This window comes from Lemur catta, chromosome 5 (assembly GCF_020740605.2).
Source record: "Lemur catta isolate mLemCat1 chromosome 5, mLemCat1.pri, whole genome shotgun sequence".
Lineage (NCBI taxonomy): Eukaryota > Metazoa > Chordata > Mammalia > Primates > Lemuridae > Lemur > Lemur catta.
In genome coordinates this window covers 31,381,983-31,526,161 of record NC_059132.1, presented here as the reverse complement: position 1 = coordinate 31,526,161, position 144,179 = coordinate 31,381,983, and the positions used below count along the sequence as shown (strand labels likewise).

General features: G+C 45.2%; 1 protein-coding gene across 1 annotated transcript; it reads right to left on the bottom strand.

The window, feature by feature from the left end:
• Positions 1–81,667: 81,667 nt before the first annotated feature.
• SH3TC2 (SH3 domain and tetratricopeptide repeats 2) lies at positions 81,668–134,777 on the bottom strand. The gene is made up of 17 exons (XM_045551419.1): positions 134,654–134,777; positions 124,483–124,581; positions 120,924–121,051; positions 117,872–117,977; positions 116,058–116,201; positions 114,774–114,975; positions 113,932–114,005; positions 112,743–112,938; positions 107,399–107,532; positions 104,776–104,817; positions 102,949–104,652; positions 102,661–102,841; positions 89,606–89,756; positions 87,498–87,620; positions 86,157–86,307; positions 84,161–84,357; positions 81,668–82,611 (listed from the first exon to the last, which is right to left on the bottom strand). The coding sequence occupies exons 1-17, from the start codon at positions 134,703–134,705 to the stop codon at positions 82,420–82,422; spliced, it is 3,876 nt and encodes a 1,291-aa protein (XP_045407375.1). The 5' UTR covers positions 134,706–134,777; the 3' UTR covers positions 81,668–82,419.
• Between the last annotated feature and the right edge of the window lie 9,402 nt (positions 134,778–144,179).

Here is a 144,179-nt window from a genome sequence, read left to right as displayed (position 1 = left end):
TCCGTCCACCTGCAGGTGACACCTCTGTTTTTGCCCGCCTCTCATTCCTTGGAGGGCTGGGACGTTCCATCAGCAAGAGATTCCTGGCCCAACCCTCCTGGAATCAGTGGTCCGAGAGTGCGAGGCCCGGCACAAGGTGTCTGCAGGCATGTGGAAATGCCCGCTTCACGAGGGACGATAAGATCGGGGTGAGGGACGGATAGCTACACCTCCACAGACTTTCAAAACAAGTGCACAGCAAATGAGCAACTTCTGCCTCTCCTAAGCCCCAGGCTGTCTGTTTACAAATGTTCTCTCTTCTCTCTTCTCATGCCTGAATCTGTTCAGGAATGTCACATTCCAGCCTTTCTGGGACGACCACGAGTCACAGTGGCATCCATTGGAACGCCTCACATCCCGGAATGTGGCATCTCTGAATGAGCCGGGCAGGCGTGCTGGCTGTTAGAGGGCAGCAGTCTGCCTTGAGCTGCTCCAGCCTGGCGTCGCAGCGCTTGGGCCATTAGATGGTGCGTTTCAAGATTCTTGGAGGCACCATGCAATTTACTGTCCATTCTGGTGCAGGAGAAAAGCGGAGAAGTGAGATCATAATAATGATGATCTTCCTTTCATCACTTTCTAATTTGCAAAGTCCTTTCATAGCTGCGCTCTCAGTTGATTGCTATGACGCACACCCCGCTGAGGACAGCAAAGCTGGTGAAGTTCAGAGGGTGGAAGTGCCTCAGGTCGTGTGCCGAGGGACAGACAGCACCGGAAACTGAGCCGTTGGTGCCGCATGTATGGCAGGGCTTTTCCGACGACACTGTATAGCATTGGTATGCGCCATCCATCCTTCAGAAGTGGACATGCTGGTTAATCTGTCACATGAACTGACAAATTCTTGGGCTTTTCTGAACGGCTGAGGCCGAGGCACTGCATGGGGCAGTTGGAGGCACAGAGGTGCGGGTTAAGCCCACCCCGGTTGAGTCCTAGCCCTGCCATCAGTGACCTTGACCAAGTGACGCTGCTTAAACTCTGACCCTCAACGTCTAGTTGTAGATGGGAACCATAATGCCTCCATGGTAGATTTTTACCAAGCCTCTGGGCTGCCTCTTGCCAGCAACGACACCTCACATAAGTCACAGCACCTCTCTGAGTTTTGGTTTCCTCATCTGTGAAACACAAATAAAATTTGTCCCTGCTTCATAGGGCTGTGAGGATTAAATGTAAAGATATATGCAAAATAGTTTAGCACAGTGTGTGGCACAAAATAGGCACTTGATAAATATTTGCTGACCGGTGGACTGAAATGGTTAGCTGAGCTGGGACAGAAGAGGAAGGCCGGCTAACTCCAGAGCCGGGGGCTCTTAACTTTTATGAAATACTTGTTCCCAAACACCAAGCACCCCCTGCCAGACAGCTGGGGTGAGAGGCATTCTTGAAATAGCTGGAGGATTCTCCTCAAAGCCCTTTCCAATCCTCAAGCATCCAGAAGCTCACCTATTTTCTTGGAAACATCCCAGAGCCTTCAAAGAGAAGGAACTTGGGGAAGGAATGTAACATCCCCACCAGAGCTGTGTATCCACACAAGGGGAAAAGTGGGCTAGCACAAAAGTTCAGGTAGAGCTGGCTCCGTTCTACAACCAAGGTGGGAGGTTTCTTTCTTCAGGGCCTGGAGTCATGGAGCGCCAGGGCAGGAAGAGATCACAGAGAGATACTGCTGTATGAGAACACTGAGGCCCAGAGGGGGAAAGCAACTTGCTCAAGGGTGCACAGCCAGGGAGTGGCAAAGCCGGAACCCAAACCTCCCGACTTCGGCCCCAGGCGCCCTGCCACTGCCTGCCTAATCACAGAGGCTTTCACATCATTAGGGCACAGAATTAGTTCAGCACTAAGCTTTCAAAATCCACACGGGCCCTCCCACAGTTCCTCTTGAGGACAAAATCACTCAGGGAGAAAAATGTATTAAGAAGTCTTTTGAAATGGCAGGCGAGGGTGTTCCCTCAGACAAGAGCTCCTAAGAGCACCAGAGTTGAAATACTGATTTGATCAGCGGATCCTCTGGGCTCCACCTCTTGTGCAACTTTTATCTTATTCCGATGGTGGAAGTGTCAGGTTTCCGACCCGATGCTCTCTGACAAGTGCATTCCAGATGCCTCTGCAGCCCCGCCAGAGGAGCGACAGGCCTCTATCAGCTCTCACCCGAGGTTTGGAGAAACAGGTTGCTCCGATCTCAAATCGAGTTTCTTAGGTGGTGCCCCACCCAGTGTGTCTGTGAATTCCAAACAACAGCCCTGTTCTCACTACTGTCCTTCCCAGCGAGGTCACTGGCCTAGCTGGACAGTGGACAGTGGAACCCCAGAATGTCAGAGCTGGGCAGTGGCTCAGACATGCTCTGATGAAACTCCATACCTCTCGGCCAGGGGAACTGAGGTGCGAGGAGGGGAAGGGGCTTGTCACAATGTGGACTCAAGGTGAGAGCTTTGACCCTTTGGCCCATAATCTCCTTTGACCCTCCAAAGCACTGGCCCAAGCAGTTCAGATAACAGAGCATGTGACAAAGAAGCTGGAGCTCCAGGACAGAGAGGAAAGAGAAGAAGCACCCAGCAGCCCCCTGGGCGACTGAGATTCCGGGAGTGCTTGGCACCCAGAAGGCTCTGTCCCCCACGGTGCAGGTATTCTAGCACCTGCAGTCAGATGCTTAGGTAACATGGAGCCACACCTGCTTCAGACACACACTCACCAGAAAGAGAAGGGAGACTTTCTCCTCTGCATTTCCTGCACAGATATGTCAGCTGGAGAAGGAACAGCTTAACCTGCAATTGGAGACACAGACACATAAGTTAGATGCAGGAAAAGACAATCCCGAATTTTGAAGCTAAAGTAGCATTACTAAGGAATTTCATCTTTTTGAGGTAATTAAATTAAAATGCTAGGCATGGTTCTCCGAGAACATATAGTTCCAGAACTCAATAATCCATAAATTAAGTCCAAAAAATTTGCTTGTACTGAGTCATTTGCTATTGTTGGGATTTGAGTTGGGGTTGGAGGATTTTCTCGTTCATTTGTTTTTGTTTTGTTTGCCAGGGGTGGGGTCCTACCCTAATAGAGTCCTTGGAAAAATCCAGTTAAGCACAAACAAAACAACAACACCCCCCCCAGAAAAATTAATATTTGGATGCGGGTAGGAACTGTGCACAGAATGGCAAAACAAATGCTGTTTCCTAAAGTCACCTTCAGGAGCTGCTGATGTAGCAAAGCTTTTTGTCTCGGAGAACAAAGATATCACAGGCACCAGAACGTACCTACCCCTTCCTTCATGCAGCAAGGTACAAAATCTTCAGACTTTGGGGCTTTTTAAAAACAACATTTTTAAAACAATCCTTGAAGTTTAAAAAGAAAATGAAGGTGTGTTTTCCAGAGAACCATGTAATGTTCTGAACTGCGAAACGCAGGAAACTGTTTCCTCCCCCTGGGCTCAAACCTTAGCAAGCTTACTCTTCCTGTTGTAGACTCCCCCGACAGGTGAAGGAGCAACCGGGCGCTTCCAGGAAAGAGCAGTACACAGACACATTCAACAAATGTTAGTTTTACAAACAAGGACAAGACAGAGAACTTTTTGTGACAATTTAAACTAAAAAGTCACCCTTAGTCAAAGCTTTGGAGAGCAGTAGGGAAGACGAATGCCTTATCTAAATTGGCTTTGAACAAAGACTGAAAGTGGGTGCTACTGATCTGAAGGACAATAATGGAACTAACATTTATTGAGTGCCTTCTGTTTGCCAGGCACTGTGTTAAGTAAGTACTTTGTCTTAACTACCTTATTTTTTAATCCTCAGACTAACCCTTTGAGCAGGTAATTGTCGTTAATTCCATATTACTGGTGAGGGAATTAAGGATTATGAAACTTGAATAACTTGCCTAATAAGTAGCAGAGCTGGGATCAAAACCTAGGCTGTCCAACTTCAGAGCCTGTGTTTCTTAAACCATTATGTTCTACTGCCTGCCAATCTCAAGAGCCTCTTGTAATTGAGTTAATTACCCTGGGAGGAGGGGCTATTTTGTTTTCATGAACTAGCAGGAAATAAACTCCAAGGTCATCATGTGTTGTTGAGTGATAAAATTGGCTCTTAATCTGGTAAGGGGAGTACTGGCATTCTTCACTCAGCAAACATTGGTTCATTCATTCAAATCAGTATCAGCACCCAGGATATGACAGGTTCTGCACTAAATAGAGAAATACAGAAAGAAAAGACACAGGGTCTGCCCTCAGGGGGTTTCCAGTCTAGGGGAGGGAAAGGGACTTGTTAATAAGTTACCACTATTCAGTTTGGTAGGTGCTGTAGTAGGAGCCTATGCAAGGTCCTACTAGTTCTAGAGCCAAAGGAACCATATACAATAATATCATGGTGATTTAAATTCATGGATCATACAGTAAAACAGGCCTGAGACTGAATCCTGGCTCCATCATTTAACCAGCTGGGTGACCTGGACAAGTTCCTTGACTTTCCAAGCTTCAGTTTTTATCACTTTTAAAATGCTGACTTCGATATAGTTATACCTCACCGCACTGTTACAGGACGGAACACTATAATGTCTGCTCCAGCACATGGCCTAGCACCTCGTAAGTGCTATGGAAATGAAAGCATTGGGGAAGACCTGTCTGGGGAATCAGAGAGGGCTCTACACAAAACTTGGGCAGGAAGATACGTAGGAAGTGGTTATTTCAGGAGACACTCTGGACAGAAGCAAAGTGTGAACGTGTATCTGCGTGTGTGCTCAGGGAAGGAGTGGCTTGCTATGGCAGACGAGAACCAAGACAGACGGTGGAGATGTAAGAAATGCAAAGAAATGAGAGTGATTAGCAGCATACAGTACTTGGAGCACAGGTATGCGAAGGTATATGTACAGGGGATTCCATGCAGCATTGTTTGGAATGAAAACGAATAAACACACGAATGAATATACAAATAAATAGAAACGACCTCAATGTTTATCAAAAGGAATTGGCTAAATTAAGAGATATCCATATGATGGAATTGGGCTATTTAGACATTTTTTAAATGAAGTATATCCACATAGACTTACATGGAAAGACATCTGCAACATAGTGTTAAGTGACAATGCCAGTTGCAGAAGGGGATGTTAAAATGATCCCAAATTTGCAAATTCATAAGCAACAGTAGAGAGGAATTTTTACCAAACCATTTATAGTGATGATCCCTGGGGAGTGGCGTTGGGGCAGAAGGGTATTGGTGATGTTCCTCTTTCTACTCTGTACATTTCTTCAATGCTTGGATTCTTTATGACAAGAGGCATTTGGAGTATTATTTTTATAATAAAAATGTTTAAAATTTTTAATGCCCCAAAGGAGTTGAATAGGATATAAAAGAAGAGGCTTTTGGGAGGTCATCGGTTACCTATCTAAAAGCAGCCTCAGTGGCAGAGTGGTGCACAGAGGCCAGCAAAGGAGCAAGGGGAAAGGGGGTCAGCAAGTGGCAGTTCTGTGTCTACGTGTCAGACAGAAGAGAAGGAGCCAGAACAGGAAGATGTCAAAGGGTGCTGCAGAAGCCCTTGAAGGGAGGGATAAGGGAAGAATAAGATCAATCCAATGGAAAGGACACACTTAGTAGGGAAGGGGGGAAGGAACTGGAAGGAAGGAAGGAAGGAAGGAAGGAAGGAAGGAAGGAAGGAAGGAAGGGAGGGAGGGAGGGAGGAAGGAAGGAAGGAAGGAAGGAAGGAAGGAAGGAAGGAAGGAAGGAAGGAAGGAAGGAAGGAAGGAAAAGGGAGGTGGGTGACAATGCAGAGAGTTCTGAGAGAATGGTGGGTAGATTCAGACTTAATCAGGAGAGTGGGCAGGAAGTGGTTCCCTGAATTAGGTGACATGGAGTGGGCTGGTGGTGGATTTGGGCTGGAGGCTGGAGAAGCTTAGAGGGCCTGAATTCTGATTGTGCGCAGAAATGGTTGGAGGGAGTTCCTTCTGCTTATTAGCCCCCAGCTAAACCCCTTCCAGCTAGCAGCACTGGGCAGCCTTCCGATTCCTGGACTCCCCATTCCAGGTTTCCAAGCTTCCTTGTGCCAACCACCCTTGGCTCCCTCCAGCCACAGCTCTTTGTTTTCTAGAGCATCCCTGGGGATGTGAAGGGCAAGAGGGTGGGTGGCCTGTGGCTGCAGCTACTAACAATGCTGCTTCCGGGTATTTTGTCCCTGATGGAATAGGACTTTTTGTTAAGGGGAGGAGAATGGGTGAGGCTCAGTAGAGTATGCTAGGAGTGCCTGAAGGTCCTCAGAGCCCGTCCTTCCTCGCCCTGGGTCAGCTGGAGATAATCAAGCCATCTGTCCTGGTTTTTCTGTTGAAACTAACCATCAACTCACAAGTATTGATGATTTCATTACTGCTAAAATTATCCTCAGCAAGTGATCCTTGGAGTGTGGAAGGAGAAGAGGAGAAGGAGGAGGGGGAAAGAAATGGGAGCAGGGAAGAAAGTGAGTCTCCAAAATCTCAGAAGGAAGTAAAGAGGGGCCGGTGGTGATAAAACAGAACATATGCCCTGGAGCCAAACGGAGGGTTTAGAATCCTGGATGAAGCACTTCCGTTATTTTCTTTAGGCAATGACAAGTGGGAGAAGCCTCAAGTTTCCGCTGCTGGGGACCCATCTTCTTCCTCTCACCCCTGGAGGCTGCCTCAGGGGCATGATCTGGGCTCCACTCTAGCCCAGACCTTTAAGATAGACTTGTGTTCAGAGCGACCATCCAGCCCTTTTTGGGAAAGTGAGTCAGGATAGCTCTGCCAGGCTGTGAAGATGACGTCTACACCAGATGAAATTTAGTCAGAAGCAGATCAGCACCCACGGATGGGGACACTGAAACTTTGCTACTGCTGGGTTAAGAATCAGAAGGCCTGGGCCAACTGCAACAAGAAGAAAAGGCCCTGAAGGCTTAGTGTCTAAGACTAGAGCTGAAAGGAATCTTAAAAATTGTTCAGACAGAATTTATCATTTCTTCCCCTCTGTCTCTGCAGCACTTTTTGCAGATAGCATGCTATACTAAAATTTATTATTATGCATCTATCAAGAAAACACATTTTATCCACTATTACATTGTCAAAGCATGTAGCACACAATAGGTTTAGTGAATGTTTGTGTTTGTTTCATCCCATCGTACACCTTCATTTTACCAATGAGAAAAAAATAGTCCAAGAAACTGAAGAGACATCCCAAGCTACTAACTTGCTGGGCTGGTGATATACTGGCCAAAGGCTTGGCTCAGCCTGTAGTGTTCCCGTGAAAACATGAAGTGTTCCACAGCATCCAGTGACATGGAGGGAAATCAGTTCCAACCACTTCCAATACACAGTGTGTCCCGGGCAGGGCCAACCTGGAAGCTACATTTTGGAAACGACATTGTAAGCAGAAGAGATTTACAGGAGTATCTGCCTAAGGAGTGTAACCTATCAGTGAAGTATATGGTTCACCCTTTTTCCTTTCTGCATTAAGGGGTTCCCCTATCTCCCCACTAAAGGGAGTAAGGAGCCTTCTCAGGCTGTTTCTATAACAGTCTCTGGACTTTTGTCAGACAAAAAGAGAGAAGATGAAATCCTTCTGGAACAGTATTTGCTAAAACGTTTCCTCGGAGCACTAGTCCCCACATATATTCTTGGAAAGAAAAACATGGCTCTGTGGCCAAGAGAGATGGATGAATGCTACACTCCCCATATTTAGCACACTAAAGGCCCTGAGAAATCCTGCACTGGGGAAACGAGTTGAACACAGTATTGCCAAAATTATGTCACCAGGAAACACTTTGTTTCATGTCACACTTAGGACAATGGCTCTCAGGCTTTTTTGTTCACAGTACACTTTCAAATTCTGGAATCTGGGGTCATACACTTGCAGTCAGTAACATGCACAATGTGCACAGACGTACTGTTTAACACAGTCTCTCAGTAGGACAGTCTGAACGATGTGGTTTGCTCAGCGCCCTACAGTCCTGGCGGAAGGTTGACTTGAACTTGGCTTTTCCCCTCTGCTTTTTTATAAACTCCCAAATCCAACTGGCCACCTATTCCAGAAGAAATCTCCTCTTCCTTGGGATGCCTTGGTATTGCAACACACCTCTCTCCAACAGGCATCACGGCAATCGTGGGATCTTCAGCTGAAGCAAAAATAAATTTTACACACACTGGAGAAAGCTTGGCAGCACATCTGTAAATGATTTAAACCACACAGGTTAAGAGTGCCGGCCCTGGAACCAGTATTCCAAGAAGTAAACTATGAGGCAGTTGAGAAGAGGCATTCCTATGAGAACCTCGGGGCCAGCCCTTGCTTTGCAAGAGGCGTGGAGGGGCCAGGGGAAGGAGGGGTGCAGGGCTGCTGGGCCCCTGGGAGTCAGTGTCCAAAGTCCTCTGAAACATGGAGATACAAAGTAGTTTATAAATCCCACCTTCTTGTTTTCAATTATTTAAACAACAAATTTTATTGAATTGAGAAAGTATTTAATTACGTGCTTACTGTTTTTTTAACCACTTTATTGATGTATGCTTGATATACAAAAAGCTGTACATATTTAATGTATACAACTTGATGAGTTTACACCCATGAAACCATCACCACAATCTATGTCATAAACCTATCCATCACCCACCCCCAAAAGCCTCTTCCTGATCTATGTTTTTTGTGTGTGTGTGTGATAAGATCACAACATAAGCTCTACCATCTTAGCAATTTTTTAAGTATACAACACACGATGAACATGAGAGTGTAGATCTTTATGAGATCTTGATTTTAATCCCTTTGGATATATACCCAGAAGTGGGATTGCGGGATGATATGATAGTTCTATTTTTAAATTTTGAGGAACCTCCATACTGCTTTCCACATTGGCTGCACCAATTTACATTCCCACTGTGTACAAAAGTTCCTTTCTCTCTACACCCTTGCCAACATTTGCTATCTTAATTTTTTCTTGATAACAGCCATCCTAACAGGTGTGAAATGGTACCTCACTGTGGTTTTGATTTGCATTTCCCTGATGATTAGTGATGTTGAGCGCCTTTTAGTATACCTGTTGGCTGTGTGTCTTCATTGGAGAAATGTCTATTCAGTTCTGTCTTAGTCCATTTTGCATTGTTATAACAGAATGCCACAGACTGGGTAATTTATAAAGAAAAGAAATTTATTTCTTACAGTTCTGGAGTCTGGAAGTCTAAGACCAGGCAGCTGCATCTGGTTAGCTTCTAGTGACGGTCTCGTGCTATGTCACAACATGGCAGAAGACATCACTGGCGAGAGGTGCCCACTGAGAGCCAAACTGGCTTTTATAACAGACCCACTTTCATGGTAACCCTTGAATCCATTAACCCATGAATAGAGTAACCCATTCATGACAGCAAAGCCCTCATGACCTAATTACCTCTTAAATACTGTTACATTACACATTACATTTCAACATGAGTTTTGGAGAGGACAAACATTTAAATCATAGCAAGTTCCTTTGCTCATTTGTTAATCATGTTATTTATTTCTTCTGCTATTGAGTTGTAGGTGCTTCCTGTATATTTTGGATATTAACCCTTTATCAGATATATGGTTTGCACATACGCTCTCCCATCCTGTAGGTTGCCTTCTCATTTTGTTGGTTGTTTCCTTTGCTGTGCAGAAGGTTTCAGTTTAATGTAATCCTACTGGTGTATTTTTGCTTTTGTTGCTTATGTTTTGGGTGTCATATCCAAGAAATCATTGCCCAGGCATTTGGTATTTTTTTTTTAAGTAATCTATCAGAAAAAAAAGATAACCCTTAGTTAACACTCATTAGAGAAATCACAATGGGTGAAAAGGCATCAGGCAAGAGTAAAGACACCTGGATCCTGTTCCTGGCTATGCCACAAGACAAGCCCTGAGACTCAATGTCCTTAGCAGTAAAAAATAGGTTAGATTTGGTAGCCTGTAGAACTCTTTCAATGCAAATGCTATTCTGATTTCTAAAGGATGCAAGAAATGGTCCTAACCGTCCTAAAAGTAATGCATAAAGAATAAGTGAAGGATTGCGAACAAAATAGTTAATAATTATTTATTTACCCTTAACATTTATTGGAAATGTACCAATGTACTGTGCATTGTTCCAAGCACTCTGCTTTTGTTATCTATTTAGTTTTACAGCATCCCTATGAGTTAGGTGTTATTATTACCTTGTTTTATAGATAAGAACACTAAAATTTACAAAGATTAAGTGATTTGGCCAAAACAGCATTGATAATAAATCATGGAGCTGGGATTCGAATCCAGCAGTCTGACTCTACAGCGGCTAAGCTGTTGATTTTCCAAAATGCTACGCTTAAAAAAGTTTTATAACAGATGCTGGTGTGTGTTATCTTTTTACAGTATGAAATGTGTGTGAAATACAAATCTAGGAAAGAAAACACAAATACCTAAAGAGGGAAGATTTCTAAAGGGGCTGATAGAAATAACAAAACTAAGTTGCTGGCCAGATCACAGGCTGGAATCTATTTTTCGCGTGCTCCAGCCGCTTGACATGTGGGTCCCGGGGTTGGTGAGTTGGCACAGCAAGGTTCAGGAGCTGCGTTCAGGAAGGAGCGAGGTAAGCTGCAGGGTGAGCCCCAGAGGGAGGAAGCTGGCAGGCATCCAAGGGAAGGGGGCGTGAGCCTGACAATGGAAACAGAATCCTCGCATCTCTGAGTCACTCAGAAGCCTAGAGGTCACTCCATCAAACTTCCCACCCAAAGCAGGCATTCCCTTTATCTCACCCTTGTGGGTATTTATCCAGCCTTTTCCTGAGCACTTCCAGAGATAGAGGAGATAGAGTTTGCTTTACTTCTCAGATAGCCTGTTCTATTGCTGGACACCCAAAGATATTAGCAATCTTTGTTCATTTTAACTAGACAAAATATGACTTATGGTGATTTCTACCATGGGCCCCTCTTCTACAGCTCGGGAACCCAAACATGGCATTTGACCCTCTTCCCTATGATAGGCTTCAGAAATTAGAAGACTCCCTGGGCCTTGTAGTGTCAAGCTAAAAAGACTGGCTCCTGCAGACATTCCTCATGGGACAGGTTTTGTCCCTCTACCATGTCAGTCATCATCCTGTTGGCATTGTCACAGTGGCCAAGGCCCACAACTTTCTCACCTTGGTGTCCTTTACAGGAATAGCCCAGGGCCTGTCACACATTAGCAGGCACAATGTGATTATTTGAATTAAACTGAACAAACAAACTGCAAGAGGAAAATGTGGCAAAAATTGAGAGCCTGGGCCCTTAACGAATTGCTTAGAGAGCATCTAGATCATCTCTTGATCTGGAGCCCGTTTCCAGATCCTCTGTGGAAATAAATATTTTCCCCACATGTTATGGTTGGGGTGTGGGGGCACTGATTTCTGCCCACCATTACCTCAGTGCCTAGCCAAGGCCTGGCCCACAGTAGCTACCAGATAAACACTGAAGAAATGAATGAGCAAGAGTAGCTTATCGTGCACCTACTATGTGCCAAGTTCTTAAATATGTTCCATATATTACCTTATTCAAACCATGAATATACCCATTTTACAGATAAGGTAACTGAGAATCTGAGATAACGGTTGAGAAACTTGTCCAAAATGACTCAGCTAGTAAGTGGAAAAGCCATGATTCAAACCCAGACTTGCCTTTCTCTAAAGCCCACTTTTAACTACACCGTACTACCTCCTGAAGGTAAAAAGGAAAGGCGGGCAGACAAGGAGCAGATGGAAAGACAGACAGGAAAAAGAAAGAGCATGTGAGCTTTGTGAACTGTGACATCTCATACGAAAGGAAGCACCAGGGCCTGTGTGGGGGAATGGCCCTCCAGGCCAGTCCCATCAGGGCACCCTGGTGTCGTGGCATCCTCTCCTCCTTTGCAGGTGTTTCTTCAATGTCCTGCCTGCTTTTACTGTGTCCTTCAAACACTCGCAAGGACACCATCGTCTGGCTTTTGTCCCAGTGCAGACCATAAGGCTTTACAGGGCGTGTGTCCTGAGCCCAGCTTTGTGCTTTACACCTGCCCTACGAGAAATCACAGCTGGAATCCAATATCCCAGATGTGCATATGCTAACGAGGGACACTGAGCCACAGAGGCTGCCCTGGACAGGTAAGGAGTCTGCATCAGACTTGCGCTCGCCAGCCCGTTCTTTTCAAGGCAGCCAGAGAGATCTTACTTCAAATGCAAACCAAATCTCATCACTTTCCTGTTCTGCTTGAAACTCTCATGGCTCCCCACTGCATTTAGAATATAATCTACACTCCTCTGGGTCCCACAGGCTGTCCTTCCCACCTTCCCAGCCTGGCATCGTGCTCACTTGCTCCTACACAGACCAATTTTCAGAGCCTCAAGCCCTCGCTCCTACCTGAGGGCACGCTGGCCGGTCTGCCCAGGACACACTCTCTCCTGCTGCTCTGCGGACCAGCGCCCCTCAGGGAAGCCCTCCCTCAACCCCAGGCCAGGTTATAGCCCCTGGTTATAAGCCCCCAAACCACCTCTATTCCATCACTACACACTTTTAATTATTCGTTCCAAGTCGACCTTCCCTGATAGAATCTAAGCTCCACGAAGGCATGCACTGTATTCGATGTGCTCAGCATTCTCTCCCCAGAGCTATAGTAATAATGGAAGAAATATTTGAGGATTATGTAGGGGCTCCAGCCCAGACACTTGCTCTAGTAAACTGCATGCCCTCCTGATCTCTAGGCCTCAGTTTCCCCAACGGTAAAATGAGGCAGCTGGGCTGAGTAACCTCCGAGGTCTCTCGTGACTCTAATGTTCTAGGTTCGACAACTTGAGAACATTTATAGTGTACCTTCAGCCCACAGCAGAATAATTTTAGAGCAATACCCCCCATGAAGGAAGACCCTGGGAATGTAACCCCCCCACCTTGTGTGGGCTGTGTTTACACAACACACCCCAGAAACCATCATAAATCATTCCAAGTGGAGCTGCCTGGGTTGAAGTAACAAGACAAAAATATCTCTGGGCACTGCTCCTCTGGGCCCCCACCCAACTGAAATGAAACAGGGTCAGCCAGTGCTGTGCCCTCTGAAGAGTCAGTTGCCAGAATTTTCTTTCTGTATTAGGCCCCTCAATGGGGCCCTCTCTCCTCCCCTTCAGATTTCTAATCTCTTCTATCATAGTCACTTGCAGTTTCCGGGTGGAAATGGCCTGAGAAGACAAGGGCTTGAGTTCTAGGTCAGCCGCTACCGAGATGTGTGTAACTCTCCATAAATATTTCCTTTGTTGTGATCCATATTCCTGGCTCTGTCGCATAGAGGTTATAGCATGTGCTCTAATGACCTTGAAAAAACACAGAGGGGAAACATTTCTCAAACCTTAAAGGGCTGTCCCAACGCGAGGATTACTTTTGGCCATTACTTCCGAATTGCTCACTACCTAAACCTCACCCTGAAATGTCACGCAGGTGACCACCTGGAGTCTCAGCATTTTATCTCTAACTGGAGAATGAAAAAAGCCTGGTACCCAGGTCGTAGAATCTCAAGCATCTGGGTAGCAGGTGGTTGAAACCAGCTCAGCTTGCCCTAAAGGTAGATCTAATTCAAGACGTCCACAATGTCCCTGAGTTGGGGTCAGAGGCTCTAGCTCTAAGCCAGACCTAGTCCCACGAGCTGCTGTAGGGTGCAAGGGAGCCTGGGTCCCTGTGACCCTGGGAGGTTTAAAGTCACAGTGTAGCTGAAGGATTCAGGTAATGTACTTTGATGCCATACTGGCCTTGGTTGAGTTTCTCTCTGGCACTTACCAGCTGTGTAAGTTTCCATTTCCTCTTCAAAGAAGTAGAGAGAGTTGACCGATCTCAATATTAAAACCCACGATGCATGGAAAGCATTTAGCTTAGTGTACATGTTACATGCTCGGCATTCTGAAATCAATGTGATTGCAGTTGTCCTTTTCATGCCAGGGCCAGAAGCCTGTCTACCTTGGTATATCCGCCCATCTACCTGGCCTTGTCCAAATTCCCTGAGTGCTCTTGCCACGTCCTGCCTTGTCGAAACTTTGCCTTGCCCTCTTGTTTTCCTCTCTCTAACAAGTCTACCAAAGACTCCCACATTTTCCATATAAGTTACCTTACTTTACCCAGCATTGCTTAGGAAACAAAAGTTCTGACTTTTGAGTCAGACCCTCCTTTTTGAGCCTCTTGGTCAGTAAGTACAACAAATTCAAATGCTATTATGGTGACAGCTGGGCATCCAGGCAACATGGCACAGGAAATAGTTGCCTGGGCCATTTAGAATTGAGATTTTTAGAACTCGCTTTGCCACTGATGACAATTGCCAAGGTATTTACTCAGCATCCTCCAAAACTTAGTCTTCCTAGCTGTAGAACTAAAACATCAATTTTTTTTTATTCATAAGCCTTTTATTCTACCTTGACAAAACACTTTCCTTCTAATAAATCTTTTGCAGAAGCCCAATATAGAAAATACAACACAACACGATCTGTTATGGATATGGGGGGCTATTATCTAATGTCCTTCCTCATCTTCACATGGTTGTGCCCCTTCCCTTCATCCCTGGGCAGCCTGGGAGTTCCCATGCACGTCCATGAGGCTTCATAAGTTCTACTCATGTGACCTCTTTGTGCCTTAGTTTTCTCTGTTGAAAGGGGATTATAACTAGCTCTACCTCAAAGGGTTGGTTGTGAAAATTAAATGAGTTAATATGGATAAAGCCCTTGGCACGGTGCCCGGCCTCAGTAAGTGCTCAGTAACTGTTAGGTGTCACTACTATTCCTATCACCACTTGCTTGTTAAGGTGTTTGCCAGCCAGAAGCAGCAGGAATCTGTGATCCTGTCGCAGCATCGTAACAGCGCATCACGTATGGGGATTGTCAACTGCCCCCACTCCGCCCCCTCCCCCCGCCCTGCCTTCACAGACACAGAAAGAGAGATGATGTTATTTCACAACATGGGCAAATTCTGTTTCTACTGACAGCATGTGTTTTATAAAACATTATTTCTGTCACTCCTAGATTTATCTGACAACACTTTACAGAGCTCCCATTCTGCGCGCCAGGGTTGAGGCTAGGAGTCTAAACTAGAGAGACAGGTATAAGAAGAAAGAACTTACATTAATAATGCCAGCCAGGCTGGTGACCCATGCAGTTATTTGTCTGACAAATATTTACTACTGTCACCTGCTACAAGCCAGGAAGTATGCTGAGGGCACAGCACCCATAAAGGAAAACCAAGCCCCGGCCCTGTGGAGCTCACCTTCTGCAGAGCAGAGCTAGGAAGGGCTGCGGGAATCACGTGGAAGGAGAGAGCCACAGGGGCTGAGGGTGAGGGGTGCAGTGGGGCACGGAAAGCCACCAGGGCACAGAGAATAAGACCACAGCAAAACCGGGGTCAAGAGAGGGACAAGAGTGGAACTCCAGGTGAGGTGGGGCTCAAGGGAACAGCACCTACCAAATTATTTTTCCAAGGGATTTCCAAGAACACTGCTGTTTGCTTCTATTATTAATAATTCGCTCCTGAGAGGACACATATTACTTTTTTGGGAACCAACATTTTTTTTCTTTAATAAGGTCTTTTATAAACAATTATTGAAAGGACATTTGACATAAGCAAATCTTAAACTGATCCTAGCGTTAATCTTCCCTTCATGATTAATAGGCCAGAGTTTTGTTTCACAGAACTTTTCATTCTGGGAAGTTAATTTGAAAAAAAATTGAATCTCATTTAAGGGAAACTGAGCGTGACTTTGAGTATGATACATGGGAAAGAGCTAAAGATTTGAAATAAGAAGACCTGAATTCGAATCCTGGCTTCTTTCTCATTGAGCGTCCTCTCTCTGAGCCGGTTTCCTCTTTGGTAAAACTGGGGGTCTGACACCCACCACTAAACGGGGATGTCCCATGAAATAACTGATGGGAAAGCCATCTGCAGACATTAGAGCATATAGAAGCCATTTGTATTTATTTTAATAACTTCCTTTCTTTGTTCGTTTATTTTCCTTGCCCCCAAGCATAATGAAATGATAGTAATTGGATCATTTCTGCAGCTCCTGTTTGTTTCATTGTAAGAAAGAAGGATGAGTGTCTAACAATGGCATTACAATTCTCTGGGGCTCAGAGTGTCACCAAGCAATCTTCAATGCAATCAGTCAGCAAAACCCACTCAGAGAGCCTCCTTGGGCTGCCCTAAGATCTGAAGTGAGCAGCTGGGCTCTCCCCTGCTTAAAGACAACCATTCTGAGCTAGAGTCCAGCTGCCAGGACACTATTGGCTGCCCTCAGACCCCCAGGAGCTTTGAGTTTATTCCAGTGGACCCCATGATAGACCCGCCACCCCCTCTCTGTCCTTCCCACCACCTTCCCCTCCACCCCCCCCCCAACCAGGCACCTTCGTTCACATCTGCATCCACCATGCCTTTCCTATGTGTCCTTAGTCACGTTGGTTAACATTTCTGTGCCTTGGGTTCTCTTTGTAAAATTTTTTACCGATACAAAATATTTGTACATAAATATTTTGTTACATACATGTATTGTGTAGTGGTCAATTTGAGTATTTTGGGTGTTCATCACCTGAATTATTTATTATTTCTATGTGTGGAGAACATTCCAAGTCCTCTGTTTGGCTAATCTGACATACACAACACGTTGTTAACTATGTATAGTTAACCCTACTCTGCTACCAAACGTTAGAACTTACTCCTTCTATCTAACCATATGTTTGATCTAGGTTTTTGCAAATCCTTGAAAAAGACATGATAAAAGAATCTACATCCCACAGGATTGTGTTCAGGATTAAAGGTGATTATTCATTTTAAGGACTTCGTACAATTGGAGGCAATTAGGCAGGCTCAGGAAGTATTTCCTATCATTACAATTACCCAAGTTTCCTTCCTCCTCCCTCCCTCCTCCTCCTCTTTCTTTCTCCTTCCTTCACTCCCTTCCTCTCACTTCCTTCTTTCATCCCTCCTTCCCTTTCCTTTCTTTTCTCCTTTCTCCTTCCCTCCTTTTTCTCCCTCGCCCTCCCTCCTTCATTCTCTCCCTCCCTTTCTCATTCTCCCTGCCTCCCTCCTTCCCACTCTTGCTTCCTTCCTCCCTGTCACTAGCCCTTCCTTCCTCCTTCCCTCTCATTCCCCCTTCCTTCTGTCCTCCCTTTCCCTGTCCTTGCCCCCACGTCCCTCCCCACAGCATCCCCAGCTGAGTCCTGGGAGCTCCCAGGCTGGCTCCCTGCAGGGCAGACACAGGCCCAGCTGCCGCCAGGGCCGGGATCTGCCAAATGTAGCCAACCTGGTACTTGACTGTAGGGTACTTCTAGGACTTGAATTCCCATTTGTGGAGCCACTAGCCATTATTTTGGGGAACTATAAGAGGCCCAGAGTCCCTGAGGACTGGGCGAAGATAAATGTTGTGTTGCCTGTCTTTGCCAAAAAGGGAGAAAGATTGATTCTGGTCATTTCAAGCCGTTCTTTTAATATCTGTGCAGTTCTCCACTAAGTCCTCTCTCCATCCACAAGAGCTGGGACTTGGCTGAGCCCTGAAGTTCTTTCCATCCTTCTTCTGTTCCTTACTTCTTTCCCAGTTTGAAGTTGACATCACATCCTGACACCCTCAGATTTTTTTCTCTCCCCTGCTGGACTCTGGGCTCTCCAGGGACAGGTAGAGGGCCCGTTCACAATGCTCTGCCTGGTTACTCTGCATTGTCTTAACCCTGTGGCACGCGGGCTAGGAGCAGAGGACGTAGGTTCAGGAAGGCTCAGGATTCAATACTGTCTTTGCCCTTTGTTCTTGTGACTTTGCACAGACTGTTTAACGTCTCTGTGTCTATTTTCCCATTTAGTCACCTGACACATGCTCATTGAGCAGCTACTGAGTCCCAGGTGCCGTGCAAGGTGCTAGGGACGGAGTGGTGGACAAGGCAGGAGCAGTCTTGACCTGCAAGCAGCATAGAATGGGGGAGATAGCTAACAATCAAAATCATAAGCACAAAACCAAAACAAGAAGTTGTGATGAGCGCTATGAACAAAGCATGCAGGAGCTGAGCTAAGCAACAGCAAGGTGGGGAAGTGGAGAGACCTGTTTCAACACAGCGGACGGAGGTGGCTCAGAGCTGCGTTTCTCAGCCTCAGCACTGTTGACGTTCTGGGCCCAATAATACAGTGATTGTTGCTGACACCATCATCATTACGGATCTGCCTCTCCAACTGGCCACTGGCCCCTTGGGGACAGGAAGTAGATCAGAATCACATCCATTACCCCAGCGCACAGGACAGGAGCCAAGCCTCCTTACAAGACCCTGCAGCACAAATCTAAGAAGTCCCCACACAGACAGGACAAAGACATCAGCGCCACATAAATGACTATGGCTTTGTCTTGACCCCAGGTAGTCCCAGTCCACAAAGAGTTGATATCTGATTAAAATTAGGCTCTTTTAGTGAAGAAAGAGGCGGCTCCTTGCTGCCCTCCTAAGAGCAGGCTGGATGAAAGCCCACTCCCCACAGGGAACGGCTGGTGAGAGACGACATTGCCTTTGGTCTTCCTCCTCTCCCTGGAGCAGTTGAAGGGGCCTTCCCGCTTCCCATTTGGCTGGTCTGAGGCCCCTGATTCTCTTTTCCATGTCAGCTCTCACTTCTGTGCACCTTTGTGGCCTGCCCAGCAGATCGAGGGCTGTTTGTTTTCAGATTTCCATGCGGATCTGGGGTGAGCAGGTTGGCACCTTGCTGCCTCTCTGGTTCTTCCTGAGCACGTTATGGGACTAGTTTCTATCCCCATAGAACAGGGTGCAAGGGGAATGACAGTGTCAACCTTCCCCAACCCCTTCATTCTTCTTTCTCCCCGTCTGTCCCCACCTCATCACACTCAAAGTCCTTATAAATCTAATGGTCCAGGATCGTGTATCTTTATAGAGCCCTGGGTAATTCCTCCATGGGACAGATAAAAGCAAATCCAGAAGGGCGTCTACCTTAGCAATTTCCTTTCCTAAGAAATTATTTCAAATACCTTCCAAGACCTTGCTTGCCCCTGCGGCCTGGCAATACCTGCTCGAGTCCCCCACTGCTTCCAGATCCTGTGTTGAAGCAATTTTGGCAAGAGAAGACAGGCCCTGATTTGAAAAACAGTATTTCCTGAGAAAGTATAATGTGCAAGATTCTGTTCTGGGCACTCTGGAGGCTACGAAAACGAACAAGGCCCACTCCTCCGTGAGTTCCTATAGCGTCTGCACAAAGTGATGGACAGATGGTTGTTTGTTGAATGAGGACGTGACCCTAACTGTGGAGATAAGAAGACAAGATTCTGCTGAACACCTGCCATGTAGCAGGGCCTTATTAGGCCCCCTAGGTACAAAGATGAGTGAGAAACTGAGAACCTGGTGGAGCCAGGTCTGTCCACAGAAATCGAATGTCACTGGGAAGTGTGCATGCCGGGGTGGGACTGAGCCCAGCCGGGCTTTCACGGAAACCTTCCAGGAGGAGATGATGTCTGAGCTGAGTCATGAAAAATGAGAATGAGTCAGCAAAAACGATGTTCTAGACAGCAACAGTGGGCATGAAAAGGCATGCAATCTGCCGGGAACGACAGGCCATTAGGCATGACTGAGATGTCAAGGGAAAGTAGGAAGTGGCAAAGGAGGATGCGGCAGACGCAGTCAGGGGCTGGGAACTGGAGGGTCTGTGTGGCCGACGCAGAGAGGAGCTGCCCAGACCCCGCTGCCCAGCTGTCGCTCCTTCAGGGTCTGCCTCCGAGGCAGAGAACCACCTGGCCCAGCCCCAGCCCCCTGCAGCGACCGAGGGAGGCCATGTCAGAAGGCCTGGCTGTTTTGACCCACTGTGGGATGACACTGAAGGGCAGTACTTGCTCCCCACCGGGTTGTGTGAGGGTTTGTCAGGTCTGCTCCAACTTCATCTTCCTAATCCTGCATCCCCCCCCCCCGTTCCTTTCGTAGGTATCGATTCCTGTAAACATCTTACACCCCAAACCTCATCTCCATCCACGTCTGCTCCCATGAACCCAGCCTACACCAGCCTGGGATGCCACACTGGAGGTTGAGCTCTGTTTTGTCACCAAAAATGTTCAGTCATTTTTCCTTTGCAACACAGACATTCCGGATGCAGTTTCCCCAGATTCTGACATTCCTCAGTGTGTATAGGCTACCTGGGCCACAGGCTGAACAATTCCCAGAGAACTGGCTGTAACTGGTTATACAGCATGTTCCTTCATCACTCCTCCCTCATTCTTAGGAGAGAACTCATCTTCCTCATTACCCGGATTTCCATGTGGAAGCACTTCATCTAGAAAACACTCTCGACATCTCTTTCCCAACAGACCTCTGCAGAGGAGGAAGAGGAATTTGTCTGACTGGTCAGTTTAGGAGGAGACATTTGAGGTTCTTGGCACCCTCCCTTCTCTCAGGAGGGGCTACCAGAATAAAGGGGACCACCGTGCAGTCTGTGCTCAGGGCCGTGTGGAAGCTTGGTGGGGCCAATGCTGTGCCCCTGGGAAGCTTTTGGTGGACCTGCCTTCCAGGGCCTGGGTGGGGAGTGATTCCAAGCCCCTTAAGCTGGCTTTAATCTGCAATAAGGATGACATTTTGCTCTCTGTCTATCCGACTCCACCACCTGACTCAGTTCCAAACTTGGGCAGGGCAAGGGTTGTTATCTTTCAAGCCCTCTAAAATACCCCAATACTCACAATCCTACAGCTTAAAATGTCTTAATGTATCAATTTCTCAGTACTCAAAGGATATCAGTAACCACTACTGAAAAAATAAATGCATATTGCTCTATCTAAAAGATATCCCACCAACAGGAATTATGTCCATATAATTCTACGGAGGGCTTCACTCAGGCCCACCACGAATGGGACAGAAGCCATGGGCACGAGTCCACGGACAGAGTGATTTAATAACTGCTTTAAACTGCATGAAAGGATATTGCCTTAGTGGTAAGCCACAGCATGTTTATACAAGAGAGAAACTGGTGAACTTAACCTCTGAGTTTTTGCATCAGGAATTCAGCTGAATATTTTGAGTGTGAGGACTACAAGACACTTCTACAAAGATTAAAATGCCTTTTCCTCTAATGTGGGTTAGAAAAAATCAAACAAGTATCTTTCTTGGATCATATACTGGAAATTAAACAAAGTGGTAGTGTGTCAGGGCTTAAAATGCCACAGACTTTGTTCCTGACACAATGTACCAACACTGGCTAAACCGCCTCACTCCAGTCATTTTACCTCTCTGAGTTTCAATTCCCACATCTGTCAAATGGCTGTGATACTACCTTACATGCTGTGCTCACAGGAGGTCTTATGAGAATCAAGTATGACATTTTATTATAAATCATAACGAGTGAAACCATGTATTGGTGCTGTGTCATGAAAACATTGCTAAGCACTTTCCATGGATTTTCACACTTGATCTTTCACCCTGTGAGACTTGTGCCATTATCCCCATTTAACAGATGAGGAAGTTGAGGTGCACAAAGTGTAAGTAACTTTCCCGGGTTCTCACAACTAGTAAGGGTGAGCTAAATCTTGAACCCAGATCCCCCACCTGTCCAACACCAATTCCATGCTTTTAACCACTCTTCTGTACACCTTATATACCGAAAGCAGTGTGAGAGAGAGGGAGGAACACTGAGCATTAGATATATTCCTGGCTCTGCCTCAGGTGAGTCATTAAGACTCTCTGGGATCCCATGTGTGGAAGATAGAATCATGGCCTCAAAGATACACATGCCCTAATCTCTAGAACCTATGAATATGGTGTGATACATGCCAAAAGGGAATTAAGTTTGCTAATCAGATGACTTTAAGATAGGGAGAACATCCTAGATTATCCAGGTGGGCCCAATATAGTACAAGGGTCCTTAAAAGTGCAAGAGGGAGCAGAAGAGGAGGTCAGAGAATGTGATGTGAAATGGACTCACCATTGCCGGCTTTGAAGATGCAAAAAAGGGCCATGAGCCAAGAAACGTGGGCAGCTCTAGAAGGGAAGGCGGCCCTGCTGGCATCTTGATTTTAGTCCAGTGAGACCCATGTTGTACTTCTAATCCACAGAGCTGCAATATAGTAAATGTGTGTTGTTTCAAGCCATTAGTTTGTGGTTACGTGTTAGAGCAGCCATAGGAAACGAATACACCATGCACCTGTTTGTAAGATAGAGGCGTTGGGCTTGAAGCTGATTTCTATGGCTTATCTACCTCTGACATCCTCCCAGTCTGTACTCTGTACTAATAAACAGTTCCTTCTAAAGCATGGGAAGGAGCACAGAAGTAAATGACAAGAAGTTACTGTTCCCTGGCATATAACAGAACACAGAGCCAAAATCTCAGCACATGTCTACCCCAACCCACACAAAACCACTTGCATGGCCCTCAGCTCCCCAGCCACCAGTCATTTCCCCACGCCCCTCTCCTCAGGCTGCTGGGCGGCTCATGGGCCTGAAGCCCACTGCAGGCTGGCAGCGCTTTTGTCCCTGCAAAGCTGCCTTGTTGATGCTGCTTATCAGACATTGATCCAAAGTGGCTGGTTATTTTAACATGAGAAATGGGAAGAAACACGAAGCACTGAGAACAAGACGCAAGCCCCCCTTTCTCTCTCTCTCTCTGTCACTCTCTCTCTATCTATCTGCTAAAACAACACATGAGCCTCTTCTGTCCAAAGTGTGCTTCCATATCATATTTTCAGAGCCAGGAAGTCTTAGGGGAAACGAGTCAGCCAGGTGTGGTGGCTGCTGGTGACTAACAAGAGGTCATTACCTGGGAAAAAAAAGTATTTAATCATCCTTTGTTTTTTCTCCAAAGTCCCAAGATGGACAACTAGAAGAAAGCTATGGGGAGGAGGACAGAGAACTCAGGTCTCTGAGCAGAGAAGGGAGGGGATGTGAATCCAGCATTCCTCCAGGCTGGACCTCCAGGGAAGCTTGGGCAGGGGCGCCTGGCAGCAGCAAATGGCTTGAAGATCTCCGCAGGATGTTCCTACAGTCCTTGTCACTGGATATGACAGTTCAGTAGGAGCACAGGATGACAGACTTTTCCAGCTATTTTCAAACAATCTTCTCTATTTGTGCCAGAAGCATATACCCTCTTTTCCATTCTTTACAATAAATTTTTCTTTAAATCCCTTTTTGCTTCAAGAAATTTATTTTTTAAAGGAAATTTTCAATCTTTACTTGTGATTGAAATATCTAGCTTTACATTAGATTTCTAGATGAGGTTCCTAGCGCTCACCTTTTTCAGTCCTCTTGTCTCTCCAGGCACTCGGGAGGAGTACAAGTCCCTGCGGCCCCCCACCACCACGGCCTTGAGTTGGGTGGAGCCTCATAATGGTTCTGGCCAATGGGCTTTGGAAAGAAGTGATGTGTGTCACTTCCTGGCCAGAGCATTTAATTACCACTGGGAATCTTTCCAGTGCTCCTTCCTCCTACAAGGAGGCTGTGTGTTCCTGGTGGAGACACTCAAGGATTCACCTTGAACCTGGATTGCTGAGTCACCAGATGAGAGCAGTTGCCCTACAGCTGTGGTTTCTTAGTGTGGTTCCCAGACCAGCAGCATCAGCATCACCTGGGAACTTGTTACAAATGCAAATTCTCTAGCCCCACCCCAGACCTAATGAATCAGAAATTCTGGAGGTGGGCCCAGCAGTCTGTGTTTGAACAAGACCTACAGGGGATTCCAGTGAAAGCTGAAGTTTGAAAATCAATGTCATAGACTTTATAAGGCCTGTAGAGTCATCTGGACCCACAGCTACCTTTGCATGAGCAAGAAAAAACTTTGTTGTCCTAAGCCATTGAGAGAGTGGGTTTGTTTGTTAATAGGATATAATTTAGCTTATCCTGACTGATACACTACTATAAATGTAAAACAAGTATACTTTGCCAAAAATAGAAGGTAACTATAAAGTATAAATATAATTTAAAAATTTTATGAAATTTGGCTGTTATTACATGCTAAAGGCTTTCAGCCTGAGGTCTGATCCAATTTTGACAAAAGGAGAGATTAGCACATTTTAAAGCAAGCTTAAAGAAATATTAGCCTCAAATCAAGACTTTTTCCTTGAGGAAGCACTGACTCAGAATAGGAAAAGGAATGACTCATAAATTTCTCTTTCCTTTTTCTCAAACCAGTTGTTGTCATTCTGATGTGTCCTTGGAGACAAATGTCGAAACTTTGGTACCACCTCCTCTCGTTTGTCTATAATCTCCCTCTACCTCCTCTCTTTTATAAGGACACTGGGCTGGCATTTAAGGCCCACCTGGATAATCTAAAATAACCTCTTCATCTTCAAATCCTTAACATAATCATATCTACAAAGACCTTTATCCAAATAAAGTGACATTTACAGGCTCCAGAGAATATTTCTGGGGTGAGAAGGGCATTATTCAGCCTACCATGGAGACTGTAGCTCAAACTCTACAGCTGTGCTGACCTCTTAGGCCCATTATCCTCTCTCAGCCTCAGGTTTCCCTCTTGTAAAATGAGAGGGTCAAGACCAATTGCCTGCATTAAATCCCTTCTGTTTTAAGTACTTAAGGTGGTTTTCTATTTTCCTGACTGAACTCTGACTGACAACAGTATTTGTTGCAGCATTATTTGTAGTAGCAAAAAGAGAAACAGTACAGAATACTATGCAGCAATTTTTAAAGTTGATATTGTGGGGGTGAGGGGAAACTTCCCCTTTCCCCCCAAAAGTTTGCTGAAAGATCAACTTACGGTTAAGGCAGATTAATAAGAGGAAGATGTTGGGCGTGGTGGCCCACACCTGTAATCCTAGCACTCTGGGAGGCTTGAGGTCAGGAGTTCAAGACCAGCCTGAGCAAGAGTGAGACCTCGTCTCTACTAAAAAGAGAAAAAATTAGCCAGGCATGGCTGTGCACACCTGTAGTCCCAGCTACTCAGGAGGTTGATCGCTTGAGCCCAGGAGTTTGAAGTTGCAGTGAGCTATGATCTATGATGACCCCACTGCACTCTAGCCGGTGCTAGACTCTGTCTCAAAAATTTACTGCACACGTGGAGAGAATCACAGTGATTACCCAATATCCCAGTGGGATCCAGATATTTTTATATCCACCTTTTCGAGGGGAGGGGGAGATGAGGAGTACAGGTAATTCTGTTTATGGGCAATAAATGGTTGCTAGGGAGGATGAATAGGTACTTCAGAGAATGAATGGATGGGGGGAAACAGATTGACTTTAAATTAACCTGAGAAGCAGGTATTATGTTTAAAATGACTTGGCCCATGTCTGGTTGCATTCTTGATTTTCTTTCCTGCAATATATGACATAACAGGAAAAGGAAGTCCATCGTTCTTTTGGTGGGTGCACCTGGTTATGCAGATAGAGGGAAAGCCTGTTGATCTCTAAGGGCCTTTAATTCAAAACACTCTTTACGCCAAGGAGTCATATTTTGGGGTGCAATTTCCTGAGCTCCTTCAATATAAACTTATATGTGCCAACATGGAAGACACATTGTTGATGTGAAAAAAGGAAGTCACAGCACAATATACTGTAGAGCATGGCTTATGTTTATTAATAAAACAAAAAACAATTTGATAAATTTTCTACATTTTTATACCATCTTTAGGCTTATATATAAGTCTATAGATTTATAGAAATATCTGGAAGATTCACAGCAAGTTGACTGCATCATTACCTCTGGGAGGCACCTGAGATAGAAGTGGGATCGCGGGACAGTGGTAAGAGAGAATTTTAAATTTGCCATGTTGTTTAAAGTTTTTACCAGGAAAATATATTTATGTATTACTTGCATAGGTAAAATTTAATTTTAAAGCAGATGGCAAAACAAAAAAAGGAAATGGAACAGGAAAGTTATGTTGGAAGTATATTTTGAAGCCTCTGAAGGACCAAGCTAAGCGTTTGTGCTTCATTCTATAGGCAGCCAGAAGGTCACAAAGATGTGGGAATAGTCGCAACGTGGCCCGATCTCAGCTGTGAGGGGGGCTCCTCCTGCGGTTGTCTTGTGAGCATTGCATAAGTGAACGTAAATAAAGCCTGCAGAACAGCGTCTGACATACGATGGGTGCTTCGTAGATGTTTCCCTCACTCTGCTTCGGCCGTATCAGCCTTTCCCACACTCATGAACATGCCACATTCTTTGGGGCCTCAGAGTTTTCATACATGCTGTTCCTTATTCCTGTTTTTCCTTTATTCCTTCTCTTCCACATCCTTCAGTGTTCAGCTTATGTATTACCAGCTCAGTGAGCCCTTCCCTGACCTGCCCTTGTAAGTGGTTCCCCCGCCCACTGTGCGTGTCTCTGTCAAAGCATCCTGTCGGCTTTCTCAGAACACCGGCCACAATCTGTAATCATGTCTGTGGCGAGTAGTGAGAGCTACTATTTATTGAACACTTGCTATGTGCAGATATGTTTTTATGGGGTTTATCTATGTTAACTCATTCAAACATCATAATAATCCTTTTAAATGGGCATTGATATTATACCCATTGTACAGATGAAAAAACTGAGGAATAAGAGAGATTAAGAAACTTGACTGCTGGTGTCAGAGCTGTACCCCTTAGTATACCATAAATATTTATTGAATGACGAATTGATTATTAACACAATGCTGCTTTACGCTACTCTTGATGTCCTCATACTCCAATTAATCCTATAAACAGTGCAATTTTTTTTAGAATAAATGGAAATGATTAGCCTAATTGATAATGTCCATAGGGAGACCATAGCCCTTAGGAGTTGAAGGCAGCTGTTTTCTATTGAGAGACAGTAAAGGGAGTTTTGTGTAACAGGGCTGATGGCAGAGCAGCAAAAGAGGAGCAGGGTGTGCTGGCAGGGACGTGGGAAACTCACCAGGCTCCAAACCACATTACCTGGTTCTTCAGAGCCTGCTCCCTGCCAAGCCCAGCCATGGCCAGAGTTCCAAGAATGGAGTTCTGGGAGCAGCGGAGAACTGGCTGCCCTGAGGATGATGCCAAGGAATTGAGAAAAAAAAAAAAAAAACGGCCCCTGACTCAGGCCAGGGAGATTTCTGTTTAATCCTGGCCTTTAGAAGCAAGACCTTCCAGAAAGCTACACCTTTCCCGGAGTCCCTGTTAGGTGAATCCCAAGAGCGGCGAGCCATGACTGTGTGCATGCAGATGTCAGGAGGCAAAATACTCATAAGCTAAAGGCAGCTAAATCGGCTGTGTTCTCAGCATGTGCCAGGCACCGTGCGAGGGGCTTTGCATAAACGATCTCCTTTAATTCTCATAACCACCCTGGGGATTCTGCCAACATTCATTTGGTCAATAAATATTTATTAAGCACACACTGTGTGGGATGAAGTAAGTACTATTTTTAACTCTGTTTTACAGATGAGGAAAAGGAGGCTTAGAGCGATTAAGTAACTTGCCCGAGTTAGACACTGGCAGTGCTCGGACTTGAGCTTGAGTCTGCCTGTGCCCGGCCCCTCTTTCCCTCTACTCCGACTTGCCTTCCAACATTTGTTTCTATATATGTGTCAGCGACTGTCCTGTAATCAAAATTAGGAATCATTCAATGAGATCAGGGTGCTTGGCCCATCGTCAATGCTCAGTAAAGGTTAATTGGTGTTACTGTGTGTGTCACACGTTTGCACTTGTCATGGTTAATTTTATGTATCAGCTTGTCCAGGCCACAGTTCCCTGATACCTGGTCAAAAACATCTGGATGTTGCGGGGAAGGTAGAGGTGAGATCCACATGTAAATCTGTACACTCTGAGTGAACAGATCACTGCTCCTAATGTGGACGTGCTGCATAGAATCAGCTGAAAGTTTTAAGAGAAGAAGGCTGAGGTCCCCCAAGGAAGAGGGAATTCTGCCAGCAGACTGCCTTGGACTCAAACTGCTACACGGAGCCTCCCCTGGGTCTCCGGCCTGCCCGCCTACCCTGTGGATTTTGGATTTGCCAACTCCACAATTACATGACCCAATTCCTTAAACTCTCTCTGTGTGTATATATAGAGAGAGATCTGTAGATACACATCCTATTGGTTCTATAGTCAAAAGCCTGACTACTACAGATATGTATTCTTCACAATAAGAATAATAATAATAGTTGAGCAGATGAAAGTTAGGGGAGGTCTGTATTAGAGGGAAATAATGTCCACTGCCTAAATCCTTCTAAAAATTCTTCTCCTAATGAAGAATATGGCCTACGCCTGTCACAGACCCCTCCCACAGTATGAAAAAAGCAGATTTGCCTAATTTGATCAGAAGACCCCTGTTCTAATCCTAGCTCTGCCCATGCTCTTCTCCCTCCAGGTTTGTTTTCCCTGCATGAAGTAAGGACTGGACTGGGGACATTTGTGTGACAAATGCAGGAGTGAAGGAGGAGTCCTCCCTCCACCACCCCTCAACCCAGCCAGGGTGGCGGGTGGTCCTGGAGGTGCCTCTCACCAGCTGGGTGACCTGCGGTAGATCCGTTTCACAGTCTAGACTTTAGTTTCCTCTTTACTAAGAGAGTAATGACGATGGTTATTCTGAGGGTAACTGTCAAAATCAAAAGGAAACCCTGCATGCGATAGTACCGGCAGGAGTGGCAGTTTTAAGAAAGAGCAGCCCAGGTTGTTGAGTAAACGTAAGCAGTTTCTGGGCTCCGCGTGCAGCAGGGCCACCGTGGCAGCACTGTGGGGACAGCCGGGGTGGTTTCCAGCCCACACCGTGGACTTCATCACTGCAGACAGGGAGGGCGCTGGTCTGACCACAACCCCTTCAATGGCAGCGTCCTTCCAGCTTCTGAAGTGCTCAGTCTGGGTTCGTCTCCAGAATCGCCCCATAGGAGAGGCAGCCCAGGGAGAAAGGGGCCACCCATGGTCACACGGGAGCTGCAGGCAGAGCAGAGCCCCCTCCCGACTCGAAACCCAGTGTCTGTCCTTCCCACCGCCAGGTCAGGGCGGCTGACGTTCACAACTGAAACTTCTGATCCAGGGGCCAGAAGGGCAAAAGGACATCAGTCACAAACCGTCCCTCCAAAGCCGAGTCTCTCTCACCACAGCGGGGGGACTGTGAGACAGATGAAGATTGGAAAGAGAAATTAATTTGAAAAAACAGGAAAGCACCAGCAAGATTCTAATCCAAGAATCGGGCTGCCAGCAGAACCGCCAGTCATTTATCAAACGCCTCCCGGAACCCACACTGATCAGATGGCTTTTTCCCTTATCTTAGGATTTGGGGGAAATGAAATGCATTTTGATATGACTAACCTCAGTCACTAACTCACTCTGTGACATCGAGCAAGCCACTGAGTCTCTCTGAGGCTCTGTTTTCTCTTCTACAAAATAACAAAGTTGTACAAAATCAGTTTTCCAAGCTTCAGGCACGAGATTTCTGGGATCACGATTTTGCCATGCATAAGCACCACAGCTGCTACTGTTGACCTAATATTGTCCCTTATGTTTAAAAAGGAAATTTATCACCTCACACATGTAAAACCACAGCCTTCAGGATTAATAATTTATAACGAATACGTAATGATTAAGATTGGAGAAACTGTCACACGCCAGGCCCCCGCGGGCATCCCTGACTGTCTTTGAGCAACGCCGGCTGAGACGGTCCCTCGAGGCCCTCCAGCCCTGGCATTCGCCGTGAATAACCTTGAGCCCTGGTAGCATGGCCAGCTCTTGGGGAAGCCCTCTCGTCGCCTGCATCAGACTAGTTCCCCCTGCACGTCCCTGTGGAGGCATTTATTGTGCTCTTCTGTAATCCTAGTAAAGTCTGCCTTCCCTGCGGATATCCGTGGCTGAGGTGTTGGCCAGCACTGGGTGCGAGTGACGGTGCTGCCACTGTGAGCCACACGCACTTGGTCGTGTTACTTGACAGCGTTACTTTACATCCCCAAAACTTAGTGCCTTTGGCCAGAAAATGAGGTTAATTTTCCTTCAGTAAATGGAATATCAAAAAAAAAAGTCAGCAGTCATTCGGGTAATTCAGGTGGGGAAGGCAGAAAGAGATGTGACATGGTGGCCCCGAAGGGTAGAAGTCAAAGGAAGAATTTGTCATTTGGAAGAGAAAGCAGCATGTTTAGAAGCAGAAGGAAAGCAGCCACTGCAGTCATGGCACGCGGTGAGATTGTCATGGCCACAGCTGATGTTTATTTAGTGGTTACTATTGTGTTAAGTGCTTTTAAAGCTTGATTTCACTTAATCCCCAGCCATTACTATTCCCACTTTACATGTGAGGAAATTACAGTTCCGTGAGATGATACGCCTTCCCCAAGAACACAATTAGAAAGCGGAAGAGCAGGGACTTGAACTCAAGTCTGCCTGACTCTAGGGCCCGTGTTCTCCTCCCCGATGGCAGGGGCTTCCCGAGCCAGGGTCCCTGATGAGACATTTGCAGCATGGGCCTTGTCACTCCTGCAACTATCAACTTCCTTTTGAGTCTTCCCCCTCCTATTTCTTCTTTCCTGATCCTTCCTGCATTCATCACCAGATAATGTACCCTGAGCACAGCCTTCATCTTGCTGCAGGAAGCCAGCGCACCTCTTCTCCCGCCAAGTGCGGCAGTGGCTTTGAGTGGCCTGTGCCAGAAACACCAGCAAACTTGGTGGCTTCTAAATGGAGATCCACAGAGGAGCCTTAAGGAGAGAGCCATGCCGAGAGTATGGGTCTGCTTCGTCTTATATCATTGCTCCGCATGTAAAACGTTATTTGAGCAAGGCTAAACTTGGAAAACTCACTAAGGGAACAGCATTAGGCAGAGAGTGCAGAGATCCAAACTTCTGGTTATGCCGTCTCCTCTGGGCCTGTCTCCTCATTGGTAATATGGAAACAACCAGCCTGACAGCTTGGTGGGGATCAAAACAGAGATGGTGAATAATATTCGTGTGCACATATGAAATATACATGAAGTGTAATGTCAACAAAACTCATGTGCACGATGAAGAATTCCATGAAAAGCAATGCCTCTCTCTAGCATTTCTAACAACTTTCTTTCCCTTCTTCTCTCCCCTGGGTTCTTGCTTCCATTAATACTAATCTCCTATTCCTGCCATTTTTATTTTGTCTTCCAAGCCCCTCTGAATGTTGTCTCCTCTCTCTCCACCTATGCAAATTACAGTCTCAAGGCCCTAAATCCAGTTGATCGTCCTCTCTGATCCAACAGCCTGGACCACTGATTCGGCATGACTTAGAGTAGCCACCAGTGTAAAGAAACCTGTCACCTTTGTGCTTATCTACCTTGCCTTGGTCAAGACCTGGTCCTCATGACCTCCTTGTCTCTCCCACAGAGATACCGGCCCCTCCTGGGACAGGTGAAGGCTGATGGGTCAGCAGCTCCCTTGTTAGTCCTCTGCTCATGGGCTCTCGGACCAGACAGCCACATGAGGGGGGCTGCAGCTCCAAGGGCCACTGTCCACAGTCAGGTCTGCTCTGGGCCAGCCTGGTTACTGCTGCGACTGCCCCATGAATGGGAAAATGATGGACAAGCCACAGGACTGGAGCAACAGGAGATAAGGGTTCTGCATGAAATATTTGTTGCTAAGGGCCAAGACATCTCCGTGTTGCGAGGCAGCTCTGCCTGAGCCCTTTGAAAGCCCAGAATGAGGGGATCAGAGCATTCCCAGCCCCACAGATCATCGTGGGCAGGAGCAACGGGATTGGAGCCTCCTCAGCAGTGCAAATTCAAGGGCACCAGGCTTTTAGCTGCATTCAGGGGATACTGGGCCAGTACTCACCTGTCCCAGGTGGGCCGTGATTATAAATCTGACAGTAAATAAATGCTTTATCCTAAAGGAGCTTAACTCTGGGCTTTGAAATTTAATTCTTAGTGCCTCTCCCACAGACCTTCTCCTCTCCCCACTCTCTGGAAATGAATACTATGTATCAGCCACAAAACTGAATCCAGGTGTTTTTAATTCATTATTTAATTAATTAGCCTGTGAAGCGTATATAGTCTGGTGTGCCCATCATTTAGGAAAATTAACACACAAGAAAGAACTCCAGTGGTGTAGAAATTCACATTACAAATGGGGCCTCTTAAAAGTGAGATCCCTAAGTATATTTAGGATATAATCTGAATTACAAAGTGTTCAATTTAGACACAATTTGACCAATTCGAAGCCTGGTGGCATAAATCCTCTTTCTACAGGAAGATCCGCGGTACTGGTTCCCAGACCTCACAGTGCAGTGGGGTCACCTGGAGAGCTCATTAACATGCGGATTCCTGGTCACTCTTTCAGATCTACCTTATCACTATCTGCGGGGGCGGGGCCCAGAAATCTGCATAATTAACCACGTCCCCAGGTGACTGGCTGCAGGGAGTCCAAGAGCCACACCTGGGAGGCCCTGTGCTGGGTCTTAAAGCTGCAGTACTCCTATGCCCGGAACAAAGCTGCCCTCGAGTCTGGCCCATTGCTCAGCAGGAGGCCATCAGTGTGGAAGCCCCTTCCCCCAAGACCCCAGGCTCCTATGACACCAACTACAAAGCCCACATACCAGCAGCCCCAGACATCTAAGGTACAAGCCCCTTCTAATCAAAAGCTCAGGCTTGAAATGCTTGCACAATTATACGGATGGAGAAACAGAAGGCCACAGAGGAGAGGGGACTTGCTCGGCAGCAGCGGGCAAGCCAGGTGGGCACGTGGGGCAGAAGGCCTGGGCTTCTCTGCCAGCCCTGCTCAGCCCCCAGGTTTCTGCTGGATGGCTCTTCCTCCAAGAACGAGCCTCCTCCAAGAAGAGGTGTCCCTGCTGTATTCTGTCCCCAGACTCTGCCTTTCCCCTTCATGCCAATCACAGTAACCATTTATTATTTGTTGTTTGTGTTCTCAACTAGATGGCGGACTCCTTGAGACGGGGAGTTTTGTATACCAGAATGTCTAGCACCTGACACAGTGCCCAGCACATAGTAGAAAGTCCATAAATATGTACTGGATGGACAGACAGACAGAAGTTACTGTGTTCTCTCCTGCATAATAAAAAACAGGAATACTGAAAAAGAGAGGGGTTTGCCCAGGGCTGGGAACAAGTCCGTGCCACGAGGTAAGTGGAGGCAGAGGGAACTCACTCTCCCTCCCTCGGGCCTGTGTCCAGGATTGGATGGAACAGGCTCTAGGAAGCCTCCCAACTCGTAACAGTCTATATATTTTAAATTGTATTCAATGACTCTAGGGAACGGCATAATTGAACACTAGTTTTCCACCTCTCAAAAGGGGCCGGGGGTCCTCCAGGCCACCCAGCTTTATGGTTTCACATCGCCCTCTAGTGGCCATGGCCAGGTGTCACTATAATTGTGTGATGGTCTTTGCTTATTAAACCAAACTTAAGTAAGTTTATAGGTCTGGAATGAGTTTAATTAATAACTTACATATGTATGGAACGTATGAATCCATTGACATAGTCATTTATTAATTCAATGACTAATCACTTAGCACCTAACATATGCCCAGGACAGTGCCAGGTGAAAGGACATGGAATGAGCACGTCAGACGTGTCCCCTGCCCTTGGTGCTTGTATCCCAGAGAGTGAGTGGGGCATTCAGTAAACCCACGAAGGTGGACTAAACACCTCTAGGCTGAGGGTTAGGAAGAAAACATACAGTGCGTTAACATCAAATACAACAAGTGATGGACCCTCTTCAGGAAGGCTTCTCCGAAGAAATAATGTTTAAACTTGGGTTTGAAAGATGCAAAGGAATTGGTGAAGCAAAAGTAGGGAGAGGGGTGGGAAGGAAGGAAAGAGCAAGATATCTAGGCAAGAAAGAGCTCTGTGAGCTTGAGGCAGGGAGGGCAGGCCAGGTTTGCCTGGGGAGAGAGTGGCGTAGGCGGCTGAAGAAGTGGCGGTGTTATCGTCCCTCTCAGTTTCTCGTGCATGTGCCATGAGCTGGTCACAGTGACACAGCCTCTGGGCAGTGGTGGAGACCAGGAGGCCAGGTGGAGAGCAGAGGGTGGCAGGTGTGGGGTGGGGAGATGGAGGAATGGGTGGTCTGGGGAGGGAAGGAAGCACACAGCTCCCCACACTGATGAGTGCTTGGGCAGCAGCACTGGGAAGGGCTTGACAGGTCCCCCAGGCCTCCCTGTCATTTGAGAGGAGAGAAAACAGGCCCAGAGAATGCGCTGTCTTATAGCCAATGAGCAGCAACTTCCCCAATATCCAGGCCTGCAGGAGCTGGGTCCTCCTCACTGCCCTCCAGAGACGCTCCAGCAAGGCTCCCTCAGCCTCACGCACAGCCCCAGTTCCCGTGAGCACCTCCACCTCTCGTCCACACTGTCCTCTCTCAGCTGTGGGTATTGGAGTCCTAGGATCTATTACTATCACCTGGTGGGGGGTGGGGCTTCAGGGTCCTCAGGGGTGAGCTGTGCATCCCCTGGACCCTGCCCTCCCTGTCCCCACCCCTACCCCGCTGCTGCCGTGCTGAGCTCTTACCATGCCTCCCCCTTTTGGGACTTCCCTCAGACCACCCTCCCCAGAAGCCATCCCCACCCTCCCCAAGAGCTCCTCTTCCGCACATCCCCGTCGGAGCACTGATCACGCCTCATGTTGGTTGCCTATTTATTTCCTTATCTACCTCTCCGGCTAGACTCGAGCACCCCGAGGTCAAGGATTACGTCTATCTCATTTTCTTCTGTATTCCCAGCAGCTAACACAGTACCAGGCATTTAGAAAGTGCCCAGAACTATTTGCTAATAAATGAATGAATGAGTAAATGAAAATAAATGACTCTAACCCAAGCAGCCTGCCTTTTATCACTACGCATTGTGTCTCTCATCTTTTTTCACCCATCAGCCTCTGTCCTCTTTATGTCCAACAGGGGCCTGCCTACCACTGTAGGAGAAAGAAAACAGTCCATCCCAGCCTGGACAGTGACTCATCATCCTTATTACTCACGGCAATTGCTGGTGTCCCCTAACCTCCCAAGGGAAAGTGGAATGAGATGCACAAGGAGCTGTCTACATTTCAGATTTCCTAGACATTCTGTCCCCCAAATTTGTTTTCCTGGAGACTAGGACTGCATTTGAAATTCAGATTTTCTTTCTTACCAATTTCTACAGCATTCTAGAGCTTCTCTCTCAGTGAGCCTGCAGATCATCACAGGCTCCAAGGCCAAAAGTCCTGTACAAGGTGTCTTGTTCAGGGTAATCCCAATATGATCAGCTTATTCCCCAGCTTGCATGCAAAAGGGGACCCTGGTGGTTCTGTTAAATCAATGGCATCTATGCACTGAAGAAGCACGACATGCCAGGCTGCGGCAAGTGATGTTGATCAGTGGGGAATAGTCAGGTTTATCTCTGCCCTCCACAGAACTAACATTCTAACAGGAAATGCAGAATTAAGCAACTTGTTGCAATTATTCAATGACAACTGAGATGCGAACTGAGGAGGAAAAGTGCTAAGTGCCAAGAGAGCTCATTGACCTTTGGGCTGAGAGCTGAAGGCTAAGGAGGTGTTAACTAAGCTAAGGTGTGCAAGTAGAATGTGTGTTCATGTGAGCGTGTGTATGCCACAAGTGTATTGCGCATGCATATGTGTGCATGCATGTGGGTGTGCATGTGTGCGAGCATATATATGCCACAAGTATGTTGTGTGTGCACATGTGTGCACGTGCATAAGCATGTGTGTTCCACAAGTACATGTGTGTGCAAGTTGCAGGTGCATGTATGGGAACATGTGTATGCCACAAGTATATTGTGTGTGCATGTGTATGTATGTGTATATACACATGTATGAGCGTATGCAGATGCATGTGTGAGAGCACATATATATCACAGTATACTGTGTGTATATGTGTGCACAAGGCCACGAGTATGTGTATACCACAAGTGTGTGTGTGCATGGGTTGCAGGTACATGTATGTGTCTGTGTATCCCTAGTGCATGTGTGTCTCAGAGAGTCACACTCTTCAGCCTCCGGGTCTCCTGATCCTCATAAGTCAGTCATTGTGAGGCAGATTTCAAGCCTTCTCTATACTGTGCAGTGGTTCCCAGCTTCTTTTGGCTCATGGGTAATTTCAATTAGCAATAACAACAACAGCAGCTACTCCATGTTAATTGTGTGGCATTCATTGTGCCAGACATTTTATATATGTTCTCTCATGTACTTCTCCAGCAACCCCAGCAGGCAGGCATGCCTCCAGCTCCAGGTTATTGTCCCCTTCTGCAGAAGAGAAAACAGAGTTTCAGGGAGAGGAAGGCTCTTTCCCAAGATTGTCCAGCAAGTTAGTTTTACAGCTGTGATTTGAACACAGGTCTGTATGATCCAAAGTGTATGCTCTAATCCACCAAACTCTTTTTCCCATCACTAGGGCAAGGGACATGGCAGCTGAGCCATGTGGCAGGTCCCCTCCCACTGTTACTGCACCAACACTCTCCCCACAGTGAATGAAAAGTCTTCAAGAAGCCCTGTCCCAGTTCAACCACCAAGTCACTGTATGACCTTGGTAAAGTCTCCGACTCTTTCTTGCCCGGAGAGTTTGCTGAGCTCTGTCATTCTACAGGAAATAGCTTAGCTCCACCACCCAGACTCCAAGCAGATTATATAGTCTTGCAAAAGCTCTGTTTCCTCATCACTAAACCTGAGCTACTAATGGTGCACTCCTGGTAGTGCTGTGTAGGGATTAAGTGAGCTCATGTGTGAAGAATGCTCAGCCCCGTGACTGCCTCATCATGTATGCTCAATAAATTATAGCTGTCACTGATGCTGAGGACACTGGACAGCCAGAGAGCTGAGAGCACCAGCTCGGGAATGAGACAGAACTGGGTTCAAATACTCACTTTGCCTTCTAATGGCCATGGGACCTTGGCAAAAGTTATTTAGCTGTCAAATTTTCCTCACTTGTAAAACAGGAATGAAAATAGCACCTACTTCATACGTTTGTTCGGGGAATAAGTAAGATAATGCACTTAGCACAAAGTGATTGCCTCACAAATGTTAGCTAACATGATTATTATTTATATATATTGAGCAATATTATAAAAAAAAGGATTATTTGCGGTCTAATTTTGTTCTAGTTCAAGGCTTCAGAAAAAAAGAAAGAAAGCATCTGGTTTGATCAGGTTTATTAGATATTGGAATGTCTGTAAAATATTTTAAAAGAAAAGAAAAAAAAAAAACAGCCCTGGCTCATGTGTCAGCGGAAAGTCAGTTTCCCTTTGGCTCTGAGGCTGGCAGTTCAGTGCAGTTTATTCTGGTGCTGGCTCATGGTTTGGTTAGGTTCAAGGCCATGACCGTGAGTAAGTGATTCACTCTTGCCAAAAACTATAATCACGGTCATATTCTAAATATTTATACTCCAGAAACCAAACCTGCCCAACCTTCAAGGGTCATAGGAACCACACCCTCACTCCCTGGAGTCCATTCATTCATCTAGCTCAGGATTACTGACCATCCACCTCGTGCCAGGCACTGGGCACCATCATGCTGGTAGGTATTGGGATGAGAACCTGTGGGCAGCTTTCACCAATTTTGGTGAAACAACCAAATCAGGGCCCTGGGCTGCCCCTGGGCTATGCAGAGTCCTAGCGAGAATGCAGGCCCACATATTTGGTGCATGTTGCAACTATGGTCTGTTCCAGCTATGACAGGCCCTTTGGCCCAGGGAGAAAGGAAGCCACTGCAATCACAAAGCCCAGCTAGGATGCTGCTTTCCTGATGCCTAGGTCAGCACCTCTCCTGGGGATCCCCCTCCCTCACTCCTAAATGCCCTGAGATTTCATCCACTTCAGACAGAGCAACTGATTCTCCAGATATTTTAACCCACAAACCACCTCAAACATAGTGATAGTAAGAATGAAAAAGCAATATCTCTAATAACATATCTATCACTTACTGGGGGATTTCCTGATGCCAAGTACTTTGTTAAACATTTTATATGTGTATCTCATTTAATATTTAAAACAACAACATTGTATAGGTCATTATTATCCCATTTTACAGAAGAGGACACCGAGGCTCAGAGAAGGGAAGGGATTTTTCCACGGTAACACAGCATGTTAGAAGTTGCAGAGTCATACTTGAACTTAACTCTGCCTGACTCCAGACTACCATGCACTATCCCCTCAGTGGGACACAGAGCACAGGGGACCCACCCTCCTACATCCTCCTCCTGTGTGCACCTAGCCAGCAATGGTCTGATGCCTGCAGCCAGGAGCGGGGAACAAAGAGCAGCAGGTGGGCAGCAAAGAGGCTTCAAATCTAGCCCTCGGCTTGAGCAGCCACTAAGCTCCAGGATGGTGACAAGCTCAAGGGTGACAAAGGTGCACACCAGTGGAAAGCTCACTGTGTGATGAGGAGATGGATGGGTGTATATACAGACTACTCCAGTGCCCGTCCCAGGTGAAGGGTGACACCAGGTGCCATAAGACCTGAGCCATGTGACATGGGCAAAACATTTCCTCCGTACAATAGAGGGAGCACAGCATACTGATTAAGCCCATGGCCTCTGAAGCCAGACTGCCCGGGGTGAAATCTTAGCTCTGCCTCTTACCAAGCATGTGACTTCATACAGTATCATTCTAGCATGTATTGGGTGTCAGCTTCCTCTTCTGTAAAACGGGCATCAAAATACCTATTTCATAGTATCATTATGAGAAGTAAATGAGTTACTACGCGGAAGGCACTCAGAACAGTACCTAACACATAGTAAGAACTATATACATTTTTGCTACATTTTTTAAATTATGTAAACTAGAGGTAATATTACCTGGTTGTTTGAATTGAGATGCTTCTGGCTACCAAGTAACAGAACAATTAATCCAAAGTGGCTTTAAAAACAAGATTTTATTAGTATCTCCCATAATGAAAACCATCTGAATGGAGATGGTTCCAGCCTCAGGGGTGTCCCCAGGAACTCAGGATCTCCTTGTCCCCCCTCCCACCATCCTCCACAAATCACTGATGTCTCTCCATGTGTCCCAGTGTGGCTGCAGCAGATTCAAGCATCACGTCCTCACAAAGCCACACCCAGAAATAGAAAGGACAAGGGAATCTCTCCTGCATCTATTGCTCTCTTATGAAGGAGAAAATATTTCCTAGAAGCCTCTCAAAAGACAAACCCGTTCTGTCATTAGCCAGAGCAGGGTCATGCGACCCTCTCCGGCCACTGCCGAGGACTAGAAAAGCAAGATTCTGGCATTTTCTGTCACTACCTAGAGCTGGGCTCCACAGCAAAAAGGATGGGAGGAAGAAGAGCGGTTGAGTAGGCAATCTGCATGCCTCACAGGATAGTCCTGAGAAGGAAATAAGAGAAGAGGTGCAGGAATACTGTGAAAGATTCAACCACTTCCGCTGCACCTACGTAAGATATTGTTCTCAGAAATAATAACATCCATAGCAATGCTGATCCCTGCGGGATAGAGGTACAGTCCACAGAAATGCAGGATGCCAGTAATTCTAGGGTGTCCTGTTCTTTCCCCTGGATATGGCAGGCAAGGGAAAAATACAAGGAAACCAACTGCTACATGGCATGGACCCTGAAAACTGGTGATGGCCTCATAATCACCAGGCCTGGAAAACAATAGGTCACCCACTTCCCATTGGAGGTTAAAAATAAAGCCTGGAGGGAAAGTAAGGAAGGTCAGTTAAGAACAGTGGGAAAATTCCTCCGAGAGGAGAAAACTTCTGTTTGGAAAATACCTTGATGGGCCATTCTGCAGTGAGAAGTCAGCCCTCTGGCCACGCTCTAGATCAGAGATGAGCAAGCTTTTTCTGTAAAGAACCAGATGGTAAATATTTCAGGATGTGTAGGCAATATATTCCCTGTTGCAACTACTCCACTCTAAGTAGTGCAAAAGCAGCCATAGACAATGTGATGACAAATGAGCGTGCCCGTGTTCTAATAAAATTATATATACACAGTTAGAGGGCCAGACCTGACTCACAGGCAGCAGTTTGCCAACCTACCTTCTACATGGCAAGTTACATAAGACAACAACTTAGGCCAAGAGACTCACACTCTACCATCCACGGGGCTTGACAGTTAAAGCAAAGAAGTGCAGCAGGCTGGGTGGGGACTGTGGCATGTGGACAACATATGACTCATGGAAAAGGGGCAGTTGCAAAAACCAATGTTAACAGATCCTTCAGTATTTCAAGAAAACCAGAAGTGCAAATATTGACAGCATCTCCTAATTTTGAATCAATTCAAAATTCAAAATCTTAAACCCGGTGCAGACCAAATTAAAATCTCTGGGAGCCAGGATAGCTTGGGGGAAGCCAGTGCGTGACCTCTGGCCACAAGATCATTCTTCCAGAGCAACATGCTATGACAACCAAGTACACATGACACATTTGAGTGGCATGATCCAGGAAACTTAGCACAAAGCCAGTCTGACCTATTGCTAATGGAATGCGTAACTGTGGCTGTCCCACCTGGTGGCTGGGCACATGTGGGAAGACATTCACATAAACGACTGCAACGATCCTCATGCGCATGGTCACACCAAGTCTGGACCCTAATTCTCTTCCTGCCTCACCAGTGCTCTGCTTTCTGTAGGCACTGTTGGCATCATCAGGACTCTGTGATATCAGATGTTGTGTGATATTCATGATACAGACCTTCCTGACATACTTCAGAGAAGCAATAAGATCATGCAAAGTGTTCTTTACAAACCACCTAAACCTCAAGTGAACTGGTTTCTGGCTCCCCCAGCCCCAAATCCTAACTCGAAAACTCTGATAATGAGTATATTCTTTAGAGAGAGGTCAAAAAACCCTTGCAGTATGACAAGCAGGACAGACACAAAGCAAAAGGACTCCCAGTCAGATTTCCCCCTAATACAAAGGCCCTCAAGCTGTGCCCAACACTGTTTTGAGGGAGTCCAGGCACCGCTGAAATGCCCTGGGCTGCAAACAGCTCAGCATGTGACACTCTGTCCTTGGCTGCCTTTTAGCTATGTCCTCAACCGTTCACTGATTTCTTTGCCTTTCCCACCAGTTCCTGTAAACCTACAGCATCCCAGGGGTTTTCCTGGAGATCCTGTCTCACCCGGCTCAGCTCTCCCTCTTCCAGGCTTATGCCCTGCTATTTGCCTGGATCCTCGGCCTTAAACGACGCACGGACCTGCCTGTTCTGATCTCTCCGGATGTGCTCCACCTTCAGACCCTCTGCCCTGCCAGGCCCGCCACCCAGCCTGTGCACGGCCTCACTCCTTAGCCAGTTCGATGACTGTTCCTCCTGCCAAGGACTCTAAGCCCATGTCTGTAACTTGCTGGGGAAGACCCTGCCTAGGTGCCACCCACGTATTTGGTCACAAAGATTCCCTTTCACCTAGCCCTGAAGATCACTGAAAACCACCCTTTTGATTCCCTCCAGCTATATTTGGGGGCAGGAGTGGAGAGAGAGATGAGAGAAAGAAAGAAAAAAATGCAACTTCCTACCACAGATGTTGCTCATTGCCATGTCCATTAAAATTGGGTGTTGGGTCAGCAGTTTTCTACTGGTTCCTCAAATCCTGTGATTCCTCAGAACTGCCTCTGGGACCCAGGTGGGAGTGTTAAGGAGGATGCCGAAGATCAGATGTGACTTCAACAGAGAAGCTCCGTCTTACCTGTTTTGCATATGAAGTCGCAAAGCCCTACGTTAGCCGCTGTGCCTAGCTGCAGAGAGAAAGGCAGCCTCCCACACTGAAGAAGCCTACAGGACAGCTTGAAATGGGCAATATTTTTGGCCAAGGGCAATTTGGAAAAGGGCTAAATTTTTGTTCATAATTTAAAAGTGCTTTACTGAGTCTCACATTGGAAGTGTCTGTTCACACAATTTAAATGATCTCCTTTGTTGAGTAGAAGTATAACACTGAGGAAGTCAGTACTACTTTTTAGCTGCCTAAATAGAAACATCTGTTTCTATTTGCCTAGTGGTAATATGGGGGGACATTTCTAATCTTTCATTCTGAATTTAGATCATGAAGCTTTTCTCAACGCTGTCACAAGGCCCTGCCCATCACTGGCTTAGTGCAGAGACACTGGGGCCACCTCCAGGGATTGTCAACAGACCAAAAACTCTTAAAGCGGGTCCTGGCTCTGTTTTCTTTGCCTCATTGTTCAAGCTGAGATTTTGCCCACAGGGTTTGTAGATTTCTCCTGAGGGACGGTAAGCCCCGAATGGTCTTAGGGACAAGTGAGCAGACCAGGCTGGCGGGAGCCGAAGGATGTGGACCCTGTGGGGAGAGTGTGGGTGGGAGTGAAGGGATGTGTCCCGTCAGCTGAGCTCCAAGTCTAAAAGCCCTCACGCCCTGCCACTGACTCAGCTGACAGCTCAGGCAGACAGCTAATTTGGGAAGGAGATTTGCAGGTGTGAACACCGAGGAGCTCTGGAAGAATAGAAAAGGAATTAATCATCTTAGAACTGCACATTCTCAGATTCTCAGAATCAGAGCCTCTTGGAACCTCAGGACTGGGAGGAAGCAGAGAGGCTCCAATGTCACATAATGGTTAAGTTCACAGGCTTTAGAGTCAGACGGACCTGAACTGAAGACCACTCGAAGACTCCGGCTGAAAGGAAATTTACTGGAAGCCATGGGACAGTTCATGAAAGGAAAGAAAAGGCTTAGAACAAACTCGAAGCAGGCAGCAGAAGTTGCTGGGCAATCTGGCCCAGGAACCAGGGCTATAATCCGTACATCCTGAGGATTTCTTCTGCTTTCACAGGATAAGTTCCAGATTCCAAGTCCTGGGGAGAAAGATTCCAATCATTCCCCTTGCCTCCCCAGGGTGGTGTGAAGAAAGTTTCAGGCACCGTCGTGGAAGGAGAAGACACCTTGGTTTACCAGGCCAACGAAACCCTAAACACCGAGGGCGAGACTCCAAACGGGAAACGAGGAGCTCTGGGGAGGTGGGCATGGCCGCCTGCGACCATTAACAGCAGGTGTTTCCTATCACAAACCTGCCACAGGGGTGCTCAGAGGACTGACGGAAAGGACCCCCATCCAGGCCTTGGCATACTGTCTGCACGTGGAAAGCCCTCCGTAAACGCGAGTGCCTTCAATGACAACTCACACTGCTGCGTGGAGCTAGAGCCCCCTACAGTGTGCCTGCTGAAGCAGTTGCCACTGAGACTCCTTCCTCTTTGTAATCATGTTCTTAAGTCACCCTGATTGCAGAGAACATGTGCCTGGAGAGCCTCGGGAGACTTTACTGATCACACGCACAGCCCATGCCATCCTGGGCTGTACGTCCGACAGTAAACACCTGGGACCGAGCCTGGCTCAGAAAAAGACTTTCACAAGGATCTTCTTCACTCCCCTAGTCCAGTGTCCTAAATGGTCTTCCCCTCCACCAATTTTATCAGATTCAGTAAAGTTTGGGGTTCTGGCAGTTAGCTTCACCCACGCCCCTAGGTCAGGGGAGAAAACAGAGAAGATGCAGCCTCAGAGATCTTATCTCTTCTTGCTATTCCACTAGGTCGGGAGCAGGCTCCTTGGACGCCCGTGACAAACTACCAAGACTCTAAAACTGTGTGCCCAAGTAGGAGGACGCCCTCCTGCTGCCCTATTAAAGGGCTGCTGAAGAAATCTAGGGTCTGAAGCACGTTTGCTTAGTCTGAGGTGTATTCTAACTTCGAAGTCAATCGCGCAGAAAGGAGAGTGTGGCGGGCAGTCAGTCTGCGGTTGTCTGGCCAGCCGAAGCCAGCCTGCCCTCAAGGACATGACCCGGCTGATGAGGGCAGAGCTGCAGGACTGCCTCTGAGCACGTGCCCATCTCTACATTGACGTTAGGAGGGAGCACCAATACCACACCTCAGTGACACTCATCTTCAACCTGCACATCTCAGGCTTCCTCCCCCAGGACAGCCACTCCCATCAATTGCTCATTCAACAAACATGCTGAGGCCCAGGCGGAGCCAGGAGTTAATGGGAACAATAGATGGGATTTATGGAGGGTCTCCTGCAGGAGGGACACAGCTTCCAGTGCGTTCTCCACGTGGTCTCAACTCATCGCCCCCGCAGCCCTGCCACTCTCCTCCTTTTGTAATAAGTATTCATGCTGCCTGAGTCACTAGAAGGGTTTTCATGACATCGTGCAGAATTCTGCTTCCATTTTGGTTTTCCTTGGTTGTCCTTTACCCTCAGAAAAGGCTAACAAATGAAGCCAAATGACTGGAGTTGGGGGAGGGCAGGGCTGGGCCTGTCTGAAAGATGGTGTCAAACCCCTTCTCCTTCCCCCGTCCAAGGACAAGCCTTCGCCTGAAACACGCGGTGAGGCTTATGAGAAAGTCTGGTCTCTGTCTCTCGGTTTCACCAACTCCAGCTCCAGAAGCAGCAGCTCCCAACTACTGCTGGAAATCAGAGCCAGCTGGAGCCCCAGGGGAAGCAGCAAAGAGAACACAGAGATCCTTCTGGATGCAGGTCAGAAACGGCTCCCCCTGAGCCCAGCAGCCTCCCTTGGACCTGAAGAGACCACCTGGCCCCTCAGATCCCCCCACAGGGGCAGGGATGCTCGGGCCAGGGCATTGTTTCTGTGGAATCTTCCCAGCCATAAGTCTCCCGACACAACCAGCTGTTTGGGTGTATTTAAGCTGTCACCCAGCCAAGGCAGCTTGGTGGCACGCCCAAAATCCAACTCCAACTCAGCAAGCACAACAGGTCTACAGCCGGCGCCAAAACTTGTTTAAAACATCATTTGAACCAAACAGCCAGTCAATTTAAAAATACTCCAAGCAGAGAGCCAATGAGATTTGAAAATGAGGAAAATTGAAAAGAAAAGGTAAAATATTAATATTAATTTATTTATTTACGCATGTGTTTGTTTATTATTTAAACCTTGCCTTTGCCCTGAGAGGATCTAAGATGTCAAGAGCCAAATTATTATTTTACATGAAACAGTACTACATGTGTTCTGTTAATTTCAGTGATATCACAAAACTTCAACTCGGCTTAACATTCAAAACAAAGTGTGTGTGTGTGTGGTTTAACTGATGGGGAAACTGAAGCTCAGGGAGGTTAAGACACTTGCCAGGGTCACGCAGTGAATGGCGGCATAAGGACTGCCCTGAGTCTGCTGCTGCATATTCATGATATTCGTGTGTGTGTGTGTGTGTGTGTGTCCACCTGTACCTGCTCAGGCCCTACTCCACAGGGTCTGAAATGCAGAGGTTTCCTTCTCTTTTGCTCCCAAATATAAAAAAGATATCACATCCCAGTATTTTCCCCATGAGCACGCGTTTGTTCCTTCAGAGTCATTTATTGAAGTCCAATCATATGCCACCCACTGAACCAGACACTTTGGATACAGTGGCCAAAAAGCCACGTACAATCACTGCACACATGAAACTTACATTTTAGACACCTGGAGGCCAACAACGTGTGCTCTGTGCTGAAACTGTGGCACTCATCCTCGCAGGCCATCAGAGCCAGAAAGGCACTTGGAGGTCGCCTCGACCAGGGTTTCTCGAAGTCCAGCCATTTAGGTACCAACCTCACAGTTTTTATCATATGCCAATACCACTTTCATATATTTCTTTAAATGTTCTCATCTACATAAACACGTTTATTTTAAGAGAAAATCCTACATCACTGCTGTAAACAGAAAACTAGAATCACTCATCAAAAATAAAAGATAACCAAAAAATAAATACACCAAAAAATAAAAACAATGTGACTAAATTACCATCTAGAACTGCGGTCCCCAACCCCGGGGCCGTGGACTGGTACCAGTCTGCAGTCTGTTAGGGACCAGGCCACAGAGCTCCACTGCCTCCCCCCGACCCCCATCCATGAAAAAATTATCTTTCATGAAACTAGTTCCTGGTGGCAAAAGGATGCGGATCTCTGATCTAGAAGGATACTTGTAGCCCACGAAAGACTGAACGTGAAACCTGTTCTCATTTTGTAAAAAAGATCAGGAGGTGTTGAAAAGGTGTCAAAGATACTTTAACTCTACACTGAGATTTTCTCCTTTCCTTAAACAGCAGGTGAATGGCAGAAAAAAAACCCAGTCTCTGTGTTCCCACCAGACCAGTATGTTTGGCTACAGCAGACTGCAGATCACAAAACTAAGATCTGAATAAATTCTTATATTTGCTCTTTACCACAAGTGAAGACAGACCTCGAGTCACCGTACTCTTGGGTGGGAAGAAACCGTAACCCATCTGAAAGCGACACACGTGGAGATCTCTCTCGTTAGCGAAGAGGGAGGTTCTCTGTTCTTTTCCGCTGTTGTTTTGTCTATCCACTCATTTTCCATGTATCATAGAAGGTTTTGTAACAGAAATACCCACTGAGATCCCAAATAAAACCTAGAAAGTTTGTGGAAACTTCCGAACACCCCAAAGCTTAAATAAGTTCTCAGATAACCCTCTGTGATACGGAATTCAGGGGGAAAAAATACCCAGCCCCACCGCATAAGGACTCTCTATCCCATAAAATCCTCAGTGTGTGCATCCTGTACTCAGCAGCCCTCACCACATATCGGCTATACCTCGTTAAATCAGGACTAGGAGATAAAGAAGGGGAAACCTTCTCTTGCCCACTGAGGTCACCTGCAGTTTGCCTGTCCCCAGTCACCCTCAGAGGGCAGCTGTCAGCAGTGGTCCCTGGGACAGCACTGGCTGTCAGAGCACACAGGAGCTATCAGTCTATAAGAAAGGAGGGCACATTCCAGGGTCCCTGCCCGTGGATTCTGTCTCACAAGAAGAGGGGGTTCCTCTCCCAGGTAAGAAGGAAGGGAAAGTGGAAGTTGACAGTGAATGAAATCTGGCCACTGTTTCTTCTTCCCTTGGAGCTGACACAGGAACACTTTAGGGTTCCTCGGAGGGACTGAAATCCATGCACCATGGATGTAACTCAAGTGCAGTGTTTCCCGGCCTGAGGGAAGGCAGCCTCCCGGGTCAGACTGCGCCCATCTACCTTAGCTGAGCAGCAGAATAACCCTGTGCCCTGCAGGGCCGGTGCCGTGCAAGCACCCAAAAGCAAAGAGACGTGACTCTTGTTCCTAATGTGGAAAGAGCAGGACTTCCTATGATGCAGCTGGTGTTTCCTGAAATAGAACAGGATTGGAGCAAACGGTTTTCACTAGGCAAGCAGGAAAAGCCGCGTGTGGCTCGATGCTTCCTCAGCGGTGACTCAGACCCTCACTCCTGGCGGCTCGCTCATCCCGGTCGGGGCTGGTTTTCCAGTTACCACGCTCAGCCAGGCTCCCTCTCCCGGGGGCCCCTTTGCCAGCGCGCTTTGTCCCACCAGCCTGTTCTCGTTCTGCTGAGGCCACGACTCTGTCTTTCCTCTTATGGCATCTACACTCAGCTCCAGTTTCTATTTTGAAATTGATTAGATCTTGATCAACACCACAGCTCATGTTCGCATCCAGAACACCTCCTGTCTGGCTCTGCTTCTGTCCAGGAGAGACGATGATTTATGTTTATCTCAACCAGAGGCAGGAGGCTTCTTCCAAATTTGAAATTTGGAACTGTTTTCAAATTCTGGGCATATGCCCGGTTACTACCAGAATTAGTTGGAGAAAAGTGTATTAAGGGCTCTGATTCAGCAGAGACTGCCTTAGTCATGCTGCATCACCCGGAATCCATCCCCAAACTCTCCAGCCCTGCCTCAGCTTGGCTTCTACTCAGCCAACACTCAGTGAGTCCTGACTATGATCCAGGCAGTGCACTTGGGCTGCAGACACAAAAAAGCCAGGCCCCTGATGCCCTGATCATACTCCAGCGTGGAAAGGACTACAACAGGGTCATCTCAAAGCATGGGGAGAGTCTCAGAGAGAGGCAGGCACACCCTGGCCCCTGCCTGCCCCTACAGCTTGGCTGGTGACCCCCTAAACCTCCTCCTCTGCTGGGCCTCGCTGCCCTGCATTCAGCTCCTGGCTGCACTGCTCCTCCCTCTGCCTGGAATGGTCTGTTCCCTGCTCTTCACTTGGCTATACGCCAGCCTCAGAGAGGTCTTCCCCAACCATCCTTTCATCCCCTGTGGCTTCCCCCTACACACCCCAGCAGTCTCTATCTCATTACCTTCCCCCAACCCAAAGCATTGTTTTCACTGACACCAGCTTATTTGTTTGCATATTGCATATTGCCTGTTTCCCCAAAACAGAATGTAATCTTCGCAAGGGCGGGGACTTTGAACCTGTGTTCATCACTATGCCTGCAGTGTCGGGAGCAGGCTTGGCACATATTAGCCGTGGCGGCAGTAAATACTTGATGACTGAATGAATGAACGCTCTCTGCGGGGTGGTCGGGGAAGGCTTCGTAAGGATGTGACTCTAGGAGGCTGCCAGGTGAGCAGGTATACGAGTGAGCATCTCTCTCCAGGCAAAGGTACGACGTGTCAGGGAATGGTGGGCAGGTATGCACGGCAGGATAAGTGATCTAAATGGAGGCTGAAAGAGCAGGTGGGGCTCCTGTGACGATGATCTTTGGATACTAACGTCGGGAGTTTTTATTTTTTTCCTCTAGAGAAGAGATGAGTTCACCTGTCAGCTAAACCTGAAGGAGGCAGCTAATCATGATTCACAGGGGGTCTTCGCCCACACACATGAAGGAATCTGGGTTCACGCTGTGAAATCACCCAGGCTCTAGCCCCGCACCCCTATTAGTACTGTCACTAGCCCTGTCACTATCACTAGCACTCACCATGCATCAAGCACACCACTGGCAGCGTCTTGTCTAATCCTCGAAACATCCTTGGGAGAGATCTTATCTTCCCCATTTGGCAGGTAAAAAGACAAGTGATTTGCTTAGAATCTGCTAAGAGGCAGAGCTGGGATTTGAACCCAGTATTCTGACACCAGTGCCCATACACCGCTGCCTTCCATTCCTTCAGACTGGAAAAGGCTTCCCAATTTTGTATGGAAAGGTGTCCAAAATGGAGCATTCTAGATTCCTTGCTGTCTTCATTTTCAAGCCTGCGTGCCCATGATGTAAGTCATTCACCATCGTGTTTAGAATGTTGGCATTTTGCCTTCAGTCCCCTGCTGCTGCATTCTGCAGACATTCACCGAGGGTGGCATGTGTGGCCAGGGTCTTGACTGAGTCACTCAGATCAAATTTAGTTTCTCTGGATCTCACTCCACTAAAGACTTGATCTGTATCTTCAAGGATGTCCTAGGGAAGCAGGAGACTAAGCCAGGGGTGAAAAGACAGACTAGGGTTAGTGCTAAGGGAGTTTCTAAGCAAAACACACAACTCCAAACCCTTCAGTTGGCTGGACAGTAACTCTTAGGGTAAAAGCAAAGGTCCTTGACAGGGTCTGTGTGTTCATTCTTCAGATCCCAGCTCAGTGGCTTCATGGAAGTCTTCTCCATTATGTCAAATCCCCTTCTATTAGGCTCTCAAAGCAACGTTACCTCCAGCACTGTTGTATTTATGTGGGTGCTTATTTGTATAACGTTGTTCTTCCCCACTAGAAGTTGAGCTCCATGAAAGCAGGGTCTAGTCTACTTTTCCTCGATATTCTATTCCCAGGGCCCAGCACAGGGCCTACTGGCTGCTCAATAAATATAGGTTGAATAAATGAACTCAGAGTTGGAAGGCCGTTCCTGCAAGAGCGATGGAGGGTGAATTACTTAATCTCTTTAATTTTCTCATTTGCAATTTGGATAATATCTGCTCTGTGTCCTTTTTAAGACCATGAAATAAAATTAAGTGCTTTATAAATCATTAAGGTTATTTTTACATGGGAACGACAGACTGGGTATATCCCCAGGATGTGGAGCACTTTCAGAAATGTCAACATCTAAAACAGGCTGAGAGGACAGTGAATGGAGGCACGACATGCTCTCTCTTTGTTAAAATGGAGATGGCCACGGGCTCGTAAATTCAGTCATCACGGTGTCACCTGAGGCCAACACGGGTTCTGGGCATCTCCCCGAAATGCCTGGAATAGCATAAGGTGCTGTGGTCTTAGCAATTGAACCCTGATGAGTCTGAGGTCATGGTGGTTGTCAGAACCGGCAAGCTGTGTGAGCATGTGGTTTAGAGGGGAAGAAGAAGAGACCAACAGACATGTCTGTGTGTCTCCAGCCTGGTGGGAGGCAGGGAAAGCTTTGATGTGCAACCAGCTCCAAGTTACAAATATCCTCACAGACGGAGAAGTGAACTCATCACACTTCCGAGGAAACTCCACCAACCGACTGCACCCATATTCTATTATTGCTAAATGTTTTCCTACCTAACGTCATCCTCTAGCTGAGGTGACCTCTGGCTTCTACTGTCCTGGTAGCAAGAACCCCAGCTTTGGAGGCCGAAAACTCAGACTCAAGTCCTAGAAAATAAACAAGTTACCGAATATTGAGTCCTTGCCGTGTGCCAGGCACTGTGCTAAGCACATGGCATTTTGTTTCCTCTCAGAGCCGTTCTCTGACTTAGCGACTGTGCCATCACCCCGACTCCACAGAGAAGAAACAAGCCCAGCTGTCTGCCCAAGTTCACAGGGCTCAAACGTAAGCTCTGTAAGTCTCAGTTTCCTGGCCCCCCTAACGAGAACAAGCGTCTCCCAACAGGGTAATGATGAAAATCTCACAGACTATTGGAGGTAAATGTCATGCAAGGCTTAGGTCCCAGGACCAACAGCATCAACATAAGCTCAAGGCTTGTTAGGAATGCAGAATTTCGAGTTCCATCCCAAACCTATTGAACCAGAATCTGCATTTTAACAATATTCCCAGGTGATGTGTGTGCACTTTAAAAGTTTTGAGCAGCCCTAATGTAAGGTTATTGGCCCCCACTATAAACTGCTGAGCTAGCTATCTGAGTCATTAGTGTTTTCCCAATTTGGTTAGTGAGAATCTAACACACTCTACCTTGATTACTTCTAGGCCAGTTTAATATGCAAACAAATCAACTGGGGATTTTGATTAAATGCAGATTCTCATCCAGTCGATCTAGGGTGAGCCCCAGAGACTGCATTTCAAACGTGCTCCCAGGTGATGCCACAGGGCCGTGGCCCACACTCTCGATAACAGGGACTAGGGGAACCTGACAGAACAAATACCTGGATCTGCCAAGTGGAAAGCCAGACCTTGCACTTGGCTGACTTCATTCAAGGGAAGGCACCTGAGCTGGGCGTTCACGTCTAGCAGGCAGGAGCGTCTCTCACCTTCCTTGTGTTCTCGGCACCTGGCTCCCCGTCTGTCACAAAGAGGCACGTGTCATCACTGAATGAATGAATGAATGAATGGACATCACTCCCCTGCTTAACACTGTCCAGCGGCTTCCTATACACACAAAATCCCACATTACTCACAGTGGCTGACAAAGCCTGCCCTGGCCCCGCCTGCCTCCCTGACCCCTTCTCCCCTCTTCCCCACCACTGAAGCCCTACCACGTCAGCCTTTTTCCTGTTTCCCAAACTCACCACACTTTTTCCTGCCTCAGGGTCTTGGCACCTGCTCTCCCCTTGACCTGGAATGCCCTCCCTCCAGCTCTTTCCACAGCTGGCTCCTTCTTGTCATTCATACCTCAGCTCAAATTTCACCTCCCCCGTGAGGCCGTCCCTGCCTGACCTGTCTGGCCCGGTGTGTACTCACACCCCACCCCAAAACTCTCTTATCAACCTGAAAATATTTCATTTGTTTATTTACTTATTGCTTGTTATTTTCCCCCCTGATTCTTATGAAAGCAGAGACCTTGTCTACAACCTCTGGTGCATAGTAGGTACTCAGTTAATTGTTACGGAATGAACAAATGAGTAGTCTAACCCATCTCAAGGAACCATAATTTGCTTCAGTCTCTGCAAAAAGGGAAAAGGAGACTGAGCAGTATGGGAGGCCAGAAGAGGAGTGAGCATTCCATCTGGATGAGGACGTGGGGGTGGTAATCAGGGCAGGCTTCCTGAAGGAAGTGGTATTTAAACTTTACCTTGGTGAGTGGAAAGGATTTTGACAGGCGATGATAAGTGAAAACAGCCACCCCAGGCAGAAAGAACAGTTTGGGCAGAGGTGCAGAGGCTGGCAAGAGGGGAGGGCTTAGGGAATAGGGCATACTACTGATGGGTGGAGACTGAGGACCTACCCCGTTCCTGCCCAACCCATGACTCCAGGTGGAAATAGTCCCCTCTGTAGGAGGACAGAGCCTGGCAGGGCTCCTGCAGCTGAACAGGTGAAGTCACTGCCTTCCCTCCTGCAGACCTTGGCCACACTTTTAGCCAAGATGATGGAGTCTAGCCTTTTGAGGTGGCAAGACAAGGCATTGGGGGGACAGGTGGGCCTAGGGGACAGCTCCATCCCACCCCCACCTCACTCCAACGGGTGGCTCTGAGGCCCACCTGGCTCCTGTCCTCTTGTCTCCATGGTTCTTTTAGCCCAAGAGTCAGCAAACTCTTTCTGTAAAAGGCCACACAGTAAGTATTTCAAGCATGTAGGCCAGATGGTCTCTGTTGCAAATACTCAGCTCTGCTGTTGTGGCATGAAAGCAGCCAGAGACAAGACACAAGCAAACGGGTGGTCCAACAAAACTTCGTTTACTAAAAGAAGTAGGAGGCTTATGTTTTGATTTATGGAACTCCTGCCACTTTTGAGACCCCAGAGTCCCTGCATCGTCTAGCCCACATCTATGGACTCCTCTCACTGCCCCTGGATTCTTTCTACCCAGGCACTCTGGCTCTTTAAAGTGCTTCTGCAAACATGTGGAGCTCTCGTGTGCTCTCTCCCTCTCTCTCTCTTTCTCCTCTGCTCCTTCACACTTGGCTCCTCCCTTCTCTCCAGTGAGTGCTTTAATAATCCCAACTCCTCCTCACTTTACAGTCACGCTGTCTAGAAAACCTTATGGATCCTCTAGAGGTGCCCCAAATTCCCCCTTCACAGGTCTTTGCACACTGCCGTTGTTTCATTAGCCTCATGTGATCATATGCCCCAGGTCCCTGCTTATCTCTAAGTCCAAATGGGAAGGAACCTTGTTGATCAGCCTTATTCACTACTCTATTCTCTGAGCCAAGGACAGGGAGCCTGGCACATAGAAGGTCCTCAGTAAACATTTGTTGACTGTTTTTAGGTCATGGCCCAAAAGACTCATTCATTCATTCACCACTATTGATCAAGCATCTACTATGTGCTGAGCATTGTGCTATACAGTAAGGATACAAGAGTGACACATGGCACAGAAGGTCTCTGTCCTCTCCAGGAGCTCCCATTGATTTGGGGACAACACATTCTAGAGACAGGATTCTGTCCATCTCACTGTGCAACTTTGACAAGCCACTTAATTTTCTGAGCTGCCTAGAAGATAGAAGGGGTAAACGAAATCACCCAGTTTAGAGTTTTGAACTAAATTTTGAGGAATCCTAGGGTTCCATAGTGCTTCTTAGGTTCAGCAAACAATGATGTGTTTCTCTCCAGGAAGATTTAAATAATCTAAAGAAGCTAGTTGTTGTTGTTGTTGTTGTTTTCTGGTTTTGGGTTCCACTGAAAAGTTCACATGTAAAATAGATTCCGCTGCTAAAGAAAAAGCTGGAAGCCACTTGCCTAATCCAACTTCACTCCAGCCATGGTATTAATATTAAGGTAGGGATAAGGCAGAAAAGGAAGGTCGAGAGAGCCCGAGTGCAGCCATTGTGACTGATACCAGACCCTAACCACCATGAACAAGGAAGCCGCCAGCAAATCACCTACCCAGGACCACCCGAGGATGGATGAATCACTAAGCTAAGGCCTTAGCAAACTGTCTGTGCTTACCTTTCTGTGAAAGCAGTTTATGATTAACTTTTATGGGCTTACCTCAAGACAATGCTGGTCACATACCGCTATTTTATAATGGGGTTTTTGAACATTTAGAACTGTAACCATTGCCCCATGGGAAGTCCCCCTCCTGCTCAGGAGAGGATCCTACTCTGTCTGTGGAATAGGATCTGTTGTCTGTCTCTCTCAATAAACGTCCTGTAGCTAGTTGGCTCGCTCTTGAATTCCTTCCTGCATGAAGCCAAGAACCTACTTGGCGAGTTCAAGGGAGTTCCCTCCCCTCATTGGAGGGAACCCCCTACATCAGTATGGGCCAGAGGGAGGGAATAGAAACTAGACATGCCTCCAAACTGGGGACAGGAGAAACAGGCCAGATGTTGGTGGTAGAAGGACGACACTGCAGGAAACAGAAGTGGTATCCAGTGAAGCGCAGTGATGGGGTATCAGCCAGACAGAGAACAGCTCAACAGAGGTCCAATAGGATGAAATAGAGACAGACACTCCCTCAGTCTTGGGGACATGGAACTGCATGCCTGGTCACTGGAGTGGTCAGAGGGCTCAGCAGGCAAAAGGAAGTTTCTTGGAGGTCTGAGAGCAGGTAACAAGGCCAGAGCCTCAGGGAAAAATAGGTGGGACATAAGCAAGGTCCCAGTCTTGGAGAAACCGGGACTTAAATACAAGTCAAGACTATACCAGAGCTGAAGTCCAAGGTGGAGGTCTGGTTGGTTTCTGAAAGAAGGACCATGACCCTGAAATCAGTCACAGTGACAATTGCAGCAAGCTGACTTTATGCTTCCAATCAAGCTACCCATCCAGAAGCCCCTAAGTAGTCTCCCACTATGGCTTGTCCAAAGTCAGCAAGAGGCAAAAATCAGAAACACTTAACCAGAAAGACTCAAAGATCGTTTTACCTGATCCTTTGAGCAGTGGTCTTCCCGCTACCTAACCCATGCGATGCAAACTGAGCTAGGTTCCTAATCCAAATAGAGTTTTCTAAACCTGCACTAGACAATGAGTTGCTTTTTGAGTGCTCAGTGAAAGGGAGAAGATAATTTACTCTTAACTGAGTTCTGACTCATTTTCTTGAGAACTAGACTGACATTTGTGTTTTTAGCACCAGCCCATTAGGGGAACTGGAATGGCTTTTTCTGTCTCTAGCTGAGTGTCTCCAGGGCAGTCTTAATGGTGACCTTAAAAGTGCTGTCTACACAATACCAAAGCAACAGGTCAGTTCAGGCCAAAAACAATAAATAAAAAATTACTACTATTAATAGTAAGTTTGAGAGAGCACTTCACTCACTTTATGCATTATTCTATTTGCTCCTGAAGATCATGGGGCTTGGGGTGGGGTGGGTCGCTCTGTCTCCACCTCTGTCCCCTCTACCATGGCACTCTGTGTCATCTTCAAAGCACTTAGGACTCTTTTAGGTGATAGTCTGTTTATCTATTTTTAAATGTCTTCCCAATTAGAATATGAGTCCCATGAGACAAGGAATGTGTCTGTCTTGTCCAGGGCTTTATCTCCAGGGCCAAATATCTGATAAATGCTCAGGAAATATCTATCGCATGAAGGCATGAGCCAAATCTATATGTTCTGAAAAATGTCAGTGATGTATTTTGAATGAAAAAAAGTGCAACTATGTCTGATGATGTCACTATCATCTGAGTGATAATAGAAATTACCTTGGAAACAGGATTCAGAAGAAATGAAGACAGGAGATTCAGATATTAATTCTTTTATTTCTATAGTTTGAATTAAAAAACATTGAGATACCATCCCACTACTGTAGAATATGCAAAGATACAAAATTTGGTAACTGGTTGTGTTGGGGAGGACCTGAGGAAAGAGACAGTCACACATTGTAGGAGAACACACTGACAGCATCCATCGTGGAGCACAATTAAGCAACACCTATCAAAACAGCAAATGCGCATACCCTTAGGATTCTGCCTTTTCACTTTTGTGGAATTTATCCTAGGTATACAATCACAAACACATGAAATGACATATGTATAAAGTTATTTGTTGCAGCATTGTTTATAATAACAAAGTATCAGAAACAATCAAAATTGCTACCACCAGAGGACCAGCTAAATAAACTATGATTCCCATCATGCAATGGAAATCTTTGCAGCTGTAAAAATGAATGAGGATACTGTTTGTCTATTCACATGAAAGTTTTTCCAAGACAAACATTTGAGTGAAAAAAGCAAGGTGTAAAGCAGAGTGTACAGTATGTTATAATATTAAAAAATGGTGGGCGGGTATGTCATTAGGAGGTTGAAGCGGCATCATATCTAGAAACAGAAGATGTTGGTCCTAGGCCAGCTCTGAAATTGACATTGACTTTAACATTGACACTGATGTTGATGTTAACATTGGGTTAAGTCAGTCCCTCTCCTGGGCCTCAGTGCCCCATCTATAGGATAATAAGTGTGAACGAGCAGATTTTTAAAATATTCCTTGCTGTCCTCACTTTTTGGGATCTAATCTGTAGTTAGACTTCATTTAATTTGACTTAAACCACATGCGCTATAAAATATGCACTATTAAGGCATTTTGAGTAATGTATTTTATGTTACTTTGCTTCATATTTTTCTTTTTTTTTTTAAATTGCCACTTACCTTTTTTAGTAAAAATTCCTTTTGAAAAGCTCCCACCTTATCTCAGCTGAAGAGGGCCACTGGGTGTCATGAAGACACCTGTAGCCAGGGATATGGCGGTGGAGGGGACTAGCCAGGTTCTGAGTGGATGAAGATGACTCAAAAGGAGACAGACAGCAAGGGACACCAAGAAAAAAAAATTCTGGGGGAGGAGCACCCTGTCAGATGCCTGCTGAACCCTGGGACTCAGTTTATCCAGGTGGATGTTCCAAGAAACTGAGTGCAGTTCCCTTCTTCATGCTTCCGCATGCCTGTGAGCTGAATTGCTCTGAGTAATCTGAGTTTTAGGTGAGGTAAGAGGTTTCACCTTGCTGAAGTGCACATCCTCCGTCCAGTAACAACACTCTAGTTTCCTCCTTAGGGGGGTTCCTGCCCCTCCCCACTGGCCCCTGTCTGTGTGCTCTACCCCTGGGTCCAAGTGTCACTGGCTGGCCAAACAGCGGAACTCCACCCCTCTGTCACAAGAGTCATCAGGTCAGGGCTTTCGTCCAAAGCGATGGAGAATGAGATGCTCTGTTTTCTGTTTCTGTCAAACCCAAGGGAGGGAGGATGTAAGACGAGGAGCTGCTGGTCACCACTCTGAACCACACGGGACTTAGGAACAAAGAAGGAAACCACAGCTCAGAGACGGCTGCGTCTCTGGGGCACTGTCAACCTGCTCCTGGATCCAGCTTGGTTTTTAAGTCCCATTAACTAGCTCATTTTTTTTTTTTAATTACTTAAGCCAGTTTGGCTTTTACCTTCTGTTTTCTGAAGTCAAAAGAACCTGAGTACAGCTTCTTGTACCTGGATGTTCATAGATTTCTCCAGATTTGGGAAGTTTTCAGCCATCAGTTCTTTAAACAGGCTTTCTGTCCCGGCATCTCTCTCTTCTGCTTCTGAAACTTCCACGATAGGAATATTAGCTCTCTTGCCGGAGTCCCGTAGATCCCATCCATAGGTTTTCTTCATTCTTTTTCCTTCTTTTTTTCTTTTTGCTCCTCTGACCAAATAATTTCAAATGTCCTGACTTCAAGCTCACTGATTCTTCTTCTGCTTGATCTAGTCTGCTGTTGAACCTTTCTATTAAATTTTTCAGTTCAGTCATTTTACCCCATGAATACATACAATTATTATGTGTCAATTAAAAATAAATCTTAAAAAGGACCTGTGGCCAGGTGTGGTGGCTCACACCTGTAATCCTAGCACCTTGGGACCCCAAAGCCTGAAGATTGCTTGAGGCCAGGAGTTCAAGACCAGCCTGAGCAAGAGTGAGACCCCATCTCTACAAAACATAGAAAAATTAGCCTTACGTGATGGTGCATACTTGTAGTCCCAGCTACTCAAGAAGCTTGGGCCCAGGACCCTGAGGTTGCAGTGAGCTATGATGATGCCACTGTACTCTAGCCTGACAAGCAAGACTCTGTCTCAAAAAAAAACAAAACAAACAAACAAACAAACAAAAAACCCTGCATATCAATGCCAATTTCAATTGACTTATAGTGACTTCCTGAAGAACCATATTGAGAAGAACCCTGGGGCCTTATCCGGGCTTATGACTCATGGGAAAGGTATGCCAGAAGAGGGAAAAGATGATGCGAAATTGGTGCATCCCTTGACTAAGATGAAACCCCTGACTCAGTCCTCTGCCTCACTCTGGACTGAGCAGTGCTTCATATTTCTCCAAGGCTTGGTCTTTCAGGTGAGGATAAGGGAAGGAATTTGTCAGCGTATATCCCTGAAACATAAATGTCCACATTTGCTTAGAGGTGGAGTGGGTGTTCCAACTGTGCTTGGTGCCCTAAGTAAATTTTTTCCCAGTGCCTGACCTCAAAGCACTTACACTCTGAAGGGGAAATTTGCTTCCTGCCTGACCTTGAGCGCTCTGTGCTCCCTTCACTTCTCTGATCTCAGTTTGTAATCTGTAAATAGTCAAACGGAGTGATGATGCCCAAAGCATAATGGATTATAGAGGTATGATGTTAAAAGTTTACAAAACAGAGGAGAGGAAATGAGTCCTAGGGGTTGATTACTCTGATTATTTCTAATCTGGTTTTCGTGTTTCCCCCAATTTAGGCAAGCTGACCTGGGTAACTGAGACTCTTCTTGATGGAACTTTTATTGGTTCTGAGCCCACTTGATATCCTCAAAAAATAAACACTGAATAAGAATGGGGTATTTTCCGGGGGGAAAAAAAAGCTATTCACTCAAAACATTCAAAATAAAAACACATGCAAATATATATTATTACTTTTTTGAGAGAATCAGATTATGAAGGTATAATTTATATATAATAAAATTTATCCTTTTATAGTTGCATTTTGACAAATACAATCTTATGACAATCAAGATACAGAATAATTCCGTCACTTCAAACAATTCCTTTGTGTCCGTTTATCACCAATCCTTAGTCCAACAGCAAGCACTTGGCAACCACAGATCTGCTTTCTGATCTTATAGTTTTCTAAAATGCCATATGGGATGGAATCGTACAGTATGTAGCATTTTGAGTCCGACTTCTTTCAATTACCATAATGTATTTGATATAAATCCAAGTCATTGCGGATATTGGGAGTTTGTTTCTTTTTATTACTGAGTAGTATTCCAGTGTATAAATATACTACAGTTTGTTTATCCATTCCCAGTTGGAGGACATTTTGGTGTTCCAGTTTTTGACAACTATGAATAAAACCACTATAAACATTTGTGTATAGGTTCTGGTGCACATAAATTTTTATTTCTCTTGTATAAATACCTAGGAGGAGGATTTCTAGGTCGATTGGTAAGTGTATTTTTCATTTATAAGGAACTGCTAAAGACTTTTCCAAGGTGGCTGTTCCATTTATATTCCCAGAAGCAAGACAGCCACCTTCATTTTTAAATGGGTAGAATGTTATTTTATATAAGTGTAGCACAATGTCATATCTCCATTAAGGCTCAAGGGACTTCACATCTGTGGTAGGGGCAAAATAACCTATAGACATCACTCAATCATTTTTTTGACCTGAGATCACAGAGTATCAGCTCTAGGGTGGTTTTTGAAAAACACACAATGCAAAAAGGAAATTAGAGCTCACTAGTTCAACATCTTTGAGTAGGGCTGTTTTGATCAATCATAATCGATTATTACTCACTCAGACCATGCTCAACAGCCCTATGTTTACTGTGAAATTGGTATGTTACTGCTTTAAACCTCAGTTTCTTCATCTGTACAAGGCTTTTGTGAAGATCAAGAGAAAAAAATGTATGAGAAAGAGCTCTGAAATTAGAAAGCAATTAAACATTAAGTGTGTATAAGAAAACAGACATGGCTAATGAGTGTTCTTAAAACCTTAAACCCAATAGCACAGACGATGTAATTATTTGATGTTAGAACTGAAAGAACTCTAGAGATCTTCCATCAAGTCCCAGCTCTTAACGATAGTCTTAGTGAGAAAATAGAAGCCCTGAAAAGCCAAGGTCCCACAAAATTACTAATTGCAAAGCTAGTTAGAGAATTCAGAACTTCTGACACTCTGCCCAGTTCACTTGTTATCCTGCAAAACCCTCTCCTAAAGGCTGGTTTGAACAATAATCAGACACAACCAACTTTTAAATAGTTATACCAGGTCAGTCCCCACCAAAGTGGAGTGACCACCCAATTTAAAGTAATGCCAATCACTGCCTATCACATTTCTTGTCTTACCTTCACCATAGCACTAGTTCTCACCCACACTCATTTGTTCTACTATCTCTCTGCCCCATTGGGAGTTAAGCTCTGCCAGGGTAGTGACCTCTGTTATCTATATTGCCTGGAACACAATAGGTCCTTAATAAATGTTTGTTAACTGATGATTAGAAGAGTGGACTTTAATCAAATTATTCATGCTCAACAGGTTTGACTAAATGACAGATACCTTTTTTGACAAATTTTTAAGCCACTTGTTTGGGTGACTTGTAGGCGTCACAGGCCAAATCAGAGCATGAGAATTGCTCAGTCAACCAAATGTGAGGAGCCTAAATCCCATTCCCATGCTGTAATCTCCCAGTCCTGTCCTGTCTTGCTCCTCTAAGGGGCACGTTGTATAAACAGCATCAAGTGTTAACTTGTTAAAACAGTTACACCCAAAAATGTTGAGATTATTTAACAATGCAATAATATGAGGTCATATCAGGAATTCCAAGGAGAGGCAGAGTTTTCAAAGACTCTAGTTCAATGCCAGGGAGCAATTGTTTCTGAAATGATTTTCGGAAAATGAAATACTAATTCACTAGCTCACTTATTTTATAGTAGTTCATTGTACTTAATTCTCTAACTTGAAATATTTTATTTTAGATCCATTGCAAAATCATCTTATCAGTTTCACTTTTTAGGAAAAATGTGTAATGCAAATGTTTCTAAATTTAATTTAACTTAAATTAAATTTTAACCACTGTAATCCACTGGTGTCAAGGGGGTAAAATACATATTTGCCAACTGTCTTTGCTCTGAACAAAGATTGGTTCTATCTGCCACCATTGGAAATATTCTTGCTGGATTCTCAGCTCCAGGAAGACAGGGACTTCACGAGTTTTGTTCATTGGTCTATTTCTAGAGCCTGAGTTAGTGCCAGGCACACAGAAGGAATCTAATACCTATTTGCTGAGTGCAAAAGTAAACTTGGGGAGATAAGGAATTGAAACTCTCCTGTGACTTATTGGGGAGAGTTGGGCTGGGCTTCCAGCTGACAGCTCTATCCTAGAGCAGATCTGTGGGGTCTTCACACCTATAGTCTTGGGCATATTCCATAAGACCCTTGTTTACTTGGCTGGGTTTCCCACTCAAGCAAATTTATAGTGTTTTTCTGAGAGCCTCACTATGTATAAACACTGCAATAACTAAGTGCCAAGAACGACTCAAAAACAAAGGGGAAACCTTAAAAGAGAGGTGTAGTGATTCGGTGAGGATCATCGGATTAAGATTTAGAACAAAGTTCGGGTTACTCCCATACCACTTAGCTAGTGTGGGAAGCTCACCAAGTCATTTCCTCACTCTAAGCCTCATCCAAACCCTGGGGGGCAGGGGAGGGGGTCTTTAGGTCATGGGATTTCTCATCTAAAAGTCTCCAGTCTGGCCCGAAGTAAGCTTACATAGTGAGTGCACCTAAAGGTGAGCCCACCCAAAGGTGAGCCCATCTCCACTTAGGCCATTCCTCCAGATGCCCCAAAGGAAGTCCTGAGAATGCTGTTGACCTGCCTCTGGCCAGGGACAGAGTTGTGTCTGCCTACTTGGAGACAGAGAAGGTGGCTTACCTAATTTTTTAGCAACCAGGCTGGGTTCTTTTGGCCTCACTAGTAATAAAAACTCTATGCACACATGCTAGAAGCTGCATGGTGGAAAGTTCAAAGGTACCAGCTGGATTTTACAAAAACATATGACAAAACATCTTTGCTCCTTTTGCCAAGGACATAAAAATAATTTTTAAAAATTCTGCCCTGGATAGGAGTGCTACCTGGTCTTATAAGGCAGCCTTTGGTTTCTAGTCCCCAAGATGGTCCCCAAGTGAACCATACTTCCCAGTATTTATGCCATTGAGTAGTCCCTTCCTCCACCAGTTCTGGGCTGGCCCTGAGGCCCTGAGTAATCAATAAAAATGCAGCAGAAGTGACACTGTGAGGCTAGGTCATAAAAAGCCTGGCAGCTTCCACTTTAGTCCCCTGGAATGCTAGCTCTTAGAACACTCTCTCTTAGAACTCAGTCACCATGTTGTAAGAAACCCAAGCCACATGGAGTGTCTCAGTGCTCCAGCTGACCACAGCACTAGCTGAGATCCCAACCGACAGCCAGCATGAACCGCCAGCTCAGGGAAGCCATCTTGGATGCCTGGCCCAGGGCAGCCTTCGGATGACTACAACCCGAGCCACTGACTGCACCACAGTGAGAACTGCCCAGATGAGCCCAGTCAACCCATCAGACCAAGAGATAATAATAAGCTGTTGTTTCGAGTCACAAAGTTTTGAGGTGATTTTTTATGCAGCAATAAATAACTGCAACAGGCCAGGCATGGTGGCTTATGCCTGTAATCCTAGCACTCTGGGAGGCTGAGGAAGGAGGATCGCTTGAGCTCAGGAGTTTGAGACTAGCCTGAGCCAGAGTGGGACCCCGTCTCTACCAAAAAGAAAGAAAAAAATAAAAAAAAAAACCAACCGGGCACTGTGGCAAGTGCCTGTAGTCCCAGCTACCTGGGAGGCTGAGGTAGGAGGATTGCTTGAGCCCAGGAGTTGGAGGTTGCAGTGGGCTTTGATGATGCCACTGCACTCTACCCAGAGCAACAGAGTGAGACTCTGTCTCAACAAAAGCAAGCAAGTTTTTTTTAGAAAATAAAAATATTTTAAATAAATAACTGGAACACTGCTTCAAATTCCTTTACAATGACCCTGAGCTGCTCTCACGAGCCATTGACACTCACAAATGCAAGACTTCGCTCTTTGTTAGCAGAAGCTCACAAATAGCCTATTTTGTTTTAAATACTTCAAAATTAAAATTTCAAGTTAAGGTGTTTTCCTATTGGCATTGCACTGGATGTGCAACAATGAAGTTGAGTTTTTAAAAACATAAAACCAGTTATTGGCTCCAAATACATATCTGTGACTATGGTTCTATAGATCTTGTGATCATGTTTTTCAAAATTATCTTGAGTTTAAATAATCTTTCACATAAACCACAGGAATTTTTTGGAAGTTACAATTCTGCATCCAACTGCCTCTTGTAAGCTGCCTCTTGCACCAAAGAGGAGCACAGAAATCCTAGGTCAGGCTACTTATTCCATCTTATGGTTCAAAAATCATGATCCCCATAACTCTAATGTTTAAGAATTGTCACTTTGCTTTCTTCTTTGGATTCAAGATGCTGATGATCTGGTCTAGTTATGCCCTACTGAGTTCAAACATGAGAAAAACAAAAACAACCACCAACCACACACACATAAACACACACACCACACACAAAACAATGTCTTGTGTTGTGTAAGAATTTGTTGTGGTTGTTTCATAACTTATTTTCTTTATACTTCTCTGCGTTCTTTTTGAAGTCATTGAATTTCCTTTTAAAGTCTTTTTCCCAGATCATAGGCTTAAGTCACAGACTCAAAAATAGCCATAATATATTAACTACTCATTATATTCTACCCACCATGCTAAGTGCTTTAGACACAATAACTCATTAACTTTATAAGACCTTACAATGTGGTATTTATTATCCCCATTTTACAGTTGAAAGAGCCGTGGCTCAGAACAGGGAAGTGATTTGTTAATGCTTGATGAGTACTAAGTACTTTGAGACAAGATTGGAAGCTAGGTCTACCTTCAAGCAACATAAACGTAGCTGATGAACATCTCTGAATTCTTACAACTTCATAAATCACAGCATAATTGTTGACTCATTGGGCAAGAGCTATAGCTTGGTCAGCAGAACTGTGTACCTTTGGAAATCACTCTGAAGGAAGGACTTACATCTGAGTTTTGGGGATTTAAAGCATTGATATTTTCAGACTGCCTATTTATATTGGTGCAGTCACTGCTATAATTCTGTATTGCCCAGATTGCACTGGTGATAAAACAGTCTGATAAGATCTTGTGCCATCCTTCCAGGGCATGAATGTCGGGATCACCCATTCAGGGGAATTTGGGCAGGGCCCCAGGAGATAGTTATAGAGTTCCAAGAGGTTCAACAATCTGGAACTCAGAGGCAGCTGGAATTAACTAGAGTGGAAAAACTCAATAGCAATAAGGACATTTAGGAGCTGTCACTGTGGATCAATCTATCTGCACCAGGGAGAGAATGGGATACATAACAGAAAAAAAAATAGGTTCTTGGGGTAGGTATGTGGGGTATAATTGCTATTAATATTCAATTCTCGAAGTAGTTATGGCACAGAGACAAAGAAACAAGGCTCGGAGAGGCCACTTGTCTTACTCAGGACCCTACAGGAATGGTGATGGGACTGGCGCTCTATCCACAACCACCTGCCTGTCGCTGAAAGCAGCAGAGCAGAGAAGGTGCTTACAGGTGCATAACGCACACCCCTTGCTGTACTCTGAGGAAGGGAGTCCATTGCTTTCTAGAGAGTAGCAATGCAAACCTTTCCACCAGCTATTCAACACACAGTTCCCCCAACAACAAAGCTCCCCTCAGCCATACAAGATCACCCTGTATTTCCTAGTGCCCAGGAGTCTTTGGAAGTTTCTTCAGTGGGCTTCCACTTTAGCTTTTGCTTTGATTTGGATGATAAGATGATTATATCTGATGGTTCCCCCAGAGGCTCCAGTTCTTTTAGTGGTGGTGACATTAAGCAGGCTTCAGACATTGCAGTTCAGCAGTTGAAATGCCTTCCCTGGGAGGGGCAGCCAGTCAGCTGGGGTCACAAAAGCCTAGTAATTACAATTAGTGTGACTAATTTCCAGGTAAAATCAGAAGCTCTTGCAAATTACTTTTGTAGAAGTTATAGTCACTGATGTCCAGCATACCCTGAATCACTCCATACTCACAGCAAAAACAGCTGGTGTCAGAGAATTCCATATACACTGCAAATCTTCACGTGGGACTTGATCCATGGGACGAGCCTCCTCTTGCATTGGAAAGTGGCATGCTGATGATGACACGGTAGTTGCCAAACTTTCCTGGTGTCTAAGGAGAGTGTCAGAGAACCACCCTGGCATGGATGAGTCGGGTGACCCCAGGTAAGGCATTCCATTTTCTGGCTCCCCTTTTGTAAAATGACAGAGCTGAGCTAGAGGGTCTCCAAAGCCCACCAGGTGTAACAGTTGCCACTTTGTGTGATATGAAATGATTTGAACATTTGTTCAGTTAAGAGGGAATATGAAGTAACAATTTAACATATTTGGGTGTTTCATCCAACTGCCCTATGAAGTTAGAACCATGGATATTCCCATATTACAGATGCAGAAATGGAAGCCCAGGGTGGTTAAGTGTCTTGGCCAAGATCATGCACAGAGTAGGGATTTTAATCCAGGCGGCATAACCCCAAGGTCTACGCTCCTAACCACTAATAATATTAATGAAAACACTAATAAACCAACCATGCATACTAAGAGTTCTAGACCCTACTTTTCTGGATATCTCTATTTTTATCCATAAACAGTGTTTGTGTCAGTTCTCAGGATTCACCTGGTGGATATATATAACGCCTACCTAAGTCCTAGCATGTTAATCCTGGACAGGTCCTGACAGATCACCTAGGCTGAGAGTTCTTAACTCATCATCCTTGGGCATGAATTAAAGGGTCCAGGAGCCCTCTGAAATTATGTGCAAATGTGGGTGTGTGTACATAATTCTGAGGGATTTTTTTCCAGGCTGTCAAAGGGGTCTATGAACTTTTAGAGACCAACCTATCTTTTGACAGTTGGTAAAACTGAGACCTTGAGTGACAAATGGACTTGTCCAAGTAGACACAACAAGGAGTTACAGAACTAGGCTCAGACCCCAGGTCATGTGACCCTAAGCCCACGGCTCTGCGGCTACACCCCACTGAGCTAACTCAGATCCCTCCAAAGTTCCTTGAGGGTCTGTTGGAGTAAGCTCACAAGCTTTGGGCATGGTTTAGACAATGGTGATGCTTCATAAATATCTTTGCATTTAACCTTGGGCCTCTGCATCTCTTCATTTCTTTGAAGTTCTTATCATTAATAATTACTATTGATCTGCCTCTTGAGTACTCATCTGCTATGAGTGAAAACTTAGCTCACAGCACTTCATTTAGAGCTGGTCCAGTCTGCCTCTATCTGGCCCCACTCTTGGCCTCCATAGATGATGAAGGTAGTTGGACATTTGTCCCCCACTGTTTTGGTTGAAATAATCAGTCCAAAATCAAGCTGACAACAGCTAAACTACACAAAGCAAAATGTGTTAATGTCTAAACATTAACAGAAGAATGAAATTCTTCCAACAAAATTCAAGTCAACCAAACATGAACTGGGAAAACTTGACTTAATAGAAATAAAGCTGCAATAAAAAATTCACAGTGGTAGAAGCTAAAATTTGACACAGATAAATCACAACTAATAAACTAAGCCATTCTTTAAAACTTCACAGGCAACAGAATTAATCTCTATAAAGTGACTTTGATAAAATAAAAAGGAAGATAAAGTAGAAATAGTCTAATGGCAGTATATTGAACATTGATCTTAGAGTGAAAATGGCTTAATGAGCATTAATTAAGAAAAATACTTTCTTTACTTCTGGTTTCAAAATGGCAGCATAGAGGCATAGAGGTTCTCCCCTCCCTTCCCACAAAAGACCAAAATCAAATATATAGCACTGAGATCTTCTCCAGCAATAATGCAGGGCTCAAATATGAGGATAAGACAGTTCCCAGGGCCACTGAAAAGTGGAAAAACTCCAAGAAGACAGTAGGAAACCGAACTTCAACATCCAAGATGCACCCCCACTCCCCATCACTGGAAAAAGTGAAATTGAGGTGGTCAACCAGCTTCCCCACCTTCTCAGGCTCCTAGCAGGAGACCTGTCCTTGCCTTAACCCACAGGTAGCATTTTAACTCCTGAAGAGAGAAGTATCCCTGAGGACAGGCAGAGACAAATGGGGAAAGCAGGACCATCTCTGGCCCAGAAACTCTGCTCTGTGTCTCGGCCAAAGGAGACACCAAATAAGGGCAGCTGTAGGAGGCGTGTTGTCCAGGTCCCCTGGGCACAAAGCCCTAGCCACTGCTGGGTTATCCCACACTGCTGGGATAATTCCTTTGGGACCTCCCCCATCTGGGACAGACAGTGCTTGGCCATTTACTAGAGCTGAGGTGAACCTGGGCTTTAGGCACCACCTAGAGCTGAAAGGAGGCAGCGATCTAGCAGTGAAGATCCACTAGCAAATATATTCAATAAAAACCAAACAATCTGGACAGAGAAAACTGGAATAAATCCCTAACTGAAAGGTCTTGCAAGGGAAATAAATGAGCTCTCTGCACTCTCTCCCTCCCTCTCCTGGCTAACAGGGCCCTGCCCTGCAGAGCTGTTTTCACAACATCTAAAAGGAGCTCAGCAGACAAAAAGGAAATATAAATTTTTCCTTTTACAATTGTTAGACCCATTGACTAAAACTGCCTTTCAGCATCTGTTTCTATAGCCTGGAGTAGTTCCCGAGAAGTTCCTGGAGGACAGCATGGAGGACAATCTCCAGACATCAAACCCAACCCAAAGTCATATCTTGAGGGCAAGATCTCACACAGCCATTTCATCTATCAGTCTATCGCTAAAGAAAAGGAAGGGATATAGCTGTTTCACATAATTTGACTACAACCGTATGCATCTTTCATCCCCTTTTTTACATTTCCTAAATAAAGGTCTGAGTAACCCGTTTTCTAGGCCAACTCTTCCCTTTCTTATCTCACATTCGGCCCATTATGTGCAATGAAGAATCTCCTTACTGTTTATGCCAGTTAGAGTTTGGTTTTTTATTCCTTAGTGTTTAAAGGTTCTTGATTTATGACAATAAAAATAATAGCAGCCAACATTTCTTGAGAATTACCTTGTGCCAGGTACATTCTTTATATCTGTAATTTTGTTTAATGTTCTTGACAATATTATAAGGCAAATACACTATTGTCCTTATTTTTAAAATGTAAGTGATTTTGCTCAAGGTCATGTGTGTAGTAAGTGTAGAACCAAATCTTTTTTTGTTTGTTTGTTTGAGACAAAGTCTCACTCTGTTGCCCAGGCTAGAATGCAGTGGTGTCATCAAAGCTCATTGCATCCTCCAACTCCTGGTCTCGAGTGATTCTCCTGCCTCAGCCTTCTGAGTAGCTGGGACTACAGGCATGCACCATCACGCCCGGCTAAGTTTTCTATTTTTGTAGAGATGGGGTCTCACCATATGGCTCAGGCTGGTCTTAAACTCCTGGGCTCAAGTGGTCCTCCCACCTTAGCCTCCTGAGTCACTGGGATTATAGGCATGAGGCATCCCGTCTGGCAGAACCAAAATCTTTCACAGCTCAGAGCCTGTGTTCTTAATCACTATGATGGTTCCACTGATAGAAGAGGCAGAGGAAAAGAAAGAGGAAGGAGCTTCTAAAGAGGCCACAGAAAGAACAGGAGATGGTGATATTATTATTAATATATAATCTTATTCTCTCCACCTGGAATACCCCATCCCTGGACACCTTTCCCCCATGCCCACTTCTCTGTCTAGGAGCTTCTATTTGTTCTTAAGAACTTGACTCAGATGTCACCTCCTCCAAGGGGCCTTCCTACATCTCATTTCCCCAAACCCCCAATCCTCTGGAATCCCACAAAAATTTACTGAGATTTCTATTATAGCCCAAGTTATATTATAAAGTGCTCATTTTCATACTTCTTCCTTGTACTAAATTCAGAACTCCTTGAGGGCAAGGATTACGTCTAATTATTCCTTGTGGTTCCAGCGCTTAGCTCAGTTCATTGTAGGTGCTCAAGTGAAACAATTAATGAAGTGAATAGACAACCCACAGAATGGGAGAAAATATTTGCAATCTATCCATCTGACAAGGGATTAATAACCAGAATATGTAAGAACTCAAATGACTCAATAGCCAAAAATTAAATAATCCAATTAAAATATGGGCAAAAGATCTGAACAGATATTTATCAAAAGAAGACATACAAATAGCCAACAGATATATGAAAAAATGTTCAACATCACCAATCATCAGAGAAATGCAAATGAAAAGCACAATGCAATATCATCTCACCCCAGTTAAAATAGTCTGTATCAAAAAGACAGGCAATAACAGATGCTGGCAAGGATGTGCAGAGAGTGGAACCTTCATACACTGTTGGTGGGAATGTAAATTAGAGCAGCCACTATGGATAACAGTATGAAGCTTCCTCAGAAAACTAATAGAACTTCCATATGATCCAGCAATTCCACTACTGAATATATTATATGTCCAAAAGAAAGGAAATCAATATATCAAAGAGAGACCTGCACTCCCATGTTTATTGCAGCACTATTCACAATAGAGAAAATATGGAATCAACCCAAGTGTCCATCAACAGATGAATGGATAAAGAAAATATGGTTTATATACACAATGGAACATTATTAAGCCATAAAAAAGAATGAAATCCTGTCATTTGCAGCAACATAGATGGAACTGGAGGCCATTATGTTAAGTGAAATAAGTCAAGCACAGAAAGACAAATGTCACATGTTCTCACTCACATGCAGGAGCCAAAAAAAGTGGATCTCATGAAAATAGACTAGATTGGTGGTTACCAGAGGCTGAGGAAAGGGAGCAGGGGCGGGGGGGGGGGGGGGAGGCAGAGAAAATGGAAAAAAAGAATATAAATGTAAAAAAAAGAATATAAAAAGAATACAAATATCACCACTGATCTATACACTTAAAAATGGAAAAAATGGTAAATTATATGTTTTACCTCAATTAAAAAAATTTTTAAAAAGAAAAATACTTCCTCGACAAAAGTTTGGCTATTGTTGGTGCTTTCAATGTTGTAGTTATAAGCATGAAGTCAAAGCACCCTCTGTGGCAAATCACGGAGGTCGAAACATCTGTCAGGTTAAACAGTAGGCTCAAAATGACAGCACCAATAAAGGGAGGTCAAACCTTTCTCTGCCTGTGTTTAGGAAGTGATGGAGGCATCACTTGCAGACAAGGATCTGACAAGGGAGGCAGACAGAGATAATCGCTGCCTGATAAGCTCGCTTGAACAGCCAGGCAACTAGCCTAGACTGCATTTCTCTAGGCATGCCTTAACCCCACAAGTTCACGGAAGAAGTGAAACAAGGAGTAAAAGTTATGGGTGTCAAGTGAAGAATTTCCCGAAGCTACAGGAGGGTTCCTGGAGAGTTTCCTTCACTTCCTGAGCAAAAGGTTCTCTTTCCTCTTTGCCTTTCATTTCCAATGGATCCCAGGAATTACCTGCCCATATCTTCTCTAGTGCTGTGCTCCTCCTATCTCTCCCAGCTCCATATTCAGTGATGTTTCCTTAGCAGCCTGAAATCAGCCAAAGTGGGAGGATTTACACAAATTTGTAAATTCTACAAATCAGGGCTTAATTTACAAGGTTTTTTTAACTACACTTAAGAAAGTGATGCTAATAATGAAGATTATACTTAAAACTATTCCAGCTCTGTTGATGTTCATTGGGATGAGCACAAAAAAACCTGAGGCAATATTCTTTTGGATTCAGCAAAAAAAGTCGCTAACATAGTTGACAAATGAGCACTTTTCCAACATCTTTGTGGTTTCACTTTCATCTTTCTCGTTGACAAAAATATCAACCAACATTCATGTCAAACTTATATTTGTTATCTAATTGCAACCGTAGTTGGTTCGAGATACAAGAGTTCCATGTAAATCAATGAATGCACTGTCTGAGAATCAATTGACTGGATGGAATTTATAATAGAGAATATTGATATTTTATTGTTATTTTTAATTGTGTGCTATGCATCTTTTATAAAAGTAAAATTTAGGATAAACTTGAGTATGTGTATGCATGCACACATTTGGTTTGCAGAGAGCAAGTTGCTAGACATTTACCTCTGACTTCCTTCAGCAGCTTGTCCATCTCTTCCCATCATCACCAGGACCTGCCACCGCCACCAGGCCTTTAGGCCAAGTGAGGTCACAGTGGGCCTAGGGAAATGCCTGGAAGCTTCAGGCCAGAGGAGAGGAAGGCCAGTGTTTACAGTGAGGGCTGGCTCCAGAATGGCTTTTGTCTGTGCAGGGCTTTTATTTATTTTTACACCAGCCTAAGGCCTTTGACCCCAGTTTGAAGTCAAAGGACAGGAAGAAAGGTCCCTTGCTTTCATAGGGATTGGTCACTTAGTTGGCTGGGGCAGAACTTCAGGATGCTGTGAGGGCCTAGCCCAGGACGTCCCAGAGCCCTGGAAAGACAGCTCATGCTGGAACTGGAAAGAGAGAGAACCCGCTGCTTCTTCCCGGAAGCTGCTGGAGGCCCACGCTCACACACTGAAATCTCTATTTCAGGTGGAGCTGGTGTCATGTACGGGGCATATTTATTATTTCACTATTTTATCCATGTGTATTTAAACCCTAAATAATGTCTACAGTCCATTCGTTCATTCACTCATTTATCCAGTAAATAAATATTGAGCATCTTCCATGGCTCAGGCACTGCTCTAGTGCTGTGGGTGCAGTGGTGACACAGGCTGACCCCCTCTGACCTCAGGGCACATGAGTTCAAATGGAAATCTGTTTATTAAACTGGTTTCACATTCAGCTGGATGCTTGCTCTATAAGCTGAATTTATTATCTTCTTCACCCAAACAGGTACTCTTTTGAAATGTCTGTCAATACAACAACAATAGCAATAATGGCCAACACTTATATAATATGTGCCAGGCACTTACATATATTACTAGTAACTCATTTGATCCACACAACAATCCCATGATATAGGTACTAGTATAACCCCCATTTTACCACTGATGAAGGTGAAGCACCAACAGCTTAACAACTTGCCTAAGGTCACACATTTGATAAGCAGTGGAATTGTTCAGTGGTACCACCATTCATCCTAGACAAGGTGTCCAAGTAAACAAGATCTGTGTAGCTACAGTTGCATGAAATTTAGAACGAGTCCAGCTTAAGTTTGACACAATACTTACAATATGGACAAGGCTTGGATTGGTATCCTGACTCTTCCACTTTCACCTACAGGACTTTGGGTAAAAGTAAATCTCTTAACCTCTCTGAACTTGTTTCTTCACATGTGCTATATGAACAATTATACAATGCAATTACTTTTGGGGGATAGGGAAAGAAGTTAAGAGGAGTCAATGATAGAACAGGAGTACAACGTTTAGCACAGTGTCTGGGATATAAGTGCTCAAATCTAAGCTGTGGTGAGAATTATGGAGAAATTCATCAGAGGACTCTGGCCTACCCCAGTGCCCATAGGCTGAATGAAGTCAGGGACTGTCATTACCTTGCTTACTAGAGTGTAAGCCTAGCACATAAGAGGCATTGAATATTGGTTGGTTGGTTGGTTGGTTGGTTGGTTGGTTGGTTGGTTGGTTGATTGGTTAGTTGATAGGTTGGATGGACAGATGGATGGATGGATGGATGGATGGATGGATGGATGGATGAATACATGGATGACTCCCTTTCTCCTCTGTCCCACGGGAGCTAAACTCAGACTCTTTTTCCTAGTGCTTCTCACACATGTATCCAGTGTCCTCCAAGCAGACTGATAGATACCCAAGGACAGGGACCAGATCATTCATCCAGCATCCCACCACACCCTCAACTTATGATTCCCCAAGGAAGGAGACTTGGGATTCTGAAACAACACTCTGACCACTTAGGCTCCAAGATATCCTAAAGGTGTCACCTATCTCTTAGTGCCCTTTATTCCATAGAACATTCATCACTGAAGGGATTTCCTGGGATGTTTGGTACAATAATGCTTATATAAACCAAGATCTCTGCCCCCTAGATTTTCTGGTCGCCCTTCCTTTGTAAGACAAAGGGAAACTATCAAATGTTCACAAGGCAAATATTTCTCTTCAAGATCCTAAGTTCTGAAAGAGAAAATGTGTAACCAGAATTCGATATTTATTAAAAGCACTGATTTTCAGGTCAGAAAAAATTGGTTTGGAATCTTTGCAAGCGTCTTAACTACTCTGAGCCTTGATTACTTCATCTGAAAGAGGGGACAATGACACCTTCTTTGTAGGGTCATTTGGAGGGTCAAATCCAATCCTGCAAGTGAACTACCTAGCACAATGCCTGGTACAGATTCAGTAAAAGACCATGGTTACCCTAGTCATAACTGCTACCTGTTTGAAACTACTAGTCATAACTACTACCTGTTTGAAAATTAGGAAAAGACTCAACACACCCATAGAAACTCACTCTGAACAAATTAAAATTATGCTTATTGTCCTCAAAAACTTTTACTGGCTATTTGCTATGTGTGTGAGCAGCCCTCTCATGTGATATCCCAATCACTCATGAACAATAGAGTTATATTATGGTTTTAATACTTTCTCCCTCTTGTAAGTGATAAGAAAGGGTCAGAACCTGAATTCAAAGTTTCATTCATTCATTTCTTTATTCACTCATTCAACAAATCTTTACTGAGAGTCTGTCATCTGTCAGACACTGGGCTGGGCTCTGGAAATTTAGAGGTGAGTGACCCAGACAGGGTTCCTGCTCTCATGGAGCTTCCAATCTAGGTGGAGCACATAGATTATTCATTTAAAAGAAACAACAACAACTAAGCCACACAAAGGATCACTTTTGAATATGATAAGTGCTCTGAAGGAAAAGTAAAAAGTACAAGGATCAGCCAGGTGCGGTAGCTCATGCCTGTAATCCTAGCACTTTGGGAAGCCAAGGCAGGAGAATGATTTGAGGCCAGGAGTTCAAGACCAGCAACATAGCAAGACAGCACCTTTACAAAAAATTAAAAATTAGCCAGGCATGATGGCTCATGCCTGTAGTCCCAACTACTCAGGAGGCTGAGGCAGGAGGATCGCTGAGCCCAGGAGTTTTAGGTTGCAGTGAGCTATGGTGGTGCCACTGCACTCTAGCCCTAGAAACATAGTGAGACTCTTTCTTCAAAAAAAAGAGAAAAAAAACAAAAACAAAAGAAAATTACAAGGATCAATGATCACATGCAAAAGGGAGAATCAAAACTTAGGACATGAGGAAAAAGGGGAAAAAACAAACTTTACATAACTTGGAAAGAAAGAAAGGAATGCCCTAGGACTTGGAAGAGGGTCAGAATATCAGTTTATATAATCCATTAGGACTTTAAAACAACTAAAATGTCAATCCTCCAAGTCATCTCTCTGCCTGGCTAGCCTCCCTTCCACCCACGACAGTCCTGAAGCTACATGTTCTAGGACAGACAAAAGTCAGTTTTGTTTTGTTTTATGAATAAGTAGCTGTTTGGTCACCAGGATTACCGTGCAGCTGTTATTTCAGCCTGGTCTGTGGCGGCTCCCCTGAGGAGGAAAGGAGATGTAGCTAATCTTACTGCTGTCTGGTACAATGTTCAGAGAATTCAGGGACATTCCTACGAACACCTCTATGAAGCAGATGTCCAATATACCCCCAGATGACCAAACATCAAAAGTTCTCAATTTCCAAGAAAGTTCAATAACAAAAAAGTCACCTTCATACATAATATCTGGACCATGTAAGAAAGGTAAAGTAGTTGCAAGCTGTACACATCATGTGTAAATGCAGTACTCTAGATCTGAAAGCTTAAAATAAAAGACAGAAGAGATTATCTATTTTCAAAATCCTTTTCATAGATAATGGTAAAATTTCCAACCCCAAGTAAAAATGCAGTAAAATGAAAGGTTAAGAGAATAGATAATTAAGCACTCCTGAATACCATGATTGAGTAAAAAATGTGTTTACCACTATTTATGCATAAGAAGTAAAGCATGTCTACATGCATCTCTACAGGCTATTTGTTTCACAAGACACATTTGGGGGAAGAGAATGTCCCTAAGAGCTTTTCCTTGATGTCAAAAGTAGATTATTCACTCATGTTGGCGATCTCCTTCCAGCTGTGCCATTCAAGCTACATGTACCATGATGAGTGAGGCCCACAGAACTCCATCTTGCTGCCTCCCTTGTTCGGGGGTCCATAGTCTGCTGTTACTGGCTCTGCAATCTCTTGCAAGTTCCTTTCATCCACCTCAAACCCCACCTGGAATCTTCTCCAAAATCTGATTTATAGATCTTATCATTTGTTTTGATCTATTGCAACTATGCCATTTTCCATTTGGGAAAAATGTTTATCCTTTTTTCTTTGCTAAGTTACCTCATCATAGTCAACTATAACCCCAGTACTTTTTTTCAAAACCTCCTGAAAAATCAGGTCTTCCCAGTCCTGTTCTGGAGTAATCAATTTTTGACCTACCAGAGTCATTGTGTTGACTCCAGCCCAAGCTGCAGAAACACATTTTAATCTAGCTTTTATTCCTGATCATATTAGTGATAGCATCTTTCTTAGAGATGCATCACCTGACGTAGACACAGGATATAATATAATGGTTTAGTGCTCTAATTCCAGCATCAGAGAGATATGGTTTCAAATCTCACCTCCACCACTTACTATTACTAACTGTGGACTTAGACAAGTCACCTGTATTCTCTAAACCTCAATGGACGTAAATATAATAGCATCTACTGGAAAATGTTGTTGGATTACATAAGAAAGTCATCACAAAGGTTTTACGTAGGACCTAATGCATAACACACATTCAACACAACCATTATTTTATTTTTAATTTGAGATGTACACATTCTATGGTCTCAAAAAGTTCTCCATCAAATGATATATAAAAAAGAACAGGCACGGGGTACGGTGGCTCACACGTGTAATCCTAGCACTTTGGGAGGTTGAAACAGGCGGATTGCTTGAGGCCAGGAGTTTGAGACCAGCCTGAGCCAGAGAAGATCCTGTTTCTAAAAAAAGAAAAAAAAGAAAAAAAATTAGCTGGGATGGTGGCATGCACCTCTAGTCCCAGCGACTTGGAAGGCTGAGGCAGGAGGATCACTTGAGCCCAGGAGTTTGAGGTTGCAGTGAGTTATGATGATACCACAGCGCTCTAGCCAGGCAATAGAGTGAGACTTTTTGTCTCCAAAAAAAAAAAAAATAAAGTAAGTAAAAATACTGTTCTGTCAAACATATATGTATATCCATGCGTGCATGTGCATGCTAGGATATAATGTAAAGTGCATTCCTTACTATGGGTCACAGAAAAAAAAAAAAAAAAGGTTTGAAAGCTGCTGCTCTAGGCTAATCCAGAGCTATTATTAATAAATACATTCTTTCGGTAATGATATACTATTTAGTAAAGACATTACTGCCCCCTACTGGGACTCTTGGTTTCTCATAGAGAAAGACAAGCACAGAGGAGCCTTTCTCATTACCCGTGTGCCCTCAGGCGTCCTCCCACACCTGCCCTGACTGAACACTCACCTCCAAGGGACTCATCCCTGGAGCCAGCTTGACGTCCTGGACAATGAGTCAAAGGCGACACTAGAAGTGGGAGCTGGAGTTCCCACCTTTAAAATGATTTTGAAAGCACAGTGTCCTTCCCTCCAACCTGCCTCCTGCAGTCTCTCCTGGAAAGGGAAGCTGAGCTGAGCCTCTGCTTTATGGAATCTCAGCCACACATGTTGTGTTTGGTTCCACCTGTGCCCCCTGACAGCAGAGTCCCCACCCCCTAAGCAGCCACCTGTCTCTGTTCCTCTGGAGGAGGAAGGCAAACCAACTGCAAGTTCTCGGAGCAAGCACTTCCAGCAGTCTCCATCCTCTAGTCCCCTGAAGAATGGATAGGGCTGGGGGAGTGGGAAAGTGCACACCAGGAAAGACAAGCTGTCCCACCCAGATGGTACGACAGCCACGGGAAAGGCCCAGGAGCCAAGAGCACCCCTAACACACACCCCCACTTAAGGTGTGGGCCAAGGACCAGCTGGGCTTACTAAGAACCTACTGCGTGCCGCTGCTTCATTGTGACAGCTGCCACAAATCGAGTGCCGGTACCAAGTCATCCACACATCATCTCAATTAAAATTCCAAGCAGAGGAATAATTGAGGCTTCAACAGGTGAAGTACCTTGCTCAGGTCACTCAGTGAGGAAGAGGCAGAGGCCAGCTTCAGACCCAAGTGTCCCCGAATGCAGGACCTGAATGCCCAGTCACTGCTCTATTCTTGGCTGCACTTCTCAAGGTCAAGGCTTGTATTGAGAAAGAAATAAAACATGACTGGATTGCAACGTGGCAGATAAAACCTAGGTTAGGCCAGGAGCGATGGCTCACGACAATAATCCTAGCACTCTGGGAGGCCAAGGCGGGAGGATCTGCTTGAGCTCAGGAGTTCGAGACCAGCCCAAACAAGAGCAAAACCTGTCTTTACTGAAAATAGAAAAATTAGCCAGGCATCATGGCACACAGCTGTAATTCCAGCTACTCGGGAGGCTGAGACAGGAGAATGGCTTGAGCCCAGGAGTTTGAGGCTACACTGAGGTATCATGACGCCACTGCACTCTAGCCTGGGCAACAAAGTGAGACCCTGTCTCAAAAAAAACCAAACCAAAACAAAAAAACACTAGTATTAAAAAAAATTTAAAGATTAACTTTAAAATAAACTGATGGGTGGGGTTATAGAAGGCATTTTTCAGAATATAATCTATTTTATTTATTAACTCCCTTTAAAAATATCCTCTTTTTTTCCCCCCTGAATTAGGTTTCCTCCTTGAGTAAAGGTTTGTCCCCAAAGATAGATTTGCTTCAGCCGCTTCCTTGTCTATAACACAAAGAAGGTAAACACATCACAACTTTACGAAATCATCTAGTTACATGTGACAGGGACTGTGTGTGCTGGGCAATTTTATCGGTGCTGATAGCTCTGGGCTCAGAGAAGCTAATTACTTTGCTGAAGACCACACAGCTAGTAAGAAGCAGATTCTAACCCAGGTATGCCTAACTCCAAAACCCATTCCTTTGCCCCCACCTGACCTGCCACCTGGGTGAGCACAGAGCCCATTCCCTTGAACTTCTTCCTCCGTTGCCACTTGTTCACACAGCTCCATGGGAGCAACTATCAAAAGGATAGGAGGCCAAGACCGTCAAGGTCACGAAAAACAAGGAAAGGAAAGACTGAGAAACTGTCACAGACCAGAGATGATTAGGAAAACATGACAACTAAATGCAACGTGGCACTCTGGGGTCAGAAAAAGAACATCAGTAGGGAAACTGGTGATACCCAAGCAAAGGCTGGAGTGTGTTGCTGCAGTAGCCAGGTCCTCACGGGTCTCTCACCTTCCCTTCTGCTGCCCTGTAATCCGTTCTTGTATTTTCAGAATCATCTTCCCAAAGCCCAAATCTGACCCTATTTCTCTCTCCTGCGTATAACCCCTCTGTAGCCCCCCTCGCCCTCAGGGCGAAGTCCAGACTGTACTTCCCTGACTCTGCTCCAGCCTCGCTGAACTTGCTGCTGCTCTCAGAATATGTCATGCCCTCTCCAGCCTTCGGACCTTTGCTTGACACAAGCCCTGTCTGTCAACACCAACCTGCCGGCCTGCGGTTAGAATTAGGTAGATCTCTCCTTCCGGACTCAGCTTAGATGATAAGGAAACTGTCCAGGAAATCCCCCGACGCCCTGGCTCCCACACCTGGGTAAAGTCCCCTCCCAGAGTGCCCGTAACACCCTGTGATCAATGCTCATCACAATGCTTCTGATTCTGAATCATACCACGTAGCATATCACTTGCCACTTTCCTCTCACCCAGCTGAGTCCCTGTGTCCCTGAAGGAGGAGTGTGTGCTCAGACCTGGCATTGGATGTCACTGACTGTCCTTGTGAGTGAGCTCAGTTCCCTTCTCTGCTTTCCCTGAGCGCTCAAGGAAAAAGCGGCTGGTGCTAGTCTGTCTTCTACACTCCCTGCCATGTGTTAATCTATTTTCGAACAATATGAGATCAGGTCTAGGCTGGGTGCTTGCAGTAAGCAACAGGGTCTAGCTTGAATTTAGTGCAGTTTTGTTTTCATTGTATGTACTGTTATTTATGGAAAGCAATAAAATTTTGCTTCTGTATAGACTAGTCATCCTTTATAAAAATAAATGTATATGAATAAAGGAAGTAAATCAATTTAGTGAAAGTTTGGTAAATGTTCTTCAGGTGGTGCATATAATGATAAATGCACGCACACACACACGTGCCTACATACAGATGTACATACATAGATACATACAACTGTGAAGGTAGCCTTCAAAGGCAGAAATCCTGTCATTTGTGCAACTAAGTCCCTGAGTCATAAGACCCCTAATACTGCTTGCTGTCTTTGCCACTAACTACCTACGTGTCTGGGAGAAAATTACTTTTCTGTTCCTCAGTTTACTCACCTGTAAAAAGAAGAAAATGAAATTGGGCTTTAAAAATATATGATGTCATCTCTGAAACAACATTTCTCATCTAGCTCTCCCAGAGGTGAACTTCTTATTTTAGAGATCAAAGAGCTGAGGTGTGTGGAGGTTAAGTGACTTGCCCACTGGCACGCTGCAATGTAACATCAAAATCAAGACCAAAATCCAGGTTCCCTCTGGTGATCCTCCCCCCAATCCTGACACCCTGCACCCCTGCGTACTCCTTTCCCCAAATGAACTTTCGTCAAATAAGTTTCATTATATTTACAAAGCACAACAAATCCACATACACATATACAATATAAAGGCGTCTTAAAATAATACAAAAGCAAATAAGAAAAGGGTAAAAGCCATACTAGACTTCAGTGTTAATACTATGGAGAGGGAAGTAGTATACCTGAAAGCTGAGAAAACACGTTACAGGGTTTTCCACAATGTTGCAATTCCTTCCTTGTTCTTTATTTGGATTAGATGCATGGAGCCAAGAGCCATGCAACCCCAGCAAGCTTTAGGGGGAGGATTAGAATAAAGAGAGCAACCAATTCACCTTTGGCTATGATATATGCACAGTAAAACCTGCTTAAATAGGGACTAGATCCAATCACTCTCTGTGGATCATGAACAAAGTAGCATCAAAAGGTATCCAGGAGGAATAGTTAGCTCATATTTTTAAAATGAGATTTTCCAACACTTTTTAAAGACCAGTTTAGCAAACGACTTACGTATAGGATGTAGTGGCTGCAATTACATAGTACAATGCTTTTCTCATTTAAAAAACACAATCTCTACCCTTGTCTTTGGAAAGCATGCTGAGTATTTTTATAATGGACCTGGTTAGAGGCAAATTTACCAGATTTACAGGTGAATCACAGAATCAGAGAATTTTAACCAAAACTTCCAATGAAATGCAAAGTGGATAGATACAATGTCCTTCACACATATGTATATACATATGTATGTGTCTGTTTATGTCTATGTATATTTGTAGCAATTGAGAAAGATCTGGCCAAACAGCAGTTCACATCAGAAGACATAGAGCTTTCCATTGATTATTAAGCTCAGTGTGAGCCCAGGTTAAGATGTGGCTGCTGGGGAGAAGAAAAACCTCAATACAAAGATAAAACACAACATTAAGTTACATTAAGTACAGTAGCATCCCTCCGTACTCTTCACCCACCAGCTAGTATCAAAGTCCTGGTGAGGTTATGGGAGCTGCCCTTTCAGAAGAACAGGAACAAATCTGGCCAGAGGAGAAGGATCTGTAGGTGGGAAACGGGAGGGAATGTGTAACCCGAGCCAGACAGGCTCATGGCATGGGTTCCAGGGCCACCCTTCTTCAAATATAAGATGCGTAACTGCTCTGGAACGCATGTGCCCCTGATGGTCTCCGGGGAATGTTGTTGAAAGGACTCTGCGTGGGCAATTAGACTGGTAGACTCAACCACAACATCCGTTCCAGCGTGGGAATTTTATGGCTTGCCGTGGCAGCAAAACCACCTCTATTTTACATGGTAGTGTGGTTAGATCACTTCATTTCCTTCCTGGGCAAGAATACTCTCTAGAGTAGAGAGTATTTGACAACCAACCAAGCCCCTAAGAGAACATATGTGCTGATGTGTAGACAATCTTCATGCCTAGAAGATGCAATGGTGACTCAACTCACCACTCCCATCCCACCTCACCACACAACCAACCATCTGGTCAGCCCGAGAAGCTAGAAACAAGGAGCAGATGGTCTGATGGTACACTCCAAGCTGATGGGCAGCAGGTGCAGGGACTGTGTGTTCGCACACTTCAGAGCAAACGTGAACCACCTGCTTGAGGAAGACCTGAGGTGCTTGCTAAAACACATGTTCCTGGGTTGTACCCCAGACCTACTGAATCAGTATCTTTAGGAGTAGGAACTAAAAAGTTCATGTTCAACAAGTTCCCCAGGTGATTCTTATGCACACTATCTGGGAGGCTCAAGAGGAGTGTTTCCCATACTTTAGAGTGCATTGGAACCACCTGGAGGGCTTGGGAGAATGAGGGCTCCGGGCTCCAGAGAGTGTGACTCAGAGGTCTCAGGTGGAGTGCCAGAATTTTAATTTGGAGCAATCTTACAGATGATGCTTGCTGCTGGTCAGCGTACCATACTGAGTTCACCACCTTAGCGGATTCCCGATTCCATCATCCAAGAACTCGGATGCCCATGGTAGGCAGCGTCTGCAATGATCCCCAGGGATTCCCCTCCTCCCAGTTTTCATGCCCTTGGTAAGCACCTCCCCTTTCGTGGGGACCAGACCTACAGACTCACTTGTTATGAACAGAACAGGCAAAACGAAGGGGATGTCACTTCTGCAATTAGGTTATGAAAGACAGGTTATAAAAGACACCTTGACTGTGGCCTTGAGAGCCACCCAGAGACAGAGGACCCTGCTAAGTCATGCTTGGATTCCTGCCCTACAGAAATTGTGAGATAAATGTTGTTTCAAGCCACTCAGTGTTACGCAGTGATAGGTAACTAATAGAAGGGCTTTGTAAAGGAGCTGCCCTGAGATCAGGAAGACCCTTGGTATCTCAACCCACCCGCCAAGTCTCCCATCTCATCTGTCCCTATCATGGAGGAGACAAGACGTGTGTGTAAATGTACATGGACAATATTTAATGATATACACTATTTACATGTAATTTATATCATAATTTTCTTAAGGCTCAATTTCCAAGCCTTGGCCCTTAGAAAGCTTCCCTGGAGTTTCTGGGAGATGAGGAGGACCACAGCCTGGTAACAGGACGGAGACAGGGAATCCGTGTGCTCCATCTGGCCATTCTGAGGCTGTGTCTTTTGAGCTAAGAGCCTGGCAAATTCCCTCCTGCCAGTCCTCGTGAGCATGAGGAGTGGCACCTGCTTTGGTTCTGAAGAAAGAAAAAGAAAAAACTATGGGTTTCTCCGCTGACAAGGCGAGGGGTCTTTCCCTGAGAAAATCGGTGAAGGGCATGATCTCTGATCCGCTTGCCTTTTCCCCGTGCAGAGCCTGATTGCTTCCCTGGGGGAGGGAAGGAAGGAAGGTTCCCAGGGGCAAGGTTTCTCATCTTCTCCAGAATTAGGTGTTGAGAAAGTGCATTTCAGAGGCTATTTGTGTGCGAGGGCCATGGTCAACGGGAAGAGGCCCCAGACGCAAAGCCCGGAGCTAGGATTTCCAACCGCCACCCCATCATCAGCTTCCGTGGGGCCTGGAACGAGCCCTCTCTCTCCCTCTGGACTTGGTTCTTCTCTTTGTAACACGGGGGGGGACGGGACCAGGTGGGGACTCGGCCCTCCTATCAGTACCTAAGAGCCTAAGGCAGCGAGGCCGTGCCTGGCCATGGCACCAGTCAGAGATGGGACCGCTCTCCTCAGAGGGCCAGGCCCCCGCCACTCAGCCAGCGCGCCCTCTCTGAGGAGCACCCAGAGGTGCTGCTGTGCCACAGTGGGCTCCGGCAGACGCTGTCCAGCCTGCTTCTGATGGTGGCCTGCAGCTCTTCGTCACCCAGCAGGACCGCTGCTGCCAGGGCCAGCAGGAAGTACTCAGTGGCATCGTGGGCATCCTAACCCCATGGTATGGGGGCAAAGAAGAGACAGCATTAGCACATGCTCCAGGCTCGAGGCGGTGCTGGCAACTCCAGCTCTTTTCTGCCCGACATCCCATCCTCACTCCTGGTTCCTTAGGGGACCTGCTCTCCCCTCCACGGGGTCCCTGTGGCATCGCTCATCACAGCGCCCTCCTGCCAGGCACAGAGGAGGCACCTTACCCAGGCTCGGCCAGTTGTGAAACCCCACTGCCCTGGGCACAGTGCTTCAGGAATGTGTGCATGACCCAACCCTGACCTACCTGTCACTCCCCGGGACTTTTCAGTGTATAGAGGGGAAAAGGTCATGAAACAAAGCAAAGTAGAAACATAGAGAGAGAGGTGGGGAATCCATAAAGACACGTGAGTATGGGATCCAGAGCTACCTGCCACTAAGTCTGTACCTCAGCTTTCCAATTCTTTTAGCCAATAAGTTGCCTTTTTTGCTTAAGGTGGTTTGAATTGAGTCCTTCCCTTTGCAAGCCCGAGAGCCCTTGGTTGATACAATCAGATCGCACACACTTTGTCCCTGGACCACTTCCTGGGAGCTGTGGGGCAGAGGCAAGATGACCAGGGAGTCCCTCACTAGCCCTGTCCCTCCCCATGTGGTAAAGACAGGGAACAGAGGCTTCTTTGGGTGAGACTCAAAAGTCTGGTTTCCATTAACCCTCAATAATTTATTCGGGCCAGAAGTAAGTCTGGCAAGTAAGAAAAGGACAGCGGAGCTGCCCTGAGAGTCCCCTGGGGGCCGAACAGAGGGTGACTCAGAAGCCACCGTATTAAGAGATTAAGGCTTGTGCTGGAGAGGACGGGGACCTCTGGTAAAAGGGAACCAAACCTGGGACACAGTTTGAGGGTCCCGGTTGTAACAGAATTGCAGACCACCAACACCATTTTAGAAGTGACTAGAAAAATAAGAATTTCTGGATTCAACTGCAGCCCAGCAAGCAGCATCAGGGCTAAAACCTTCCTGGGATCTAGGTGTACCTACACGCAAAGCCCCACACCTGATTGTCTCAAACATTAACATACGTTCACATTTCTCATAAAACGTAGTTTTATATAACTTTATAAGAAATGAGTTGCAGTTGACTAGTTGATTTGTGACATTTATGAACACACAATTAAGTATTAATTTTGATTTTAATTTTGGGACTTACAGTTCTTTTGTTTGGGGGTCTTATATATGTTCATAGGCCCTTGAGGGATTCACAGGCACGAGGCAGTATACCCGTAGTACCTGCTAAAGCAGCCACAGAAATTATAGCAGGACAAGGAGAAACGGAAGCTATGATCTGTCTCCTCGGCAGGGATGGGAGCACCTGTGAGGTCCCCAGTGGGGCAAAGTGGGAAGAGTCACTGTGACCCCTGGGGAGCCACTCCCACTCTATGAAACAAGACTCCCAATCTCACTCCTCTGGTCCTCTCAACTCCACCCCAAAGCTTCCTCGCCATGTTTTGATGAAGACAGAGTATGGTTGGATGGTAGCTGTGACTTCCCCTTAGAAGTTACCTGAGAGGCTCTTACCTTCAGCTGGTAGAACGTGAGTCGGCCCAGGCGATAATACACCTTGGCATAGTACAGGGCCTCCTTGGGACTCTGCAGCCAGGGGGGACAGAGGGACAGAGTCTTCAGGTAGCAGTCCTCAGCCATCTCGTACATGTGCAGGGAGTAGTACACCGTAGCCAGGCGGTGAAAGGCCACCAGCTCCTGCTTTTGATCTCCTAGGAATGGGAAGACTGAGAGAGAGATCCTGGGGCCAACACTTGGCATCATTCATTCACTCATTCATTCCGTAAAACTTTTTGAAGGTCTCCTAGATGTCAGCGACTGTGCCTGGGACATAAGGAACAAAACAGAAGAGGTCCCTGCCCCCATGAAGTTTATTGTCTCAGAGGACACAGACATTCCTTAAACAATCCCACAAACACATGCACAACTACACCTGTGATAAGTGTCACAAAAGAAAACATGGGGCTCTTCTACAAGAGGGATTGAGCAGAGCACATGTGCTAGTCAAGGTTTTCTGAGATGATTCTCTGCGTAAAACGTTCTCCTTATTGCAGATGTCATTATAACACTGGATTCTGGGAACGAATTATTTCTAAATCCCTGCAAGGGGACATGGTGATAAGACTAGCTTGACTGAGTAGCCAAGAATCCCTTCCAGTGAGTAACTCTGTGTAACAAACGCCTTCCCCACAGGAAAGTCTCACTCTGCAGAGACTTCTCTTAGGCTGCTACCAAGTAGCAGTCACTTCCTAGCCCTTTACCAACTCCCGGCCTCAGATAAGCTCCAGAGACCTGTTTCACTTTTAAGCCATGCTTTAGAATGTTGGTTTCTAATGGCCCTAGGACTTGTTGTTTGGGGTTTGGGTGGGTTTGTTGTTTTAAAAACTAATCATTTTAATTCAGAGTGACCTCTTACAGGAAACAAAGGCTGACAATCCTGTCTTTGGCATATCTTCAAGGTGGCTGTGTGAGGCCATCTAAAATCATTGCTGTTAAGAAGCTTCAAAGGGTCAAAAGCCAAGATTTAAAGGGAAAGTCCAAGGGAGAGAACATTCTCTGATATGGAAACATCCAGTCATGGGGAAGTACATGCATGAAGGATGTGTAGCCTCCTTTCAGCTCCTGTCTGGGAAGGATAAAAAGTGCTCAAAGGAGCTGCCTGGGGCCCCTACGGCCTTGCCTGAGAGTAGCAGACAGTTGCTCAGATGAGGTTTTCTGCAGTAAAGAAAAAGGCAGGAAAAAGAGCGAGCTCTCAAGTGCAATTAGACACAATAAAGTCCAGTACCAGCCACACTGAATGCCCTTGAAAATGCCCAGAAGTCCCTTCTAGAACCATCACAGAAGACTCCATTTACCCCTACATCTAATCAAGCCTTCTCTAATCAAACCTGTTTTGCCTCAAGCACCAGCATTCAAGACGAGGGATATTGTTTTTTCATTCTGCCTTTTCTCTGTTTTAATGATGTATCATTTCCCGTTAGCCTTTGCTATAAATGTAAGGTATTTCAACGAAGTTGTGAGTTAGATTAATGGAAACCTGACCTTCATGTACATTTCTATTCCATGGAAAAATAAGCTTTTGACTAACAATCAACCAATTAAAAAATCTGAGTACAGTCCATTTCTAATGGGGACATCACCTCTGCCTAGGATAAAATACCATTTGTCTTACACTGGGGAACAAAACCAAATGTCATATGATAAGTAGTGTGGCACAGGCAACACTTACCCAGGACTTATCGTGTACCTAGCACTGTGCTGCAGCCTCTGGGTGGATAATCATTGGTCTTCATAACAACTGCATGAGGTGGGTGCTATTTTTACTCCTGATTTGGCAATGACTAACTTAAGGCTTATGGAAGTTAAGCAGATTTAAGGTCTCTCTGACAGTGGGACCTGGGATTTGAACCCACGCAGTCCAACTCCAGCACCCATGCTGCCATTGCTTTGCTGTCCATCCCTGAGTAGCCGCCCCTCTCGTTCAACGTGCCTGACAGAGGGGACCACCAACCTGTGACCGTGCTGAGCCTGGCAGCCAGGGTGGCAAATTCCAAAGCCTTCTCGTAGCCTTCAAGGCTGATCTGCAGCTCCGTCAGCTTGTTGAAAATCCGGAGCTCGGTTCTCACCACCTTCATCCTCCTCGCTAAGGGAACAGCCCCACCCTGGGGACAGAGGCACCGGAAACCTTAGTCCAGCTGAGAACCATCAGTACATACCTACCACACACCAGGAGGCTTCTATTCTAGTGGCAGGACTTGGATGGCAGCGACTAAAACAGGGGCAGAGGGCGGTGCACCTGCGTTTCCTTTAGCGCCTTTTCTCAACTCTTTCTCCTGGTCTTTGCTCTTGGTGTTTTGCCCAGATCTTAGAGGTGGAAGAACTAGAGGTCATCAGGCCCCCTAAAATTGGGGAAAGGGACATCGTGGCTCTTCCCAAGGCCATACGGGAAGTTATTTGTCTCTCAGCTATGTGCTCCCTCAGCACCCACAGAGCTAATTTATGAAGTGCACAAACGAGTACGCTCAAAGTGTCTGAACATGCTCAATCAATGGTCATTTCTATTTTTTTAACTATGATAGAATTTTAGGCAAGTCACTTCATGTCTCAGAGCCTCAATTTTCTCATCTGCAAAATGTATATGAAAATAAGCCCCTCTACAATCTGGGATGTGTTTCTCATTCTCCCCACGCCCAGCTTAATGCCTGGCGAAGACTGAGTGTTTGGGAATGTTTGATGATTGAATAAACAGCTCAACAAACACATGAATGAATAACTAAACAAATGAAATTTTAGGATAATATGAGTTGCCAAATGTCAGTCAGTGGCAAACAACATTCATAATTTTTGATGTATCTGCTTAATCTCTGGACATTTATTTAATTTGTATTATTTTTTAAATCAACTCTTTTATTTTCTTGCCTCATCTTTTGCAATAATATCTGTGAACTTGGGGTTTGATGAGCTGGTGTTATACATTTTTAATTTTTTAAAAATGTTTTAATACATGCTTGATAAAAACATCTATGTACCTCTTTAAATAATCTCCCACCATGCCACCAGTAGTAAGTGGGGAATACTGATAAGCATGGAAGTGTGCTATAAACTGTGAAGTACCATGCACCCAAGAGATGTAATTATTATGGTGTATTATCCCAGGAAGGATAAATTATCAAGCCTGACAATGACTGAGTTTATCAGATCCTTCCCTGAGTACCTGCTAGATTAGCATGAGGGCAAGTAGGTGGGTGCCAGACAAGGAAGGGAAGAAAAAGAAATTCCAGCAAGAGAGGGGAGGAGGGACCCCCAGACTGAAGTCCAGTGGGGCCCTGCCCATGATTGTGCAGTGACTTACCCGGTAATACTCCACTGCAAGATGCCTGTGGCGGGTCCCATTGAAGAACACGTCACCTGCTTCTTCATAAAGTTTGAGGGCCAGGGAGGGCTCCTCTGACTTCAGGGCTGCCTGGATGGCTGCCTGGGTGGGACAGAGAGGGCTGTTAAAAGCAAAGAGGAGGCTTCCAGCCCTACACAGCATGGGCAGGCCCAAAAGACAGACTGCCTCGCTAACCCTCTGCTCAAGGCCCCCAAATCCTGAATTGTCCCACACATTCATAGTGCTGGAAAGATAGAAATTCTCCAGTCTGGCATGTCCCCATCACGGAATGAGAGATTACTCCTGGTGGCTAGAGATTTTTTTTTAGCAGTACATAGATAAACATTTTAAGTTTTCATGGTTAAATATTTATTTTAATGTGTTTTAGGAAAAAAGACTATTTGTGCATCAAACCTGTGATTTCAGATAGCATCGAGTAAGATAAGGCTAAGTGTAGAAAGCTAAGAAGACTTGAAGTTGAGTCAAGGAAAAATAAGTGCATAATGATATAAAAGGTACATGGATATAGCAAAATGTTAAACTGAATTTATAAATGACTGAAATTGAAAAACAGTGATCTAATCCAACACCTACACTTTCCACATGGAGAGAGTGAGGCTCAGAAGGAAAATGGGACCTCCCCAATTCACACCAATAAATAGTGGCAAACAAATGCCAATGTCTTCCATCCCAGTACCCTCTCCTAGCCCCCACAGCTTCTTCTTCTCTAGCAAACTATTTCAAATTGCACCTAAACCCAATGTGATGAAGTTGCAAAGTGAAGAACAGCCTGCTGCATCTGCTGCACAAGTAGAGTACCTCAAATAGCCTCGGGTAGAGAACGATTGACTTTATTGGGAATGACCCTGAGGAACATCAGTTAGGTGGCAGCCTGGGCTTGGGTGGGGCCTGGGACCAGTTCTGACCAGTGAACACTGTCATTATGGGCAGCTGCACAGAGCGGGAACGGCGCTGAGATGCAGTCCCGGAGTCAGGACGCTTCGCCATCCATACAGTTAGCAACCTGAACCCTCTGGGTTTCAGCCGCCCAGAGCATGAAGGGAGAAGGTCCACTCTCTGAAAACCCTTCCAGCTCTAAAATCCCGAGGCAGGATAGGTGGGGGCTGAGAGTGAAGGCGCTAGGTCCCACTGTCTGTGCGTAGTTCTCAGTGCCACCACTTGCCAGCTGTTTCACCTTGGGCAAATTCCCAGCTTTTCTGAGCCTCATCCGTAAACTGTGAACTAGGATAGAAACTCCTACTGCACTTGCAGTGAGGACTAAACTACATCGTGCAGGTGAAGTGTTCAGCAAAGTTTCCTGTCCTGAGGAAGCACACAATGTTACGCAGCCTTTACTGAGTTTCAGTAGAAGTATGCATTTACTACTATGCAAGTGAGAGATAGATATAAATGTAATATACAATATATGTCATATATAGCATAGAGTATAATACAATAAAACATAAATAAATAAATATTATATATACATACTTTTTCCTAATCCTTATGCTAAGAAATGGGGTTCCCTCATGAAGAAATTGAGGCCCGAGAGCTCATGTGGCAAGCCCAGAGTCACACAGTCCATAATCCTTATGATTTGATTCTGGCTTTTCTCTCTTCAGAGCCAAGGCTTTTAATCACTACACTACACCCACATCTCAGATATTAAAAATATGTAAACAAACAAACAACAAAAAAAGACAGAACAGTGTTAATTCCCCACATACACCAACCTTGCTACAAACTGCAGTAAAACCAGTAAGCCAAGGTATATCCATTAAGATGGATATACTTAAAGTGACAGGTGACGTTACAGGTGACATGTGAGGACAGTCTCCCTGGCATTCTCTCAGAGCTCACATGTGCGTAGGGGACCCAGGGACTGGCCCCTTGCTGACTGTACTCAGCTGGCCAGGCCATCCTGGTTTCCATCATGTGTCCAGGGAGCAGCGCACTGTTGTCCCTCCCTCCGAGGGCTTGTCCTGGACGTCACCCCTCTCTGGCTCCAGCTGGTCAATGTGTAGGGTGCAGCTGCCTGCCCAGGTGGCGCAGTCAGCAGGCCCCAGAGCGCTGCGCAGGAGGCCTACCTGCAGGTACAGCTCCACCAGCTCGTCCTCCTGCAGGAGGTAGTGGAGTCGCCCCGCCCCGAGCCAGGCCTCCGCGGCCTTGTCTCTCTCCCCCAGGTCGATGAAGATACGCAGACTCTCCTTGATGCACGTGAGGGACCTCCTGAGGGACCTGCGGGACAGACAGGAACTTGTGAGGCTCAAAGGGGCCTCGGAGTTCACTCAGCATAGAATGAAACTGAGGGTCTGAGAGGGGACAACCATGTCCCAGATCACACAGAGAGGTCAGGGCCTGATTCCAACCCCAGCTCTGCCCTTGAGCAAGTACAGAACCTCCCTGTGCCTTGGTTTCTCCCTCTGTAAAATAGAAATATAACTGCCTGAGAGGAATGTCTCGAGGGTTAAAAGAGATAATAAAGCTAGAGTGCTTCCAATGGTGCCTATCACATGGTAAGTACATAATGAATGTTTAAACACTAGTTGTCATCATTATTATTACTGACCCACGGCCCATCAATCTTTCCACTGCACTATAACGTTTTTTTCAAAATCACATCACCCACAGTAGACACCAGACACGTATTTATTGAGTGCATCCACGAATTAGTGACCATAGAGGTAACTTTAACTCATCAAAAAGATTTTGATGTTTTGTTTAAAAAGAGAAATCAAAGTAGAGTGAAAATTTTAAAAGTTTGGTGCTTTATGAAGCACACTTTAATTATTTTGAAAATCATATTACGTAGAAAATTATTCCCCTGTGATAGGGATTAAAGAAGAAATGAGGCGTAGGCAATATATTGTTGCACAGATTCAGAATTTGAGACTGGGAAAGAAGACTGGGCATCATCTAGATAGTAGTTCTCAACCCTAGTGCAGTTAGACTCATCCAGAAGCTTTTTAAACATACACACAGCCAGACTCTCCCCAGTGTGCTGAAATGTCACGCTAGCCCGCACCCTGGACTCTCTGGGGAGGAGGCTCAGGCACCAGCTCTGGGTCAAAGCTCCCCAAGTGATTCTATTGCGCAGCTTGGACTGGCTGATCTAGTCCAACCCCCTCATTTTATAGAGGAAACAGGCCCAGAAATGGGAAATGACTCACACAAGGGTGCACAGCACATTAGGAGGGGGATCCGGGGCCAGAACTCCCTTCTCCTGAGTCCCAGCCCAGGACTCTTCCCGCAGCACCCGCATTTCTCAAAGCACGATTCATGGCCCACTCTCACCAGCATTAACTGGGGAGCTTATTGAAAACACAGACCCCAGAGCTACCTCAGACTGGCTGAATCAGAGTCTTTGCACTTGCAAGCCAAGGGAGCAGAATTTCTAAGACCAACCCAGGTTACGCTCACGCACGCCAAAGTTTGAGAACCACTGCACCAAATTATGCAACTCCTTCTAGAAACACTAATCATCATCAACCACATCTGTGGACACTTAGGTAAAAAAAATCCCCCTCAAACATGGCTACTGCCTCATGATGAACCACCCGGACCCCGTGTGCACTGAGATGGGACCAAGCATTGCCTTTGACTCATGTGGTCCTGACCCTACTGACAGTGAGGCAGCTCTTAGCCTTCCAGGCATTGGGCCCTTGTAAGGACTGAGATAAATGAACTCAAGCTTTCCCCACTGCCCTGCCCTTGACACGAGATTTATTGACATCCAGGATGGGCACTGCCCACCCTGTCCCAAGTATTACAATGTCAAAGTTCTCAAAATTCTCAGCGGCAAGAATGTGCTGGGAGCTGAGGAACTCCACACCATGCAGAGCTGATCACCAATCTCCCTGGCTGAGCTACAGCAGCCACAGGCCTCTTTCACTCTAGGAAGCCCTGCCCTTCTCTCCCCTGCTCCAGACCCCTGAACCTCAAGCAGGGTGAAGAGATTCGGCAGGCCCGGCCTCCGCGGCTCTCCCCACGCTCACTGCAACAGCGGATGGAGACAGGAGCCATGAATCTCATCCTGATCGTGTTTCCTGTTGTGTTTTTGATTATTAGCATGTGCTGTCCTTGGGCTACAGTCCATTTTCTCCAAACCCTCAGGAAGCAAGATTTGGGTTGTTACAGAGAGACCAAATCACAGAGCCGGTATTTGCTCTGTCTGAGTTCATTATGACTGTGGAAGAGAGGAGATCACTATTTCTCCCCAAAGAAACATGTCATCAAGGAAAGGCAGGACTTGATCCCTTGCGTCTGTGCCCTGCCGTGCTAGCTCCTCTCCTTTCCAATCTTGATTCTTCTCTTTTTCTCATTTTTCCTGTCCCCAAGTTCAGTCTCTGGGGCTGAGTCTTTGTTTCTTCTTTCCTGGCTGATACACAGCCATGGGCCTGTGGCCAAGTGACCCCAGTACACCTGCATTCCCGGACTTCCTCCTACCAACCCCTGCTGGGGTTTCCCAGGTCCCTGCCCGGCCTGCCCCGATGAGTTTGTCTGACCTCTGCCCAAAGCCCAGCCCCCACTGACTGGTCTTGTTTTGATAATAAGAACTGCCACTCACTGAGGGCTGACCCTGTGCCAGGTGTTGGGATATGCACTTTCAGTATGCATTATCTCATTAAATTCCTATAGGAGCCCTAAGCCTTTAGAGATCTTAGCCCACTTTGCAAATAAAGAAACGCAGTGGAGTGGGTTCTTTTTTTAACTTACCTAAGGTTCCCTGCACATTTCTAAAGCTTTATTTTGAGCTCTCTGCTGCTTTTTCTTATAATAGCAACAATGGCAGTATTGTTACCTGACATTTATTAAGCATTTAGTGTGTACCAGGTACTTTACATGCATAATCTCATTTAATCATCATAGCAGCCCCAAGGGATCAGTACTATTATTGTATACATTTTATAGATGCAAAAGTAAGGCTGGGAAAGAGTAATCTGGACCACGTAATAAACTGGGCTCTAACCCTAGGAGTCTGACCCCAGATTCCCCACATTCACACCCGCAAGCAGTTCTTAATTTCTGGCTCACATATCAGCATGTGGGAAGACGTTAAGTTTTTAAGGACATACACTATTTTACAGCTTGAACAAAGTTTTCTCATCTGCAAAACTGGGGTGGTAGTGTACATTATAGCCTTGTGACTATATGAAGACATTTTGCAAAAGCAATCCTTTCCTTATTTAGGATTACAAAAGTGTTAAGGATTAGCATATTAGTTATATTATTATGCAAAACCAGATACTGAAGCATTTTTTTCAGTTCTGTAGCAGTAAGAAGCATAAGTATAGGAATAAAAGGCAGGAATAATGGCTTCTAGGCTACTATTATATTCACATGCAAAGAATCAATCGTTATTTCCTGAGGACCTATTACATGCAAGGCATCCCTTCTTTCCAATAATAATATTATGCACTTCCTTTGTGGCACTTGCCACAATATATATATGATACCCTTGGTGACTATATAATGTTTATTACCTGAGCTATTCTGTTAGCATTGTGAGCTCAGGGACCATAGCTCCTTTGTCCAGTTTTTAGCACAGTGTCTGGGCCATAGTCAATGCTCAGTAAGTGTTAGTTGAATTGATTCAATAGAGCCACAAAGTTCTCATGGACCCCTCCTGGCTCAGCTCCAGAACAAGGTGCCAGTCTGTGTTATATCACCTGAAGATGGAAGATAAAACCCTCAAAGATCCCTCCCATTGAGAAATGAAAAACTTTATCAAATTAGATTCTGTAGTTGTTACCTGGAAGGCAGAGAGGGCATGACCCTGAAGGTATTGGACAAGGGAACAGCAAAGTGTCCCAAGGCAAAAACCTGAAGGCAGGGACAAAGTTTTCAATCTACTTGCCCTTCTCTGCCACCCCCACCTCTAAATCCCAGAGAAAACCTTTCAAATAGGAGGAATTAAAATCAGTAAAAAGGTAGCGTGGGATAGTAAAAATCACCTTAAGTCGGGGAGTCAAGGATCTGAGCTAACACCAGCGAAACCAAGCGGCATAATCAGTCTGGACACTGTAGCAGGCAGGGGTCAGCCCTGATAAAAAATGAGCCAATCTCATCCACACAATTCCACTAGGTTTCACTATATAGCCATCCACACCTAGTGTGGATCTAGGGTGAGAATTGTCTGGGCAGGCAGAATATACACAGAGTGCTTAAGAATATGCCTTCTAGATCAGGGGCTGACAAACTATGGCCCACGAGCCAAATACAGCCTGCCACCTGCTTTTATAAATAAAGTTTTATTGGAACACAGCCACACTCATTCATTTACATATTGTCGATGGCTGTTTTCGTGCTGCAACTGCAGAGCAGAGTAGTTGTGACAGAGGTCATGTGACCCACAAAGCCTAAAACATTTACTCTCTGATCCTTTATTAAAGTTTGCTAACCCTGCTCTGGCCTCAGACTGCTGGGGTGTCAATCCCTGCTATGTGGCCTCATACCAGTTGTTTGGCTTCTTTACCTCTCAGTTCCCAGGACTCTTTCTTCCTCCTGAGGTTATCCTGAGATTTACATATTGCTTATAAACAAGCCATGCTCACTGAATGCTCTGTTACCACCATGACCATTGTTCTCACTACAGATGTTCACTGTGCAGGTCCGGAAGCCCACTGCCACCCCCATGCCCACTCAACCTCCGTACCCCCTCCTAGGGGACAGATTTGAGACTTCCTTCTGCCCACATCTGTTTGATCAAAATCTGTCTATCAAATCTACAAAGCGTCTTTCAAATGTGTCCCCGTAGCCATCTCTATGGCTACAGCCATTCCTTATACCTGAAATGCTCTCTCTCCCCTTCTCCACTTTTCAAAATCTTACTTATCCTTCAAGGGCCTCCTCAAATGCTGCCACTTTCATGAAGTCTTACCTGACAGATCACCCCCATCCTTTGCTGAAAGCATTGTCTCCTTTCCCTCCAAACCTGTCCCTACAGAAGCCTGACACTTCTTCCGTGAACACTTCCTGCCTTTGCTTGCTATGGCTTTGAGCTTTGTGAGAATGCAAATCCCTTAAGGGGAATTTAGTGGAAGAAATCTGTCCATTACATCAAGACCCACTTAATAAATTCCTCCTAGAAATCAGTGCCAGGAAAAAAATCTGCTCTGACAAATACATTTGTTTATGTTCTTTTATCAGACAGTAAGAACCTCATACAGCATTCCCCTTTTTACCTCAGCTACCAGGAAGCTTAGTACTAAATTACAGTAACCACCCTCCGGGTGCATGGAAACACTTGTTTATCTGGATCTGTAGCTGGTCTTTTTCTTTGTTCTTTCCTTTTATTTTTCTTTTTGTTTCTTTCTTTTTTTTTTTTTTTTTGAGTGCACTGTAGGAGTAGGTAATTTACACATGCCAAATAAATATAGCATTACAGCATGTTCCCTTTGATGAACCAGCTATTGTGCAAAGGCACAATGACCTTATGTTTGCAGGGGTTTTCTCTGACACCTAAAGTATTTCCCAATTTTCCACTTTACCACTTATATTGGTGGTAAAGCAAAAGTGGATATTTATTTCCTTCCAGTTGAATGAATAAGAATCTCAGAGTTTAGAAGTATAGAAGATTAAAACTAAAAATTCCATGCTAGATCAACTTCTAAAACGGAGTAAAGGACCTCCAAAAATCTGCTTCTCCATAAAAGCTATGAGAACACTAGCAAAAATTGCCAAACTGAAATTTTTCAGAACTCTGAATATTAACCAAAGGTTTGCAAGGAGCATTTTTTCAGAAAAAGGGCTGAATCTTATCAAGAATCCTAAGCTTTGTTGCTTTTCAACTTGCCCTAGGGCCATCCTGCTTGCACCAGCCATGTGGTAACCTTAAAAACAAATAGCCTAAAAATGGTGGCTGGAAAAACCAGCAGCCACTGCAAGAGACTATGAGCTTGAAATCCACCCCTTCCCACCCCCCAGCCCCCCCACCCCCAAAGTTCCATCCCCAGAGAATTATCACTGTTTGATCTATCTGAAAGTTCCCTGAAAGCCTCTACTCACAGGGCATGTTTTTATTTGACCTGACTCTGAGCTCACTTAGTGCAGAACACCTTTTTCCCTGAGGTGTTTGTCAGAAACAATCAGCAGCAATTGTTTCACATTATAACTGCCTTAGGTGGTGAAAATATTTGAACCAAACAAGCCAACAAAAAGACATAAAAGGAAAAGTTGGGGGATGATATGTCCATAAGAAGCTTTGAGAAGCTCTGAAATATTCCTGGGAATCCAGAAGACCACATGCATGTATAGGGCTGTGTGTATGATCAGGAAGGAAACACCTGAGATTGTTATAAATTAAGATGTTAATTATTAATCCCCAGGGTAACCACTAAGAAAATAACCAAAAGAAATATAGTATAAGAAATGACAATGGTATATTGGAATGGTCTATCAGAAAATATCTATTTGACACAAAAGAATGCAGAAATGGAGAAATAGAAAAGCAAAAAAGATATGAGATAGAGAAAACAAATAGCAAAATGGCAGACATAAATTGTATCTCACCTGTAATTAATTAAATGTAAATATATTAAACACTCCAGTCAAAAGGTAGAGATTGGAAGAATGGAGTTAAAAAAATGTTTCTACTATATACTATCTAGAAGAGATACACTTTAGATTCGAAGACACAAACAGACTAAAAGTATGGGAAAAGATACATCATGTGAACAGTAACCAAAGACAGCTAAAGTTGCTATACTATTATAATAGCATATAAAAAGACCAAAATTGTCATCAAAGACAAGGAAGGACACTTTATAGTGATAAAAGACTCAATCCATCCTGAAGACATAATTAAAAACATATATGCCCATAATAACAGAACCCCAAAATACAGATAGGAAAAGCTGACAGAATTAAAGGGAAGAATAGACAATTCAACAATAATTGGAGATTTTAATAACCAACTTGGCTAGAACAACTAGACATAAGAACAACAAAGAAATAGACGACCTTAACTATAATTAGACCTAACAGGTATCTATAGAACACCACATCAAGCAAAATAGAACGCACATTTTTATCAAGCACACATGGAACATCCTCCATGGATAGATAGTATGTTAGGCCGTAAACAAATCTCAATAAATTTAAAAGCAATGAAATTATACAAAGTATATTTTCCCACCACAATGCAATAAAATTAGAAATCAGTAACAGAAAGAAATTTGGAAAATTCACAAATGTGGAAATTAAACAACATATCCCTAAATAACCAATGGGTCAAAGAAGAAACTGCAAAGTAGAAAATACTTTGAGATGAATGAAAACAAAATCACAGCATACCAAAAGTTATAGAATGGAATAAAAGCAATACTCGTAAGAAAATTTATGGCTGTAAATGCTTATATTCAAAAAGAAAAAATCTCAAACCAATAACCTAACATTCCACCTTTAAATACTAGATAAAGAAGAGCAAAGTAATCCCAAAGCAAACAGAAGAAAGGAAATAATAAAGATTAGAGCCAAAGTAAATGGCATAGAGAATAGAAAAACAATAGAGAAAAATCAATAAAACCAAAAGTTTGTTTGTTTAAAACATTTTTTAAAAATGACAGACCTTTGGCTAGTCTGATGAAAAATAAAAAAGAGAGAAGAGACTCAGGAAATCAAATGGAGACAACCACCAACCTTACAGAAATAAAAAGGATTATAGGGGAATACTGTGAACATTTGCATACCAACAAATTAGATAATTTAGATGAAGTGGACAAACTCCTAGAAATATAAAAACTACCAAAATTGATCAAGAAAAAAATAGAAAATCTAAATAAACCTATAACAACTAAAGAAATTGAATTAGTAATGAAAAAACTCCTTACAAAGAAAAACACAGGCCTAAATAGCTTCACCTCTGAATTCTACCAAATGTTTAAAGAATTATTATATGTAGAAAATGGTTACAATTCAATAGTAAAAAGGCACCTAATACAGGATCTCCCAGATACATAGAACAAATTCTACTAGAGCTAAGCAAGGAAAAAAATAATAGCATCGTATTAATAATTGCTGGGGACTTCAACACCCCACTATCAGAGCTGGGCAGATCATCAAGGCAGAAAATAAATAACGAAACACTGGACTTAAATGATACCCTAAAACAAATGGACCTAAGAGATATTTACAGAACATTCTACCCAAAATCTACTAAATACACATTCTTCTCATCAGCACATGAGACATTCTCCAAGACTGATCCTATCTTAGGCCATAAAACGTGTTCCAACAAATTTTAAAAAATCAAAATCATACCATGTATCTTCTGAGACTGTAGTGGATTAAAACTAGAAATCAATTCTGAGGGTAACCCTCAATTCTGCACAAAGTCATGGAAATTAAACAACTTGCTACTGAACAATTATTGGGTCAATAATGAAATTAAGATGGAAATCAGAAGATTCCTTGAACTGAACAACAAAGGAGACATAAGCTATGAACAATAAAAAGACAAACAATCCAATTTAAACATGAGCAATGACTTGAATAGACATTTCTCCAAAGGTATACAACGGGCCAGTAAGCACACGAAACGATGGGCAACATCTTCAGTCATTAGGGAAATGTGAATCAAAACTGCAATGAGATACGATTTCACACCCACCAAGATGGCTAAAACAAAAAAGACAACCATTAACAAGTATTGGAGGGGATGGGTAAATTCACACCTAATGGGTGCAGTGCCCGCTGTCTGGGGGTTGGGCATGCTTGTAGCTCTGACTTGGGAGGTGCAAGGGCAATATATGTAACCAAGGCATTTGTACCCCTGCAATATTCTGAAATAAAAAAAATTAAATTTAATTTAAAAATAAAATAAATATTCTCACTACAAAGAAATGATAAATATTTGAGGTGTTGGATATGCTAATTCGCCTGATCTGATCATTCCACAATGTATACAAGCATGGAAACATCACACTGTATCCCATAAATAGATGTAATTATTTGTCAAATAAAAATAAAACAAAACTAAAAAAAAAAATTGGAAAAAGAAAACAAACAACTATTGGTGAAGATGTAGAGACATTGGAACCTTCATATATCACTAATGGGTATGTAAAATCGTGCAGTCACTTTGGAAAACAGTCTGCAGTTCCCCCAAAGTTTAAACATAGAATTACCATGTAACTCCATAATTCTGCTGATAGATATACACCCAAGAAAATTGAAAACACATCTTCACACAAAAGCTTGTTCACAAAATGTTCATGCCAGCATTATTCATAATAGCCACAAAATGGAAACACTACAAATGCCCATCTACTGATGAATTCATAAACAAATGTGGTAGATCCATGCAATGGAATATTATTCAGCCATAAAAAGTAATCAAGTACTGATACATGTGACAACATAGATGAACCTTGAAAACATTATGCTAAGTGAAAGAACCACACACAAAAGGACAAATATCGCATGATTCCATTTATATCAAATGTCCAGAATAGGCAAATCCATAGAGATAGAAAGTAGACAAGTGGTTTGCAGGGTTGGAATCGGGGTAGGTAATGAGCAGTGACTGCTAACGAGGCTCTTCTTTTAGGTGGCCATGAAAATGTGCTGAAATGGGATAGGGGTGATGGTTACACAGCTCTGTGAATATACTAAAACTCAATTGCAGGGCCGGGCGCGGTGGCTCACGCCTGTAATCCTAGCTCTGGGAGGCCGAGGCGGGTGGATCGCTCGAGGTCAGGAGTTCGAGACCAGCCTGAGCAAGAGTGAGACCCCGTCTCTACTAAAAATAGAAAGAAATTATCTGGCCAACTAAAAATATATATATACAAAAAAATTAGCCGGGCATGGTGGCTCATGCCTGTAGTCCCAGCTACTAGGGAGGCTGAGGCAGTAGGATCGCTTAAGCCCAGGAGTTTGAGGTTGCTGTGAGCTAGGCTGATGCCACGGCACTCACTCTAGCCCGGGCAACAAAGTGACACTCTGTCTCAAAAAAAAAAAAAAAAAAACTCAATTGCACACTTTAAAGGCTGAATTTTGTGTGTGTTAATTAGACCTCAATAAAGCTGTTATTAAGAAGATCCAGATCCGGCTCGATGCAGGAAACTCTTCTATAATATAAGATTTCTGAATCATCAGCCTCTGCTTGAATATATGTAAGGACAACTGCCAACTCCCACCTGGGGTGGGCTATTCCATTTGTTGATAGTTTGGATTTTTTTTCCTAACCATTGAATTCCCCAACACCTACCACAGTGCCTGTCACATTGGAGGGGCTCTTGTAGTGTGATAAAATGCTGGATCAACATTTCATAGTGACATTTTTAAATGAAAAAATATCAAGTAATGAACAGTGTATTATGTAACAGAAATTTTATCATGATCCTACTTATGTAACTAAAACATGAGCATATTATATTTAATATACCTAATATTTATTTAATATAGAGAATGACAATATATATGCCAATATATTTGATATTCATATGCATGAAATATTTCTTGATGGATATTTAAAAGTCTCTAAGTACTACTTCAGAAGAGTCTTGTGGAAAACAAAATTCAGAGAAGGCCTTTATTTTTCAATTTATAACCTTCAATACTGGTTTAATTAATGTTTTTTACCTTAAGCAACTATTTAATTTTTGGAAAAAATATGCTTTCCTCGTTTGGGTGCAAATCCCTAATATTCTAATTCATTCTGTGTGATTTGCTTCCTTATTGGTGGAGACTCCCTAAGACGAGAACCACTGTGCTCTACGGCTAGTATAATCTAGGCCGGTATCTCCAAAGAGCTATTAGAATGGACATCTGAGGTTCCATTTATGGCATTCTGACTACTGTGGTTGTCACTAAAGACCAGAGAGCCTACCTCCAAGCTATAAGCACTTTTGTTTCACACCTGAGTCCTGAGTAAAGGAGCCATGGACTCCCCCAGGCAAACTCCCCCATACCCCATCTCAATCGTCAGCCACCCAGTCAGCATATAGCTGCAGCTCAAGGGTGTGAGCTGGTGAAATTAATAAGTAATTAACCACTTGGCTCCCCCCCAACACACATACTGTATGTCTCCTCTGTGCCCACTTCTGTGCTAGACCTAATGTCTGCCCCCCAAGAACTTCTGAACATACTGTAGAGTATTTAAAATGCCAAAAGCTTAGCTCTTTGATCTCAAAGTCCCCCTAGAAAACCCACAACTTTAAGCATATGCCCCCCAAATTAAAAACCCTTCAGAAGCAGCAGGAATTCTGCTACTAACATCCAGCGAAGCCAGCTGGTCTCAGACTCAACATTTTAGAACTGGAAGGTACCTGATTCGATTTAACGTTATAAATGGAGTAACCAAGAGGAAAAGTGACTTGCTTCAGGACACGCTAGTAGGTCATGGCAGAATCAAGTTTCCTGGCTCCTCTCCCAGCTCTCTGGCTGCCAACTTCCTGCAGTGACTCCTTGGGCCCTCTGCAGCCCCACTTCTGACCTCGTCGCCATCACCCCCACCACCTAAGGACAGTGACTCTGCACACCGCCTTCAATAAGGACTCTACGGTCCATGTCCACAGTGTCCAGGGCTTTCCCTCTGGCTTCCCCCCTTGGATTTCAGTGGTTTTAGACAATTGGGTGTAGGCAGCAAAGGATGGCAGTGGGTAGGTGATGGCTGAGAGCAGTATTCAAGACTGAGTTCGCACAGCAGCGAGAGGTGGCAAAAAGCCTGACACATATGTGCCACCCTTGCTCCAGTCCCTTAGAATCCACCTTTCCAAAGCCCGGCCCTACACGATGCTTCACCACGAGCACGACTGTGCCGTCTCTATGGTTAATTCGGGCCTGCCTTCTGGATCTGCTCCAGAAGCATCCAAATTTCTGGGGTGCCCTGGAATGGAAGTAGAGTGGGGCTGGAGCCTCCCTTCCCCTCACATGCTGCAGACTGAAGGCAAAGACAGTGGGAGGTGGGGAGGACACCTGCGTCTTGTAAGAGAAGAAAGGGGAGAGAGAGAGAGAATTTGTTATCTGATTACTCATTGTTCAAGTGCCCAATTACCATGTTGCCTAGAAAAGCAAAAAATGTCATTTAATTAGCCTCTCCTCAACCACCTCCTCTGCTCAACAGCAGCAATTATCCCTGCTCTATTTTAGAGGCCATTCATAATTACGAATACAATAATACTACAATGCAAATCTGTTGCAAAGTGAAATTGAAAATCTTGCAAACCACAGTAGGATTAAATGGAATCAATTGGAGGCTTGTTACAGAGCAGAACTATAGGCTGTCCACTGGCAAGGAGGATTAAGCAGCATTAGACCAGCGAAGAGACAAAGAAGAGAAAATCAGCAGGACATGGCAAGATTTAAGTGCAAATAATTTGAACATCAAAGAGTCAAAAGGCCTTTTGGTTAAACGGTTACATTCTGGTATATTTTTGCAAAAATCAGGCTTTTTGAGACACTGCTGAAAAGTCAATCACAAAACAAAGAATGTCTCATTGTGCTATTATGCAATTTGGTCAACACAATTAAGCCAAAAAGTCAACACTCCTTTCTTTTATTGTATATTTATTCTAAGACTTGGTGCATAGTGGTAATCATAATTTAAGTATTCCTAACTAAAAGGTGAAATTAAATGTCATTTCATAATCTCCAGTTTCATTTTAAAGGTAAGGTCTCAATTGAACTTTTCTTGTGATGAAATTTTACACCCCATCTTTCAATGGATTTATTTAGGTTAAGTGTCTCTTTTTTAAAATCAATTGTCTTCAGGTAACAAAGACCTCCTGAAGGTTCTTCCATCCTAGGTCTGACTGCCCCCTCTCTGAATAAGCACCCTCAGCCATTGTCCTGCAAGGGGTAGTTATGGAAACACACAGGGAACAGTGACAAAGTTAACATTAGTGTTCCAAGAGTTCCATGAGCATTAACTCACTTATTCCTCACAGTAACACTATAGGTTAGATGCCATTATCATCCTCCTTTCACTGATGAGGAAACTGAGGCACAGAGAAATTAACTTGCCCAAGGCCACACAAGCTAATAAGTGACAGATGGCACCATGTGGTGGCTGCAGAGCCCCTGCTTTTATGCACGATGCCTGTACCATATGCATTTGGACTTAACTTCCAGAGAGAAAGAACCCTGCTGCTCCTTAAGGTAGGAAAGCTGCTTCTGGGATGGTCCCTGAGCCCGGACTCACCTGGCCGTGTTCAGGTTCCGATAGAGCTGCCCAAGGGACGCCAGCAGCCTCCCCTCCATCTCCCGGTCCCTGAGCTGCTGGACCAGTGCCAGCCAGTGCTCGTGGTAGGTGATGCATGCCTCAGGATCTGGGGACACGGAGCTGTAGAAATGGCAGAGGGATTTGGTGACCTGAAGCTGACCTGAACATAAAGCAGGGACATGAATGAGACGACCTGACAGAGGAGACGGGCAAAGCTTGCTCCAACACTTTTCTCTATAGCTTTCCGGCAGCGCGGGCTATACTCACTCTTCAGGTGTTGATGTCTTAAGCCAAACAGCAAGGCCATTTCATAACAAAGGCGGCCCTGGGCCAGCTGGCCTCCAGAAACCAGAACTTGGGCCAACCAGAGAAGCACCTGTACCAATTCCATGTCCGTCTCCTTGCTGGCTTGGAGCTCGGAATAGAGTCGGACAGCCTGTAGGAGATAGTCCCTGGCCGGCTGCTGAGTCCAGGACTTAAGGGTCAGGTGGCCAAGATTGGCCATAGTCACTGCCTGGTTACGCACATCTCCCACCTCCCGGGCTCTATTCAAGGCCCGGAGATAGCTCTTGGCTGCCCTGTTCACCCGGCCTTCACCTTGAAGTGCAAGTCCCAGGAGGTTATGGACCACTCCCTTTTGGGTGACACTCTCTGTCTCTTTCAGGGAGCGTAACAGTGGCTCGAGGATATCCAAAGCCTTCTTCGCCTGGCTGGCTAGGAGATGGGCCCAGGCCAGGCAGAGGGAAGACTCAAAGGCCTCCTGCTCCCCCAGCAGCTGCCCTAGCGCCAAGGCCTGGCTCAGGTAGTGTATGGCCCCGTCGGGAGACCTGTGCTGGAGGTACGTCTTGGACAGGATGAGACACAGGGCTCGCTGCGTGCTCCAGTCTGCCTTTTCCTCACAGCTGGCCAGCGCCTGCCTGAGTGTGGGGCAGGCCAGGGTGGAAACTTCGCCGCAGCCTGGGGAGGGAACACCGAGGAGCTTGGTGGTGTTCTGGAGGACCAGGTGGACCTGCCAGATAGGAAGGGACATCCCTTGGGCACTCGGGGCACCACGCTGCCGGACGGAGGCCACTGCAAGGTGTGGAAGATACTTCTTGTCATACAGAAAGCTCAAGATGGTGGCTGCAGCCTCTGAGGCCAGAGGGTGTCCCGAGAGGAGCTGCAGGCGCTCCGCGAAGGGCAGGACCTCCTCGTGGCGGCCCAGGCTTAGCAGCAGTCGGACGGCCAGGAAGCAGGCCCGGGCCTCCAGGGGGCTGCTGCCGGCCACAATCGCCTGGCGCAGCACGTAGGCCACCACGTCGAGCTCGTTCTTGGCACTGCACTCCCGGTCCGGCAGGCAGACCAGCAGGGCCCCCGCCTTCTCCAGCAGGGCCGAGCCTTTGTGCCTCAGCCTCTGCTTCAGGTAGATGGCAGCCAAGTTGACGTACAGAGCGGCCACCAAGGATAGGTCCTCAAACGCCCCGCTGAGGATGCAGATGGCCTCCTCGAAGTACACCCTGGCCTGAGAGAGTTTGACCTTCCTGACGCTCAGCCGGCCCAGGAGGAAGCAGAGCCGGGCGTGGGCCCAGGTCATGTGGCTCCTCTTGGCCCACTTCCTCGAGGCCTCCAGGTAGGCCACCAGCTCGTCCTCCTCGGAGAAGCTGTAAAAGGAAGAGGTGAGGAAAGAGAAGGAGAAATCGTAGAGGCTCCTAAAGTGGTCGGCGTAACCCTCGTGATCCAGGAAAGCCAATATGGGGGCAAAGTTCTCAGCCTCCTCCTCCTCCTCCTGACCAGTGCTCAGGTCCACGAACAGTTCCGGGTCGTCCAGGTCATCGGGCTCGGGCAGGTGGTAGCTGTCGGAGGCAGCCGAGAGCAGCTCCTCCTCCTCCGGGCTGGAGTCCTCGGAGCTGCTGCGCCGTCCGGAGCCCACGGCCGGATGCTCCTCCCAGGCTCGGCCAGCCCCGGCCTCCCTGAAGCCCTCGGGCTGGGATGCTGCAAGGACAGGCAAAGCTGAGCAACCCTGCACACCTGCAATGAAGACGGCCGCTCTCAGCAAGAGGCCAGGCGTGCTGTCCTCGGGGACTGCAGGTCAGGCTCAGCACCATCTCTACTCACCGCTCACATCGTTTGGAAGATTCTGGATGGATTCAAACCCACCTGGGTAGAGAGGAAGGACAGACCTGGTGTTAGGTCAGAATGGGCCACCATGCCTCTACCTCCAGGTGTCCCCCGGACTGGTGAGTGGCCCTTAGGGCCGTCATTAAAGAACAAAGCCCAATTGTCCTGTTTAATCCACGCACTTTACAGTAGTCGGGGACTGAGGTAGAAAGAAAACCCAGAGTTGGAGAAGAAAAGCTGGAAACACAAGCTCTGTGCTAAGAGGCGTGTGTGTGTGGGAGGGGGGAGACAGTAGAATCTGAGGGACGTGGTTCCCAAGGCTCTTGGTGAGTTTATGGTGGAGCCGGGACAGAGCTCCAAGTGCAGCACTCATGGCGGCATCGGCTCAGCCTCCCATTCCTAAGTGAGCCGTGCCCGTCCTTCCTCCTTCTCCCACTCATTCATCACACGCTCAGCAGACCTGTGTCCAGTGGCCGGTACAATGTGCTGGACACTGTGCCTCGGAAAAGTGGCAGGACCGAGGAGCCAGAAGTGAGGGGTAAAGAATACAGAGCAAAGATGCATCTGAGGTCCCCAGTTTTGTTCCTTAGTGGGAGGAGATGGGGAAGGGGGAGTCTAGAGCACAGTTTTTAGACATTTTGAGTCAGAGGCACCTGCAGGAGCAGAGAAGGAAATCGGTCTGGAGCCGAGGAGAAAAGCAGAGAGGTTCAGATACAGATCTGTGACCCACAGCTGGTCACAAGGAGCTGGGCAGAGTCCCAGGACTAAATGTGATCACACAGGTGAAGCATTTGGAAGGAGAGAAAAGCCAGAGGGGAGGGAGGGAGGGAGGATTGGTTAATACCCCGGAAGAACACAGGCTTTGCTGGCAGACAGTGGCCAGTGGAAAGGCACAGTCAGAGAGGAAAGGGGAGTCACAAGGCCAAGGCGACTGTGGCAGAGCTGCCTACCACCACCAAAATGAAATTAAACTAGCTTGGAACCAAGAAGACACCTTGGGTGTCTTGGCGAAAGCAGCCACAGTGGAACGTGGAGGTGAAGGCCAGGTTCACAGACCACAGCACGGCAGCTGCTGGGAGAAGATTCTACCTCTTCTGGGCAGAGAAGCACCAGCTGTCTGGGCCCCCACTCTGGCTTCTCCAGTGAACTTTGAGGACCAGCAGGCCCCTCGCCAAGTCAAGCCTTTTCCTCCTGCTATCCGGGGAGGCCTTCTTCTGTGACTGTCATTGCAGATACTCAAGATTGGCTCAGGAGAGCTGTTCGTGTGCCCTGGCCTTTCTGATATTGACGGGCACACGCCAGGATCACTGCCACCGTTTCTCTCCAGGCCAGGGCATTGGGAGCACAAATGGAACATGGGTTACAAAGTGGCACCCCTCTGGGAGGGGGCATTACAGAGGACGTTCCTTCCCTGGGGGAGCTGGGATTTACCAACAATACGCGCTCTCTGCCGGCTGCCACGGTGCTGGGGCAGCTGCACGACCACAAACTGCAGCCTGCACCCAGCAGTGCTGCCATGTGCCACCTGGGCCCTGATCCTGGGTCTTTCCCAACCATTGGATCAACAGTTGGCAGAACTCTTTGATCCAAGTCTGCCGCCCAGCAGACCTCAGCTCCCACCTCCTGGTCCCTGCCCACAGCTCCTGAGGCTGACCTCGTGGAGCAGCGCGATCCGCTGGGGCAAGAAAGCTCCGCTGGGGCTGGGTGCTGACGCCCGGAGCAGGTTCTCTCACGAAGGCCCCTTGTGCATGGACACAGCCTCCAACTCCCCTCTCTTCTTTCGGGAGGTGGCCCGAGGGTCCTTTCTGCACAGTCTCTGGCTGTACCCATGAAACGTGGCCCCCTAGTCTGGCCACACAGTAGTAGACATAACATCCTCATACTAAAGAGATGGGAGAAACCAAACGCCTTCCCCAAACCACCGTCAGTGAGTGAATGTACTTCCTGACACTGAGCAGCGCGCCGTCAATGAAGTGAAGGAAATGAGTATCATTCATTCGTTCACTCACTCCTTCAGACACAGCTGAAAACTGTGCTGAGCGCTGAGCACCCCCCGCCCACCCAAGGATCAGTGACATTTCATGCCGGGGGCAGCGTGGTGACGTGGATTGCCCTGCCCCACAGTTAGGGGAGGGCAGTTCTTACCCTAGCTCAGGCACTAAGTCACTTGGGCCTTGGTTTCCCGATCTGTAAAGTGGGGGGGGGCAATCACCTCTTAGGGCCCTTCCAGCTGTAACATTCCACGACCCCACTTTTGTCATGGGGGACCTGCTTCAGCCCTAGAAGGAGGGACCTCAGCCACGACTCAGGAAGTTCTTCTTCCCCCAAATTTAGGAAGGAAGGCCCAATACAGCTGCCTACCCTTGGTACAGGTGAGTTGATTTCATCCTATCTTATAGTTTCGAGGCAACATGTTCCGTGCAACCCAAGAATTATCCGAAATCTAAAATGAAATGCTGTTAATCAAATACGATCCAGGTCATCAGCTGAACTGTGGCCATGGCCCCAAATTCATGAATGGGATTAGAATTTAGAGGTATTTTATTCCTGGTTAGAGACACTCTCTTAATCCCAAGGAGCCTGAGACAATCTGTCAAGGGGGGTTGAGGGCAACACTCACTGAGCCGGTAGACGGATGTGATGTCCGTGCGGGCCAGGGTGTGGAGAGAGCTGGCACACTCAGCCTTCCTGTCGCTTCCTAGGGCCCACAGAGAGCATCTTTCCTCATCGCTGAGAAAGGCGGAGGTCCTGCTCCTGCAAAGCACACAGAGCCTGATCGGCACAAGGTTTCACACTCAATCCCGTCTTCTTTCTGCACTAGGAGGCAGTGAGGGACATCGAGAAGCCATCGACCCATTTGCTCATAGCTGAAATTGGGCTCCTCAGCTCACTCCCGCCCTGCACTTGCACTGCCAGGGCAATAGAGCCACCAGCACCTCGTGCACGGAGAACTGAGCAGGGTGGTTGCCAAGTAGGTCAGAGTGGGGATGAAAAAAACCCTCCTTTAAAACTCCATCTCCCAAGAAAAACGAAGCCCCTTCTCTCAACCCCTACCCATTTTGGGGGACCACATGGTGCCCGTTTTTAATAGAACAGGAATTTGGTTCCCCTAAATGAAGAGGGACCATTAAAAGAAGTTTCTTTGTCCCTAGAGTATTTCAAGAAAAAGTTATGGATAGGTGACATAATCTAGAGGAACAATGAAGAAAGTCTGACTATGGTTAGAAGAAATCTTTCTCAATTGTTGAGATGTGATTCTATGACATAGAACGGTTTATGTAACACTAAGAGAGGATTATATTAATAAACTGCTAAGGGGCGCGAAGTGGGTAGAAGGAGGGTCAGGAGGGGGTAAGATATGATTATAAATAATAGATCATTATACTCACTATGTATAAACGAATTGTTAAAACTGATTTGCTTACTGAAGATTTGTTATAGAATTAAATAATTTGGAAACTAGGAGTGCCTTAGAAACTAGAAGTTCAGATAGATAAAAGCCAGTGTCTATCTGAACATTATTGCAGTTCTAAATAGAGATTGTTTTATGTCAGAATTCATTTTTTAAAACAAAATTAGCTTGGAAGCCCAAGAGCTACTAACAGCTAATACTTCAGGGATATTTATGATGAATCAGACACAGCTATCGGTTAATCCATGCAATTGCTGTATGAGGCAGGCACTGCTCTTAGCCCCTTTTGACAGGCAAATAAACTGAGGCACAGCAAAATGCAGTCAGTGCTTAGGGAGTGGTAGAGGAGGATATAAGAAGAGCGTCTCTAAAAACAGGGTTCAGGGAGGAGATGGGACAGGGCTACTGTGGTTACCATTTGTCCCCAGAGTTCAGATAAATGCAGTTTGAAAGCCGAAGGTGAGAAAACTAGCAGCTTATATGAATTGCTCAAGGTCACACCACTGATTAGTGGCTGAAGTGGCACTAGAGCCACATCCTGTCACCTGGCCCGGGGCTCTTCCCACCACATTCACTGAGACCCCAGCTGTCTGGGCTGATCTGCAGGCTCTTCCCAGCACTGTGAAACTTCAGCCCCCAAACAGCGTGTCACTGAGATCTACAACTAAATTCAGTTGGGATTAAAAAAATATATAACATATGATCCCAAATTTTTGTAGAACTCTTAAATCTTACAAAGTGTTCCTAAATTTACTATATCATTTACTCTTCATAACAACCCTATGAGGTGAATTTTAAAAATCCATGTTTGTAGATGAAGAAATCAGTTCAGAAAAGTTCAGTGACATGTTCAGAATTGCACAGCTAGAAAGTGGTAAAGCTGAGACAGAAACGGCAGGTCTTCTACCTCTGTGTCCATGACCTCACGGCTGATTTGCTAACGTCCAAGTTCCGGGTATTTAGAGAGAGTTCTAGGAAGCTGGACAGGTTACACGAGGGATTTCCAAACATGAACACCGGGTTAGAAGAATATGGCCAAGCTCCTGGCAATCTGGCGGGCTGAAGTGCTCTACAGGAGCTACGCTCCCCTCCCCACACAGAAAAATCCTGGATAAATGTAACAAACATGGATGTTTGAATACATACTTTCACTTTAAAGAAAGAAAAGGAAATCCCTAGGAGCCAGGAACAAAAGGAGAAACCAAATTCAGGTTGGTAGGTGAGAGCAGATGGTCTAAAGACCCTGGAGGTCTCATTTGGGACATTGACCCTCAAAGCTAGGGCTGACCTTATAATGCCTCCCAGGGGCAGAGGTGATTTTGGATCTCTGTGAAGCAGGGAGCTGAATTTAAGCTCCCTACGTAAAGCCTAGAGTCTGAAAAGGCTGAAACTCTCATAAAGAGGGGATTGGGAAACTTCTTCCTACCTATCCAGAACACACTTTCCGTCTGTCTAAGTCCCTGGAAGAAGAACTCAAGCAGCTAGGCCTACACCATGGGGAGGTGTGGGGTCTGAATTTGCACTGCACGGTGTAGATACCACTTTCAGTGAACTTAACATTAAAAAGTCTTTCCTGGATCATGAGTTCCTAAGATTCCAGGAAAAGCAAATGCAAAACCTCCTCTGCAGGGAGGTTTTCTTCAGTCCAGGATTCATGTAAAGTCCATCTTCTAAAATAATGAAAATTAGTTCCCATAACAAAAACTACAGACTGCACAAGAAAATGAACTAATCACAAAGAGAACCAGCATATGCACAAATTGGTTAATTAACACTACGAAAACTAGAAATGACAGTAATCTGAAGAATAACTTACAATAAACATGGTTAAAATGATGAAATAAAAAGAATAAATGGAAGCTGCAATGAAAAGATGAAACATTATAAGGGGAAACAACCATATGTGAAAAATAGCAAAATACAAAGTCTAGAAATGAAAAATAAAAGCATGGAAATTAAAAATGATATGGATGGGTTAAATAGCAGGCTTAGTCGTAGCAGAGGGGAGAACTAGTGAAACTGAAGATCATGTTGAGAAAATCAACCAGAATGTATCCTAGAGTGACAAAAAGATGAAAAATATAAAAGAATTAATTGAGTGAGATTGAGGATAGAATAAGTCCAACATACCTCTAATAGAAATTCCAGAAGAGAGACTAAAAAGAATGAGAGACAGGCAACATTCAAAGGAAGAATGACTGAGAGTTTTCCAGAATTGAAGAAAGACATGAGTCTTCAAATTGAGGAAGCACACCAAGTCCTGAGCAAAATAAATAAAAATATCATTTTTAACAAAATGTCCATTTGTTTAAGGTTATAGGTCTTAGAACTTATCTGTTTCTTCTAATCCTTCTTTCTAGGTTTAATTGTCTATTACTAATGTTCAATTTCATGGGATGAAAGATTTAAATATAAAGGATAAGGACATATGTTAATTAAGTAAAAACAAAAATGTAGAAGAAAATAATCAAGGTAAATGCTCTAATTAATGAAGTGTTATTCTAGAAAATAAAGAAACAATAAAGATGGTCAAGAAAAGAAAAACTGATTCTCTGAAAAGACTAAGAAAATGGAGAAATCCCTGGCAAAATGGATTTGCAATTTTATCTGAATAGTTATTTTTTCTCCACACTTTGAAGGTACTATTCTATACCTAGCTAAATTATCATTCAAGAATCTATTTTAAGTATAATTAAGACAAACAAGGGTTGAAGATTGAGAATATTTATAACCCACAGATCTCCACTGAAATAACTACTACATTATGTACTTTATGAAGAAAGAAGTGGACAATTTGCTACAAACATATAACAGAATATATCACATCTGACATATAATTTACAAAACAACTGTAAAACATCAATGACAAAAAGAAAATCTTTAAAAAAAAAAAAAGTAAGAAAAAAAACTGCCTGCCTGCAAAGAGATGGCTATGACACTAACAAAATTCTCATCAACAAAAATAGATGCCCACAAGAAATTAAGTCATAAAGAAGACACAGATAAACAATATAAAGAATAAAAGAGGGATGTAACAAAAAAGATATAATTTTTTAAATTTTAATACTATAAAACACTGGCTTTTCTCCTAAGTTCTTTTTTCTGGTTTAAGTGCATTAATTTATCAATATTACTTATTTTTTAACTTAGGTATTTAAATATACACACACACACACACTTTAGAGAGTACTATACCAGCACAAGGAGAGAACCTACAGGAAGAGGCTGGAGACTTTAGCAAATGCTGAGACCTTCAGAAACGCAATACCAAATGAACATAGGCTAAGAGTGCCCTCCAGTGGCCAGACCAGGGATAGCGCATAGACTTTTAGGTGGTTTGTCATTCTTCTAAGCTCAGAATCTATCCCCTGATGGCTGTGTTTCAGGGATGTCTACTACCTAGAGAGTGTTCTGAGGGGCGTACAAAGAGCCAGTTCTCCTCTCTTCTCCTTCTTCGGCCCCTTCCTGTTTCCTGACTCATCTTCCCCTTCTGTACCAGATGTGCAGTCTCTGGTGCCTTGGGTCCCACGGCTGACCAGGTGCAGGCCAGCAGATGACACTGTGGACACGAGGAGAAAGTCGCACTGCCACCTCGTGTGACACAGGGGATGCTGCCCTCCAGTGTGACAGTGTACCCCTTACCACTAAGCCAGCTAATACGTGATAATTAAATTAGTGGTACTGAGTTACTGGCCTTTGGGGCAAGGTGTGAGGTGCAGAAGTCTTTTATGAAATCTGACACTTGCCCCCAGTATCCTATTAGAACTGCCTCCCAAAGATGACCATGCACAACAGTGACGAGAACAAGAACGGTAAGAGCTAATGCCTACCAACCATACACACACGCTGTGCCAAGCACCGTTCTAAGTGCACAGGCTTCCACTGCTTCCTGGCCCCGTGCAGGAAGCCCACCTCAGGGACACTGGCAATGCCCCCACTCCCTGCCCCTCCGTGACGGCGTGGGTGGGACAGGCTGGCCATCTGCTGATTGGCCAGGCCCATAGGTCTGCTCCTCAGAACAAGCCCTTCTGGATTCCAGAAAAGAGTAAAGGATGTACTCTGCTCTCCTAGCCGACTTGAACTGCACACATTAAGCTTTTAGCCTGAGAACTGAATGAGTGAAGATCTACATGAGACCAACCCCCAGCCCCACGTGGAAGGGGAATGTCCGCTCACCGAGCTGGTGATCTATTGCTCCCTGTGCCTGTCCTTTCCTTGATGTGGCCCCTTGGTTGGATGGGGTGAGAGGCAGGATCCAAGCACCAAGACTGCACTCTCGGTGCCTAACAGCAGGCCCTGGGTCTTGGGGCTGTGGCTCTCCTTGCTCAGAGGAGGGCCGCAGTGACCATCGGTTGTGGTGAACTGAGCTGACCCATTCCCTGACCACCCACTCACCGCCACCCCCCCTCCCATCCTTCTCTGTGTCAGCCTTGGCTGTCAAAATGTACTTGTCTGGCTCCGTGTTACCAGGGACCTGCAGATCTGCTCAGAATAGGGAGGGACCCCCGGGGAAGGCAGCCCAGCTCCACGACATACTCACTGTCACACTCACAATGGGGAATAAGAATCAGGATCTACGTTCCTGGTGGGAACAAAGCCCACTTCTCCTGAGCTCATCGACTTTCCGATGAACCACGGGAGCCCAGGAATGATAAAGCCGATGATCTCGATGCTTTCTCCCCGGCGGAAACTCAGTTCATCCTTTTCTTCCGACTCATAATCCTTCAAGGCCTTACATCGTCCCCTGCCTGTGGGAAAGAGCACACAGGTCAACCACATACGGCATAAACAGCCCAGCCTTCCACTACCTTCCAATGGAGCATGAAACGAGGGCCTCCCAGACATTAGAATTTCAAGGGCCAGTAAAATTTCACACACACACACACACACACAAATTGGCAGAAATGACACAAAGCAACCAGCTTTTCATTTCGGCAAACTAGGACCTTTTAAAAAGGATTACAATGTACTTTCCATGTTTTATAAAAGGAAAAATGTTTTAACAAACATCAGAAGGAGATTCTCAGAATACTGGCTGCGCCATAAAACTGAATAAACATAGCTTATGGAAAAGTGGAAAGCTCACGACATTGTCCTGGCTTGTCTGGCTTTGCCACTGTTATGTAAACACTGTGTCACGGTTGGCACAAATCCATAGACCAGCATGTGCAAATCATTATACCAGATGATCTCTACATGAACTCCCAGCTCCTTGGGCCACTCTGACCCTCAGTCTCCCCAGCTGCAAAATGGGGATAATAAGAATGCCTGATGCTTATAAATATTAGGAGGAATCAAAAAGATAAAATGCACAATGCCTGGTACCTAGTCAACCCTCAGTAAATGTTAGCCTCATTATCGCTGGTGGAGTAAAAAGCTACTGATGATCCAGAAGGATCTGGCCTTCAGGCCACATTTGGCTCACAAAAACATTTAATGTGGCCCACACTAGGCTTTTTTTTTTACCCATATATCTTGAAATCCCTGTCATCCCTGCCGTTCCATGCATATGCACGTCCTGCCTGCCCTGCAAACATTTGTATGTGCAGCCCTGGATCGAGACCTCTCGTGTCCCAGGCAGGGAAACCCACGTGTACACACAGAAACTGGCTTCCTTGAACCCAGTCAGTAGCAGAGGCGAGACAGGAATTCACATCACCTGACTCCAAACCTGCAGATAAAATTAGGAGGCAGGACAACATCATCTTCCTAACAATACTATGTTTTCAACTCCGCCGTACCGATCTGATAGGAGCCTGTCCAGTCCCTCTTCCTGGAAAGGCCACAGCTTCCTGGATAGTTCTTTAGGAACCATCTGCCAATGGAAACATTGGGTTTGCAAACATGGATTTCAAAAACTTACAGCAATGAACAGAATAATCTGTTAGAATGATGATGATGGTAAGTATTGTTATTTCTCATTTTCTAATGATGGCAAACATTTATTGAGAACTTACTTTATACCAAGCACTGTGAAAAAGAGAGCAGTTCAGCAGACCTGTGGTGTTTTCTGGCTCTGCAATCAGTCTGTCAGTTAAATAGCTAACAAACAGACCCTTTACAGTCACACGGTCAGATTCTCTGCCAGAGCCACACACAGCGTCCACAGCCTGGGATAATGTTCATTGTCGCGCTATATTTTGCAGTTTGCAATATCTTCCAGCAGGGATTCTTAAACTTCAGTGTGAAAAACAATCTCTAGGGTGCTTACTTAAACTACATATTCCTGGACCTAACCCTGAAAGGGTCTGAGGAGGGCCAGGGAGTCTAAATTTATAGTAAAATCCCCAGTGATGCCGACACACTTGGTCCCCAGTCCATTCATTGAGAAACAATGCATGAGAGGACAGGTGGTATATTTCCTGCTAGGTACAATGTCCACCTGAAATTTAGAGTTGTCTCCAATTTTGTCAAATTGTGCAAACCTTGATGGTTAAAAAAAAAAATACAGAAAGACAAAAGGCCACCCCGATTCTGTTGTCTCCCCTGCACTGGGGATGCCACACGGAAGCGTGCCTGCTCTGTCCTGTGCCGACCTCAGTCTGCTTGGAGACCCTCTCCCCGGACGCAGGTGGCTACTCACTGGTGGAAAGGGAGAGGCAGGGGCTCCAAGGCTGACACCGGCACCAGGCCCCGCTGGCCCGTCACCAAGGACACACCTTCCCACTCAGACCCTCCTTCAGCTGTCTTCACCGAGATTAACTCGTCCTTGCAAAGTGCCAAACACTCTCCTTCCTTCTCAGCTGGCTGAGCCACAGAGAACGTGGCTCTGCAGAAGAACTGGCCTGCAGATGATGAGAAAAGTAGCGACTTTCTAAGGAGTGGCAGGAAGTGAAAACTGAAAAGATACAATGCAATGTGTTTATCCAGAGCCCCAATACTTTTCTTTCTGGGAGTAAAGTGGACAGTCCAGGGATAGGCACTGCAGGAGGTCCTTGTGATCCCAGGAAAACTGGTACAAAGAATAAAGCCACTGAAAGGGAATTCACTTAGAATAGACACCAAAATTTCTGAGTAATTTGTGAGAATAAAGCTTACTTGGGACTTTTACCTTGAGAAAGAGATGAAATAAAAACCTACAAAGATATGTTTATGTTTAACAGAACTTCATTTATAACTGCAACTTCATGCTTAATCTTAGAACCAATGAAAAATAAATTGACTTGGGTGAATATAATTACCCCAATGAAGTTTCATAATAGCACAATATGACATTCTTTTCTTCATACATGATTCATGCAATGCAATCATAATCATTTTTGCAAAAATATCATATGCAAATCTGGCTCTTTCAATGTGTGTGTCATGTCATCAGGCTTGTCCACCTTGGGTGTCAACCGGTGGGTGGTGACCTTGATGGGATCCTCACTTGTAAACTGATCAGGGGGTGCTTGAAGGGGTTCCTCAACATCACTTTCCTCAATTTCATGAACTACTTCAAGTTTTGCAAGATTTGCATGTTTATTTTACAATCAAATTATATCACATGTCTAGAGATGTGTTTCTCAATCTTAGATACATATTAGAATCATGTGAGAAACTTTCCAAAACGAGCCAATGCCTGGGCCCCCACCCCCAGAGAGTTAACGGGCTTAGGCATTAACTGGCATGGGCATCTGGCAGGGGCATCTTTGTAAAACTCCCCAAGCAGTTGTAACATCACTCAGTGAGACTGACCAACACAGCTGTTCATGCGATGTCGGTGTTGAATTAAGAGGCATGTTTGAAGTACTATTATAATAGGTGGGTTCATTGGTGACAATTTCGTGTTTGAATGACTTTTGCCTTCCTTTGTATCCTACTTATTTTAGGGCCTTGGATAGCAAATATGCAGATAAGACCCAGCCCCAGCCTCACACCTGCTCACCTTCCTGTATCAGGAGTCCCAGGTGGATTGTTTCCAGGTGTTTATCATCTACAGACACTTGGATCTCTGTGTCCTCCACCAGTCGGCAGTTGAGCCAGTACTTGTGGTCAAAGAGGAGATGCTCCAGGCATGTGGACACGTAGCCTAGGAAGTCAAGCCAACAAGATTCCTGAGCAAAATGATCCCTGCCATTAGCTGAGCACAGAAGAGGTGAGCAAGCTCCCTCCTGAACCCCAAGAGGAACCCCGATCCCCAACCTGCCATTTAACTGGAAGTAGAGTAGCATAAGAGGGGTAGCTAGACATTTCCTAGAATGAATTCATTCTTCTCAGCCTCTGTTGGGAAATATAAGTCATTTTTAAATGTTATTTACCATTTTCAACATATTGTGGGTCGTCATAAATGCATGAGATAACCAAACCCAACTGCCTTTTTCTAATACATCCATGGAGATCTCTAAGTTTACTGTGTTGACTCTGGGGGTTCCTAGTACCCTCTTCAAGTTCCCCTGACCTGAGGTTCAAATTCCTGTGCCCCCGATGATGTCGTGGCTGAGAAGGGCTCCAGGGCCCACAAAGAAGTCAGGACTCGCTTCCGTGTATCAATACACACTCTGCTCCTGCCCCTCCTGCAATGCCAGTAAGCTCTCTCCTGTTAAAAGCAGACTACAAACCATGTACATTGTAAACTTATAATAATTATGTGTAGTATTTTAAACATGCCTATAAACATGAATTATTTGTATTAAAATGTTTCTTCTTTTGAGGCTTCTTCTTTTTCTTACTATCCAAAAACCTGTCTCTTTCCATTCTGACTGTCCATTGTACTGATTTAAGAATTGTGTATCTTCTGTAGTTGCACTTCTTGAACTTTAATGTGCACACAAATCACCTGGGGATCTCATTAAAATGTGGATACTGATTCAGTAGGTTTGGGGTAGGGCTTGAGATTCTACCTTCATAGCAGGGCCTATATAATGCCCATGCAGCTGGTCCGTGGAGCAGAGTTTGAATGGTGAGGATCTCTAATGGTCCAGAAGGAGATATGTAGTGTGGAAAGCAGAGAATCCCCAAGACCCAAAGAGGCGAAGTTGTACGTTCCAGCCATGAGCCACCTTGCCCCTCCACCCCTGCACAGCATCTCTCCCTGTGTACCATGCACGGAACCCAGCATTTTCTGGGAGATGTAAAATGAGCATCAAATCAGGAGGCCTCTTGCTTTGCTTGGCTTTGCTTTGTAACTAACTTCCCTATCGGCAGTTCTTCTCTCTGGAGAAGGCAGGTGAGCCATTTCCCACTACCGTGGTGCTGATGCTGTGCCCCAACGTCCCTCTTTACCTTCTAGAAAACCGCGTCGCCCAAGGCTGCTGTGAGCAGATAATCTCATCTCTTTCTTTGACTCTTTTCCAAATACATGGGATAAAGCATCTGGAACTTTACTATTTCAAGCAGCTACTTTAATCTTACTCAAGATTAGTTCCCTGTTTTAAAAAGAAAATCAATTTCACACCTATCTCAGTACTTTGAATTTAGTAGAGGCCCAATAACTGATTGCCAAGTGATTGGTTATCTAATAAAGAAAGATCTCCCTGGACACAAAGAAGCAAACCTCTTCATATGGCATTTTGGAGCTAAGAGTTAATATTTGCTTTAGACTTAGTTTCAGGCAGTGTGTGATATTCCAGACATTAACCATCAATCTTAGGGCTCTATCTCTTTTAATTATCAGAGCCTGGCCAATTTCTTCACGTCAAGCCCTACCAATTGGCTGAACTGTGAAGTAGACCTCCTCCACCCACCTGCTTTGTGTCATACCTAAATTAAGGTAGGTGGAGAACTTCCAGATTTCCTCCATGGTCTTGAAGGTGATGAGGAACTGGGCCCTCTGGGACTGGATACTGACCAGCCTCGCAGAAAGGTCCTGAACAAAGAGAACAACGGGTCACCCTAGGATGACAGAAGCGTCCCCTTGGCAAACTCACATATGCACCAAATGCTTTGTAGGAGCTTCTTGATTGTGGCATTGATTTTTACATCAGCACACACACACGCGCGCACACACACACACACACACACACACACACACACAGATGGAAACAACCTGAATATTCATCAACAGGAGACTGGGTTAAAGGGAGTGCAATTTATCCATACAGTGAAATATTATGGTATTATACAGCCACAACAAAGAATGAAGAAGTTCCTTGTGTGGATACAGCCTCCAAATATAACACTGCTGTACAACTACAGCGACAAAAGAAGCCAGGGTGCAGAACTGCGTACAGAGAATGCCACTTCTTGTGGGGGAAAAAAAAGCGTGTGGGGGAGAGTAGAGGATGATTCATAGAAGGCATCTTGGAAGCAAATTTGATTATGAATCTGTGTCTAATGATTATTTTTATAAAGCTGACAAACAGAAGAACCAAAGCTCATAAAAATAAAAAATCATTCCAAATCCGTCCTCCTAGAGATCACCAATGTTAACACCTTCATGTATTAACTTGGAATCTTTTTTCCTAGATACGTTTCCATAGAACTATTTTACATAAATAGAATCATATTACATAAGTTATTTTGCAATCTTTTGTTGCTAAAAAAATATTTTATGAACCATCTCCCATGTCATTAAGTAGTCTACATTATTTTTAATGGTTGCATTTGCCATTTTTGCACTCAACATAATTGACTCTTATTTCCTTATGGTTTCACATTTGGACAGTTTTATATTTTTTAACGTCCTAAATGGCACTGCAATAAACATCCTTTGTGCACATCCTTAATTGTTTTGACAAAAGTGATTTTAAGAAGTACCACTGGGAACACAAGTACCACTTGGAATACGCACATTTCCAATCCTAAGATGCAGGCACCCTGCTGCGCTCCAGAAAGGTGTTCTGATTTACATGCTCACGAGCAGAGCAAGAGGAGGCCTTTCTAATACCGGAGAAAACAGGCCTGAATCACTGCCAGACTGGTTTTCCCCTAAATCTCTGTTGCTTGTCCAAGCCCCTGGAGTCGGCTATAACTAGAGATGGTGAGAACATCCCTCCCCCAGGCCAGGTCCTGCCATCAATAGCAACCTCCAGAGCGGTATCAGGAGGGAACCTTAGGGGAAGGAGAAGAGGGTATAAGAATCCCAAGGAAGAGCCCCTGGTTCAGCAAAGTTGGAACTCTGGGGTTCTACCACCCTAGATCCCAGGAGGCCCCCGATCCTTGGTGGATACAGATCCGATAATCAGGGAAGGGGTGGGTGCTAGGTGAAAATTGATTTACAGAGAAGTTGTTATGCGCCAGGCCCTGCACCAAGCGCTTTATGAGCAATACCTCATCTACCTCCCACAACAGCCCTATGAAGAGAATGCAATGACAGTATTTAACCCCTTCGAAGATGCACTTTTATCACACTTCTGAAATAAAAAATGAGGAGACATGGCATCACTGGTAACTGGCAGCGTTTGTTTTCTTTCTTGGAGTTGCATAAAATAGTGGCACATTTTATAATCAATGGCATCTTAGAGCTAATGAAAGATGCTTTATCCTTGTTTTGTATGCAAGGAGGTCAAGGCACAGAGAGGTTAAGCAACTGGCCCAGGGTCACCTGTGGTAGTAGCTGTTTAGATCTCAGATCCAGAAGACTCCAGGCCTGAGCTTCAGCCTACAAGCTTGCCCAGCTCAAGCCTCAGCCCAGCCGGCTCTCGCAATCAACCTCAGATGCCATTGATTATAAAATGTGCCATTATTTTATGCAACTCCAAGAAAGAAAACAAATGCTGCCAGTGAAGAGTGATACCATGCTAAACAAAGGAAAATCTGTGGTAGCAATTAGCAGCCAATATCTCCAAGTTCCTGAATTCCAGAGATTAAAAAAATAAAATAAAACTTAAAAACCCTTAGGTACTATTTATGGAGTGCGTACCACCGCCCAAACACCGTGCCAAGCTCTCTTCAGATGCCATCTTATTTTCTCCTCCTGAAAAGCCAGACATTATCTTTTTTGCTGCTTGACATTTAGAGTACTTTTCGTCTTTGAATTTGTACCAGATTAATGCAGAGACTGTAAAAATAACTAGAGCATACGTAGAGCAATATTCTCCTTCCTCTACCTCTAGTTGCAACAACTTTTATCTATTGTGATGTTAATCCTACTACTGAGTACCTCCTAAACTGTAAATAATTTGATCTTACCATCCTTCCTTGGTTTTACAGTTGAAGATATCATCTACCCACTAGGAAAGATGAGGAATTGGTTTATTTACTTTATTGTCTTTTCCTCCTCTCATCCTAACATTTATAGTCATTGCTTTTTGGTTGACAATTTTGGTACTTTAAAACAATATATTTAGTGGTCACCAGAGGCAGAGGAGAAGGGATAATGGAGAGTTCTTGTTTAATGGGGAGAGTTTCAGTTTGCAATGATGAAAAAGTTCTGAAGATGAATCCGCTATGAATGTACTTAATACCATAGTGAATCGTACACTTTAAAAATGATAAAAAAATTTTATGTTATATATATTCTATCCCAGAAATAAAATAAAATAAAATTCAAAATTATCCTATTAGAAAAAAAGTGTATATAATGAGGTAGTGCTATAATGATTTTCATTCTATAGGGGTTAAGTAACTCGCCGAAGGTCATGCAGCTAATAGTAGCAGATTTGAAACCAGCTTTTCTCTGACTCAGCAACTCCAGGTTGCCCCATTTCGAGTCTCTGCTAAGCAGAGAATGTGTATATAATCATTCATTCAGTTAGTCTGTCTGGCAGGCAGATGTTTTCTTGGAGGCCCCGCTCTGTTCCAGGTGCTGTCTTAGGTGCTAGGGACGGACACAAGCCCCGCACCCAGACTGCTACCGGCTTCCAGGGCTCACCTTAAACAGTGCTCGCACCTCCTGGTCCTCATTCTCCAGCGCCCAGAGGCGCCTCCGGGCTGCTTCGTGCAAGGGTCCATTTACACTCCTCCTGGAGCGGCTCTTCACACAAAAGGAGAGCGTCAGATCTTAAAGAGAACAGACGGAGAAGGATCAGGCTGGAAATGCAATGAAAAGGAAGAGAGGACACTGTTGCTTTGATACGGGAGTCTGCCAGCCTCCTCTGCCGGCGAATTAATAAACTCCTCTTTCCTTCTCCTCAAAAAAGAAAAAAGAAAAGAAAGAAAAAGAATTAGATAAATCCCCAATGTTCCCCCTACATGTTCTCCTAAACCCTAAATTGGTGTCCTCACTAATTGGAGATTAGAGTGGTTTGAACGTTCCTCTGAGTGCACCTTTAAACTGTTTTCCCCAGAGGTAATGGAGGGTGGGAGTACTGACACCTGCGATGGCTCTGGAATCGCAGGAGGTGATGCTGTCGCATTGGTCCTTCCTGCCTTGTACTGGGTTCATTCCTCCACTGCCTGGCACTGACACAATGGCGCTGACACAGAACCAGCTGGTACACGTATTGCTTCTTGTGCATGATTTGTGAAAGTTTTGAATAAATACTACTTTACCCATATTTACATAAATGTATCTATATATTAAATTTGTAATATGTAATAGACATATTTTATGAATTATACAAACCCACATACATTTTCTCTAGCCAGTTTCTTTCTGACACTGTATTTGCTAATGTTTGGCAAGGTACTCAGTGTTTTAAAGTCTATCTTTAAGTTCTTCAAAATGCACATTCACTTAACAGATACTTATTGAGAGCCTCCCATGAGCCAGCAGCTTTTTAGGTGCTGAGGTTACAGCAGAGAACAAGAGAGACATGGTCCCTGCTCTCATGGAGCTTTTATTCTACTTGGCAAGTAATTCCATAAATCCAATAGTTTCAGATGGAGAAAAGTGCTGTTAAAAAAAAAAAACTCAGCAGGGTTAAGAGACAGAAGGATGAAGTAGCTAGGGGTTGGGGTATGACTTTGGCTAGTGTTGTCAAGAAAGGCCACACCGAGGAGGTTTATCTTATAATTGCACTTTGCAATGTGTCTTCTTTAGATAGGAAGTAGCAACCTGTTCAGAATTATCCAACGCAATAAACCAAGAAGGCACTGGACTAGACCATTGCAGAGGTCTCTGTTCCAGCTCCAGCTTGCCAGGGCCTTAAAGCTCCTGAGCACGTTCGAGAAGATCGCTATCATGCTTCGCTTGGTCCACAAGGCAGCCCTGAACTCCTACCTTTAAAAGTCCTGAAAATGCTGTGGCTGCAGACCGGCTTCTATACGACATGCCCAAATGACTTGACTTTGATGTGAACTTGGAGTGGATGTTTGCTCCACTAAGTTCCTCCCCGGTCTGTGTTGCAATCTCACGCGACCCCCGTCCAGCCCTGCATCTGGCAGCCTCGCGACACGCTGATCGCTAGGAGGAGGCACAGCGTAAAGATGATGCCCAGGGAGGAGCCACACACACACGGGCTTAAGGCTTCACCCTACCACTCAATAGCTGCGCCACCTGAACAGCTAACTGCCTCTCTATGCTTGGCTTTCTCCCTTAGTAAAACCCATACAGGTTCTAAGAGGCTTACTAAATGACATTGTGCATATAAACATATTTTCTCAGTGCCCGGTACATATTAAATGTTCAATAAACACATGAAACATTAGCAGTTGCCCCCTCCCCCACTCCTGCAATTACTGCCCTCATTTGGTTCTTTCCTCCAGACCCCGTCTCTCTCGTCCTTCCAAAACCTGATCCAGACCCTGCTGTGGCATCTCTCTTGGAACAGCCCCTGCTGATGGACAGCGCCTTTCATGTGCACCTCCTTGCCATGTCTACGGAACCCGAAAGACCTGGACTTAAATAAGCCAACTGCTTGTGAGCTCTCAGACAGCGAGAACCGATCCTCAGAGCAGGACGTCTGTGCCCACCGTGGGATCCCACAGTGCTCCGCATCCCCGAGTGGGGAGTAACTCCAATTCACTCTAGTTTTAGTGTGAAGTATATTGGGTCATATTTCAGTCCTTCTGGAAGCCTGCCCTGTACTGATGGTGATGTGTCGGATTGATTCTGTCTGCGACTGTTCTGCATAAGGGAGCAGTTGGCGGCTGGAGCCGAGTCCCCCCTCCTCACTCCGTGACCTTCCTAGAAACATTGCCGGGGTGGAATCTGCTGAAGGACGGACCAGCCCAGCCCAAGGTCAGTTCAGCTTCACCTACAGACACCCTTTGTTCATCGGCCTTCATGCCTTGATAAGGCAAAATGCTGACTCCGCGGAGTTCGTGAAACGGCAGATGGTAATTCAGGTTTTTTCAGGGATGGCCCAGCCCGACAGACAGATAAGCACATTGACACAAAGGGAAGAGACCAAGGGCAGGGTTCTTCTCATTGTCAGCCAAGCAGTTTGGCAGTTTTGAATTTGAAATTGGGAAAAGAAAGAACCTGGTATGACATGCATACAATATCTACTATATGATTTATAGTCTTTAAAATATTCATAATGTAAATCTTTTCCACAAATCTCTATTTTGTATCCCAGGGCGACGTATATTTTTGGAGGACAAAAGGGCATCGTGGTTATGAATAAGGACCTTTGTCATCACATATTAACCGTGTGGCGGTGAAGTGGTTTCCCACGTGCTAAGTGGGGATTTTTGTGCCTGCACCTCAAAGTGCACATGTGAGTATGAGAAGAACGTGTCAGGATCGCTGGACACACGATTTGCCCTCAAATCAATGGTCGCTGCTACTGAACAACAGAAACCAACTCTTCTATAGGTTTATCCTCAAAGTTTCCGGGTTCAGCCCAGGTATAGCTTTCTCCGATGACAATTTCCTCTTTGTGGGCTTCATCAAGGTCTCTTAAAGGGGACTTTGTGAGAGACAGGTTTTAAGAAGAGGATTTTTTTCACATTAATTTCAAAATCTTTTTCTGCTTCTGAAAGTTTCATACAGAAGCCCTTCTGCTCGGCCAGTCTCACCCCACACAGTCAACCCTTCGTTCGCTTATTTATTTATTTAATAAATGTTTTATTCAGAACCTACTACAATAAGGTACTGTGTTAGGTATTATATAGAATACAGATGGGACCACCACATAGTCATTCAATAATTCATATATATTTACTTATCAAACATTTTCTAAGTGCCAACTATGTACGAACAAAAATTACCCCTGCCCCCTAGTACCTTCAAATCTAACTGATGACATACTTTCCTTAACACAGCAAATACGTATGGAGCTCCTAACATGTGCCAGACTGTGAAGGGATTTGAGTGCCAGACAGAGAAGGTTTGAAATAATCTCGTAGGCAGTGGGGTGCAATGGAAGGTTTGTGAGCAAGTGAATATCGTAGTTAAAGTCCAGCTTACAAAGATGCATTTGGTGGCAGCTCCTGGAAGGGGTAGAAGGGAGGGAGTCTGTAGGTGGAAGAGATAAGGAGGTCATTTCAATATTCTACATGGAAGATATTTTTTAAAATAGAGCTTGTCTTTGGGATTTAGATACCTGGAGTCATGTTCTGTGGCAGGAAACATTTTTCCTTGTATTCTGAGGAGCATATACACTCACTCGATCTGGTTGGATCCTTGGAAGGAGTTTCTTTACCTGGAGAAGATAAAATGAAAATTCATTCATGAGAGTGTAAGCAAGTTATAAACAAGGGCTGCAAGTTTTTGTAAAGTGACAATTTTTTCCAGGATTGGTGGCGTGGAAGAATTCTAATAGTTATCACCATTGCCTTATAATTATTTTGAACTCAGCTGTTATCAAAGAACTGCCATGCATGCTATCTCAGTCCTGCAGCAGGCTGGGTGTCCCCATCTTATTGAAAAAGCAGATTCCCACCCACAAGTCAAACCTAGTCTCATGGCTTAGTATACTGAAGGTGCTCAATATACATTGAGCCTACACAGGTCAGCATAGGTCTGACTCCAGCAAGGCTTAGGGTCAATGGGTGGATAACAGAAGAGCTGAAGTGGAGACAGAGACTGGCATCATCAGGGAAATGACTGGGGCACGCTGTAATGTCCCTAAAATGTATGATTGTCCCCAGCTGTCCTGTCTGCCCACTAAATAAGATCCTATTGGGGACCAATCTCCTCCCAGCTCTCTGAAAAGTTCTTGTCTTTGCAGCTGCAGAAGTAGAGTGAAAAAAAGAAAGAAGGTCAGGACACAGGCTAGGGCTGGGGAGAAGGTTACTTTGATGGCAGAAAAGAGAGAAGATGGTGCAGCTGTAAAGCATAAGGAAATAAGGGGAAATGTCACCAGTACTGCTATAGAATGTGGCCTCCTTTACGGTACCCTCAAAATACAACAAGGGAACTCAAGTCCTTAACATGTTAATTTTGGTCTCTGGATTCTGTCCTTCTTTTCCATGAAATTGCTTAACAACTCTACCTTAGGGTCGAAATATTATAAGCCTGACCTGGTCCTGGAAAGAAGGTTTAGGGATCTTGGCTCAACCCCTCCTTGTGAGTCACTCATTTGACCCTCCCAGTTTCTTGTAAAACTGTGGGTCAGAGTCAAGCAGGCTGACCAGGTTTTGCGTTCTGCATCAGTGCCTCTGATGACACAGCCCAAGAGTGCAACAGGGATGGAGCAGTCACACTCTAAATTCTCACATTGCTGCCAAGAGCCTGTGTCTCCATTCTGTGCCTGTGCAGGGGGATTTTGACACCCACGTTGAGGACCTTCCTTGTCTTCATAGCAGGACCAGTTAGCGCTGTTTTGGGTGATGTACGAGGAGAATGAAATAGATTTCAGCTCAAACAAGCAGAAGGAGGGGCCCACCAGCTCACAGCTCTTCATCCAGCAAATCTTGTTAGCTGTGCAGTGCTGAAAGCTAAGCAGCTTAGCTGGAAAGCCAGAGGTAATGAGCTATAGTAGAACAGGATCATTTTGTAGTTCTGCCCCCAGGAACCAAAAGCAACTGCAGCCAAAAGGGACTGGCCTGGGAATCATGACATGAGAACGGGCACTAATCAAATCCTCCCATGCAGGAGTTACATGACCTTGGCCAAGACACTTCACCTGCCCACTTTTTCAGATTTCACTTTCCCCATTTATAAATGAAGGGTTGATCTAAATTAGTGCTTCTGAATCCTGGCTGCCTATTTGAATTGCCCAGGTTGCTTTTTAAAATTACTGTTTCATCCCCAGAGATTCTGATTTTGGGGGCCCTCCTGCAGCCATAGGTATTTTTTAAGTTCCCCAAATGGTTCCAATTTGAGCCAGTGTTGAGAACCACAAGTCTTAAATAGGTGCTTCTCAAACTTTAGTGTGCAGATGAATCACCTGGGGATATTGATAAAATATGGATTCTGCCTCAGTAGCTGAAAGCCGAGGTTCTACATGTCTAATGTGTTCCCAGGTGATGCTCGTGCCACTGAGACCACACTTGGAGTGACAGCCTGCTTCCCTACCCTAGGACAAAGTTTGACCATAGGCTATAGCAAACCCACAAACATCTTTTTTCCTTTTCTTTTGGCCCACACAGTAAATTTTTAGTTTGAATCACTGGACATCCTTTAGAAATCAGAATATTTTACATAACCCAGATGCTTAGGTTTGCTTTGAAATATGCAAGATCTATAGCCCAGAGCCCACAGTCACCTGAGGCTGAGTGGCTGCTGACCCTCTGCAGGGCATTTGTTCTCTAGCCACAGTGGTCCCCACTCTATCCAGTCACTCATTTACACCTGGGCCTGGCAGGTTTGAGAGTGTGTTCCTGTTGTGGAATTCCATGAGAAGACAATTGGCTGGGTGCAGTAGCTCATGCCTATAATCCCAGCACTTTGGGAGACAGAGGCTAGAAGATGCTTGGGGGCAGGAGTTCAAGACCAGCCTGGGAAATATATTGAGACACTGTCGCCACAAAAAAAAAAAAAAAAAAAAAAAATTTTAATTAAAAAAAAAGAAGAGATGATGGCTTAACAATGAGGGACTTTAAAGTGAGCCCACCTTGAAGAAGGGAAGCCCAGGATGGTGACTCTGTCCTGGAGGAGAAGATGCAAAGCTTTTAAACGGTATGAGAGGTTTAGAACAGAAAATTGCAAGGTTTTGCAAAATGTGATTTGTGGACTGTTTGCATCAGAATTACTTAAGTAATTGTTTTTAAACAGATGTCTATACCAAAAAAAAAGAAAAACCTGTAGAAAATATACAAGAATATCTGCATGACTTGAGGTTGTCAGTGATTTCCTGAACAGACTGGAAAAAGTGCTACCCTCAAAAGAAATAATGGATAAATTGTAATACGTTAAAATTAGGAACATTTGTTAATCAAAAGATGCAATTAAGAGTGAAAAGCAATTGCCAGAGTAAAAGAAAATACTGATAATATGTATAGTCATCCAAGAACTCAAACCTAGAATATATAAAGAATGCTAAAAATCTGTAAGAAATAGGTAGGCAACCCAGCAGAAAAATGGGCAGAAGGTTTGGATAGGCATTCCACCAAAGATAATATCCAAACAGCTAACAGATAGATGAAAATTTGCTCAACCTCATCAGAGAAATAAAAATTAAAACCACATGGGAACACAACTACACTGACTGACTAAAATGAAAACAACAGATAAAGCCAAGTGTTGTAAGGATATAGAGCAACTGGAACTTCCATATAATGCAATGGTGAAAATAAAATTTGAAAATTTTCTCTTTGGAAAACTGACAATGTCAATTCAAGCCAAAAATTTGTATGCACTAAAACCAAATGACATCTCCTAAAATATTCAGAGCAGCACTATTCGTAACAGCCAAAACCTGGCAACAACTCAAATGTCCATGTACACTAGAATGGGTAAGTAAATGATGGTACATATAAGTAAATCCAGTACAACAATGAGAATGGATGAGTTACAACTGCATGGAACAAAATAGGTGGCATATTCACCTTGTGAAAAGTTTGAAAAGTTACCACACTGTACATACGATTGCATGCACAATTTTGTGTGAATGTTAAAACTTTAATAAAAAGGTGAATTTTAAAGTATTCTTGGAGACTTCTCTACCTACTCTACCTTGGAAAATCCAGGGGTAGAGTCTGAAGATGTGCATTTTTAATTAGCATCTTGGAAATATCTGATGTCCCCTAGCGTGTGAGGATGCTCAAGCCAATTCGCCAGCACCCTCAGGATCCACAAGCCAGAAGGGCACCTCCTTGGGAAACAATTAGGAAGCTGGAAAATTCGAGTGAGCTCTGTAATAGGAAAACAGTAACTATTGTTGCACAGTGATTTACAGTTTCCAAAGCTCTTTTATACATAGAGTTCTATTTCCACACGAAGGAATTTGAAACTCAACTTGAGCCTTGAAAAAGAACCAGAGATAATTCAAAGCAACAAAAAACTATCACATAGAATCAATTACCTTAGGAAAAATATATGATTTTCTTAATGACTGAAAGAAAATAAGCCAAAGGCCTGTGGTAGTTATTGCTGAGTCATTTTTAACAATCTTTTCTATACTTTTGTGTGCTTTCCAAATACTCTACTTTTCAAATATTTTGTAATGGGCATACATTTGTTTTCTTTTTTTTTTTTTTTTTTTTTTTTTGAGACTGAGTCTCGCTCTGTTGCCCGGGCTAGAGTGAGTGCCGTGGCATCAGCCTAGCTCACAGCAACCTCAAACTCCTGGGCTTAAGCAATCCTACTGCCTCAGCCTCCCGAGTAGCTGGGACTACAGGCATGCACCACCATGCCCAGCTAATATTTTCTATATATATTTTTAGTTGGCCAGATAATTTCTTTCTATTTTTAGTAGAGACAGGGTCTCGCTCTTGCTCAGGCTGGTCTCGAACTACTGGCCTCGAGTGATCCACCTGCCTCGGCCTTCCAGAATGCTAGGATTACAGGCGTGAGCCACCGCGCCCGGCCTACATTTGTTTTCTAACACTGAAGGCAGAGAAAGAAGTGGCTAGGAACAGGTAGCAATCAGACAGTCCTGAACTCAAACCCTGGCTTCCTTATTAGCCACGTGACCTATGTGAACCCAGTCTATATGGTTCACGTGGGTCTGAGTCCATTCCTAACTCTGAAAGTGGGCACCTGACTCAAGCATAGTCCAGCTGCTGTGCCATGGCCAAGTGACCACAGTTAAGTCAATGAGAATTAGACCTAGGACCTCAACATCACTCCTAGGGAAGAGAAATTTTCTGTCCACTGCCCTTGAAGCTGTGAGTATGACAGCCTGGAGCTGCAGGGCCCACCGCAGGGAGAACGCCTGCCTGAGGTTGATTCCAATCTAGTACAAAGAGAGCTTAGGAAATATAGCGTCCAGAAAACATCATTTGAATGTCTTGATTCAGCTATACCTGAAGCAAAAAAAAAAAAAAAAAAATTTTTTTGAAAACCCTTGGCCTTTCATTACTTTTGATGTAAGCTAGTTTCCTTTTTACTATTATTGATCAGAAAAATTTGCCAACACTCAATTCAAAAAAACACTGAGATTTATTTTAAAACTGCCAAACTGGTTTCCAAAGTTGCTATACCACTTTGCATTCCCATTAGCAATGTACGAGAGCTCCAATTGCTCCACATCCTCATCAACACTTGATACTATCAGTCTTTTTCGTTTTACCCATTCTAAGTAGGTATGCAGTTTTATCTCGTTGTTTCCATTTGCATTTTCCTGATAACTTATGATGTTAAGCATTTTTTCATGTGCTTATTTGCCATTCATATATTTTCCAGATGGAAGTGTCGGTATAAACATTTTGCACAGTTTTTATTGGGTTATCTTCTCATTATGGAATTATAAGAGTTTACATATATACACACACATACACATGTATGTATATGTATGTTCTGGATATAAGTATCAGATGTGTGTTTTGCAAATATTATTCCCCTGTCTGTGGCTTGCTTTTTATTTTCTTGGCAGATTTTTATGGGTTGGGAAAAGCAGGATTACCGGTAAAGAGGTCAGCAGGATAGGCGGGCATGAGTTTCGCCCACACAAGACAGGAGAGGCCAGCCTGTGTGTTCTGGAGAGGTGGGAGATCGTGGGACTAAAATTGGTAAGTATGGCAGGGTCGGGAGTGGGGAGCAGTTTAAAGTAGGCAGAGGTGTGTAGAACGGACACAGTAAGAGATGGGGACCTGTGCAACTTTCCTGAGCATAGAAGTGGCGTGATAAAAGTGAAACTTCTGCTTGTGGTGGAATAGGAAGGACACAAAGAGGGAAGCCCGAGAGCCGGGGGCCCAGACGAACAGCTGCTATGGAAATCCAGGGATGTGGGTGTGAGAATGGGGACTCTGATTGTGGCAATGAAAAGTGAAGGAATACAGTGAATGATGTTATATTAATATTTTAAAGTAATAAAAGAGAAGGCATCTTCACATATTGAATATGAGGAATAAAGATGGGGAAGAGGCAATAATTAAAGAAAATGAACGTTGGAAGGGATTTGAGAGATCATTTAGTTCCACTCCAAACTTTACTGTTGAGAAATGAAGGCCCAGAGTGGAGTGGTGATTTTACCAGGGTCACACAGCAAGTTAGCAAAAGAGTCAGAGTTGTCCAAATCGGTGGGTCCGGACCTTTGCCGTTTCCACTACATTAACCTGCCCCTGGAACTCTGAAGTCTAAGGTCTTGATCAGGGAAACATCTCACACATGACAATTTGCTGAAAATGAGAATTCACTTTCATTTCTCCTCTCTCAGCCTCTCTTTGCTACCCACCCACCACCACCCTCGACTTTAAGAAAAAAACTAGACAGTAAACATTTTCCTGCACGCTTTTTTTTTCTCCACCTACATTTTCTTTCTTTTTTGGCCTGACAAGCATACCATCAGCAGTTTTTATGATGTAAACCCACTTTCTCCTTGTTGAGACAAATATCAAATTAGAACTGCAGCTACATCTAGCCACATGGATATATCTCCAATTATAATGTTGAGCAAAAAAAAAAAAAAAGAAAGAAAGAAAAAAATTGCATAATGCTATCATTTTGTTTAGTTTTAAAAATCTACAGCATCATTCTTTGTAATGATTGTAGGTTCATGAATATGTAGTAAAAGCACAAAACCACTGAATTCATGAAAGTGATTGACTTTGTGGAGAGAGCAGAGCTCTCCTGGGAACCCTAAGTGTATTTGTGATGTTTCATTTTTTCAAAAAGTAAGAGAGAGAAATAAATAAGTTCTCAAGATAATATGGCATAAAGTAAAAATTTATTAGCAATAAATGGTGGGCTTATTGTTCTAATATTCCCTATTATTGGTATGTTCAAAATGCTTTACAAGTCTTTTAAAATTCAAAAGTGAAGCTCATTTACTATTGTCAACATTCACCCCCCAATCTCCTATTATTACTGATGACTCACATTTACCAAAAGGTTGAAAGAAAGTTACAAACACCAGTGATCAATGTAGGCAAATGTATCCCTCCCACATCTTCTCTTCTTTTATTATTTTTTATAGCGATGAGGTGTCGCTATGTTGCCCCAGCTGGTCTCAAACTCCTGGCCTCAAGGGATCCTCCCTGTCTTGGCCTCCCAAAGTGCTGGGATTACAGGTGTGAGCCACCACGCCCGACCTACATCTTCTCTTTATGTGTGTAAATCTGCCAAATTTCTTCAAAAAGGTGTTGAAGATAAGGAAGTTCTAGAAGCTTTCAGACCAACGAACTTTGACATGATTTTCTCTATGATCCGAAGTGACCAACTATAATTTAGTAAACAGTGGCAGGAAACTCCTAGGGTGGGGAAGTCAGAGATGGTGGCAGTTAACCAAAAGCCTATCCTACCCTTTCACTATGTGCAATCAGGATATTTCTGTGAACAAATGAGAACCACCACGGGGAACAGATGCTATAGGCAGAGTCCACGTGTGAGACTGCGGACGCCTGGGGTAGTCAGAAGCGACTTTCATTATCACATCACGCAGACCAGCTGGGCAGCTGTCCAGTGCTCAGTGCTATCAAGAGCCTTCTTTCCTGCCCCCCTTATCCTGGAGGACTCACTGTTTGGTCTTCACCATTAGCTCCCACTTAGACAGACACAAAGACAGAAGCAGCCAAAGAAACATGAGCACAGACTTCTTCTCCAGTAAAGTGAGGAATTAGGAAGAAGGGATGTGGGAGTGGTCCACATTAGCTAACAATAAAACATCCCAGAAGGCCAGGAGCAGTGGCTCACGCCTGCAATCCTAGCACTCTGGGAGGCCGAGGCGGGAGGATCACTCGAGGTCAAGAGTTCGAGACCAGCCTGAGCAAGAGTGAGACCCCGTCTCTACTAAAAATAGAAAGAAATTATCTGGCCAACTAAAAATATATAGAAAAAATTAGCCGGGCATGGTGGTGCATGCCTGTAGTCCCAGCTTCTCGGGAGGCTGAGGCAGGAGGATCGTTTGAGCCCAGGAGTTTGAGGTTGCTGTGAGCTAGGCTGACGCCACGGCACTCTAGCCCATGCAACAGAGCGAGACTCTGTCTCAAAAAAAAAAAAAAAAAAATCCCAGAAGTACTGAGGGGTTGTCAGAAGCCAGACCCTGTGCTAAGTCCATAAGATGAATTATCTGATTTAATCCTCACAAAACTTCCATGTGATGGATAATGTCATTAGATCCAATTTCTAGCCAGGAAAAGTGACCTTCAAAACCCATGTGAGACTTGCCCAAGGTCACACAACTATCAAGTTGCTCCTGAGTGGGTCTCACACTCTGTTCCCTTTCTCTAAGATAAATAGGGACATCTAGGATGGGGATGTTTTTATCAACTGGCTTCACTACAGCACCCAGATCAACCTCCGGAGGGAAAGGCCCCGACACGTGTGGGCACGAAAAGCCCTTGCAATGGAAACACATGGCAGGCTGAGTCTTGGGGAAAAGGTAAATCTGTTATCAATCTGTCATCAACCAGTCATCAATGGCAAAAAATAGTTGAAAGAATAAAATAATTGAGTGATAGCATCGAAAAAAAATCGAAGATGCCTTCTTCAATATTGGTATCTTTGTTCTGAGCTGCATAACTCTGTTCTACAGCAAATCTTTGGCTACAGGACAAATGTCAAACTGAAGCAGAGCTGCTCCAGCTGAGGGTCAGGACACAGGGGCGGTGCTCCCTCAGACACATCCACACGGCAGTTTGCAACACTCAGATCTCACAGAGACAGAACGAGATATGCCAGGGTGGTAGAAATGTCACTAACAACGGCTACCACTTATTGTGCTTAATAACCTGCATGCCAGGCTGTTTTAAGTGTTTCACATGTAGACTCAATCCCCACCACGACCCTATCAGGAAGGTGTAATCACTTCATAAAAGCTACAGATGAGGGAACTAAAACACAGGAGAGGTTAAATAAATTGCTCAAGGCAAGCAAAGGAACCGAGATCAAACTCAGATACTTTGACCTCAAAGACCAAGTGACTAGCCATGATGACACCTGCCTAAGCGGAGGTAGACTGAGTCATATCCAGAACCCCGGTCTCTGACCTCCAGGCCAGCGGTCCTACGTGTCTCCCCTCTATGCTATGTCCACTCCCTCGGGGTACAATGACAGTAGGATTTAGGGAGAGGGACTGAAAAGTTTATAAATCCCAGAAATCTGGAGACACAAAAATGTTTCATAGGTGACATTGTACCTTCTGTGCCAAGGGCATTGTTTGGGGTTTGTTTGCTTGTAGTTTTAGGGCCAGGGTGGCCTTTGTCTGGAGGCACTCCCTGCTGTAGGTGCCAAGGTGCCCAGGCCAGGACCTTGAGCAGAGGAAGCAGAAGCTGGCTGCGTCGGGTTCCCTTTAAGGACCCACTTTAAAGACTATAGGGGCAAGTCATCTGTAGGAGAGTAGGAAGCCCTCAGGTCGGGGTGTTCCGTGGCTCCCCATCTCAGGAACCATGGCGGTGCTCCCGGAAGACACACGATCCTGGCAAGGTTAGGAATGATGCCTTGGAGAAATGCTCCTCTAGCTCCCAAATGAGTCCTCCCTCCCCCAGGCCACCCCTACCCTCCCCCAGAGCCACCACCCATGCTAATAAATATCACACAAGAGAACACAGGGCCCCGCCTTGGTTCTGCTCTGAAAAGAAGCAAGGAGTTCTCACTGGGGTGATCGCCCACCCTGGTTTGCTGGGACCATCCGGGGTTTAGCACCGACTGCATCCCAGGGAAGCCCTCGGTGCCAGGCAAACCAGAACGCTTGGTCCCCAAGTCAAATCTCAGATGACTTGACAACTTCTTAGAGCAACAACTCTCCGTGGCCTCAAATTGACATTCCCCCCTCAAAAAATCACACTGCAGTAGGTAGGGGCAGGAAACTGCCTGTTTTTCTCCAGTAACAGAAACCCTGACAAAAATAGGCTTCAGTGACTAGGGCCAAATTTATGACCACCCGTAGGCCACAGAGGAACTCACTGCCTGAACTTTCTTCCTGTTCTAGGGAATCTTGGGAAGAAAGGAAGGAAGGGCTTAGTCACACCCTGGAGTGGCAGCCAAGAGCAGCTCAGCGCCTCGGCAGGGAGAGCTCAAAGCCTCTTTCTTCAGGAAGAGTAGATGCTTCTCAGGCTTGACTCCTGCCTTACAAAGCCAAAGTGACAAATACGGAACGGGGGAGGGCGGAGAAAGCCCAGCCATCTCCCCATCTTTGGAAGAGGAGCTTCCCCAAGCCAGCAGGTCCCTGAGCCTTCATTGGACCAACCACCGCCGCCAAGCCACAGGCCAGGACCCCCCAGGAAACTCACCTGGGCCCCAGGTCAGACTCCGCTCCCCGGGGATGCAGAAGCAGCCACCCATGTGTGCACCATCCTACCCTGGGCAAGGCCCCTGGGAACACCGGCCAGAAGAGTGCTGGGAGGGGACAGCCTCCCAACGGTGTCCCTCCTCCCGCCTCCTCCCTGGCACACGAGGGACCAAGGCCCTCTCAATGCACAATGCAGCCTTTGATATCCCGGCTGCAGCAGGAGGCCCAGGCAGGGTGGGAGGGGCGGCCCAGCCCTCAGGCCCACAGCTCCTGCACTGCCAGGCCCCTGCTGGGGAGCAGGGCTCCTCCCTGCCTCTCTGCAGATCACTCCATGCCTATCTGGCTGCAGCACATTCCTCGCATTCTAGGACTCAGATACACAGTGTGGTTCTTGTGGGGGCGGCCAGGGCAGGGAAGGAGGGCAGAGAGCACCCAGGAATCAACACTGCTGGGCTCGCCCCCTCCCTCTCTGGCTTGGTCCACGCTGCCTGGCCTGCCACCCCTTGGAAAGTGGTCCCCACCCAGCCTCTCCCTGCAAACGCCTCCTTGGCGATCTGATTAAGCTGGAGCTGTGGGTGCAGCATCTCACCTCAACCCGGGCAGCGTCAGCCAGCCGACTCCTCACTGGAGAGCAGGCAAACCCCAGCTGCTGCTGGGAAGGGATCCAGGAAACCGTCTGATGTACCCCAGCATTTGCAAGTAAGGGGACAGGGGACAAATGCATCAGGGGTTGGGGAGAGGCCAGGCAACAGCCACAAAGCTGCAGTGAGACAGGAATAAGTTCTGCTGCGCGGTAGGGTGACTGTAGCTAACAGTAATTTGCTGTATATTTCAAATATGATAAATGTTTGAGGTGATGAATATTCTAATCACCCTAATTTGATCATTACTCAATGTATAAATGCATTGAAACAGCACATCGTCCTACACAAATACGTACAATTGTCATGTGTGAATTAAAAATAAAATAAAACTAAAAAAATATGTTTAGACTACAGGTATGCATGAAAAACTGGTCCCACCAGACTTACCACTCTCCTGTTTCAGACAGGCAGGGGAACAGGGGAATGCAGTTGCCACAGTGTGGCTAAATTTCAGAAAACCTCCCAAGAGACCTTGCAAGGGAGACAGAGAAAATATGGCTGCCTGCCGGTGAGGTTGGACGAGGCTGGACAGCATGGCTGCTGTAACAAGCTCAAGGATCACCGACCCCTCAAGGTTCCCTTCATGCCTAGAGCAAAGGTCCACGGTGAGGGGTCCAAAGATGAGGAGGCGTGGGCCGGGAGGAGGCGGGGTCCTGACGGGCCTGTGTCACAGGCCACTTGCAGGCTGAACTCAAGGTCAGTCTCATAAGCAGGTCAGGGAGGGCAGTGGCCTGATCAAGTTCATATTCGGGGAGGAGCCCTGGGGTGACCATGTAAAGAGTGGCGTAGGCTCAGTCTCCTGGGAAAGGTCAGGGGTGACCACTGCACACACCAGCCCCCCTGCAGGTGACAGGGTCTTGAGCCTGCCTCTGACCTATGGCTTCAGCTTCCGCGCTAACTCATTGTAAGCCAAGTTTACTGCAGGCCGGGCACGCATACATCACTTTATTTAAATCCCACAACAGCCCCATAACGTAGGCATTATCATTTCTATTTCATAAGTGAAGAGGGGTGTATAAGTCATCCAAACCCCCTCCCCTGTTTATGAGTGTCAGATTCAGGAGTTGAGCCAGGACTCGTCGATTCCCCAGCCCGGAAGCATCACCTTTCTGATGCGCAGGCTCCTTCCGTGACTGCGAGGACACACAATGAGGAAGGACTGGGTGATCCAACACCGGAGCCTCTGGAGCCACTAGACACTGGCCAGCTGACCATTTAAGGAAGGCGGAGGAGAGGAGGGCTGGGGCAGAGGGGCACAGAGTGCAGGGGGACAGGGACTCTCTGACCACGTTGCCACCAGGGAGGGTGTTTTCTCTGTGCACATCTATTTAAAGTATCCACTTCCCATAACGTGTCCCATGCACTTCCCTCACCAAAGCACAGTGTTTTGAGTATGAATTAGCATGTTTTCTTGGGCCCAAGATGAAAGGACAAGGATTCCTTTAGAGAGCAGCTCCGCCCAACGGGGAGGTTCATGAGAATGAGACATTGAAGAGAAGCCATGCTCTAACCCGCACACGCCAACAGACGCAAGGAGAGGAGAGGAGAAGCTTTGTGGATTGAAACGAAGAGTTTGGTTTTGTGCCTGTGAAGTTCAAGAGGCCTTTAACCATCCAAGCAGAAATGGGTGAAGGACTCTGGAGTTCGGGGGGTTCCTAGAAGCTGAAGGTAAACATTTGGGAGTTGTCAGTGTGCAGAGGGTATTTAAAGTCACAAGATTGGATGAGATCTCCTAAAGGAGGAGGTGGAGGATAGAATATAGAGTATATATCAGAAATGAGCCCTGCAAGCACACCAATTTTATTTATTTATTTATTACTTTTTACAGGCGAAGTCTCGCTCTGTCGCCCAGGCTGAAGTGCAGTGGTGCAACCATAGCTCACTGCAGCCTCGAACTCCTGGGCTCAAGTGATCCTCCTGTCTAAGCCTCTTGAGTAGCTGGGCTCCTATAACAATATTTGTAGGAATAAGAAAGGAGGGGAAACCAGCAAAAGAGATTGAGGAGTGGCCAGTGGGAGGACAGACATCAAGAGAGCATAGTGGTACAGAATTCAAGTGAAAAAAGTGTGTCAAGAGCAGGAGGTGACCGACTATGTCCAACGCTGCTAATAAGTGAGATGTGGACAGAGAGCTTACACTGCACATCTTGGTGGAGCAGTGGGGATAAAAGCTTGACTGGGGAATGTTCAAGAGTATATGGTAAAAGAAAAAGTGGAGATGCAACCTACGTATCACAACCATCACCATCATCACTGTCACCACCAAATATCTGTCGTTCCCTTGAGAAGTGCTTGGTGCTCAGGGATTGCAAACTCACACGTCTACAAGAGCCCGGCAGCTGATGGAGGTGGATGAAGCTGGCCAGGTGACAAATGACAGCTGAACCCAGCACCAGGGCTGGGGCAACACCAGGGAGAGGTGTAAGTGTGGGGCACAGAGGGCTCTGCTCCATCTAAGAAGCCGTGCGAGGCTCTGGGCAGTGAGGAACATTGCAAGACAGGCCCGGGTGACCAGACATTCTGATTTGTCATGGAAACCAGAAATCCAGATTTGTAGGTGAAGTTTCCTAACTTTTAAATGTTTACAAACTAATTCAAAAAATCCTTCAAAGCACTGTGTGGGCCAGTACTACAGGGTAGATGAGCATGCCTGTGAACGAAATGCAGCCCAAGAGCCACTGGTTTGCCAGTTCAGAGGTAAAATTGAATGTTTTTTCTTGAAAAACTTATAATCTACTTGGAGTAATAATAACTTGAGTACTATAATTCTAGGGAAAAACTTCAAGTATCCTCTTAGGGGTTGAATTGTGTCCCCCCAAAAAAGAGATGTTGAAGTCCTGATCCCCAGAACCTCAGAAGGTGACTAGAGTTGTTGTACATGTAATTATTTAAGTCAAGATGAAGTAATGGTAGAGTGCTGTAGGCCCCTAATCCAATATGACTGGTGTCCTTATTAAAATATACATATATTTATATATACCATGTGAAGAGGCAGACACACAAGAAGCACTCCATGTGACAATGAAGGCAGAAATTAGAGACATGCAGCCAAAGAATACCAAGGATGGCCAGCAAACACCCAGAAGCTAGCAATAGGCAAGGAAATATTTGGCACCTTGATTTAGGACTTCTAGCCTCCAGAAATATAAGACAATAAATTTCTGTTGTTTTAAGCCACCCAGGTGGCGGTATTTTGTTAGGGCAGTCCTAGGAAATCGATAAGGATCTCATAAGAGATGAGAGCATGTTATGGATTCAACACATTATTCAGTGAACAGATGTTTATTGAGCACCTGCTATGTCCAGGCATGGATCTAAGTCATGAGGACACAGCAGTGAACAAAAAAAACAAAGGTCTCTCCCTCATACAGCTTACCTTCTAATGAGGGGAGAAAGATAAGAAACATGATAAATATGTAAATTATACAGTGTGTTAGATGGTGGAAAGTGTTATGAAAAAAAGAATGGCCCTGCCAGAGTACAGGGGCTGTAGTGTTCAAAAGGGCAGAGAGAGAAGTTGTCACTGAGAACATGACAACTGAGCAAATCTGAAAGGACACAAGGGAGGGACCCAGGAGACTAGCATGCCAGGAAAAGGGAAGAGCCAGCGCAAAGGCCCTGAGGCCAAGTGTGCCCGGCATGGTAGAGGAAGAGCAGAGAGAGCATGACTGGAGCAGAGTGACAAGAAAGGGCAGGAAGAAGAGGACAGGCTCATGGGAGTAATTAAAGAGACAATAAAGAAGAGGCTATCTACAGACCTGTAGGCAGGGTTATAGTAAACTAGCAGGTATGATGAGGCACCCCCCGGGCTAGGAATTACAAGAAGCCACAAGAGGAGGGAGTGGCGAGGGGAACCCAGCAAGACTGGGGGCAGCGAGGGCTGAGGGGCAGGAGCTGCATCTTTGATACAAGAGCACAGCCATGGCCTAGCCAAGGCCGTGACCAGAAAGGGAGAAGAGGAATAAACACCCCGTCCTCTCTCCTCCTATCTTCCCATCAACGGCATGCAACCGGAAGCCAGAGAGGAAGAGAGCTTTGTTGGGGAAGCCTCCTGGGGCCACAGAGCAGGGTAGGGGAGAGTGGACAGTGGATTTCAAAGGACAACTGAAGACTACCGAGCACAGAGAGAGTAGCAGGCAATGAAGGCAGAGAGGTGACAGGGGCCTGGGCACCTGGCACTCACTAGACCATTTTAAGGATGGTGGCTTTCACTCCGAGTGAGATGGCAGCCCTGGGAGAGTCTTGGGCAGGACAGCGATATGACTTATCATTCACAAGAGTCCCTCCAGCTGCTGTGTTGAAAACAGACCAGGGGAGAGGACAGGAGCGTAGTGGGGAGACCAGTAAAGGCTGTCGCAGTGATGCAAGTGTTGGGGCTCAGAAAACAGCTTTCTGTCTCAAAAGGACACTTCTCTCTTGGAAGCAAAAGTTTTTCTCTGACCTTCTTCCTGTCCTCCTGCCTTTCAATCTCATTCTTCCCTCGGGCTACCCGCAGAAACTAGAATCACTCTTCCCCAAGGCAGGTCATAAAAGCCAGAACCCCTTTTCCTGAAAGCAAGCCATTATGCCTAAAATTATCCTGTATAAAAACTGCCCATAGGGAAATTATTTGACCTACCTTGTGTGCTGTAGCTCATGAGACCCCCATTCCAGTGAGGGTCCTGCCCCACGCCCAGAAGCAAGGAATGCATGCTCAGAGAGGCCAGGAAGAATCCAGACAGACAAGCCCTGCTGGGTTTCCCCACTCAGTCCTTTTAATTAGATCACACCCTTTTTGTCCAATCATATTTCTACACGGCTCTTCATAATTGGTTGAACCTAAGCATAAAAATGGAAAATTTCCCCCATATCTGTGGGTTTTCACTCTGAAGACTCTGTGTATACACGTTAAATAAATTTGTACACCTTTTCTCCTATTAGTCAATCGGCTTCTTGTCAGTGATTTTTCCAGCAAACTTTAGGGGTCCAAGGGCCTTGGTCCCCACACAAGCAAGAGAAGAGTATGGCTGGACCAGGGTGTCAACCTGCAAGAAAACAAAACTGAGGCAAACTTGATGTAAGTAGAGAGCTTATTTGAGCCAGATTTGAGGACCGCGACCCATGAGCATAGATTCAAATTGCCCAGAAAATGAACAGCACCTAGAAATGAGTTTTTAAAGGAAAAGAAGAGGCAGTTCCTAAGTTGTTTACCAAGAATTTATATTAAAAATCATAGAAGCTACCGATTGGCTAGCCACTGTTCTTTGCATCACAAATTTCAGGAACACAAAGATAATGAATGAGGCAGCCAGTCAGGGACAAAATGCCTTTAAGCAATTGTGTGCACCCCCCCAACCCACCCCACCCCACCCCCGCCGCCGACGTGGGTGCTGGTGGAGGGCTGCGACTGGAGTCCCTTATTCACATCTCTGGGCTGGTCTGCTCTGAGCTATTTTTCTCTTCTCAAGGGTAGTGTTCAATGAAATGAAATTTGGCCTGAGGATGCCTCCTCCTTGAGCCCTTATGTAACAAACTGTAACCTAACTCAGTAGCTAAACTAACTAAAAGCCTAACTGAGGAGTGTACTTTGTGGTAAGAGGCAGCTGAGTCTCAGCCCATCACAGCAGCCAAGCTTCAGTCAGTCGCAGGGGCCGCCTGATCAGGCCGTGCCCCGGTGAGGCACACGCCCAGCCGTAACCAGTCACGCTGTCTCCTTACTCTCGGTTTCTGTCCCTAAATGCTGCCTGACCACACTGCAGCCCCCAAGCTCCCCAAACCTGTTCCGGTCCTGGGGGCCCGCCTGATGTGTGAATAGCTCCTGGCTCAATTAAACGCCGTGAAGTTCAATTTGTCTGAAGTTTTTCTTTCAACAGTAGTAGCAGTGGAGGTGATGAGAAGTGGTGAGATTCCAGTTTATTTTGAAGACAGAGGCAGAATTGCCCGGTGCTTGAGAGGTAGGGTATGAGAGGAGGCCTGAGCACTTGGAAGAAATATTTTATATATAATACATATATATTAAACATATATTTCTATATAAGATCATATTATACATTATAGTTTGTATCGTATATAATTATATATATTATAGTTACCTATATTATATATAGTTACATATATTTATATACAAACTTGCTCGCTGCTTCACTCTTGACACTGGAACTACCTAGCACACATTGTGAAAATGGCAACTCTGACTCTGCCTATTTAACTTGACTCGTCACTGGGCCTTTCCAATAGGAAAGATGGGAGCTCTCCGTGCAGAAGAGAACCTTACCGAGGGCAGCCCAGGCGGCAGCCTGTGCAGGGTGAGGCAACCGCCGTGGGTGAAGCTGGCCCAGAAAGCTTTCCTCTTTCCCCTTCATAAAGGCAAAAAAGTTGTGTCCCAGTGGTTTTAGCACGTGGTTTTCCAACACCTAGGAATATTTTCCTTTTTCCAGGTGGGAGTTGTCTCCTTCCTGGAATCTGAACAAGTTCAAAACAAACTGCTAAACAAAGCTCCTCTGCTCCATGGTTCTCAACTTGAATTCCTTGTGAGGCCTGAGCCAAGATTCTACTCCTCTGATGACTTCGCCAGCTGAGCCCCACAGAGAATCCCACCCCAGGCTTCCTCTCGCACCTTCCCAGTGGCCACCGATTGTTGTGGACGTCCTCGTGGGTGTGGCATTTTAAATCTATAGACCCCTTTATTCATGTCCTCATAATTATACAGGGAAAAGAAGACTGTTTTCCTGATAGAAGTTATTTGGGCTTTTCAATGACCCAAGGTTGAATGGTCTCTCCTAAGAGCTGAATTGATCACCATCCAGCTGGACCAGTGAAAAGAATCCTAGACAAAGAATGGCGAGAGCGCCACATGCAACCCCATTCCCAGTTACAGAGCCTATTGGTCTCGAGGGGCTTGGGTCTCCAGAAGATATTGGGAACATACAGTCAGCTGGTAGACAGCTGCTATATGAATATACGAGCACCACGCAGCCGGGATGGCACACTGATTCCTGTCACTTCCTTGAACCAAAGAAAGCATCTTACCCTGTCATTGAAAATGGTAGAGTTCCTGCAGCTGAATTAAGGCCAAGGGGGAAAAAAGTTCAGTGCAAAGCCGGAGACCTGCCATCATCTGCACTTCACACTGTGACGAGGTGAAATCACAGGAGACCATCAACCCGCACGGCTCACCACCAGACCCTGACTCATTCATAATGCAGTCACGCTCCTAAGAAGAGCCAGCACCGGCTCATCAGTGGAGAATGGGGCTGAACAACTGCTGAGTAGGTTGAAGTGAGAATGAAATGCCTCTCCCATAGCACCTTCTCTCATGAAGCATAGCAAAGCCCTTCCTGAAACTTCTGTCCTTTCCGTGACAGAAGGACACTTTCATAGGAAATATAGAAGGGGTTGACATAAATGTAAAGGTTAGAGAGAGACCATTAAATAAAACTACTCTACAGTTAGGTGATTTCAGCAAATAAATCTAGGGACAGGAGACACAACGTTGAGGATCCAGGAAGCAAAGTTGACTTTGGTCAGAAAGAAGCTTGCACAACCATTAAAACCTGATTCCGTGACTTACAACAAGTACATTGTGAATCATTAAGAAAAAAATATAATCACTAAAGGATGGGAAGTGGGGTTGAAGGAATGTCAGGGGGCTGGAAGAAAATGATTATAAACAATAGAGATCTTTATACCCACCCTGTTAGGTTTCAAGCTTGGCTAAAACTAACTTTCCAAGTAAAGAATTTTCAAACTAGAAGGTCTTTTACAAAGTATCTGGTCTAGAAACTAGAGAGTATTTAAAGCTATTCCTAGATCTAAAAAGACATTGCTTTTTAGTTCAGAATCAGTTTTAAAAGAAATATAATTTGGAGCTCAATAATTCACCGCAGTGATCACCTACTGCTTGTTGGTTTATTTATTTATGTTTTGGGTGCTCGTGTGTGACAGCGTATGGCTTATTTTGAACCAGACACTAATCTGAGTGCTTTGCATATATTACCTCACTTTATCCTCACTTCTGTGAGGCAGGAACTACCATTGCCCCCTTTTTACAGGTAGAGAAACAGAGGCACAGAGAGACGAAGTACTTGCCAGCCTCGCACAGTGGGGCTGTCTAGAACAGGACACAGGAAGAGCTGCCCTGTCGCAAGCAGAGGAGAGGACGGAGGTCTGAGTCCTGCCACCGATCGTTCACCCCGCCGCACCGATGACCCTGCTTGAAAACCACTGACGAGAAACACAGAAAATAAACTGAATTGCTCAAGGTCACCATAGGGTAAAACTTGACAAAGATAAATATTTTAATACATACTGAGCTTTAAAGAAAGAAAGGAAAAACCGTGGGAGCCAGGGAAAAAAAGCAGGCAGCAAAGCCCTGCGGGCAGGTAGGAGCAGATGCAATGTGGGCCCTGGGGCTTCTCAGAGCTGGGGGCTGATCTTTTGATGCCCCCCAGATACTGGTAATGACCTTGGGCCTGTGTGAAGCCGGGCAGCTGGAAATTTGCTCCCTGTATAAAACCTGAAGTCTGGAAACTTTGCTATTGCATCAAAACTGAATTAAGACTTCTTCCACCGTCCAAGGATACCCTGAAGAAACTTCGCATCTGCCGAGGTCTTACGTGCAAAAATCAAACACCCAGGCCTGCACCTTGAGAAAGGGTAGGGTCTGAACTTACGCTGCATCGTGCAGGAATCCCACTCAGGGGAGTTAGTGACAAAAACTGGTCCCTAGATATTGATTCCCTAAGGATTCAACAGAAACAATGGCGAAACCACTCTCTAAGGATACTTTCACGGTGCAGAGTTCATGAGAAGCCCATGTTTTTAAAACATTGAAGAGCACGGTCATGTACCACATGATGACATTTTGGCCAACGATGGACCACACATATGACAGTGGTCCCATCAG

What these genes read in the sequence shown, in the direction of transcription:
- SH3TC2 (XM_045551419.1), bottom strand. Translation starts at nt 134,705, where the DNA reads ATGGGTGGCTGCTTCTGCATCCCCGGGGAGCGGAGTCTGACCTGGGGC. An exon ending in AAGACATCAACACCTGAAGA is followed by an intron (nt 102,842 to 102,948) that starts GTGAGTATAGCC and finishes CTTTATGTTCAG; the next exon opens with GTCAGCTTCAGGTCACCAAA. An exon ending in CAGGCTCAGCACGGTCACAG is followed by an intron (nt 84,358 to 86,156) that starts GTTGGTGGTCCC and finishes TCCCATTCCTAG; the next exon opens with GAGATCAAAAGCAGGAGCTG.